The following is a 144,179-nucleotide window of genomic DNA, read 5'->3' as shown; positions in this document are numbered from 1 at the left end:
GTTATCGGGGCATGGACTCTACAAGGTGTCAAGCGTTCCACAAGGATACTGCCCAATGTTGACTTCAATGCTTCCCACAGTTGTGTCGAGTTGGCTGGATGTCCTTTGGGTGTTGGATCATTGTTGATACACACCAGAAACTGTTTAGCGGGAAAAACCGTTGCAGTTCTTGACACAAACTGGTGCGCCTGGCACCTACTAATATACCCTGTTCAAAGGCACTTAAATCTTCTGTGTTGCCCATTCACCCTCTGAATGGCACTCATGCCTAATCCGAGTCTCAATTGTCTCAAGACTTAGAAATCCTTCTTTAACCCGTCTCCTCTACTTCATCTACACTGATTGAAGTGGATTTATCAAGTGACTTCAATTAAGGGATCATAGCTTTCACCTGGATTCACCAGATTAGTCAGTCATGGAAAGAGCAAGTGTTCTTAATGTTTTGTATACTCAGTGTATATTTATACTCCGGACTCCGACATTGCTCGTCCTAATATTTCTTAATTCCATCCGTTTACTTTTTAGATTTGTGTGAATTGTTAAATATTACTGCAATGTTGGAGCTATGAACACAAGCATTTCACTACACCTGCAATAACATCTTTTTTTTTTTTTTTTTTCTCTTTACACCTGTCAGCAACGGGTGTGGTTGAAATCTACTAATTTGAAAGGGTGTCCACATACTTTTGTATATATAGTGTATTTAAAGACAAAACATAGCCTAAATACCACACCCTAATAGGTTAACTGCAATTATGTAATCCTGAGATACTATGCCTTCTGCTGACATTTGAAAAACATTCCCCCCAAAAATATTTTTTGATTTTGATCAATAAAACTTTCAGATTCTGTAACATCCATAAGTTGTTACAATCTTTTGAAAATTATAGTTTTTTGTGATCGAAATGGAAATCCATGTTTTGACCTCACTCATACTTTTGCTAATATGTTCAATTCCCTGTAACATCCAGAAGAGAGGGTGTGTAACATCCAGAAGAGAGGGTGTGTAACATCCAGAACAGAGGGTGTGTAACATCCAGAACAGAGGGTGTGTAACATCCAGAACAGAGGGTGTGTAACATCCAGAACAGAGGGTGTGTAACATCCAGAACAGAGGGTGTGTAACATCCAGAACAGAGGGTGTGTAACATCCAGAACAGAGGGTGTGTAACATCCAGAACAGAGGGTGTGTAACATCCAGAACACTTCTTATTTGCATTATTTGTCCAACATGTCAATATTTACAAGTCTGCTTTTAGGGGGTAAACACTCCCCCCAAGGGGTAATATAGACACACATCAAAAGTTTCATTTACATTTTGTTTGTCCATTCTGTGAGACATATAAATTGTGATTTTGTGTGCAAATAATGCTGGAATTGCCAAATAACTACTAGGTTCTGAAAAACGTATTACCGTATATACATTTGTGCCATGCTCAGAAGGGTTATGAAACATCAGCGTTTTACAATGGAAAGGTCCTCCTACAAGTGAGAGTACAATTTTGCCCCAAGCAGCACTGTCATGTTTATCCCTCTGGGTTCATTCTCATCCTCAGTTCTTACAAGTGAAGCATTTACCACAAAGTCAGCAACGTGGTTTCTCTCCTGTGTGATGTCTTCGCTGGTGCCATTTTAGATGACTTGCTGATCTGAAGCATTCTACACACATGGGGCACTTATATGGTCTCTCATCTGTGTGAGTCCTCATATGAACAGTCAGGTTTCTCATTCGGCTGAAGCATTTGCCACATCCTTTGCACTGATATGGTTTCTCCCCAGTGTGAGTTCTCATATGTTCAGTCAGGTGTCCCATCCGGCTGAAGCATTTGCCACATACATTGCAGCAATATGGTTTCTCCCCAGTGTGAATTCTCTGATGAGTTTTTAAAATGCTAATTTTCAGAAAGCATTTCCTGCAGACAGGACACCTGTGTGGTCTCTCCCCTGAGTGAGCCGCCCTCAATGGAACTTTCAGTTCACTGGCTTCCCTGGTCTTAATAGAGCTTTGTACTTTCTTTGTCCATGTTGTCTTTGATTTGAGTGGCTGTAACCCTGACATTAGCCCTATACTTTCACTGTTCCCAATATGAGCTGCAGAACAGTCAGAATTTACTGGAGAGAGGGGCTGTAATTCATTGTTTGCTTCAGATTCTCCATAGCCCTCTCCATCCGGTTCCGTTTTGATCTCTTCACTTGTTTTGGTAGGTAGAGCGTCCCTCTCTCTGTTCTCCACAGTTTGGGTTTGGAGATGATGTGAGGGCTGGGGAGGAGAGGGAGGAGAGAATATGACCTCTTTGATATCAGACTCCAGCCCCTGAAGCTGCTCTTCCTCCTGACTGGTCCCAAACTCTTCCTGTTCCTCTTTAATCAGAGTGGGCTCTGGGTCCTCCTGGCCCAGACTGGGGCTCCACTCCTGCTCACAGTGCTGCTGCTCAGTGGGAACCTCCTCTTCAGGGACAGGGAGAATGAGCTGCTGGGGGTCTGAGAGGATTGGATAAAAAATTAGTCAATCAGTTGATTGGCAGGCCTGGCTGGTTCAATCACATTGATTGAGCTAGCTTGCAGCGGTCTTCATTCACTACGAACTATCCATTCATAGACACTAACTGCTTCAGCGGCTATTGACGACAGTATGTTCTGATCTGACCAGGGGAGTTTTGCTAAGAGCCCCGATGTTTGCTCTAAACATTAATACGCACCGCTTTCGGTACGATTTTGGAAACACGAGAAACATCTTTCATATCAGCAAACAATAAGGTTCAATTACACACCTTTTATCGGGTTAGGTTCCCACAAGGCCATATGATATGTCCATGTTACAGCACTTGTTTACGGAAAACAGACAGAAGACAGAATAGACTACCTGTGCTATTAGCTGTCTGCGAACCCCTGTGTTAATGGAAGACGGACGCCACAAACATGTTGTCACTGAAAATATCTGCTGCAACTTAAAACCGGGTAAAACAGTGTATGTGTGTATTTTTCAGGTAAATTATTTTGTGATATTAAAATAAGGAGATTTATGTTTATAGAACCGTGCCGCAATTGAGAATCGATTCATATTTACATGGAGTATTTGGCTGTTTTGGCTTCGAGTGCCAATTTGCCTTTACACAGAACTTGTAAATTCCTTACGGAGTAAAGTTGGGTTCCTTTAGTCCATTATTGGGCTAACTACTAACCTGCTCTCTGTAGCTTTATGTCGGGTTGGAAAACCAAATCCAGCAGCCTCCGTAGACGTTCGATCTCCTCATTTGAACGGGAGATTTCTTCCTGGTACTCTCCTATGGTATTTTCCACTGCCCCAAATATCTCAACAGCCACCGCTGTTAACCGCTCGTTTAGATAAACCTGCAACAGCTGCATTTTAGACATTTTCAAGGAAACGTTTAGGCTATTTTGTTGCTAACGCGGTGCTTGTGAACGCTAGCAAGCAACAACCATTTCCCCTAGGTTCAAGATTGAAGATACTTTCCCCTTTCATCTGTAGCCTTTTATCATTTATATTTGTTCACCTCCTGCATCACTACTATTACGCTAGCGACACTAACGACGACGTCAGTTTACTATGGTAATGAGGAAACCTTCAAAATAAAACATTGCAAGGTGGATAACGTAACAAAAATCACATTTTAATCAGTCGATTCATGTTTTCTGCACTTATAAGCAAATACAAGTAGGGATTTATGAATATATATATGTTTTTAAACATATTATTTTAAGACCACCATTGACAATACAATGTTCTGGCTTGTATGTTGAAAATATTGGGCTCTATAGTGATTTTTATTTTATTTGTGCTGATCTAAAAGTGGGGTTGGGCGTACTCAGTAGAGTCTCTAGAATATACAAGGAACAATAATACAAACACAACATGCAACAATTTCTAATATTTGACAGTTCACATAAGGAATTCAGTCAATTGAAATAAATTCATTAGGCCCTGGTCTATGGATTTCACATGACTGGGAATACAGATATGCATCTGTTGGTCACAGATATCTTAAAAAAAGGTAGGGGTGTGGATCAGAATACCAGTCAGTATCTGGTGTGACCACCATTTGCCTCATGCAGTGACACATCTCCTTCAAATAGAGTTGATCAGGCAAATGATTGTGGCCTGGGGAATGTTGTTCCACTCCTCTTAAATTGTTGTGCAACGTTGCTGGATATTGGTGGGAACTGAAACACGCTGGGTGACATATCTGGTGAGAATGCAGGCCATGGAAAAACTGGGACATTTTCAGCTTCCAGGAATTATGTACAGATCCTTGCGGCATGAGGCTGTGTATTATCATGCTGAAACATGATGTGATGGTGGCGGATGACTGGCACAACAATGTCACGTGTGGCTCAGTTAGTAGAGCATGGCACTTACAACGCCAGGGTTGTGGGTTCAACTCCCACGGGGGAACAGTGTCAATCGAAGGTGAGCATTTGCCCACTGAAGTCAGTTACAGTGCCAAACTGCAGTCAGGCCAAGACCCCGGTGAGGATGACGAGCACGCAGATGAGCTACCCTGAGACAGTTTGTGCAGAAATTCTTCGGTTGTGCAAATCCAGAGTTTCATCAGCTGTCCGTGTGGCTGGTCTCAGACAATCCCGCAGATGAAGAATCCGGATGCGGAGGTCCTGGGCCCCTTGACTTTTCCCCCATTTTGTTATGTTACAGCCTTATTCTAAAATAGATTTTTTTAAATTCCCTCATCAATCTATACACAATACCCCATAATGACAAACCAAAAACAGAACGACTCTTTGCCAGTTGTGCGCCGACTCATGGGTCTCCCGGTCACAGTCGGCTGTGACACAGCCTGGGATCCAACCCAGTGCTATAGTGATGCCTCAAACACTGCGATGCAGTGCCTTAGACCGCTGTGCCACCCGGGAGGCCCTTACTCAGTACTTGGATGGGGAGTGTTGCTGCACAACTATATTCAGGTCTCTCCAGAGATGTTCGATCGGGTTCAAGTCCGGACTCTGGCTGGGCCACTCAAGGACGTTCAGGGACCTGTCCCAAAGCCATTCCTGCGTCGTCTTGGCTGTGTGCTTAGGGTCATTGTCCTGTTGGTATGTGAACCTTCACCCCAGTCTGAGGTCCTGAGGGCTCTGGAGCAGGTTTTCATCAAGGTTCTCTCTGTACTTTGCTCCATTCATCTTTCCCTCAATCCTGACTAGTCTCCCAGTCCCTGCCACTGAAAAACATTCCCACAGCATGTTGCTGCCACCACCATGCTTCTCAGTAGGGATGGTGCCAGGTTCCCTCCAGATGTTACGCTTGTTGTTCAGGTCAAAGAGTTCAATCTTGGTTTCAGCAGTTCAGATAATCTTATTTCTCATGGCCTGAGAGTCCTTTAGGTGCCTTTTGGCAAACTCCAAGCGGGCTGTTATGTGCCTTTTACTGAGGAGTGGCTTCTGTCTGGCCACTCTACCATAAAGGCCTGATTGGTGGAGTGCTGCAGAGATGGTTGTCCTTCTGGAAGGTTCTCCCATCTTCTCAGACGAACTCTGGAGCTCTGTCAGAGTGACCATTGAATTCTTGGTCATCTCCCTGACCAAGGCCATTCTCCCCCGATTGCTTAGTTTGGCGCGGTGGCCAGCTCTAGGAAGAGTCTTGGTTGTTCCAAACTTCTTCCCTTTAAGAATGATGGAGGCCACTGTGTTCTTGGGGATCTAATAGACAGGTGTGTTTCTTTCTAAATCATGTCCAATCAAGTGAATTTACCACAGGAGGACTCCAGACGAGTTGTAGAAACATCAAGGATGATCAATGGAAACAGGATGCAGCTGAGCTCAATTTTGAGTCTCATAGCAAAGGGTCTGAATACTTATGTAAATAAGGCATTTCTGTTTTTTTAAATTATACATTTGCAAATATGTCTAAAAACCTGGTTTCACTTTGTCTTTATGGGGTATTGTATGCAGATCTATGAGGAAAACAATTTCCGAACTTTCCGAATGCACTGCATGGTGTCATTTCATCAGGCGCTGCGTAATACAGAGTGTTTCTGGCCTTTTACTGCACCCAGTCCATAGGCCACAACGCAAATCCCTGTATATGAAATACATATCTGCTTTATAGTGAAAAAACTATTATTTTTGCTGACGTAAAATTAGGGTTTAGAGTACTCCATTTAGAAAGTGCCTACAGAAATTCATAGCATACCCCTGACCTATTCCACATTTGTTACAGATTCAATTTATTTAATTGATTTGTTTTTTCACCTATCTACACACAATACCCAATAATGACAAAGTGAAAACATATTTGTAGAAAATTGAGCACATTTATTGGAAATGAAATACAGAATTATTTAATTTACTGTACATAAGTATTAACACCTTTTTGCTATGACACTCCAACTTGAGCTCAGGTGCGTCTAATTTCCTTTGATAATCCTTGAGATGTCACTACAATTTGATTGGAGTCCACCTGTGGCCAATTCAATTGTTTGGACATAATTTAGAATGAAGCACATCTGTCTATATAAGGTCCCACAGTTGACAGTGCATGTCAGAAGGCAGTTAAAAGACTATGAGATTATAAGGGAAAATATGTTGTGGTCTGAGGAGACAAAAATGTTACTCTTTGACCTGAATGCAAAGTGCTATGTCTGGAGAAAACCAGGCACAGCTCATTACTCGTCTAACACCATCCCTACCGTGACACATTGGTGGTGGCAGCCTCATGCTATGGCGATGCTTTTCAGTGGCAGGTGCTGGGAGACTGGTAAGGATAGAGGGAACAATGAATGGAGCCAAATACAGGCAAATCCTTGATGAGAACCTGCTTCAGAGTGCAAACAACCTTAGACTGGGGCGAAGATTTACATTCCAACAGGACAATGACCCCAAGCATACAGCCAAAGCAACAATAGAATGGCTTCAGAACAAGGATGTGAAGGAACTTGAGTGGCCCAGCCAAAGCCAAGACTTGAATCCAATTGAAAATCTGTGGAAAGACTTGAAGATTGCTTTTCACTGCCACTCCCCATCTAACTTAACAGAGCTTGAGAAAATCTGCAAGGAAGAATGGGAGAAAATCCCCAAATCCAAAATGTGCAAAACTGATACAGGCATACCCAAGATGACTCAACGTTGTAATCTCCACCAAAGCAGCTTCTACAAAGTATTGACTCAGGGGTTTAAATATGTATGCAAAAATGTATATTTCTGTATTTCATTTTCAAGGAATTAGCAAAAGTTTCCTAAAACGTTTTCACTTTGTCATTATGAGGTATTGTATGTATATTTTGAATTCAGACTGTAACACAACAAAATGTGGAGTAAGTCAAGGGGTATGAATACTTTCTGAAGGCACTGTATATATGGTGGCGCTGAATAATGCCAAGTGTTGCTGGCCTTTTACTATACCCATTCCATAGGCCATATGGCAAGTATTGTCTTATAGTGAAAGCGTTTTTGTGCCGATGTAAAAGTGAGGTTGGGAGCACTCAGTAGGGTATTTATCGTACACCTCTTTGAATTATCTAGTATCATAGTGTTTTCTGATAATTACACATTTGTGAAATCTATCTGGTATCATACGAAAATAATACATTTTCTTCACAAAGACAAGTCATCTGTGCTCTAACAAATACACATAGAATGACTATCTGGGTCTAAACATCAAATTGCAAAGACAACCAAAACTCTTCCCACTGGGCACAGGCGTCAGTTCAATGTCTAGTTTTTATTTACATTTGTTTGAGTTGTGAACTATCGTGAATTCAACATGAAATCAACAAAACCATTCACCATGTCATTGGATGTAGGTGAAAAAATGGGTGAAAAAAGATTAAATGCTCTTAGGTGATGATTTTCTGCAAATCAAATTTGTTTTCCACGTTGATTTAATGTCATTGCATTGATTTTGGGGGTTGAAATGATGTGGAAACAACGTTAATTCAAATAGTTTTTTCCCAGTGGGGTCCATCTCCACTAACTAAAGAGGATTATAACATATTAAGCAATGACAGAATAATGAATGGGTACAATGATCTGTTAAAGTTACATCTGAAGGAACAAATTAGGTTAATGTGCACTGTATTTTTTGCGAGTCAGAAATTACAGTCTGTTTTATGACAGCGAAGACGTTATGCCAAATTTCCCTAGAATGGCCATCAACTGCTGTGGTTTTAAGCATGTGATAGTGCCAGTGAACTTAAGGTCACATTGGACAGTAATTGAGAGATATGCAACATAAAGTTAGTAGTAGTAATTGCGTTACTTTACTTTTTAAGATGATGGATTCCTTAAACCAGCATGAAAGAGAATTCGAGGATACATTACTTCAGATTTAGAAATACCTGTGTCAGGGTTTACCAAAATTGGACCCAGAAGCAGACCAGGACAAGGTGAGTATGAAGATGGTGAGTATTTATTAATAAATGAGAACGTGGAGGTAGATAGTTCCAGGTGGCGGAGCGGGCAGCGGAGGTGTGTTGATGGGAGTGGATAGGCAGATCCAAGGGATAAACAAAAACTGGCGACGAGCAGACAGGGATGGGATATGGGTTCCGGGTGAATGGTGTTCATGGCTAACGATCCGGCAGGGAATGGATGTCAGGTCCGGGCTTAAGAAGAGGAGAGATGATGATCAGGACCAGGTGTGCAGATAGCTAAAGGGATACAGGTGCGGTTAATCAGAACTCTCCCAACTGGCTACATTGCCCGGCAACCAGACAGGGTGTGTTCCAGGACGCCGGAAAAAACACTCCAGGACAGAACACAGGCAAAAAACAGACTCAGGAAACGGGATTCGTGACAGTACCCCCCCCTCCGACGAACGCCACCGGGCGGACTACCCGGAGCGCCAGGGTGGAGGCGGTAAAAGTCACGAAGCAGGTCATCGTCAAGGATCTGACGCCGAGGAATCCAACTCCTCTCCTCTAGACCATATCCTTCCCAATCCACTAAATACTAGAACCCTCGACCCCGCCGTCTGGAGTCCATGATGCGGCGCACCGTGTAGGCAGGACCACCTCCGATCATCCGAGGAGGAGGAGGACGAGGAGGAGGGGGCAACAGAGGACTGAGGAGAACCGGCTTGAGGCAGGAGACATGAAAGATGGGGTGTACTCTAAGCGTTGCCGGCAATTTGAGTCGGACAACAACAGGGTTAATGATTCTCTCCACCACAAACGGACCAATGAACTTTGGTGACAGTTTCCTCGATTCAGTCCGTAGAGGAAGATCCCGTGTAGCCAACCAAACCTTATCTCCGATGGTATAAGCGGGAGCCGGAATACGGCGACGATTCGCCTGGATCTGATACCGGTCAGAAACTCTAAGGAGGACCTTCCTGGCCCGATGCCAGGTCCGGTGGCAACAACGAATGTGGGCCTGGACAGAAGGAACCGAGAGATCCCTCTCCTGAGAAGGAAACAAGGGAGGTTGGTATCCGTACAGGCATTGGAAGGGGGACATCCCAGTAGCAGATGAAGGAAGGGTATTATGGGCATACTCGACCCAGGGTAATTGAGATGACCAAGAGGTGGGATCAGAGGAGACAAGACAACGCAGCGTGGACTCCATCTTCTGGTTGGCTCTCTCCGCCTGACCATTAGATTGTGGGTGAAATCCAGAAGTGAGACTGACTGTAGCTCCAATGGTCAAACAGAAGGATCTCCAGACAGCAGGTGTAAACTGAGGACCACGGTCAGAAACAATGTCACTGGGCAATCCGTGGACCCTGAAAACCTCCCTAACAAGGATCTCGGACGTCTCCGTGGCAGATGGAAGCTTGGAGAGAGGGACAAAATGAGCAAACTTGCTGAATCTGTCCACAATGGTCAGAATGACCGTGTTCCCACCAGAAGAGGGCAATCCAGTGACAAAATCCAGGGCCAGATGCGACCAAGGTCGCCGATGAATAGGTAGGGGGTGAAGAAGCCCAGAGCTGGGCCGATTGGTACTCTTGTTCTGCGCACAAACAGGACATGCGGCAACAAACCTCCGGGTATCTTCTCCCATGGCAGGCCACCAAAATCGTCTGCGCAGTAGCGCCATAGTCCGAGCAACGCCAGGGTGACAAGCTTTCTTGCTGGCGTGGGACCACTGAAGGACAGCAGAACGGACCGACTCAGGCACGAACAACCGACCGGGTGGACCGTTACCGGGGCCGGGCTGCGTCCGAAGGGCCGTCATCACATCCTCCTCAATCCTCCATGTAACGGCTCCCACGACAAGGTTCTGGGGAAGAATCGTCTCAGTCTTGGCCCCACTCTCATCCGTCTTGGAGAACATTCGGGACAAGGCGTCCGCTTTGCCGTTCTTCGACCCAGGTCGGAACGTCAGGGAAAAATTGAAACGTCCAAAAAACAACGCCCACCTGGCCTGACTGGAGTTGAGACGTTTAGCCGATTGCACGTAAGCCAGATTCTTGTGGTCCGTCCAAACCACAAACGGTTGCTCCGCTCCCTCCAACCAGTGACGCCACTCCTCCAAGGCAAGCTTCACAGCGAGAAGCTCCCGGTTACCCACACCGTAGTTTCTCTCAGCTGGTGAAAGACGACAAGAGTAGAAGGCGCAGGGATGGAGTTTACCGTCAGTGGAGCTACGCTGGGACAGGATGGCGCCCACCCCCACATCAGACGCGTCCACCTCAACAACAAACTGACGGGAAGTGTCAGGTTTTTTTTTTATTTTTTTTATTTAACCTTTCTTTAACCAGGTAGGCAAATTGAGAACACGTTCTCATTTACAATTGCGACCTGGCCAAGATAAAGCAAAGCAGTTCGACACATACAACAACACATAGTTACACATGGAGTAAAAACAAACATATAGTCAATAATACAGTGAAAAAAATAAATAATAAGTCTATATACAATGTGAGCAAGTGAGGTGAGATAAGGGAGGTGAAGGCAAACAGATATATGTATAAATAAATAAAAATATAAAAAGGCCATGGAGGCGAAGTGAGTACAACACAGCAAGTAAAATAAAAACTAAAAAAAACACTGGAATGGTTGGTTTGCATTGGAAGAAAGTGCAAAGTAGAGACAGAAATAATGGGGTGCAAAGGAGCAAAATAAATTAATAAATAAATACAGTAGGTAAAGAGGTAGTTGTTTGGGCTAAAAGGTTGAGAGAGAATCGGGGCATTGGTGAATCGGCTCTTCAAGTCCAGAAATGCTCGGTCTGCCTCAGGAGTCCAACAGAAATTCCTGGTACAAGACGTCAAGGCAGTAAGAGGAGCGGCCACCCGGCTGTAATCCCGGATAAACATCCGATTGAAGTTCGCAAATCCCAGGAATCTCTGGAGTTGCAATCTCGTACCGGGCAGGCCCCAATCCCGAACCGCCCGAACCTTCTCTTGGTCCATCTTGATCTCTCCCCTGGAGATGATGTACCCGAGGAAGGACGTAGTGTGGGCGTGAAAATCACACTTCTCAGCCTTCACGAACAGACGGTTCTCCAATAACCGCTGCAGGACCTGCTTGACATGCTGGACGTGGTTAGAAAGCTCCCTCGAGAAGATGAGGATATCATCCAGGTAAACGAACACAAAAATACCAATCATATCTCTCAGCACGTCATTCACCATACTTTGGAACACAGCAGGAGCGTTGGTCAGTCCAAACGGCATCACCTGGTACTCGAAATGTCCCGTAGGTGTATTGAACCCAGTCAACCACTCGTCCCCCTCTTTGATCCGAACCAAATGATAAGCATTGCGTAGGTCAAGCTTCGTAAACACCGTAGCACCCTGTAATGAGTCGAACGCAGAGCTCATCAAGGGCAGGGGATACTTGTTTTTGACCGTAATATCATTCAAACCCCGATAATCAATACACGGTCGAAGTGAGCCATCCTTCTTGCTCACAAAAAAGAATCCTGCTCCCAGGGGTGATGACGAGGGGCGAATGAGACCTGCAGCTAGAGACTCCTTGATGTAGGTCTCCAAGGCCTCACGCTCAGGTCGAGAGATACTGTATAATCGTCCCTTGGGAAAGGCAGCTCCAGGGAACAGCTTAATCGCACAGTCATAAGGTCGGTGGGGAGGAAGTGACAGAGCCTTCTGCTTACTGAATACTTCACCCAAATCGTGATATATTTCTGGAACCAGGGACAAATCAGGGGGAGCAGACTCACTGCCCTGACTGGGGATAGCATGAGAACAGGCAGTCCTAAGGCAATTAGCATGACACTCAATGCTCCAACTAGTTACCCTACCCGTCACCCAATCAACCGAGGGATTGTGTTCTCTCAGCCAGGGGTAACCAAGAACCAGGGGAACATGGGGCGAGGACAAAATGAAGAAGGAGATAACCTCTGAATGATTCCCCGACAACAACATCTTAACCGGTTCAGTCCTCATAGTGATCCGTGCCAGACTACTGCCGTTCAGAGTGGTAGCTTCAATGGCTTTCGGCAATTGCTCCTTGGAAAGCCCCAGCTGTTCCACCAAATCAGCATCAATAAAGCTGCCATCAGCACCTGAATCGATAAAAGCGTTCATCGCTAAACTCTGATTCTTATTCATGAGGGTCGCAGGAAAACAGGGTCTGACAGGGTTCTTGAGAGGTTGAAACTTGCTCGCTAAAAGACCTCCCAAAACTAGCGAGCCGGGCAGCTTAACGGGCGCTGAGGACAAGCGGAGATGTAATGTCCCGAGCTACCACAGTAGAGGCAGCTGTTGGTCTCACGTCTACGTTGGCGCTCCACCTTAGTTAACCCGTGTCGCCCTATAAGCATGGGTTCAGGATCTGACGGCAAGACCCCTCCACTAATCCTGTGTGGGGAATAATGATCAACACGTTCTGGTTCACTTCCTGAACTGAATGGTAACCGAGTCTCAGATTGATTAGACGGACCCCACTGCTTCTCCCTCCTTCTCTCGGACTCTATTATCTACCCGAATAGCTAAGGTGACCAAACTGTCTAGGTCACTAAGCTCTGGATAGGAGATCAGCTCGTTCTTGAGTTGCTCCTACAACCCCTGGTAAAAAGCCGCTTGTAGTGATTCCTCATTCCAACCACTCTCCACAGCCAATGTCCTGAATTCAATCACAAAGTCTGCCACACTGCGAGCTCCTTGGCGAAGAGAGAACAAACGTTTAGCTGCGTCCTTACCTCGGACTGGATGGTCAAAAAGCTTTCTCATCTCTGCCGTGAAACCCTGGTATGACGTCATGCAGGTGTCCCGTCGTTCCCAAACGGCTGAAGCCCATTCCAGAGCTCTACCACGCAGCAGCTCAATAACAAAAGCTATCCTAGCCTTATCTGTGGCGTAAGAGTAGGGCTGCAGATCAAAAACTAACCCACACTGCAAAAGAAATGAACGGCATCCTCCCAAATCTCCCTCGTACTTATCCGGTGTCGGAACCTTGGGCTCACGGAAGGAACCCGCTCCCGAATCGGAAGGTGATATGGGTGAAACAGGTGGTGGATGATCCGCCGGCAAACTGAGCTGATCCTGGATACTCGTTAAGCTAGCCGATAAGTTCCGGATTGAACCCGCTATCTCATGTAGCGCCGTGTTGTGTTGTCCCACCATCTTCTCCTGCTGGGTAATTGCATGGCAAACGGAGTCCAGGTCCGCTGGGTTCATCGCTGGCCGGATCGTTCTGTCAGGGTTTACCAAAATTGGACCCAGAAGCAGACCAGGACAAGGTGAGTATGAAGATGGTGAGTATTTATTAATAAATGAGAACGTGGAGGTAGATAGTTCCAGGTGGCGGAGCGGGCAGCGGAGGTGTGTTGATGGGAGTGGATAGGCAGATCCAAGGGATAAACAAAAACTGGCGACGAGCAGACAGGGATGGGATATGGGTTCCGGGTGAATGGTGTTCATGGCTAACGATCCGGCAGGGAATGGATGTCAGGTCCGGGCTTAAGAAGAGGAGAGATGATGATCAGGACCAGGTGTGCAGATAGCTGATGGGATACAGGTGCGGTTAATCAGAACTCTCCCAACTGGCTACATTGCCCGGCAGCCAGACAGGGTGCGTTCCAGGACGCCGGAAAAAACACTCCAGGACAGAACACAGGCAAAAAACAGACTCAGGAAACGGGATTCGTGACAACCTGACATTACAGTATCTGTAACGAGCATTACCGAAGGTGGCTCCCCTTCCTGTTCGAGTGGCGCTCGGCGGTCGTTGTCGCCGGTCTACTAGCTGCCACCGATCCCTTTTTCCTTTTCGTTTGGTTTTGTCTAATTGTTTTCACCTGTTCATTGTTTGGTTGTTAGGGTGGTGCTATTTAAGTTTGTTTAGCCCGCTTCTGTTTGTGCGGGCTTGTCTTTCTGTTTTTGTATGAGGTGTTCGTTTTATTGGGGTTTTCCACTGTCTGGATTTATTTTTCCAGTGTGTACTGTATTCGAGTTGGATTTTACTCCAATGTTTTGACGTTACCAGTTGTTCTTATGGTTGGACATTAAAGAGTGGTTTTTCCCCATATCTTTGCTCTCTGCACCTGACTCCTCACGTTTTTCCTCATCGATCGTAACAGAAGCCCGCACCCTCCAAATGGAGTCAGCAGGAGCAGCGACCACACCTCTCCCCACGATGGAGGAGAGAGTCCTTCATCACACGTCCATCCTCCATCGCATCGGATCAGCTATGGATCAAATGATGGAGAGGATGGATCGTTGGGAGAGGAGTGGTCTCCCTACTACCCCAGCTACCCTCCCTCCAGCAACTATACCATCTCCTCCAGCGGGATCCGGTGCCAGCGCTTTGCGTATTACGCCTCAGAGTCAGTACGATGGAGCGGCGGCGGGGTGCCAGGGATTCCTGCTACAACTAGATCTGTACCTGGCCACCGTTCGACCAGCTCCCTCGGACGAAGAGAGCGTGAGTGTCCTTGTCTCCTGCCTGACGGGTAGAGCCCTAGAGTGGGCCAATGCGGTCTGGAACGGGCCCGACTCAGCGAGGGGCCACTACCCGGAGTTCACCCGCCGTTTTCGGGCCGTGTTCGATCACCCTCCAGATGGCCGAGCGGCGGGTGAGAGATTGTTCTATCTCCGGCAGGGGACGAGGAGCGCGCAGGACTTCGCGCTGGATTTCCGGACCTTGGCCGCTGGAGCAGGGTGGAATGACAGGGCCCTGATAGACCATTACAGGTGTAGCCTGAGAGAGGACGTCCGCAGGGAGCTGGCTTGTCGGGACACTACGCTCAGCTTGGATGAACTAATAGACATGTCTATCCGGTTAGACCATCTGCTAGCTGCTCGCGGACGTTCTGAAAGGGTCCTGTCAGTTCCACCTCCTGACCCTCCTGCTCCCATCCCGATGGAGCTAGGAGGGGCAGCATCTAGGGAGATCGGAGGAGGAGGCTCCTCCTGTACCAGTTGTGGCCGAAGAGGGCACACTTCCGGTCGGTGCTGGAGGAGTCCATCTGGGAATCGAGAGGGTAGGCAGAACACTCCTCGGTCACTTCAGGTGAGTCAGCACCACACTCTCCCAGAGCTTCCTGTTGGTCACATGTTTTTGTTAATATGTTTCCTTAAATTTTTTCCCTCTCTCCAGCATAAGGCGCTAGTCGATTCAGGCGCAGCTGGGAACTTTATAGATCGCGGACTCGTTCAGAAGTTGAGGATTCCGTTAGTTAAGGTAGAACCCCCCTTCCCTGTGCACTCCTTAGATAGTCGACCATTAGGGTCAGGGCTGGTCAGGGAGGCCACAATTCCTTTGGAGATGATTACGCAGGGGAATCATAAGGAGCGGATTAGTCTGTTCCTTATCGATTCACCTGCTTTTCCGGTGGTGGTGGGGATTCCCTGGCTGGCTATTCACAATCCGAAGATTTCGTGGAAACAGGGAGCTCTACAGGGGTGGTCTGATGAGTGTTCAGGCAGGTGTGTAGGAGTTTCCATCGGTGCGACAAAGGTGGAGAGTCCAGACCAGGTTTCCACCGTGCGCATTCCCGCTGAGTATGCCGATTTGGCTATAGATTTCAGTAAAAAGAAGGCGACCCAATTACCACCCCATCGACAGGGGGATTGCGTGATAAACCTCCAGGTAAACGCTGCACTACCCAGGAGTCATGTGTATCCTTTGTCCCAGGAGGAGACGTTGGCTATGGAGACATATGTCACGGAAGCTCTTGGACAGGGATTCATTCGGCCTTCCATGTCACCCGTCTCCTCGAGTTTCTTTTTTGTGAAGAAAAAGGATGGTGGGTTGCGTCCGTGTATTGATTATCGAGGTCTCAATTCCATCACGGTGGGTTTTAGTTACCCACTACCTCTCATCGCTACGGCGATGGAATCATTCCACGGAGCACGGTTCTTCACGAAACTGGACCTCAGGAGCGCGTATAATCTGGTGCGTATTCGGGGAGGAGATGAGTGGATAACCGCGTTTAGTACCACATCGGGCCATTATGAGTACCTCGTCATGCCGTACGGGTTAAAGAATGCTCCAGCTGTCTTTCAATCCTTTGTTGACGAGATTCTCAGAGACCTGCACGGACAGGGTGTGGTGGTGTATATTGATGATATTTTGATCTACTCCGCTACACGAGCCGCGCATGTGTCTCTGGTGCTTAAGGTTCTTGGGCGACTGCTGGAGAATGACCTGTACGTGAAGGCGGAGAAATGTGAGTTTTCCAAACAAGCCGTTTCCTTCCTGGGTTATCGCATTTCCAGCTCGGGGGTGGTAATGGAGGGTGACCGCGTAAAAGCCGTTCGTAATTGGCCGACTCCGACCACGGTAAAGGAGGTGCAGCGGTTCTTAGGGTTTGCCAATTACTACCGGAGGTTTATCCAGGGTTTTGATCAGGTAGCAGCTCCTATTACCTCACTGCTGAAGGGGGGGCCGGTGCGTTTGCAGTGGTCAGCAGAGGCAGACGGAGCCTTCCGTAGGTTGAAGGTGCTGTTTACCGAGGCGCCAGTGTTGGCGCATCCGGACCCTTCTTTGGCGTTCATAGTAGAGGTGGATGCATCCGAGGCTGGGGTTGGAGCTGTGCTCTCACAGCGCTCGGGTACGCCACCAAAGCTCCGCCCCTGTGCCTTTTTTTCGAAGAAGCTCGGGCCAGCGGAGCGGAATTATGATGTGGGGGATAGGGAGTTGTTGGCTATGGTTAAGGCCCTGAAGGTGTGGAGACACTGGCTTGAGGGGGCTAAGCACCCTTTCCTCATCTGGACTGACCACCGTAACCTGGAGTATATCCGATCAGCTAAGAGACTGAATCCGCGTCAGGCAAGGTGGGCCATGTTTTTCACCAGATTTCGTTTTACGATCTCTTATAGACCAGGTTCCCTAAACACTAAGGCCGACGCGCTGTCTCGCCTCTATGACTCGGAGGACCGGTCCATCGATCCTACTCCCATCATTCCGGCGGCCAAGCGGGTGGCACCAATAGTATGGGAGGTGGACGCGGACATCGAGCGGGCGTTAAGGGAGGAACCTGCGCCTCCACAGTGCCCGGAGGGTCGTAGGTACGTACCGCTCGCTGTTCGTGATCAATTGATTCGATGGGCTCATAGTTTACTCCCGTCAGGTCACCCGGGTATTTCGAGGACAGTGCGAGGTCTTAGGGGGAAGTACTGGTGGCCCACCTTGGAGAGGGATGTGCGATTCTATGTCTCTTCCTGTTCGGTATGCGCTCAGAGTAAGGCTCCTAGGCACCTGCCTCGAGGGAAGTTACAACCCCTCCCCGTTCCACAACGGCCGTGGTCCCATCTTTCAGTGGATTTTCTGACTGACCTTCCCCCATCTCAGGGAAACACTACGATCCTGGTCGTTGTGGATCGGTTCTCTAAGTCCTGCCGTCTTATCCCGTTGCCCGGTCTCCCTACGGCCCTGCAGACTGCGGAGGCACTATTTACCCATGTCTTCCGGCACTACGGGGTGCCCGAGGATATCGTTTCTGATCGGGGTCCCCAGTTCACTTCCAGAGTATGGAAGGCGTTTATGGAGCATCTGGGGGTCTCGGTCAGCCTGACCTCGGGGTATCACCCGGAGAGTAATGGGCAGGTGGAGAGAGTGAACCAGGAGGTGGGTAGGTTTCTACGGTCGTATTGCCAGGACCGGCCAGGGGAGTGGTCAAGATACATCCCCTGGGCAGAGATTGCCCAGAACTCATTAAGTCACTCCTCTACCAACATGTCACCATTTGAGTGTGTGTTGGGGTACCAGCCGGTTCTGGCACCATGGCATCAGAGTCAGACCGAGGCTCCTGCGGTGGAGGAGTGGGTGCAGCGCTCTAAGGAGACCTGGAGAGTCGTCCAGGAGTCTCTGCGTCAGGCGAGTGGACGGCAGAAGAAGAGCGCTGACCGTCACCGCAGTGAGGCCCCCGTGTTTGCACCGGGGGATAGGGTCTGGCTCTCGACCCGAAACCTTCCCCTCCGCCTGCCCTGCCGGAAGCTGGGTCCGCAGTGTGTAGGGCCATTTAAAGTCCTGAGGAGAATAAACGAGGTGTGTTATCGATTGTTACTTCCTTCGTATTATCGTATTAACCCCTCGTTTCATGTGTCTCTCCTCAGGCCGGTGGTAGCTGGTCCTATGCAGGAAGGTGAGGTTCCGGAGGTCCCTCCGCCCCCTCTCGACATAGAGGGGTCCCCGGCGTACACGATACGGTCCATTCTGGACTCCAGACGCCGGGTGAGGGGCCTGCAGTACCTCATGGACTGGGAGGGGTACGGTCCGGAGGAGAGGTGCTGGGTCCCGGTGGGGGATATATTGGATCCATCTATGCTGAGAGAGTTCCATCGCCTCCATCCGGATCGCCCTGCGCCTCGGCCCCCGGGTCGTCCTCGAGGCCGGTGTCGGCGCGCTGCGGGGGCTGCGCGTCAGGAGGGGGGTACTGTAACGAGCATTACCGAAGGTGGCTCCCCTTCCTGTTCGAGTGGCGCTCGGCGGTCGTCGTCTCCGGTCTACTAGCTGCCACCGATCCCTTTTTCGTTTGGTTTTGTTTAATTGTTTTCACCTGTTCATTGTTTGGTTGTTAGGGTGTTGCTATTTAAGTTCGTTTAGCCCGCTTCTGTTTGTGCGGGCTTGTCTTTCTGTTTTTGTATGAGGTGTTCGTTTTATTGGGGTTTTCCACTGTCTGGATTTATTTTTCCAGTGTGTACTGTATTCGAGTTGGATTTTACGCCAATGTTTTGACGTTACCAGTTGTTCTTCTGGTTGGACATTAAAGAGTGTTTTTTCCCCATATCTTTGCTCTCTGCACCTGACTCCTCACATTTTTCCTCATCGATCGTAACAGTATCTTGGGGTTGTGGTGTATGTTGCAAATCAATATTAGGAAGGTGTTCCTAATGTTTGGTATTCTCAGTGGCGATTCTACAGACCCTACTGAGTAATCCCAACTGAGTAAATTATTTCTACTTTTACTTTTGATACTTGAATATATTTAAAACCAAATACTTTTAGACTTTTACTCAAGTAGAATTTTACTGGGTGACTTTTACTTTTACTTGAGTCATTTTCTATGAAGGTATCTTTACTTTTACTCAAGTATGACAATTGGGTACTTTTTCCACCACTGCCAAAATGTAGCATGTTTTTTAAAGGGAACTCTTATTTTGATAAACAAAACTGCGATCGTGTTGACAGCATAATATCCTGCTGCCAGGAGAACGATAATTACTAGCAAACAACGCAAACGCTTCCTCTATTTGCGTGCCTGTAAGGGAGGGAGCTGTCGCTGTCTGCTGTACTGGAGGTCCAGAACTCCAGGATTCTATAAAATGGTTATGTGTTGAGACTCGATTGTAAATATACCATACAACATCTTACAGACCCAAAATAATATCTACGCAACGGTCACAGATTGAGGAAGCATTTTGTAGACAATGAGGTTGTGGCTAGATGGATTACAGCATTTTAACTAAGCTTAACTATTTTTCTAACCTTAACCTAATTCTCCTAACCTGCTACTCTAATTCTCCTAACCTGCAACGTTAATTCTCCTAACCTGCAACATTAATCCTCCTACCCTGCTACTCTAATTTTCCTAACCTACTACTCTAATTCTCCTAACCTGCTACGTTAATAATTCTCCATCTAGCCACAGCCGTAGAAGTCACCAGTTCCGTGAAACTATCAGTGTCACCATACCAGGACAGTGACACCAGTTTTGTTTAGGTAGGGCTACTTATGTTTTTGTACACAGTTTGTCTCAATGGACTAAACAATGTAAGTACAAAATACGTCCATTGTAGCATGAATTAATACAATTCCCCTTACAAAAAAAGGCAGTTTTGAACCTGCAGTAAAAGTGCAGTAACTGCAGTCGACTGTGGTATCTTGGCTGCAGTAATTGCAGAATATCTGCAGTGTGCTGCAGTTGAATTGTAGTTATACTGCACTCTAAATGCAGTTACACTGCAATCTGACTGCAATCTTTTTCATAAGGGTCTGTATAATTTGTTATGTTAGGCTTACCCTTATGAAAAAAGATTGCTTCCAGAGTGCAGTATAACTGCAGTATGCTGCAAATACTGTGTCCAAAATAACATTTTTTTTTACGGCAGTAATTTTGCATTGTAACTGCAGTTCAATTACTGCATCCAAAATACCCCAGTCGACTGCAGTTACTGCACTTTTACAGCAATTTCAAAACTGCAATCTCTTTTTGTAAAGGCAGATTGTCGAGTGAAGGGGCCAAGTGATAGTCGGTGTCAGCAAGAGTCTGTTGCTTTAGCCAGGCAAGCCAAGTGAAAGGGGCATTTAGAAGTAGGCTAAATCTTTTTTAACATCAACTCAAGAATATGGTACCACCTCATTTGACTGTGGTATAACAGCAATCTTACTTGAAAGTATAACAAGTCCTCCAACTTGACGTGAATTCCTGAATGGATGGTAATGTGATTGATGTCTGTTTGTTTGTCCAGTTTCTCTCCACTCTACTAGGTAGCCTGGTATGGCAGCATGGTGCAACCCACAGATTTCAATGGGAGCTCATTATGGCAGTGGCTTTATTGTTGGGCAATTCCACAGTTACTGAATAACGCTGAGACTCAGATTTTTCACTTTAAAATGTACGCCAAACAAAAAACATTGATTTCACAAACCAACTCTACAACTCTATGCTCTACTTTTAACAATGCACACTTACAAAAACACATTTACTGGAAGAACTGTGCAGATGAAAAGTTTGGTAACAGGATTTCGGTACAATCTACCTCCATTTTTTATGTGACCAAATTTTCCAAAAACGGTTACATTTTTGATCTGAATTAAGATTCAATTATGTCTGCAGAAAGAATGGGGTGTCAGCTATGACATGACACCTTGAATTGGAAAATATCTATTTTGGTTAATGAACTACCGTTAGTGTCACGGCCGTTGTAAGAAGTGGACCAAAGCGCAGCGTGGTGAACGTACATATTCCTTTTTATTAGAAATGACGCCGACAAAAACAATAAACAATACAAAACAACCGTGAAGCTTAAGGGCTATGTGCCACAAACAAAGTTAACTTCCCACACTGAAAGGAGGGAAAAGGGCTACCTAAGTATGGTTCCCAATCAGAGACAATGATAAACAGCTGTCCCTGATTGAGAACCATACCCGGCCAAAACATAGAAATACAAAATCATAGAAAATAAAAACATAGAATGCCCACCCAAAATCACACCCTGACCAAACCAAATAGAGACATAAAAAGGCTCTCAGAGGTCAGGGCGTGACAGTCCCCCCCCCCCCAAAGGTGCGGACTCCGGGCCGCAAAACCTGAACCTATAGGGGAGGGTCTGGGTGGGCATCTATCTGCGGTGGAGCAGACCCCACTCCACCACTGGCTCACCCCACTTTGGTGGCACCTCTGGTGAGGGGACCCTCGTTGCGGTCCCCGGACTGGGCACCCTCGCTGCGGGCCCCGGACTGGGCACCCTCGTTGCGGGCCCCGGACTGGGCACTCTCGTTGCGGGCCCCGGACTGGACACCCTCGTAGCGGGCCCCGGACTGGGGACCGTTGCTGGAGGCTCCGGACTGGAGACCGTCGCTGGAGGCTCCGGACTGGAGACCGTCGCTGGAGGCTCCGGATTGGAGACCTTCGCTGGAGGCTTCGTGCCATGACTCCTCACTGGTGGCTTCGTGCCATAGATCATCACTGGAGGCTTTGTGCCATAGATCATCACTGGAGGCTTCTTGCCATGGATCATCACTGGAGGCTTCGTGCCATGGATCATCACTGGAGGCTTCGTGCCATGGGTCATCACTGGAGTGAGGAGACGTATGGGCAGTCTGGTACGTGGAGCTGCCACAGGGCTCACCAGGCTGGGGAGACATACGGAAGGCCTGGTTCTGGCAGCAGGCACAGGACTCACCAGGCTGGAGAGACATACAGGAGGCTTTGTCCTTGGCAGAGGCACCGGATACACTGGGCCGTGGAGGCGCACTGGAGGTCTCGAGCTTAGAGCTGGCACAACCCGTTCTGGCTGGATGCTCACCCGAGCCCGGCAGATGTGGGGAGCTGGGATGTAGCTCACCGGAATGTGAACGCGCACTGGAGACACCATGCGCTCCACCTGACCAGTACGACGCTCACCACGGTAAGCACGAGGAGTTGGCTCAGGTCTCCAACCTGACTCAGCTAATCTCCTCGTGTCCCTCCTCCCAGATACAAAATCATAGAAAACAAAAACATAGAATGCCTACCCCAAATCACAACCTGACCAAACCAAATAGAGACATAAAAAGGCTCTCTAAGGTCAGGGCGTGACAGTAAGTGAAGTGGATTTACACCCAGTAAAAGAATTACAGTAATGGAATTTCATCATGGGTCCCTGATCGGTACTGCACAGAAATGCATAAATTATGGCTATGAATATCCTTCTCTTCATGGTGATACAGCCTGAATACGTACACAAAGATACAAAATTGCAATATCCAATTTTGAAAATGTGGGTATTATTCTACACAATGGCTATTATTTTAATAAGATCCGCCCCCAAACAAGACCAAATTTGGTTGGTCCATAAAAAATCTGAACCAATCATAGATGTCTATGTTTCGTAAGTTTGAACATTAAAGTACAGTGCAGTAGAGCTGAGTAGAGTACAGCACATTACAGCACTGCACAGAACAGTTGAGTAGAGTACAGTAAAGTAGAATGTAGTTCAGTAGAGAACAGTACATTATACTGTACTCAAGTCTAGTGTGCTCTGCTGTACTGAACTGATCTATTTTCTACTGTACTTTACTGTACTCAACTTTTCTTTACTTTACTGTACTGTACTCTACTGTACTCTGCTGTGCGTCACTGTACTGTACTGTACTGTTCTTTCCAAACTTGTGAAACATAGACATTTATGATTGGTTCAGATTTGGTCCGGTCCGGACCAAATCTGAACCAATCATGGACGTCTATGTTGGGGCCAAATCAAGGCCGGTACCCCACGCAAAAAAATCTATGTTCAAAAATCTATGTCTGTGTACATTGAAATTAAAGCTGCTGCGGACCATAACAAAAAAAATTGTCTGTGGACTTTGAAATCAAGGCCAGGGAGGACTGACCAAATTTAAACTACACTGCTCAAAAAAATAAAGGGAACACTTAAACAACACAATGTAACTCCAAGTCAATCACACTTCTGTGAAATCAAACTATCCACTTAGGAAGCAACACTGATTGACAATAAATTTCACATGCTGTTGTGCAAATGGAATAGACAAAAGGTGGAAATTATAGGCAATTAGCAAGACACCCCCAATAAAGGAGTGGTTCTGCAGGTGGTGACCACAGACCACTTCTCAGTTCCTATGCTTCCTGGCTGATGTTTTGGTCACTTTTGAATGCTGGCGGTGCTTTCACTCTAGTGGTAGCATGAGACGGAGTCTACAACCCACACAAGTGGCTCAGGTAGTGCAGCTCATCCAGGATGGCACATCAATGCGAGCTGTGGCAAGAAGGTTTGCTGTGTCTGTCAGCGTAGTGTCCAGAGCATGGAGGCGCAACCAGGAGACAGGCCAGTACATCAGCAGACGTAGAGGAGGCTGTAGGAGGGCAACAACCCAGCAGCAGGACCGCTACCTCCGCCTTTGTGCAAGGAGGAGCAGGAGGAGCACTGCCAGAGCCCTGCAAAATGACCTCCAGCAGGCCACAAATGTCCATGTGTCTGCTCAAACGGTCAGAAACAGACTCCATGAGGGTGGTATGAGGGCCCGACGTCCACAGGTGGGGGTTGTGCTTACAGCCCAACACCGTGCATGACGTTTGGCATTTGCCAGAGAACACCAAGATTGGCAAATTCGCCACTGGCGCCCTGTGCTCTTCACAGATGAAAGCAGGTTCACACTGAGTACATGTGACAGACGTGACAGAGTCTGCAGACGCCGTGGAGAACGTTCTGCTGCCTGCAACATCCTCCAGCATGACTGGTTTGGCGGTGGGTCAGTCATGGTGTGGGGTGGCATTTCTTTGGGGGGACGCACAGCCCTCCATGTGCTCGCCAGAGGTAGCCTGACTGCCATTAGGTACCGAGATGAGATCCTCAGACCCCTTGTGAGACCATATGCTGGTGCGGTTGGCCCTGGGTTCCTCCTAAAGCAAGACAATGCTAGACCTCATGTGGCTGGAGTGTGTCAGCAGTTCCTGCAAGAGGAAGGCATTGATGCTATGGACTGGCCCGCCCGTTCCCCAGACCTGAATCCAATTGAGCACATCTGGGACATCATGTCTCGCTCCATCCACCAACGCCACGTTGCACCACAGACTGTCCAAGAGTTGGCGGATGCTTTAGTCCAGGTCTGGGAGGAGATCCCTGAGGAGACCATCCGCCACCTCATCAGGAGCATGCCCAGGCGTTGTAGGGAGGTCATACAGGCACGTGGAGGCCACACACACTACTGAGCCTAATTTTGACTTGTTTTAAGGACATTACATCAAAGTTGGATCAGCCTGTTGTAACGGCTGTCTATCTCTTCTTCCTCATCTGACGAGGAGATGCGAGAAGGATCGGAGGACCGATACGCAGAGTGGTAAGTGTCCATGTTTTAATAATATAAACTGAACACGACAACAAATACAAAATAACAAAAGTGAAACTAACCGAAACAGTCCCGTGTGGCACAAACACTGACACGGAAGACAAATACCCACAAACCAACAGTGAAAACAGGCAACCTAAATATGGCTCCCAATCAGAGACAATGCAAAACACCTGCCTCTGATTGAGAACCTGTTAAAGCTGTCGCTTTCCTCATCCTCGGATGAGGTGAGGAGAGAAGGATCTTCAGACCAAAATGCGGAGTCAGGGAAATATGCCATCTTTATTTTTATAACGAAAACCGATGACACGAAAACAAACACTTTCAAAACTTACAAAATAACTAAACGACGTAGAACGAAACCTGAACCTAAACTCACATCACTAAACGTAAACTCACGGACAGGAACGTTACATCAAAACACACGAACAGCCAAACAGCTCCGAAAGTGAATAACATCGACAACGACGAAAGACATCACAGGAGACAATCACCCACAAACAAACAGTGAGAATGCCCTACCTAAATATGACTCTTGATTAGAGGAAAACGCAAACCACCTGCCTCTAATCAAGAGCCATACCAGGCAAACCAAAACCAACATAGAAACAAATAACATAGACTGCCCACCCAAAACTAACGCCCTGACCATAAACACATAAAAAACAACATAAAACAGGTCAGGACTGTTACAGTACCCCCCCCTCAAGGTGCGAACGCCGGGCGCACCAGCACAAAGTCCAGGGGAGGGTCCGGGTGGGCAGTTGACCACGGTGGTGGTTCCGGCTCAGGACGCTGTCCCCACACCACCATAGTCACTCCCCTCTTCTGTCTACCCCTTCCACTGACCACCCTAAAACTACTTTCCCCAAAATAAACAGCCAGCACCGGGACAAGGGGCAGCACCGGGACAAGGGGTAGCACCGGGACAAGGGGCAGCACCGGAACAAGGGGCAGCACCAGGATAAGGACCAGCACCGGAATAAGGGGCAGCACCGGGACAAGGGGCAGCACCGGGACAAGGGGCAGCACCGGGACAAGGGGCAGCACCGGGACAAGGGGCAGCACCGGGACAAGGGGCAGCACCGGGACAAGGGGCAGCACCGGGACAAGGGGCAGCACCGGGACAAGGGGCAGATCCCGGCTGAAGGACTCTGGCAGGTCCTGTTTGGACGGCTCTGGCAGGTCCTGGCTGGACGGCTCTGGCAGGTCCATGCAGGCTGACGGCTCTCGACACTCATGGCAGACTGACGGCTCTCTACGCTCATAGCAGGCTGACGGCTCTCGACGCTCATGGCAGGCTGACGGCTCTCGACGCTCATGGCAGGCTGACGGCTCTCGACGCTCATGGCAGGCTGACGGCTCTCGACGCTCATGGCAGGCTGACGGCTCTGGCTGCTCATGGCTCTCTGACGGCTCTGGCTGCTCATGGCTCTCTGACGGCTCTGGCTGCTCATGGCTCTCTGACGGCTCTGGCTGCTCATGGCTCTCTGACGGCTCTGGCTGCTCATGGCTCTCTGACGGCTCTGGCTGCTCATGGCTCGCTGGCGGCTCTAGCAGATCCTGTCTGGTTGGCGGCTCTGGCAGATCCTGTCTGGTTGGCGGCTCTGGCAGATCCTGTCTGGTTGGCGGCTCTGGCAGATCCTGTCTGGTTGGCGGCTCTGGCAGATCCTGTCTGGTTGACGGCTCTGGCAGATCCTGTCTGGCTGACGGCTCTAGCGGCTCCTGTCTGGCTGACGGCTCTAGCGGCTCCTGTCTGGCGGATGGCTCTGTAGGCTCATGGCAGACGGGCGGCTTTGCAGGCTCATGGCAGACGGGCGGCTTTGCAGGCTCATGGCAGACGGATGGCTCAGACGGCGCTGGGGAGACGGATGGCTCAGATGGCGCTGGAGAGACGGATGGCTCAGATGGCGCTGGGGAGACGGATGGCTCAGATGGCGCTGGGGAGACGGATGGCTCAGATGGCGCTGGGGAGACGGATGGCTCAGATGGCGCTGGGGAGACAGATAGCTCTGTAGGGAGGAGAAGGAGAGACAGCCTGGTGCGTGGTCTAGGCACCGGCTGCGCTGGAGAGGAGGAAACAGCAGGAGAGAGAACCCGGAGAGACAGCTTGGTACGGGGGGCTGCCACCGGAGGACTGGTACATGGAGGTGGCACCGGGTCTACCGGACCGTGAAGGAGGACACGTGCTCTTGAGCACCGAGCCTCCCCAACCCTACCAGGTTGAATGGACCCCGTAGCCCTGCCAGTGCGGCGAGGTGGAGTAGCCCGCACTGAGCTATGCAGGCGAACCGGGGACACCACCTGTAAGGCTGGTGCCATGTACACCGGCCCGAGGAGACGTACTGGAGACCAGATACGTTGGGCCGGCTTCATGGCACTCGGCTCGATGCCCAACCTAGCCCTCCCAGTGCGGCAAGGTGGAATAGCCCGCACTGGGCTAAGCACGCGTACTGGGGACACCGTGCGCTCTACCGCATAACACGGTCTCTTACCAGTACGACGCCTTCTACCTCCACGGTAAGCACGGGGAGTTTGCTCGGGTATCTTACCCGGCTTTGCCACACTCCTCGTGTGCCCCCCCCCAAGAAATTTTTTGGTCTTACTCACGGGCTCCCAACCGCGTCGTCGCGCTGCCTCCTCATACCAGCGCCGCTCAGCCTTCGCTGCTTCCAATTCCTCCTTTGGACGGCGATATTCCCCTGGTTGAGCCCAAGGTCCTCTACCGTCCAAGATCTCCTCCCAAGTCCAGAAGTTCTTGTTGCTCCGTCGAGCATTCCCATACCGCTTGGTCTCTGTTAGTTGGCTACTGTAACAGTCCTGACCTGTTTTATGTTGTTTTTTATGTGTTTATGGTCAGGGCGTTAGTTTTGGGTGGGCAGTCTATGTTATTTGTTTCTATGTTGGTTTTGGTTTGCCTGGTATGGCTCTTGATTAGAGGCAGGTGGTTTGCGTTTTCCTCTAATCAAGAGTCATATTTAGGTAGGGCATTCTCACTGTTTGTTTGTGGGTGATTGTCTCCTGTGATGTCTTTCGTCGTTGTCGATGTTATTCACTTTCGGAGCTGTTTGGCTGTTCGTGTGTTTTGATGTAACGTTCCTGTCCGTGAGTTTACGTTTAGTGATGTGAGTTTATGTTCAGGTTTCGTTCTACGTCGTTTTGTTATTTTGTAAGTTTTGAAAGTGTTTGTTTTCGTGTCATCGGTTTTCGTTATAAAAATAAAGATGGCATATTTCCCTGACTCCGCATTTTGGTCTGAAGATCCTTCTCTCCTCACCTCATCCGAGGATGAGGAAAGCGACAGCTTTAACAGAATCACCCACCAACAAACAGTGAGAATGCCCTACCTAAATATGACTCTTGATTATAGGAAAACGCAAACCACCTGCCTCTAATCAAGAGCCATACCAGGCAAACCAAAACCAACATAGAAACAAATAACATAGACTGCCCACCCAAAACTAACGCCCTGACCATAAACACATAAAAAACAACATAAAACAGGTCAGGACTGTTACAGAACCATATCAGGCTAAATGAACAAACCTAAACATAGAAACAAATAACATAGACTGCCCACCCCAACTCACACCCTGACCATACTAAATAAAGACAAAACAAAGGAAAATAACAGTCAGAACGTGACACCTGTAGTGTGGTTTTCCACTTTAATTTTGAGTGTGACTCCAAATCCAGACCTCCATGGGTTGATAAATTTGATTTCCATTGATAATTTTTGTGTGATTTTGTTGTCAGCACATTCAACTATGTAAAGAAAAAAATATTTAATAAGAATATTTCATTCATTCAGATCTAGGATGTGTTATTTTAGTGTTCCCTTAATTTTTTTGAGCAGTGTACTTTTCAACGTCAATTGACATCTGATGTCGGTCGGTGCTCAGTCGGTAAGGATGTTGGGGGGGTCCTATCTCTAAGGATTGGAGACTGCACCCCTCGGTGGTGGCCCACATATGGGACTGGTTCGGCAGGGCCGATGTAGCTCTTACATATCGCCAAAAAATGCGTATTGCCATCTTTTCTTCTCAATAAAGAATCTGGGTGATCTGTTGGGAAAGGATGCTTTGTGGCCTCGGACCCTGCACTATACGTTCCTCCAGGGGACCTAATTCAGGCCACTGGAGAGGGTTCCGTCAGGATGGTCTGTTGTTGATTTTGGTGGCTACCCGTCGGCCTAGACAACCGTGGTTCCCGGAGTTTTTCCGAATATTGGCTGGGGACCCATGTCGTCGGGATTTATTGTCGCAGGCGTTATGGGAGAATTTGTCACCCACAACCTCAGATATGGGATGTGTGGGTTTGGCCCCTGAAAGGTTGAATTTGACGGCTAGGGGTTTACCCTCGAATGTGCGCCCTTTATAAAATGGCGCCAGAGAAGAAAGCATACGTTTTACTTGTCCCCAACTGATTGTGTTTTTTTGTTTGTTTCTTTGCGGTTTTTGAAACTTATTTTTTTACTTGTTTTGTACATAATGTTGCTGCTACCATCTCGTATGACCGAAAATAACAGGAAAATAACAGGACTGTGGCAGAATCCTTTTTTCCCTTTAATTGGTCAGACAGGCCGACGTGAACGATATACTGCTTCCTTGGGAACAGGCCCAGATCCCCAGGATTTGCATGAAGAGGAGGCGGAGTAAAATGGGCCAAAGGGCAGGCTGCGTTCTGAGAATTCATAGGCGATCTAATAAATCCCCACTTCCTTCCATTCTGCTAGCAAACATGCAATCTTTGGATAATAAAATCGATGACCTAAGCGCAAGATTAAACTACCTACAGGATATTCCAAACTGTATTATCTTTTCCTTCACGGAGTCGTGGATGAACGACGACACCACTATCAACATACAGCTGGCTGGTTATATGCTGTCCCGGCAGGATAAAACAGCGGTGTCTTGTAAGACAAGGGGCGCGGACTATGTATTTTTGTAAATAACAGCTCTTACACGATATCTAAGGAAGTCTTGAGCTATTGCTCGTCTGAGGTAGAGTATCTCATGATAAGCTGTAGACCACACTATTTACCTAGAGAGTTTTACCTGTATTTTTCTTAGCTGTTTACATACCACCACAGTCAGAGGCTGGCACTAAGACAGCATTGAATGAGCTGTATTCCGCCATAAGCAAACAAGGAAACGCTCACCCAGAGGTGGCACTCCAAGAAGCCGGGGACTTTAATGCAGGGAAACTTAAATCCATTTTACCAAATTTCTATTAGCATGTTAAATGTGCAACCAGAGGAAATAAAACACTGGACCACCTTTACTCCACACACAGAGACTTATACACAACTCTCGCTCGCCCTCCATTTGGCAAATCTGACCATAATTCTATCCCCTGATTCCTGCGTACAAGCAAAAATTAAAGCAGGAAGCACCAGTGACTAGATCAACAAAAAGTGGTCAGATGAAGCAGATGCTAAGCTACAGGACTGTTTTGCTAGCACAGACTGGAATATATTCCGGGTCTCCTCCAATGGCATTGAGGAGTACACCACATCAGTCACTGGCTTTATCAATAAGTGCATCGATGACGTCCCCACAGTGACCGTACGTACATACCTCAACCAGAAGCCATGGATTACAGGCAACATCCGCACTGAGCTAAAGGCTAGAGCTGCCGCTTTCAAGGAGTGGGACTCTAACTTGGAAGCTTATAAGAAATCCCGCTATGCCCTCCGACGAACCATCAAAAAGGCAAAGCGTCAATACAGGACTAAGATCGAATCGTACTACACTGGCTCTGATGCTCGTCGGATGTGGCAGGGCTTGCAAACCATTACAGGCTACAAAGGGAAGCGCAGCCGAGAGCTTCCCAGTGACACGAGCCTACCAGACGAGCTAAACTACTTCTATGCTCGCTTCGAGGAAAATAACACTGAAACATGCATGAGAGCACCAGCTGTTCCAGAAGACTGTGTGATCATGCTCTCTGCAGCCGATGTAAGTAAGACCTTTAAACAGGTCAACATTCACAAGGCCAGACGGACAGCCTATAGGGAGACCTGGCCGTGTGATGGTAGGCCAACAACCTCTCTCTCAAAATGATCAAGAGAAAGGAGATGATTGTGGACTACAGGAATTTACGCACATATTTGGATAGGACCAAGGATATCCGTGTTAGTCACCAAATTTTTTTGTCTGTTTTGCTAATCTAGCTGGGGGTAGTGTGCTTTCTAAGCAGGGTCTTTCTCGTTGGATTGTGGAGGCATATGTCAGTATCTGACAGCAAAGGACAAGAGTTGCCTAGCGCTGTGTGTACTCAGTCCACTAGGGGTGTGGCAGCTTCTTGGGCATTGTTCAAGGGCATAACAATTGGTGATATCTGTGCTGCAGCGAGTTGGGGTTCTCCACATACCTTTGTGGGGTTTTATCGCTTGGATGTAACTGCTCCCAGTGTGGCTCATATTGTTCTTAATGCTGGGTCTGAAAGTGGGTGTTAGGCATCGCGTACAGGTTGCACATTTATCTGGGTTAACACAGTTCCCCTGTGGGTTCCTTGTGTGAGTTCTGTCATTCCAAACTCCTCAGGTCTTAGTGTGAGCCTTTTTGGATCCAATAGAGTTCTATGGACTTGGGTCGATGTTAGGTAGCATTTTTGTCCTGGTTAACAGTTTCCTGTGGGCTTGAGGTGAGCGTTGGGCTGCCGTGGCAGCCCGCAAGTACACAGTTTCCAGGTTACTGCAGATTTCCTGTGGGTTTGAGCCTCGGGTTGTGTTCTGTTGTTTTGGACTTTAGGTTCCTTGTACTAGTTCTGACATTTCAGTCTCTCAAGGTAAGTGTTGTTCTTGGAACCGTGGGGTCTAGAGACTTGGGTTACAGTGGTATCGTGTAAGTGGGGTCAGGTTAAAGGAGCAAGATGAAATTAGCCAAGTTGCAGCAGGTTCTGGTTCCCTATATGGGCTCAGGCCTTATGAGGCTCTGACAGTTGGCTTCTGTAACCCCTCTTTTATTGCCGGTGGAACCTATGTGTGCATGGGCTGCCGTGGGTCTCCTAGTTTGGTACCCTCTGAGCTGGCTTGGGGCATGATTGTATGTCACCATAGTATGTTATACCGAGTGACCGAATGAAAGGGAATGTACAGTTATGAATATGACTGCTGTTCCCTGAAGGAGGGAACGGGGTATAACATATTTTTGCCTCACATAGACAGGGGGTTTGGGCTTGCTGAAGAGTGGTACTGATTTGAGGAATGGATGCTAGCCCTGGTATTATAGCCAGGAAGGCGGGGCTTCCGAAGGCGGGCTCTGCATCCATTGGGATGATGGGCATCGTTTCAGTTTGCTTCAGGTGAAAATGATTGGTTATTGACTCCCCATAGTATGTTATACCTTGTTTCCTCCTTCAGGGAACAGTAGTTATATTCATAACTGTACGTTCCAGAGTAACCTCTTCAGGCAGCCTTCAAAAGGAGAGCCCATGGTCTATGTCCGTCTACATGGAACTCCTGAGGGGACACACCCTAGCGCTGGTATGTTTCATTGGCCCTGTCTGTCTAGTGCCATTCTACAGTCACCTGAACTCCCGTTACTGACCACAGACAGAACTCTACCATTCTTTTGAACACCACCACATACTGAACCCCTGTAACCGACCACAACAACAAACTCAATCATTATTTTTAATTAGTATATAAATCATCTCAAAATCATAATCTTGCCCTATGTTCTGATTTCAAATGAGTATAGTCATGTGGGAAATGACTCATGCTTACTTTTTTTGCACTGAGCTCTTTAATGCTATGATGTTCTGATGATGATATAACAATACAGAGAAGTAATTCTCTAGTAAGTACTGTAGCAGCAGAATAATTTAGTGTGAGTCGTCAGGCAAGCACAGATGGGCCATCACACAGATTAACCACATTGCACTTGTAATAACTCGATCATAACTGTACTGCAGTATCGTTTTAAATCCCTAGATGGCAGTCTTGTTAAAGAATCCGTGTTTCCAGGGGCCTGTAGGGGTTACCATTGACAGTAGGGTTTAACCATATGTTTCTTCCATAGACCGCGTTTAAGCGCTACGGCTCGTCAACTCCCGAAGGACCATGGTAGTTGAAGTCCATATGCTAAACAGTGGGCGTAGTCTTTCATCAAATCGTAATAGAAAAAAACTACATCTCCCATGGCGCACAATTGTAGACCTGAAACGCACCGTATTCCAAATCGACGATCTCCGTTTATTTAATTTCCTCTAGTGGCATGACGTAGGTGGGGGAGGAAGATAGAGATCGACTATGGAACGAGCTGAAGATGCAATCTTATAACGGTACCGGCTGATAGATAGCTGAACTTTTTGTTCACATCAAAAAAAGTGGAGGTCCCGACGAGACAGACAAAAACACAGCCATGCAGTTCAAATACAGAAGGCACTGATTTATTTGTATAGGATATTTTTCTGTGCTCCTTCAAGGGCTGGGTCCGTTATCGCTGTTGTTGGCGGAACCGGCTGGCCAAGATGTCTGTGGAGGAACAGGAATATCCCGAGGCGACTCTGGTGGCAGAGGCCGGGCCGCAGTGGTTTCGGGCCGAATTAGAGCGCCTATCCCGGGAGCTGAGCGAGACGACTCATGAGAAGATCCAGGCGGCGGAATACGGGCTGGCGGTGCTCGAAGAGAAGCAACAACTCAAACAGCGTTATGACGAGTTGGAGACCGAGTTCGAGACTGTTCGGCAGGAACTCGACCAACTGAAGGAGGTAGAGTGAGGTCACAACGTTCCATTGCTACAAATGTGTTCAATTTACTGTCAAAGCGCGGGTGTATTGTAACCGTTAACGGATACATTGTTTCTAACAAAGAGCAAATTAGGCACGTAGCCTACGTTTCTCATTCGATTCAGGCAGTGCTATGCTGCTTTGTTTCGAAAGTTTTTAATTAAATTCAGCTGTGATGTTGTTATAACCTAATCCTCAACACTTTATAGCCCACCCAGAATGCTCTCTGAACGATTGAATACGTTTGCTTGTTGACTCAAGTGGTAAACAAACACCACAAAGTTGTATTAGAAGTTACTTAGCCTACTTTGATAACAACATTAAAGTTGGCCTAGTGTGATAAAAGATAATGTTCAAAAAGACAGAACACTAACTTTAGGCAAGAGGGCAGATGTTTTCGGATGTATACAAACACATACATGTGAAATATGTGTCAAAATGTTATGTGTGAAAATATGGGTGCTATTTGAATATCTTTGTTAAAGTTATCATCTCTGCTTGACATTTATCAGCAGCAGCCTTCACAAGTCCCAACATGCTGTTGGTGTGACAGTGGAAATTGTTCTGGTGAAAGCAGTAAGTACTATATTTAAGCTAGTCAGGCTCATGCTGGCTCTGTCTCTGCTAGATAAGGGTTTCCCTCCCTCTGGCTTCTCAAATGGGAGAGAACAGCAACCAGGTTGTTTGGCAGTTTTTGATCAGCTCTGCCCTTATGCTTTAGCCTTTTTTTCAGAGAGACAATGGCCTCTATCTTGTGGACATACTCCTATATGTTACAGAAGAATCCTGTTGCAGTTGCTCCCTGCTTCATAGGAGCTAATACACATTGTTAAACAGGGCTGTACTCAATTGCCTCAATAACTAAATTGAGTCATTCTGTCTCTTGTGAGTCCAGAGGCCTTTCTAGGTCCAGCCCATATCCTTACAACGTTTAAGGGGATTTTAGTTACCCTGAAGCATGTGAATCCCTCTCAATCGCTTGCAGTATACTGAAGTAAACAGTTAGACTATGTCTTATATCTAAGAAAGAACATTCTCACAGAATTCTGACTATGGTGCTCTAGCAGAATGACAGCAAGCTCAGCCACACAACACAACTGGCTATCATGCTAACTTCACTAGCATTGTTTATGTTTACCTGATTATTTCTGTCTCTATCAAGAATAGCTAGTTTCTGTTGTCATTCATTTCAAGCATATTGATGGTAAATCCACTCCACTGAGCTCAGCCTCACTTTTGAACTTCATTGTGTGAGAGACAAAGAAGGGGAATGAAAGGACATGAGTTCCCAGGCCAAGCATCAAGCTTATGTGTCCCTTGTACGGTGCCTTCAGAAAGTATTCATACCACTTGAATTCAAAATTATTTTCACACCCATCTACACACAATACCCCATAATGACAAAGTGAAAATATGTTGTTGGAATGTATCTCATTCACATACTATCTCATTCACATACTGTGAATAATCACACCCCTGAGTATTGTAGAAGCACCTTTGGCAGTGATTACAGATTACAACTGATTACAGCAGTGATTACAGATTACAACTGATTACAGCAGTGATTACAGCGGTGAGTCTTCAAACTCAGTAACATGTTCAGGTCTGGCCATGGATTTTCAAGTAGATTTAAGTAAAAACTGTAACTCAGCAAATCAGGAACATTCACTGTCTTCTTGGTAAGCACCTCCAGTTTAGGTTTGGCCTTGTGTTTAGGTTATTGTCTTGTTGAAAGATTAATTAACCTCCCAATGTCTGGTGGAAAGCAGACTGAACCAGATTTTCCTTCTAGGATTTTGCCTGTGTTTAGCTCCGTTCCGGTAATTTTTTTCATAAACAAACTCCCCAGTTCTTAAAGATTACAAGCATACCCATAACATGCCATCAAGGACAACAACCACCCGATCCACTGCCCATAACATGCCTAGTGGTTAGAGCGTTGGGCCAGTAACCGAAAGGTTGCTAGATCGTTCTGCCCCTGAACAAGGCAGTTAACACACTGTTCCTATGCCATCATTGTAAATAAGAATTGTTTTTTTACTTACTTGCCTAGTTAAATAAAGGTTAAATAAAAATACAAAAATAAAACATGATTCAGCCACCACTATGCTTGAAAATATGGAGAGTTGTACTCAGTAATGTGTTGTATTGGATTTGCCCCAAACATAACACTTTTGTATTCAGGAAAAAAAGTTGCTTTGCCACTGTAAGGGGTGCGTAACCGGTGGCAGGGAAGTCAGACGCAGGAGAGCAGAACTTGGTAATAGCCCGAGCAGTTTAAAGGCAAAACCCACGGCTTAAAAATAACAAGACATTTGGGTACAAAACCCGTCGTGCACCAATCAACACGTGCATAAGCACTTACAATAAACAATCCCACACAAAGACATGTGGGGGAACAGAGGGTTAAATACACAACAAATGATTGAGGGAATTAAAACCAGATGTGAGGAAAAACAAGACAAAACACATGGAAAATGAAAAGTGGATCGATGATGGCTAGAAGAGCGGCGACGCCGAGCGCCGCCCGAACAAGGAGAGGACCCGACTTCGGCGGAAGTCGTGACAGCCACATTTTTTTGCAGTATTACTTTAGGGCATTGTTGAAAACAGGGTGCATCTTTTGTAAAAAAATAAATAAATCTGTACAGGCTTCCTTCTTTTCACTCTGTCAATTAGGTTAATATTGTGGAGTGACTACAATGTTGTTCATCCATCCTCAGTTTTCTCCTATCACAACCATTAAACTCTGTATCGGTTTTAAAGTCACCATTGGCCTCATGGTGAAATCCCTGAGTGCTTTCCTTAATCTCCAGCAACGGAGTTAGGAAGGATGCCTGTGTCTTTGTAGGTATTGATATACCATCCAAAGTGTAATTAATAACTTCACCATGCTCAAAGTAATATTCACTGTCTAATTTTTTTTTTACCCATCTACCAATCGGTGCCCTTCTTTGCGAGGCATTTGAAAACATCCCTGGTCTTTTTGGTTGAATCTGTTTTTGAAATTCACTGCTCGAAATGACTTTACAGATAATTGTATGTGTGAGGTACAGAGATAAGGTAGTCATTCACAAATCATGTTAAACACAATTATTGCACACAGAGTGAGTCTGTGGGGGTGAATACTTAGGAGTTGAATACTTAATTATTGACTCAAGACATTTCAGCTTTTCATTTTGTATTAACTTATAAACATTTCTAAAAACATAATACCACTTTGAAATTATGGGGTATTGTGTGTAGGTCAATGTTAAAAAAAATCTACGGCTGTAACACAATAAAATGTGGAAAAAGTAAATGGGTGTGAATACTTACTCTGAAGGCACTGTATTTTATTGTATTGTATTGTACATGTGTACACACACACACACACACACACACACACACACACACACACACACACACACACACACACACACACACACACACACACACACACACACACACACAACCTCTATCACTCCAGTATCCCTGCTCGTTGTAAATGTGGTGTTGGAACTGACCCTGTATATAGCTTCCTTCTTCTCGTGTTCTTATTTTTATTTGTTGTTTGTTTTTGTTCTAGCTTATGTTATTTTTAGTACTATATTGATTACTGTATTGTTGGGTTTAGAGCTGGCAAGAAAGGCATTTCACTGTACATGTGCATGTGATATTAAAACTTGAAACACAGAGCCACACACAGCCACACACAGCCATACACAGCCACACACAGCCACAGGACAACTATGTTATTTCTTATAGAGACACTTAATTGATTGGGTCAGTCATTGTTTGATTCAGTCATTGTTTGGATCCGTCATTGTTTGGTTCAGTTATTGTTTGGGTAATCCATTCAACTGTATGGCGCCGGCGGATAGGGCTGCCGTGCTTCTAGCTCTTAGGAAACTTTGCGGTATTTCGTTTTTTATGTGTTATTTTTTACATTATTAGCCCAGAAAAGTTTTGGTGTTATTACATACAGCCCGAGATAACTTTTGGATATCAGAGCGGCGGAAACTCACCAGCATTACCAGCATTACAATCAGGAAAACAACTTTCCCGAATTGGATCCTTTGTTTGTACCCCCCAGGGCAATTGAACTGATTCCAGAGGCTGAGCCAAAACACCACCGGTGGAAAAGAGGCACTCGGAGTGGTCTTCTAGTCCGACTCAGGAGGCGCGCACACCACCCACCACTTCCGAATATATTACTTGCTAAAGTTCAGTCTCTGGATAATAAAGTTGACAAGTTCAGGGCGAGGATTTCCTTCCAGAGAGACATCAGGGATTGCAACATACTCTGTTTCACGGAAACGTGGCTCTCTCGGGATATACTGTCTGAGTCCGTACAGCCAGTTGGGTTCTCAATTCATTGCGCAGATGGGAATAAATACCTCTCTGAGAAGAAGAAGGGCTGGGGTGTATGTTTCATGATTAACTACTCATGGTGGGATGGTGATAACATACAGGAACACTCAAAACTGAAAGCGCGAACCATCACATTTAACCATGGCAATTTGACTGGGAATATTGCCGAATATAAACAGTGTAGTTATTCCCTCCGCAAGGCAATCGAACAGGGAAAACGTCAGTATAGAGACAAAGTGGAGTCGCAATTCAACATCTCAGACACGAGACGTATGTGGCAGGGTTAACAGACAATCACGGACTACAAAGGGAAAACCAGACATGTCGCAGACACCAGCGTCTTGTTTCCGGACAAGCTAAACACCTTCTTCGACCGCTTTGAGGATAACACAGTGCCACCGACGCGGCCGCTACCAAGGCCTGTGGGCTCTCCTTCTCCGTGGCCAATGTGAATAAGACATTTAAGCATGTTAACCCTCACAAGGCTGCTGGCCCAGATGGCATCCCTTGCTGCGTCCTCAGAGCATGTGCAGACTAGCTGGCCAGAGTGTTTACAGATATATTCAATCTCTACCTATCACAGGCTACTGTCCCAACATGCTTCAAGATGTCCACCATTGTTCCCGTACCCAAGAAAGAAAAGGTAACTGAATGAAATGACTATCGCCCCTTAGCACTCACTTCTGTCATCATGAAGTGCTTTGAGAGACTATTCAAGGATCACCTCTACCTTACCTGCCACCCTAGACCCACTTCAATTAGCTTACCGCCCCAATAGATCCACAGACGATGCAATCGCACTGCACACTGCCCTATCCCATCTGGACAAGAAGAATACCTATGTAAGAATGCTGTTCATTGACTATAGCTCAAGAACATAGTACCCTCCAAGCTTATCATTAAGTTTGAGGCCATGGGACTGATCCCTGCCCTGTCCATCTGGGTCCTGAACTTCCTGACGGGCCGACCCCAGGTGGTGAAGGTAGGAAACAAAACCTCCACTTTGCTGATCTCCAAAACACTGGGGCCCCACGAGGATGCGTGCTCAGCCCCCTCCTGTACTCCATGTTCACCCATGACTGCGTGGCCATGCACGCTTCCAACTCAATCATCAAGTTTGCAGACAACACAACAGTAGTAGGCCTGATTACCAACAATGACGAGACAGCCTACAGGGAGGAGGTGAGGGGCCTGGGAGTGTGGTGGCAGGAAAATAACCTCTCACCCATTGTCAAAAAATTAAGGTGCTGATCGTGGACTACATGTAACAGCAGAGGGAGCATTCTTCTATCTAAAATCGACGGGACCACAGTGGACTAGGTGAAAAGCATCAAGTTCCTCGGCGTACTCATCACTGACGATCTGAAATTGTCCACTCACACAGACAGTGTGGTGAAGAAGGTGCAACAACGCCTCTTCAACCTCAGGAGGCTGAAGAAATTTGGCACCTAAAAGCCTCACAAACTTTTACAGATGCACAACTGAGAGCATCCTGTCAGGCTGACTGTCGATGCAATTGCCTGGTACGGCAAATGCACCGCCTGCAACCGCAAGGCTCTCCAGAGGGTGGTGCGGTCTGCCCAACGCATCACTGGGGGCAAGCTAACTGGCCTCCAGGACACAAAAAGATCATCAAGGACAACAACCACCGATCTACTGGCTGTTCACCCCGCTATCATCCAGAAGGCGAGGTCAGTACATGTGCATCAAAGCTGGGACCGAGAGACTGAAAGACAGCTTCTATCTCAAGGCCATCAGACTGTTAAATATCCACCACTAGCACATTAGAGGTTGCCTCCCTATATCCATAGACTTGAAATCACTGGCCACTTTAATAATGTTTACATATTTTGCATTACTCATCTCATATGTTGAACTGCATTCTAACCTATTCTACTGTATCGCTCTGACATTGCTTGTCCAAATATTTATATGTTCTTAATTCCATTCCTTTACTTTAGATTTGTGTGTATTGTTGTCAAATTTTTGGATATTACTTGTAAGATATTATTGCACCGTTGCAGCTAGAAACACAAGCATTTTGCTACACCCGCAATAACATCTGCTGAGCACGGGTATGTGACAAATAAAATGTGATTTAATTGAAAATATTTTGTAAACAGTCCTAAAAAAGGTCTAAATCTCCCACTGGGTTCTAAGATGGTTCATCCCTATCTCTCTCTGAGGAAGGTTTGTGGACTGGACCTAGGAGTATTGCGTGTTCCGAAACTCGGAAGTTTAGTTATTTGTGTAGAGCTCCCTATTGGTTGATTCTAGTAATTCAAGTGAAAAACTCAGAGCTCAACTAGTTTCCAAGTCGGACATTTCAGAGTTTCCTAGTTCCCACTAGCACGTGAACGCTGCATATGCTCGGAGCAGGGGGGGACTAAGACTTGGGGGATTAGTAGTAGAGGTCGACCGACCATATTCCTCCAAGATGGCGTAGCAGTCGGACGTGTGTTTGTCTTGTCTTGTCCCGCGTAAATAGTCCTCGTATTTTTTGTATACATTTCGTATATATTTTAATTTCACTTTCCATCTTGGAACTGAATATACATTCCCGCAACCCGCCTCACCCAATGTGGTACGGATCTGCTATTTTTTATACTTTAGAACCGTAACCCCAATCAGAAGCTAGCCAGATAACTAGCTACTAGCTAGTAGTCAGTTAGCCACTGCTGCGGTCTTCACCCTTAACTCGGACACCAGCCAGCTTCAGCTCGGGCCAATACCTGCCAGTCTGCAGGCGCGATATCAACCCAGAGAATATAGGACTGCTTTTTCTCTACCACATCACCGGATTCCTGACGCAAGCTCTGGACAATTACACCGGATAATCGTCGCTAGCTAGCTGCAACCAAGTGGCTACTACTGGCTAATACCTCTGTCCCGAAACAAGCACCAGTTAGCCTTGAGCTAGCCTCGAGCTAGGCCCATCTGCCGGCTTGCCGAAGAGGCCTACCAGCGAATTCTTGGGCTACAATACCTCTTTTGCCAATTGGACTGGACCCTTTATTGCCGACACGGAGCCCCGCCGATCCATCACGACTGGTCTGCCGACGTAATTGTCCGAGGTGGGTTCAACAGGCTTTTCCATTGCGACGTTTCTGAATACCCATCTGCTAATTATTAGCTGTCTTATCGGCTGCTATCTAAATAAATATACCGGACAATTTTTTTTTTTTTTTTTTTCCTGGGTCACTATATCTATTTTGCCAATTGGATCGATCCCCTCTACCACACGGAACCCCACTAATCTACCGACGGAAACGAACGAGGTGACAAAAAAAAAAAAAGACCTCCATCCTATGTTATCTTGCTACGGATAGCCAGCTACCCGGCCAGCTGTCTGGATCGCCGTGACCCCAACCAACCTCTACTCACTGGACCCTTATGATCACTCGATTTAAGCATGCCTCTCCTTAATGTAAATATGCCTTGTCCATTGCTGTTCTGGTTAGTGTTTATTGGCTTATTTCACTGTAGAGCCTCTAGCCCTGCTCACTATATATCCAACCTCTCAGTTCCACCACCCACATATGCGATGACATCACCTGGTTTCAATGATGTTTCTAGAGACTATATCTCTCTCATCATCACCCATTACCTAGGTTTACCTCCACTGTATTCACATCCTACCATACCTTTGTCTGTACATTATTCCTTGAAGCTATTTTATCGCCCCCAGAAACTTCCTTTTACTCTCTGTTCTAGACGTTCTAAACGACCAATTCTCATAGCTTTTAGCCGTACCCTTATCCTACTCCTCCTCTGTTCCTCTGGTGATGTAGAGGTGAATCCAGGCCCTGCAGTACCGAGCTCCACTCCTATTCCCCAGGCGCTCTCTTTTGATGACTTCTGTAACCGTAATAGCCTTGGTTTCATGCATGTTAACATTAGAAGCCTCCTCCCTAAGTTTGTTTTGTTCACTGCTTTAGCACACTCTGCCAACCCAGATGTTTTAGCCGTGTCTGAATCCTGGCTTAGGAAGACCACCAAAAATTCTGACATTTTCATCCCTAACTACAAGATTTTCAGACAAGATAGAACGGCCAAAGGGGGCGGTGTTGCAATCTACTGCAAGGATTGCCTGCAGAGTTCTGTTTTACCATCCAGGTCTGTTCCGAAACAATTTGAACTCCTACTTTTAAAAATCCACCTCTCTAAAAACAAGTCTCTCACTGTTGCCGCCTGCTATAGACCACCCTCTGCCCCCAGCTGTGCTCTGGACACCATATGTGAACTGATTGCCCCCCATCTATCTTCAGAGCTTGTGCTGCTAGGCGAACTAAATTGGAACATGCTTAACACCCCAGCCATCCTACAATCTAAGCTTGATGCCCTCAATCTCACACAAATTATCAATGAACCTACCAGGTATCACCGCAATTCCGTAAACACGGGTACCCTCATAGACATCATCCTAACCAACTTGCCCTCCAAATACACCTCTGCTGTTTTCAACCAAGATCTCAGCGATCACTGCCTCATTGCCTGTATCCGTAATGGGTCAGCGATCAAACGACCTCCACTCATCACTGTCAAACGCTCCCTGAAACACTTCAGCGAGCAGGCCTTTCTAATCGACCTGGCCGAGGTATCCTGGAAGGATATTGATCTCATCCCGTCAGTAGAGGATGCCTGGATATTTTTTTAAAATGCCTTCCTCACCATCTTGAATAAGCATGCCCCATTCAAGAAATTTAGAACCAGGAACAGATATAGCCCTTGGTTCTCTCCTGACCTGACTGCCCTTAACCAACAGAAAAACATCCTATGGCGTTCTGCATTAGCATCGAACAGCCCCCGTGATATGCAACTTTTCAGGGAAGCTAGAAACCAGTATACACAGGCAGTTAGAAAAGCCAAGGCTAGTTTTTTCAAGCAGAAATTTGCTTCCTGCAACACAAACTCAAAAAAGTTCTGGGACACTGTAAAGTCCATGGAGAATAAGAACACCTCCTCCCAGCTTCCAACTGCACTGAAGATAGGAAATACTGTCATCACCGACAAATCCATTATAATTGAGAATTTCAATAAGCATTTTTCTACGGCTGGCCATGCTTTCCACCTGGCTACCCCTACCCCGGTCAACAGCACTGCCCTCCCCTCTGCTACTCGCCCAAGCCTTCCCCATTTCTCTTTCTCCCAAATACAGTCAGCTGATGTTCTGAAAGAGCTGCAAAATCTGGACCCTTACAAATCAGCCGGGCTAGATAATCTGGACCCTTTCTTTCTAAAACTATCTGCTGAAATTGTTGCCACCCCTATTACCAGCCTTTTCAACCTCTCTTTCGTGTCGTCTGAGATTCCCAAAGATTGGAAAGTAGCTGCGGTTATCCCCCTGTTCAAAGGGGGAGACACTCTAGACCCAAACTGCTACAGACCTATATCTATCCTACCCTGCCTTTCTAAGGTCTTCGAAAGCCAAGTCAACAAACAGATTACCGACCATCTCGAATCCCACCATACCTTCTCCGCTATGCAATCTGGTTTCAGAGCTGGTCATGGGTGCACCTCAGCCACGCTCAAGGTCATAAACGATATCTTAACCGCTATCGATAGGAAACAGTACTGTGCAGCCATATTCATTGACCTGGCCAAGGCTTTTGACTCTGTCAATCACCACATCCTCATCGGCAGACTCGACAGCCTTGGTTTCTCTAATGATTGCCTCGCCTGGTTCACCAACTACTTCTCTGATCGAGTTCAGTGTGTCAAATCGGAGGGTCTGTTGTCCGGACCTCTGGCAGTCTCTATGGGGGTGCCACAGGGTTCAATTCTTGGACCGACTCTCTTCTCTGTATACATCAATGATGTCGCTCTTGCTGCTGGTGAGTCTCTGATCCACCTCTACGCAGACGACACTATTCTGTATACTTCTGGCCCTTCTCTTGACACTGTGTTAACAACCCTCCAGGCGAGCTTCAATGCCATACAACTCTCCTTCCGTGGCCTCCAATTGCTCTTAAATACAAGTAAAACTAAATGCATGCTCTTCAACCGATCGCTGCCTGCACCTGCCCGCCTGTCCAGCATCACTACTCTGGACGGCTCTGACTTAGAATATGTGGACAACTACAAATACCTAGGTGTCTGGTTAGACAGTAAACTCTCCTTCCAGACTCACATCAAGCATCTCCAATCCAAAGTTAAATCTAGAATCGGCTTCCTATTCCGCAACAAAGCATCCTTCACTCATGCTGCCAAACATACCCTTGTAAAACTGACCATCCTACCAATCCTCGACTTCGGTGATGTCATTTACAAAATAGCCTCCAAAACCCTACTCAATAAATTGGATGCAGTCTATCACAGTGCCATCCGTTTTGTCACCAAAGCCCCATATACTACCCACCACTGCGACCTGTACGCTCTCGTTGGCTGGCCCTCGCTTCACACTCGTCGCCAAACCCACTGGCTCCAGGTCATCTACAAGACCCTGCTAGGTAAAGTCCCCCCTTATCTCAGCTCGCTGGTCACCATAGCAACGCCCACCCGTAGCACGCGCTCCAGCAGGTATATCTCTCTGGTCACCCCCAAAACCAATTCTTCCTTTGGCCGCCTCTCCTTCCAGTTCTCTGCTGCCAATGACTGGAACGAACTACAAAAATCTCTGAAACTGGAAACACTTATCTCCCTCACTAGCTTTAAGCACCAGCTGTCAGAGCAGCTCATAGATTACTGCACCTGTACATAGCCCATCTATAATTTAGCCCAAACAACTACCTCTTTACCTACTGTATTTATTTATTTTGCTCCTTTGCACCCCATTATTTCTATCTCTACTTTGCACCTTCTTCCACTGCAAACCAACCATTCCAGTGTTATTTTTTACTTGCTATATTGTATTTACTTCGCCACCATGGCCTTTTTATATTTTTATTTATTTATATATATATTTTGTTTGCCTTCACCTCCCTTATCTCACCTCACTTGCTCATATTGTATATAGACTTATTTTTCACTGTATTATTGACTGTATGTTTGTTTTACTCCATGTGTAACTATGTGTTGTTGTATGTGTCGAACTGCTTTGCTTTATCTTGGCCAGGTCGCAATTGTAAATGAGAACGTGTTCTCAATTTGCCTACCTGGTTAAATAAAGGTGAAATAAATAAAACAATTAATCGGAATGGCAGATTAATTAGGGCCGATTTCAAGTTTTCATAACAATCGGAAATCGGTATTTTTGGACACCGATTTGGCCGATTTTTATTATTTTTAGACTTTTTTTTTACACCTTTATTTAATTACGCAAGCAGTTAAGAACACATTCTTATTTTCAATGACGGCCTAGGAATGGTGGGTTAACTGCCTTGTTCAGGGGCAGAACAACAGATTTTTACCTTGTCAGCTCGGGGATTCAATCTTGCAACCTTACAGTTTACTAGTCCAACGCTCTAACCACCTGCTTTACTACATTGCACTCCACGAGGAGCCTGCCTGTTATGCGAATGCAGTAAGAAGCCAAGGTAAGTTGCTAGCTAGCATTAAACTTATCTTATAAAAAACAATCAATCAATCATAATCACTAGTTAACTACACATGGTTGATGATATTACTAGTTTATCTATTGTGTCCTGCGTTGCAAATAATAGATGCAGTGCGCATTCGCGAAAAAGGACTGTCGTTGCTCCAACGTGTACCTAACCATAAACATCAATGCCTTTCTTAAAATCAATACACAAGTATATATTTTTAAACCTGCATATTTAGTTAATATTGCCTGCTAACATTAATTTATTTTAACTAGGGAAATTGTGTCACTTCTCTTGCAACAGAGTCAGGGTGTATGCAGCAGTTTGCGCCGCCTGGCTCATTGCGAACTGTGTGAAGACTATTTCTTCCTAACAAAGACAGCCAACTTTGCCAAACGGGGGATGATTTAACAAAAGCGCATTTGCGAAAAAAGCACAATCGTTGCACGACTGTACCTAACCATAAACATCAATGCCTTTCTTAAAATCAATACACAGAAGTATATATTTTTAAACCTGCATATTTAGCTAAAAGAAATCCAGGTTAGCAGGCAATATTAACCAGGTGAAATTGTGTCACTTCTCTTGCGTTCATTGCACGCAGAGTCAGGGTATATGCAACAGTTTGGGCCGCCTGGCTCGTTGCGAACTAATTTGCCCGAATTTTACGTAATTATGACATAACATTGAAGGTTGTGCAATGTAACAGGAATATTTAGACATGGATGCCACCCGTTAGATAAAATACGGAACGGTTCCGTATTTCACTGAAAGAATAAACGTTTTGTTTTCAAGATGATAGTTTACGGATTTGACCATATTAATGACCTACGGCTCATATTTCTGTGTATTATTATGTTATAATTAAGTCTATGATTTGATAGAGCAGTCTGACTGAGCGGTGGTAGGCAGCAGCAGGCTCGTAAGCATTCATTCAAACAGCACTTTCGTGCGTTTTGCCAGCAGCTCTTCACAATACTTCAAGCATTGCGCTGTTTATGACTTCAAGCCTATCAACTCCCGAGATTAGGCTGGTGTAACTGATGTGAAATGGCTAGCTAGTTAGCGGGGTGCGCACTAATATCTTTTCAAATGTCACTCGCTCTGAGACTTGGAGTAGTTGTTCCCCTTGCTCTGCATGGGTAACGCTGCTTCGAGGGTGGCTGTTGTCGATGTGTTCCTGGTTCGAGCCCAGGTAGGAGCGAGGAGAGGGACGTAAGCTTTACTATTACACTGGCAATACTAAAGTGCCTATAAGAACATCCAAAGGTCAAAGGTATATGAAATACAAATCGTATATGTAACAATTGTTCTCCTCCTCGTCTGAGGAGGAGCATGGATCGGACCAATATGCAGCGTGTTGTGAAGACATAACGAATTTATTTAATAAGGACGAAAAAACACTTAATAAACTACAAAACAATAAACGACGTTACAAGACCTGAACATGTGAACTTACATATAACGAAGAACGCACAAACAGGATCAGACTAAACAAACGAAAAAGTCCCGTGTGGTACAAACACTGACACGGAAAACAATCACCCACAAATAAACAGTGTGAACAGCCTACCTTAATATGGTTTTCAATCAGAGGAAACGTCAAACACCTGCCCCTGATTGAGAACCATATAAGGCTAAATAACAATGAACCTAAACATAGAAACAAATAACATAGACTGCCCACCCAGCTCACGTCCTGACCAACTAAACAAAGCTAAACAAAGGAAAATAAGGTCAGGAACGTGACAGTATAGAGAGAAATAGTCCTATAATTCCTATAATAACTACAATCTAAAACCTCTTACCTGGGAATATTGAAGACTCATGTTAAAAGGAACCACCAGCTTTCATATGTTCTCATGTTCTGAGCAAGGAACTTAAACGTTAGCTTTCTTACATGGCACATATTGCACTTTTACTTTCTTCTCCAGCACTTTGTTTTTGCATTATTTCAACCAAATTGAACATCTTTCATTATTTATTTGAGGCTAAATTGATTTTATTGATGTATTATATTAAGTTAAAATAAGTGTTCATTCAGTATTTTTGTAATTGCCATTATTACAAATACATTTTAAAAAATCGGCCGATTATTCGGTATCGGCTTTTTTGGTCCTCCAATAATCGGTAGTGGTATCAGCTTGAAAAATCATAATCGGTCGACCTCTAATTAGTAGTATCATTGAGAAAGGATATATTTTTGTTCTCAGTAGCTAGGACTAGCATCAGAGAGAATTGGGCCACCATTAAACTCATATCTCTACTGATTGAACAACATCAGAATGAAAATATATGTATTTATTCAGATAGCCCTACGTTCGCTACATACTCCGAGTTGTTGTTTGTAAAAACAGACATAGGAGTTTGACAGAGAGAGAGATGCATCAGATGGGATAGGTATAACCAAGGCAAGCTAGTAGGCTCACCACATTCCTGTTACACACATTCTCACACTAACACCCTCTTATTCATGGAATTCCCAGGTCAGCAAAACCTTAGCTTAGTTAACACAGTAATTACATGTTTATTTGCTGACCTTTACGTGAACCGCTTACAGTACATCTGTGTGGGATTGTCTGTTCCTGTGAAGCCGACGTCACGCACACACATGCACACACACACACTGAGCGCTTGTTACGTACGTGGACATGGGGTCAGACAGAGGCTTAGACACAGGTGGAGGTAGTTAACACTAAGCTCCTCATGTCTCCGACGGGCCTCCCGCCTCGCTTCAACTCTACTGCGCCAAACACACTTCAGGAACTATTAGACAGTGCAAAACAGGCCTAGCGGTGGTCCAACCAGGATTTCTGGAAAACCTGGGAGTTTTGGGAAAGTTACTTTTGCAACCCTACCAGAAACTATGGGACAGTGCAACAACAGTCCTCTAATCAATGACAATCCTTTTATGTTTATATGTATTTCCTTTTGGCCTTATTCTTTAATCAATTATCACATATCTGATCTGGAGTCCATCACATGACATGTCAGAGAGTGTCCAAAAAAGCAACACAGGAGTGACATACTGTAGATCTGATCTCAAGAACAGGTGATTGTATGACTGTCTGTATTTTGTCCACTGAAGGCATGTGGCCTATAATTATGTGAAAGTCTGTATTGTAATTATGACTTATAGTTCACTACAGTTAAACAACAGTGTTGTCACAGTTCCTCAGGGAGAGGGGGCTGTATACAGTAACACTGTTTGTTCAGTAAGGCCTCTTCTGTTCATCAGTAAATTATGTTATGTTTAATGCACAAATGGAATAATTTCATTCATAATTTGAACTTGTATGTCATTATTTGAAACGGAAATGAATGCAAATGGCATTTTTCTGTTGTTGTGACACTCCCTTCTAATGCAGCCTGTGATCATCATAGAGGGGATCAGAAGGCACGTCCATGCTCCAGAGAGTAGCTCATTGCCAAAACGGTTCAAATGCTAGAGCCAAATTCATAGGAAGAAAATGAATTCAACATGCCACATTGGCTTCAGAAACCTTCTGCTGGCTTCAGAAGTTTCTGTTTACCACAGTGAGTGTTTGATTCTATCTGTTCTCCTATACGTTTCCTGTCAGGATAAGGACCAGGTTTTGAATCTAAATTGAAAGAACTCAATTTGAAAACTGAATCTGTATGTATTTTAGAAGTTGAATATAGGAAACTTTGGTAACACTTTACTTGACTGTCATAATATGTCATAACGGCTGACATAACTTGTCAAAACCTGTAATAATATGGTCAAAACCCTGTCATGACACATATATTTAGACCTGTTGTGACATGTAATGCATTATTTCATGGCTGGTTATGACACCAACATAAGAGTGTCAAAACCCACAAAACCTACCACACAAGACAGAACATTCCATTACACCATAGCCTACTTGTCAACAGTAAGTTTGTTATATTTTCTGAAATTGACCATATTAAATTATCATTGTAATTGCACACACAGTTATATCAGACATGCAGCTACCCCAATGCACTTTTGCTGTTGTCTAGGATGAATGCAGGAGCAGATTTTAGGAGCAGGACAAGACACCCTATTTTTGACTGATGATTGACATAAGGGCATGTACAGTACTTGATAGGCCTATCTGGCTTATATGTTTATGATGATCATAATACTTCTTGACAGTGTCATAAAGTGTATTTTCTTAGTCCAAGTAAAGTGACACAGGATGGTCATAATGCTTCATGACAGTGTCATAAAGTGTATTTTCCTTTATTTAAAATAAGATGGGGAAAAACATGACTGTGAAGAATGAATTACAACAACAATAAAGGACTTAAGAAACCAATTTTCAAACAAAAGGAAACTTATGTTCAGTTGAAGTCGGAAGTTTACATACATTTAGGTTGGAGTCATTAAAACTATTTTTTCAACCACTCCACAAATTTCTTGTTAAAAAACTATAGTTTTGGCAAGTCGGTTAGTACATCTACTTTGTGCATGACACAAGTCATTTTTCCAACAATTGTTTACGGACAGATTATTTCACTTATAATTCACTATATCATAATTCCAGTGGGTCAGAAGTTTACATACACTAAGTTGACTGTGCCTTTAAACAGCTTGGAAAATTCCAGAAAATGGTGTCATGGCTTCAGAAGCTTCTGATAGGCTAATTGACATAATTTGAGTCAATTGGAGGTGTACCTGTGGATGTATTTCAAGGCCTACCTTCAAACTCAGTGCCTCTTTGCTTGAGGCACTGAGTTTGAAGGTATCTTTTGGCAAACTTCAAGCAGGCTGTTATGTGCCTTTTACTGACAAGTGGCTTCTGTCTTGCCACTCTACCATAAAGGCCTGATTGGTGGAGTGCTACAGAGATGGTTGTCCTTCTGTAAGTTTCTTCCATCTCTACAGAGGAACTCTATAGTGCTGTTAGTGGCCATCAGGTTCTTGATCACCTCCCTGACCAAGGCCCCTCTCCCACTGATTGCTCTGGTTGACCGGGCGGCCAGCTCTAGAAAGAGTCTTGGTGGTTCCAAACTTCTTCCATTTAAGAATGATCAATGCCACTGTGCCGATGAAAAACATCCCCACAGCCTGATGCCATGGGGATGATGTTCTCGGGTGATGAGAGGTGTTGGGTTTGCGCCAGACATAGCGTTTTCCATGATGGCCAAAAAGCTCAATTTTAGTCTCATCTGACTAGAGTACCTTCTTCCATATGTTTGGGGAGTCTCCCACATGCCTTTTGGCGAACACCAAACATGTTTGCTTATTTTCTTCTGGCCACTATTCCGTAAAGCCCAGCTCCGTGGAGTGTACGGCTTAAAGTGGTCCTGTGGACAGATACTCCAATCTCCACTGTGGAGCTTTGCAGCTCCTTCAGGGCTATGTCTCTTTGTTGCCTCTCTGATTAATGCCCTCCTTGCCTGGTCTGTGAGTTTTGGTGGGCGGTCCTCTCTTGGCAGGTTTGTTGTGGTGCCATATTCTTTCCATTTTTTAATAATGGATTTAATGGTGCTCCGTGGGATGTTCAAAGTTTCGTATATTTTTTTATAACCCAACCCTGATCGGTACTTCTCCAACAACTTTGTCCCTGACCTGTTTGGAGAGCTCCCTGGTCTTCATAGTGCCACCTGCTTGGTGGTGCCCCTTGCTTAGTGGTGTTGCAGACTCTGGGGCCTTTCAGAACAGATGTATATATACTAAGATCATGTGACAGATCATGTGACACTTAGATTGCATACAGGTGGACTTTATTTAACTAATTATGTGACTTCTGGAGGTAATTGGTTGCACCAGATCTTACCACCCTGCATACCACTGCTGGCTTGCTTCTGAAGCTAAGCAGGGTTGGTCCTGGTCAGTCCCTGGATGGGAGACCAGATGCTGCTGGAAGTGGTATTGGAGGGCCAGTAGGAGGCACTCTTTCCTCTGGTCTAATAAAATATCCCAATGCCCCAGGGCAGTGATTGGGGACACTGCCCTGTGTGTAGGGTGCCGTCTTTCGGATGGGATGTTAAACGGGTGTCCTGACTCTGAGGTCATTAAAGATCCCATGGCACTTATCGTAAGAGTAGGGGTGTTAACCCCGGTGTCCTGGCTAAATTCCCAATCTGGCCCTCAAACCATCATGGTCACCTAATAATCCCCAGTTTACAATTGGCTCATTCATCCCCCTCCTCTCCCCTGTAACTATTCCCCAGGTCGTTGCTGCAAATGAGAACGTGTTCTCAGTCAACTTACCTGGTAAAATAAAATAAATAAAAAATTTAGGGGCTTCGTAGCAAAGGGGGTGAATACATATGCACGCACCACTTTTCTTTTTTTCTTATCTTTAAAAAAAAAAAAAAAAAACTTATTTTTTTCATTTCACTTCACCAATTTGGACTGTTTTGTGTTTGTCCATTACATGAAATCCAAATAAAAATCAATTTAAATTACAGGTTGTAATGCAACAAAATAGGAAAAATGCCAAGGGGGTGAATACTTTTGCAAGGCACTGTAGACAGGTCTGTGCCTTTCCAAATCATATCCAATCAATTGAATTTACCACAGGTGGACTTAATCAAGTTGTAGAAACATCTCAAGGATGATTAACGGAAACAGGATGCACCTCAGCTCAATTTCAAGTCTTGTATCAAAGGGTCTGAATACTTATGTAAATAAGGTATTTACGTTGGGTTTTTTTGCAAAGAAAATCTAAAAACCTGTTTTCACTTTATGTGAACATTATGGGGTATTGTGTAGATTGATGAGATGTATTTATTTTTTTATCTATTTTAGAATAAGGCTGTAACAACAAAATGTGGAAAAAGTCAAGGGTTCTGAATACTTTCCGAAGGCACTGTAAGCAGCACGTGAGTTTCAAGTTTGAGGAAGATAATTTTCACCATAAAATTACATGCATAATCACATTTGTGGTCACTTTTCCCGCTAATGAAACATTCGTGCTTATAGCCTACTGCCATGTGAGCATTGCTGGCTTATAATGTGAAGAAAATGCCTAATTGTTTATCAACATTTTAAGCTACGTTCTGATCTGTTGCGTCAGCCATATTGTGTAAAAAAATATATTTTATTTATTTCTTGCACAGAATAGAACAGGTAACCTTTTGTACTATGGGGGATAGTAAATTGACATAGGCAAGTGCTTTTGCTTCGTTAGGCCTACACACCTTGTTGGCTGACGAAAAGTAATTATGGACAGCTCTTCCAATATTTTCATAATGCATCTTGCAATTCGCTGAGGCCACGCGCAGTTGCGTCCTCTGTGACTGTCTTCACTTGTAGCCTGTGAGAAAGACCCGATCACGTGATGAAGAGCCATGTGAGTGAGAGGCATATCGGATTGCGCAGCACTCAGGGAGAAGGGCACAACGCAGCACTCTGGGCCACAGAAGGCATGGATTTTTTTAGGGTGCATTACGGCCACAAAGGGGATGCCGCTGTGAAGTTCGAGGCATTATCAAGTGATTGTCAAATTGGGAAGGAGAGACGATTGAAGTGTGTACAGCCTGCGCAAAAAAAAACAAATCAGAGATCATGCCTTTCAAGCAACTTTTTTGAAATCATCATTATGGTCTCATCATGCTGCCTTAGAGTGTATTAAAAATCAAAACATATAGCCGAATGTTTGTAAAACAACTAAAGTTACATTAATAACTCTAAATTAAGCATATAGGAATACCTATTTCTTTGTTAACTGCTCAACACAGAATAGCCGCATGTGCGCACTCCCTCAAATCGTTTGTATTCTTTATACTTTATACTATTAAATAATGCCACAGAATTCTTAGCAAATCTTGTCTGCTAAATGAACTAGTGTAGCCATTTTGCGTAGCCATATCAGGACCTAACATAAGGAGAAATCAGAGTATTGTCGTGTCTTTGGCTATGCCGGATTAAGTGATATGACATGCTATTCTATAAAATCCTCTGTAAAACTCTTAAAGACCTAGTAATATTTTACATCAATAGCAGTCAATATTAATCGTCACCTTATTTCAGTCTCATCTGAAAGTAAATTCTTTCATCTGAAAGTAAATTCTTGGTTATCTTCACAAACCCTGGCTAACAAGTTGAATCAGCAATACACAATTGTGTTTAATTATTTATTTACTAAATACCTAACTAATCACACAGAATTACATATACACAGAATTAATCATACCTTGATTACAAATTATGTCATAAAGGAAAACGTCCCTAGTGGACGGAACAGATATGACCGCTGGTTACCCAAAGAAAAGGGGGTTGGGTTTGAGTGAAAGAGCGGGAAGACTGAAGAACAAAGGGAGAAGCGATGTCTCTATCGGGCCGTAGGCAGCTACTCTATCGTAAATACAGAATCTTATGCATTCTAAATTACCACCCATTTGGAAAAGGAAAATGCAATAAATATTTACTCTGAGCTGCGCTTCAATAGGTTGGTGGTAGATGGAAGGCCGTGTTGCCCAACAGAGTCCTTTGTCCTTAAAAGAGTGTCTCTGGTGGTGAACGGGAAACGTTGTAGTGTCGTCGTTGTGTGGTAGACGGGATACTCTGTCCGTCCTTTCCTAGCCCACGTTTACAGCGGCCGCTGCTAACTCAACGGCTAGGAGGTATCACTTCTGTGGGGAATAAGAATTCAAAGTTCATACCATTCGCAACCAAAGCTCACGCTGAGGTTGGCTTCGTTCTGTAGTTATTATCTGACTTCTTCTGACATCGGACCGTCATCCTAATGTACCCGGAACAGGAGGTTACATTTTCGTCAAGGGCTTATATAGTGGAAGGAGAAGGGTGTGTTTCATAGTTTATAACCCATGTCTCTTCACAGGGGCGGGCCACTGATTGAGCAGAGCCCTAACCTTATGAAAACCCAACTATCTCATTTGGAAGCTAAAATTACATTTAATCTTTTCACAAATAATTTTATATTTAAACATTTGAATTGGACAACAATTCCATGTGAATCTGATAACTATAATGTGTAGACTTTCCCAGATACAGTTTAGGTCGTCCTGTCATCAGTCATAATGTCTCAGATGACAACCGAACTGACATCATACTCATTAAGTACCAACGCATATTTTCAACTGGTTTTATTACCGAAATATGGTTCCTTTCCCTCCACTTGTTTGATGTTCCCAGACTCTCTATGTTTAACAAAGGCTATTCAAGAGTCCCTCTGTAGAGTCAAGAGAGGAAAGGGAGAAAGGTATTTATGGTGGAGGGGGGGGTCATAAACCTTACCCACAGTCCAACGTCATGACAGTTTGCTATTATTTTCTTCTGAAATAGACTATATTTTCTTCATATCATGCTTCTTTAGACCTGTTTAAAATAAATAATGGATTTATTGTGAAGGTGTAGGCTATATTACATGGATTTATTAGACTTTTTAAAATGTAGATGTTCCAACGGTCTGCACCAGTGGCTTGTAGGAAGCCAGGAGATGCAAAATGTGTTATGTTAATTAATGGTCAATTACCGTGAGACTGACAGTTATTTGCTTGACAATCATCATCTGACTAAATTTTGTGACCGCCACAGCTCTAGTCATGACAGTGTTATGGCCATGTTATGGCAAGTTATCTCAGCTGTTATGACATATTATGACATGGTTATGACCGTGTCATAACATATTAAAACAGTCAAAAACAGGAAGCAAATTTGAATCTCTAAATAGATTAATTGTAATGCATCTAGCTATACGTTCAAGGATGAAAAATAAGACGTACAACTAGCTTAGGAGTTCACCTTTCAACCTATCATTTGCTAACAGAATTAGTTTCAAATTTGAAGATATTTTCTGAAATAATTGTGCTAGAACTACTATTTCAGCTAACTAGCATTGTCCCCTCCAGATTGTGATGGCAGAGCTTTTGGTGTTAATGACATGCTATCTATCAAGAAGTTTGAAGATAGCTGTTGTTGATTGCAAGCACTGCATCCACATTATGGTACGATCAGTGGTGGAAAAAGGACCCAATTGTCATACCTGAGTAAAAGTAAAGATAACTTAATAGAGCTTTTCCCAAGTAAAAGTGAAAGTACCCCAGTAAAATAAAATGTGAGTAAAAGTCTAAAAGTATTTGGTTTTAAATATACTTAACTATCAAAAGTAAATGTAATTACTAAGCTATACGTATGTATCAAAAGTAAAAGTATAAATAATGTAATATTCCTTATATTAACCAAACCTGACAGCACAATTATTATTATTTTTTTTTTTTACAGATAGCCAGGGGCACAACCCAACACAGACATAATTTACAAACAAGGCATATGTATTTAGTAAGTCTGCCAGACCAAGGCATTAGGGATGACCAGGTATGTTCTCTTGATAAGTGTGTGAATTGGACCATTGTCCTTTCCTGCTAAGCATTGAAAATGTAACGAGTACTTTTGGGTGTCAGGGAAAATGTATGGAGTTAAAAGTATATTAAAAGTTGTCAAAAATATAAATAGTAAAGTACAGATACCCCCAAAAATAGTTTTAATAAAGTACTTTACACCACTGGGTACAATTGATGAATAAGGAGGGATTGCTTTGGTAATGTTCTCCAGTCCAACCCCCTAGACTCTCCTAGCTGCCTCCTTCAGCCCTGTGAACATTATCGTCAGCTGGCCAGACAGAGAGGGAAGGTAGTGCTGTGCTGTACTGTACTGTGTGGCTGCTGGCTAGAGAGCCACTGATATGTGCTATATCAGACCCAGGGTCACTATGGGTGCAGTGGCTAATAAGATGACCCAGATGGGCAGCTGCTAGAAAAGCAAAGCAGCAACTGGACTCTAGTCTCTTGAATCACCACCCAGTCATTCAGCCCTGCTGCTGCTGCGTACTGTACTGTAGGTTAGACAAGTTGGCCACTACAGATTCTGCTCAGCTTATGAAGCAGCTGTCAGTTAGCAGTCTTTTGAACAGCCCTGCACTAAGTGAATCATTCTGTAATTATGACTCCGTACAGATCTCTCAGGTTCTGAGTGGGCTCCTCCTTGTTGGGAATTGAATATGCACACAGAACAGTGATGTAGCAGTGATGTATACAAAATGTAATAATACATGTCACCGTGTCAGAGAGAGAGAGATCTGGCTGAGCCAGTCGAAACAGAGCACCCACCAAAATATTTCCCTGCAAGGGGGGAGAGAGAGAAATATTTTGGTGGGTGCTCTCTTGTGACTGACAGCCATATCCAGCACTGTGTCACATTCCTGACCTGTTTTCTGTTGTTTTGTATGTGTTTAGTTGGTCAGGACGTGAGCTGGGTGGGAATTCTATGTTGTGTGTCTAGTTTGTCTGTTTCTATGTCAGCCTAGTGTGGGTTCTCAATCAGAGACAGATGGTAATCGTTGTCTCTGATTGAGACTCATATATAGGAGGCTTGTTTTGTGTTGGGATTTTGTGGGTGTTTGTTTCCTGTCTCTGTGTTTGTTCTGCACCAGATAGGACTGTCTCGGTTTTCACGGTTTGTTATTTTGTTTGTTGTTTGTAGTGTTCACTTGTTATTATATTAAACATGATGAGCACTGGCTACGCTGCATTTTGGTCCTCTCTTTCACCCCAGGAAGAAAGCCGTTACACACTGCCTATCTGCCCCCCCAGGCCTCTATTAGTAATTGAACATTTGCCTTGTCAGAATGTAGCAATGCCTCAGTGCTCCAACTAGCAAACTTTTGTCATTGCGTCAGCCACACTGACTGACATGCCGGTTTATTACAGGGTGCAGAGAATTAAAGGTTAGGTAGGCAAAAGCGAGGCAGGAGAAGAACCCTGGGCTTTTGGACTGTTCTGCTCCAGAATCCTCTTACATCATCAGTTGGCACAGAGTGTCCCTGGCTATGTCCCAAATGGCACCCATTTCCCTATATAGAGCCCTATGGGCTCTGATCAAAAGTAGTGCGTTTTATAGGGAATAGGGTGCCATTTGGGACAAAGACCCAGTGATGTGGACTGAATGTTTTATAAGCCCGGGGGTCAACTGTCTGTGGGAATCTCACATTGATCTGTTCAAGCCATTTAAACTGTTGTTTTGTTTACCCTTACTGGTTAATGACATCTGGTTTATCATGCTAAATGTCTGTCTTAATCCTACATGTATCATATGTATTATTTATTATCATGACTTATATGACTATACTGTCTATTATGGTATTATGACTCTCAACCTGTCATGATGCTCACAACTGGTCATGCTCACAAGTCCTTCTCCCCCAATGTTGTACTCATATCACTGTTCAGTCCTGGTACTAATCCATGTCTGGGTATGCTTCTCCTCTCTTCTACCCAGGCGTCCAGCCAGGCCTACTCCCCACATGGGAAGGTGTTCAGTCCTGGTACTAATGTATGTGTCTCCCTTCCTCTCCCCAGGCATTCGGCCAGGCCTACTCCACCCATAGGAAGGTGGCTGCAGATGGGGAGAGCAGGGAGGAGTCACTAATGCTGGAGTCAGCCAGTAAGGAGGCCCACTACCAGCAGATGGTCCTGGAGCTGCAGAACGAGCTGCGGTTGGCCAGGACTGCCCTCACCAGCAACCAATCAGAGAATGAGCGCCTGGCCTCCGTTGCCCTGGAGATGAGAGAGGTGGGCTGGAGGGTGGAGGACCTGCCCAAAACACAAACATGGTCAATGTGGAGAGGTCAAATCTCAATGTGCAAAGACTTGCGTATATCACCAATCTGACGAAGAGGACCTAAACTGCTCAGTCAGTAATGATGAAGTAAAACAGGGACAATGGGGTAGTGGGACAGAGAGAGAGCGAGTCAGATCTAATGGGATAGTGGGACAGAGAGAGAGCGAGTCAGAGCTAATGGGATAGTGGGACAGAGAGAGAGCGAGTCAGAGCTAATGGGATAGTGGGACAGAGAGAGAGTGAGTCAGAGCTAATGGGATAGTGGGACAGAGAGAGAGCGAGTCAGAGCTAATGGGATAGTGGGACAGAGCGAGTCAGAGCTAATGGGATAGTGGGACAGAGCGAGTCAGAGCTAATGGGATAGTGGGACAGAGCGAGTCAGAGCTAATGGGATAGTGGGACAGAGAGAGAGCGAGTCAGGGCTAATGGGATAGTGGGACAGAGCGAGTCAGAGCTAATGGGATAGTGGGACAGAGAGAGAGCGAGTCAGAGCTAATGGGATAGTGGGACAGAGCGAGTCAGAGCTAATAGGATAGTGGGACAGAGAGAGAGCGAGTCAGGGCTAATGGGATAGTGGGACAGAGCGAGTCAGAGCTAATGGGATAGTGGGACAGAGCGAGAGCGAGTCAGAGCTAATGGGATAGTGGGACAGAGAGAGAGCGAGTCAGGGCTAATGGGATAGTGGGACAGAGCGAGTCAGAGCTAATAGGATAGTGGGACAGAGCGAGTCATAGCTAATGGGATAGTGGGACAGAGCGAGAGCGAGTCAGAGCTAATGGGATAGTGGGACAGAGCGAGTCAGAGCTAATGGGATAGTGGGACAGAGCGAGTCAGAGCTAATGGGATAGTGGGACAGAGCGAGAGCGAGTCAGAGCTAATGGGATAGTGGGACAGAGCGAGTCAGAGCTAATGGGATAGTGGGACAGAGAGAGAGCGAGTCAGAGCTAATGGGATAGTGGGACAGAGCGAGAGCGAGTCAGAGCTAACAGAGCTAAGTGGGACTGGGAGAGGTTTAAACTGGTATAGAGTCTGTAAGGGTGGTTGATTGGTCAGCTGGCACCAGTCACACTGATGATGTAATAGTCGTCAGTGAGAGACACACTATTAGGCTCTCTCACTCTATGGACTGGTTTGGTAACTGGATTTTGTTCCCCCCTGGTTAAAGTTGCCAAGCTGCCAAGATCTCATCCCAACACAGTTCCACTGACATACAGCCACATAAGATGCTGCTTTGACATTACAGTACAACCATTGGGTGCATTCTGGATCAAATCCACACGTCCTTGTATTGCACTCTCTGACATGACGTTTTCCTCTTTCACTTCTTCTCTCGCCCTTTTCTTCCCCTCGTCTGTTGAAAGTGCCATATCCATTCAAGACAAACTTGCTTATGAACAAACTTTCTTGATGATATGCACACTTCCTTAAAGTAGAAGCCTACTTTCAGATTTTTTTCCCTCTGGTTTGCTGTGTAGAGTTCTGAGCTGGTGGAGCTGCAGCGCAGCCAACTGCGTGATGACATCAGAGAGTATAAGGTGCGAGAGGCACGCCTGCTGCAGGACTATAGTGAGCTGGAGGACGAGAACATCTCCCTGCAGAAACAGGTGTCCCTGCTCCGACAGAGCCAGGTGAGAGGAATTGCAAGGGACCAGGACTGGGGCAGGACAGGGGGAGGGAGGAGGGTCCACTGAGGCAGGAGAAAAAATGGGCACTGTTGGGTATGGAGATGAGGGCAGGATGAGGGCTATTATGGATAATGGGTAGAGGTAAAGGTTGTAGAGTGGCCAATACACTTTGGGTGGTAAAGTGACAGGACCAACGAATTAGGCCGTTGATACAAGAACCAACTTGAGGGGATGAGACAAAACAATGCTTTTGTAATGAGGAGTGGAAGGGATTCTCCGTATTTACTTAGTGATTCCTCTGATGTGCTGTGGACTCTCTTAGGTGGAGTTTGAGGGTCTGAAGCATGAGATCTGTCGTCTGGAGGAGGACTCCCAGTGCCTCCACAGCCAGTTGGAGGAGGCCATGCGCCTGCGGGAGATCGCCGAGCGCCAGCTGACCGAGGCTCTGGAGACCATTAAGACTGAGCGCGAGCAGAAGGCCGCCCTGCGTAAAGAACTGTCCCACTACATGACCATTGGGGACAACCTGTTACCGTACCACCACAGCCCACTGAACATCTCCCTGGACGGCCTCAAGTTCAGCGAGGATCCCACTGCTGCCACCAACGAAACCAACAATGATGACTCGTTCCATGGCCATGAGAACGGCCTGGCTAAGATGGCTGCCGACTGCAACGAGGATAACAGAGCCAAGCTCCGGCCCGCCCCCAGCCTAGTGGATGACCTGCTGAGTGAACTCAACATCTCAGAGATCCAGAAACTCAAGCAGCAGCTCATGCAGGTATGGAGAACTCTGTTAACAGATGACACAATTCAGATGACCACATAGTAGCAGCAGGCAAGGACTTTAAAAATGGTTAGCCTGTTTGCTTTATTCACAGTCAACTGTCAAGGTGTCAACTTCCCTGGTAAAGAAATAAAGTAATTCTTAGCGTTATCAAGCTTATCAAGCTTTGTGTGTGTTGCCTGGAAAATAGATAGGCTTACATCCCTCCAGCTGTAAACAGTCCTTTGCCTTATGGTTGGAAAGTCCATTAAGCTTTGTGGAACACAGTGGTCATCCATTTAGGGACATTGATTACTTATACTGACCTGAGCGGCAGAGTCAAAAACACATCAATGGAACCCTATGTGGGACTTGATGGGCTACATGGACTGATTAGGATACTTCTCTTATCCTGGTGAATAAATACTGTGTGAAATTCTTGAGTGACAGTGTCTCACACTACAGTGTGAAAAACTAAATTCGTATGGCGTTTTGGGTTACACTTCATTCTAGAGCCAGCTATATACCTGGTATTTACATAGAAATTGTATAGTAAAATGATAAATACACAGTAATTGCCTAATCATTTATCAATCAATACTAATACACTCCAAGCTGAAATAGGACTGTGTTGCAGACATTTCTCAGTGCTGTTGTGTGACTGTGTCCAATGTCTGTGTTGTCCAGGTTGAGCGGGAGAAGGTAGCGCTACTTTCCTCTCTGCAGGAGGCCCAGAAGCAGCTAGAGGTGGCCCACAGGACTCTGTCTGAGCAGCAGGAGATTGTAGGACGTCTCACCGAGAACCTCAGTGCCATGAGGAAACTCCAGGCCAGCAAGGAGCGCCATTCGGCCCTGGACAGCGAGAAGGAGCGTGACAGCCGTGACGATGGTGACGGGGACTACTACGAGCTGGACATCAACGGGCCTGAGATCCTGCAGTGTAAGTACACTGTGGCTGTGTCCGAGGCCGGGGAGCTCAGACAGGAGCTTAAGACTCTTAAAGCAGAGTACCAGTCATGCCGGAGCCAGTACGAGGAGGAGCGAGCCCGCCTGGAGAGCGACGTGGCAGGGCTGAGCGAGAAGCTAGCTTCCCTGGAGAAGAGCAGCCGGGTGGAGCATGAGGAGATGGAGCGCCTGGAGAAGGACCTGCGGCGGGTGAGCGAGGCGGCGGGCGAGTCGCAGGGCAGTCTGAACGTGGCGCAGGACGAACTGGTGGTGTTCAGTGAGGAGCTGGCCAACCTCTACAACCACGTGTGCATGTGCAACAACGAGACGCCCAACCGGGTCATGCTCGACTACTACAAGGAGGGCAAGGCCAGCGTAGGTGGCGGGGGCGGCCGGGAGGGGAAAGGACGACGTCTGTCCCACGTTCTGCTCTCCAACGGGCTGGTCCCTGAAACTGACCCCAGTAAACCTGAAGCCAGTGACCCAGCCGTCTCAGCCCCAGTCTCAGCCCCAGTCTCAGCCCCAGAATCACGCCCAGAGCCTATGAACATCTATAACCTGGTGGCCATCATCAGGGACCAGATCCGTCACCTGCAGCAGGCGGTGGACCGCACCACAGAACTGTCCCGCCAGAGGATGGCCACCATGGAGCTGAGCACCGTGGCTGATAAGGACAGCGAGGCCTGCATGGGGGAGATCCTCAAACTCAAGTCCCTCCTCAGCACCAAGAGGGAGCAGATCGCCACCCTGAGGACCGTGCTCAAAGCCAACAAACATGTGAGCAGGAGTTTGTGAGTGTGTGCATGCTTGAGTGTGTGTTGGTGTGTGCATGAGCAGTTGATACTGTTTAAAAGTGAAAGTGATACTGTATGAAATTCACAGTAGTTGAGAGTATTTACTTTTTGTGTAGGAGTTCAGACAGAGTTAAAATTAGCAAAAGGTCAAGATAACCTAGTGACCTGTGACCCCAGCCCTCCATTATAGTAAACTTGACAATAATGTATTTATTCTATTCTACTCTGTTCTATTCTACTCTGTAGACGGCTGAGGTGGCGCTGGCCAACTTGAAGAGTAAATACGACAACGAGAAGACCATGGTGAGGGATACCATGTTGAAGCTCCGCAACGAGCTGAAGGCTCTGAAAGAAGACGCTGCCACCTTCTCCTCACTACGGGCCATGTTCGCAACAAGGCAAGGCTTAGTCGATACACGCTAAGAGCAGTTATCAGTAGGCCTACTCAGTCTACTCTTAATACACCAAGAAATAAGGTACCTTTGGCACCTTAATCTATACACTCTTAGAAAAAAAGGTGCCATCTAGAACCTAAAAGGGTTATTCGGCTGTCCCCATAAAATAATCCTTTAAATAACCCTTTTTGGTTCTAGGTAGAACTTTTTTGAGTTCTGTGTAGAACCCTTTACACAGAGGGTTCTACATGGAACCCAAAAGAGTTCTCCTATGGGGACAGCCGAATAACCCTTTTTGAACCCATTTTTCGAAGAGAATCCATTTTTCGAATTGTTCATGTTGTCCACACCCATCATATCCAAACAAGGGGTAGGTCTACAAAGGTTTATTGGAATTCAGTACAAATAAATAGTTGAAATATGAATTGTTCATGTTATACTAAGGATAAAATCATTAAAACACTAATTAAACCCTATATTACATTTTTATTCATCTATTATAGTGGGCTTTTCCCCCCATATTATCCATCCCTACCTCTTGAACTATTTAGAAAATCTAAGGGAATAAGAACAAAACAGATTGGTCCCTTTAAGCTAGAAGTGAGAGACCAGTGAGCTTTGAGGTTGTTGAGGAGCTGTTTTTCTGCCAGAGTCTGCATATGTGTGTAGGAGAAACAGGGCATTGTGGGAGCTGTCTGATGTAATACTGAAGTGACTCAGAGTCCGCTGGCAGGATCCTCCTGACAGCATCTGGAAAATGCGGCTCTGTGAGTCTAGTGAGTCTAAATAGAGAAAACATGCACCGACTGGCAGCAGCAGTAAAAGAAGATTTGTGCCACCTGGTGGAGAAAGTTATACATTGATCTTTTGTGTTATTGAGTACATTTACATGCACACTAATAATTCGATATTTAACTGATTATGGCAGTAGGCAGATTATGCAATAGTCATGTAAACACCTTACTCTGCTTATCTTAATCGTCGTAAGGTCAAAATAAAAGTAAGCATACGCCGATTAAAATACCTGGTTTTCTGATCTTTTGAATTATTAGGGCATGTGAAGATGCGCATGTGCTAGCACCAGCCAAGCAAGCCTCCCTCTTTAGCGCGAGTAAAGTGTGTTTGAAACAACTGAATGTATGCATCTTAGAAGTAGTTTCCAAACTCAGAATCAAATATGCTTCCCGAAAATAGTGTTCGCTGTGGTAGAATGTTTATTTTTATTGCCGATTTTCTGCGTTTATCAGAGTGCCATCAGCTAGCCTGATTTCAGATGTGTCCATGTAAACAGAATTATTAGGAAAATCGTTTTTTCTTGCAAAGCATGTAAACGGTTTACTCTAACTATTATATTAATCTGACTATCCAAAATAATCACATTATTGTGTGCATGTAACCGCACTCAATGTTGGACTCATGCTACTCTCTCTATTATCTCTTGCTTTCTCTCTCTCTCCCCCCTCTCTCCATCTGCTCCTTCTTTCTCTCTTTCCCCCTTCTTTCTCTCTCACTCCCTCTGTCCACCCTCCCTCTCTCTCCATCTCTCAGGTGTGATGAGTACGTAACTCAGCTGGATGAGATGCAGAGACAGCTGGTTGCAGCGGAGGATGAGAAGAAGACCCTGAACTCCCTGCTCCGCATGGCCATCCAGCAGAAGCTGGCCCTGACCCAGCGTCTGGAGGACCTGGAGTTTGATCATGAACAGGCGCGCCGTGGCGGGGTTACAGGAGCAGCGACGAGCAGTCGGGGCAAGACCTCCTCGTTGGCGCGGGGCAAAAGGGCCTCGGCCAATCATCATGTGAGTCAGAGATGCTACCGCAGAGGCCCTGTGGTCCTCTGCAGAGAGGAGTACAATATCTACTGTGACCTTTGAACTCTATAACCTCCATCATAACCTCTACCCTCTCATCACGCTTTGCACTGCTGAGCTTCACCGGCATGGTTCTGTCAAGGCTGTTGCTGTAACCATGACAATGGTGGCTAACGGTGTAGCATGTATGCGCTATTACATGAATTTAGAGCAGGAGTGTACATGACATAATCTTTATGACTATGTTATGTCATGATTATGACAGTGTTATGTAGCTCTTATGACGAGAGGGCTTGAGTAAAGTGTAAGAGAGTATAACCATCAGTCAGACAGGCGGCAGTGTCGGCTGCAGACAGGCAGACAGACTTAAGGCCCTTTCACTGCCAGAGGCTTCTACCCTGCTGCTTCTGTCTGGTCCAAAACCACTCAGGGATAACTAAAGAAGTGCAATTACATGTACTGTAGCTACTAAATAAAAATGGACTGTGAGTTTAGGCACTTTAGTGTTTTGCTTTGATATCATAAAGTGATAATGTGTGATGTGGTTTGTTTTCGTGGCACTTTATGTAATGGAGATTGTCAAACAAGGTTTTTTCTGAAGAGAAATACCAGAGCATTGATACATTAGGCTTAGTTAAAGTTAGGAATAAGCATTTAAACATGGGTCCGGTTTTGTATAAATTAAACCAAGAAATGGTTATCAGCGTAGGTTGGTTGTGAAATGTTTATTGAGGGTTTTCAGGACGACATTACTGAGGACTAGAAACTCTATATTCTCTACTGAGGACTATATACTCTACTCTACTGAGGACTATATACTCTAATGAGGACTATATACTCTACTGAGGACTATATACTCTACTCTAATGGGGACTATATACTCTACTGAGGACTATATACTCTACTGAGGACTATATACTCTACTCTAATGGGGACTATACTCTACTGAGGACTATATACTCTACTCTAATGAGGACTATATACTCTAATGAGGACTATACTCTACTGAGGACTATATACTCTACTCTAATGAGAAATATGCTCTACTCTACTGAGGACTATATACTCTAATGAGGACTATATACTATAATCTAATGAGGACTATACTCTACTAAGGACTATATACTCTACTCTACTGAGGACTATATACTATAATCTAATGAGGACTATACTCTACTAAGGACTATATACTCTACTGGGGACTGTATACTCTACTGAGAACTATATACTCTAATCTAATGAGGACTATACTCTACTAAGGACTATATACTCTACTCTACTGAGGACTATATACTCTACTGAGGACTATATAGTATACCGAGGACTGTATAATATACCTCCTGCTGTTCTCTTATAACCCTATCACCCTATTGTCAACCCACCCTCCTCATCATCTTCTCTAACCTGTCATCAGAAAACTCATTTCCTAAATCATTATCAACCCTCTAACCTGCATGTGAATACCATACCTGTGAGTCCTCTACTTCCTGCAGCCAGCAGGCCTGCACTGTACATGACTAACCATCCTCTTGACCCCATTGACTCCCCACTGCCACTAACAATGGTAACGGTTTAATCAAACAAGATTTATCAAATGAACACTGGCCAGATTATTATCTAACCCTCAGATTTTAATGTAATTTTCTTATCTCTCTATTTTACAGTAATTTAATCAAGCCGTGTCCTTCAAAGGTTGACAGTCACCTTGCCGATGATTACTTCAGTGTCCCCTCCTGGCCTGAGACAAATGTCAGAGACACGTACTGCTGTAGTGTGAGGACTTTGTTTCTGTGCGCACGCACACACACACACACACACACACACACACACACACACACACACACACACACACACACACACACACACACACACACACACACACACACACACACACACACACACACACACACACACACACACACACTCTCTTGACCTTTACAGACGCGTGAAAACCCCAGGGGTTTGGTATCTTGGTGTGGCTGCAGGAAACAACAAAGACTCATGGGAATGATGACCATAGAGATATCTAGGTCTATTTCAATGGGTATGACCATAGAGATATCTAGGTCTAGTTCTGTGGGTATGACCATAGAGCTATCTAGGTCTATTTCTGTGGGTATGACCATAGAGATATCTAGGTCTATTTCTGTGGGCATGACCATAGAGATATCTAGGTCTATTTCTGTGGGTATGACCATAGAGCTATCTAGGTCTATTTCTGTGGGTATGACCATAGAGATGTCTAGGTCTATTTCTGTGGGTATGACCATAGAGATGTCTAGGTCTATTTCTGTGGGTATGACCATAGAGCTATCTAGGTCTTTTTCAATGGGTATGACCATAGAGATATCTAGGTCTATTTCTGTGGGTATGACCATAGAGATATCTAGGTCTATTTCTGTGGGTATGACCATAGCGATATCTAGGTCTATTTCTATGGGTATGACCATAGAGATATCTAGGTCTATTTCTGTGGGTATGACCAATAGTATGACCCCGATTGTGATTCAGTCACTCATCCCACATTGTCCACCACTATACTGGTATTACTCTGTCTATGTTTCCCCTGATTACTGCACACTTTTCATGTCTTTTTATTTCTCCTTTTTTGCTTGTAATTCACACCTCAGTGAATGTGTGAGGTGTTCATAAGCTTTTAAGAATTGTTACATGTTTGGTCATTGGAGCATTAATTAGTCATTTAAATATTTTAGCCTTTGTCATTATATAACTGGCAGATTGATAACAACATTTCCATGGAGAGCAAACCAGCAAAGTCTTCGGAACTAACTTGCTCCAGTTTTCTGGGGTCAATATTCAATGGGACTCACAAGCTAACAGACATTCTCTGCAAGCACATAGATGAACATCTTAAATTGGAAATAGTATTTTCTCTCTTTTTTTTCAAATCTTGTCACATATTGATAATGTACTTTAAAAAAAGTTACCCAGGGAGAGCAGGATGTTCCAGCAGGACATTCAACCAGTGTGTGCCCAGTGGGTACTTTCTGGCCTTAGTTTAGACCAGTAGTTTGTTCTGTCCACAAAAGAGAAGCTGGTTTTAATTTTGACTAGTAGTTTGTTCTGTCCACAAAAGAGAAGCTACATTTAGATTTGAATGTTTTCTATGTCTTTGAGAATTGTGGCGAGAGGTTATGATCCCAGTCAATAACAGATTGAGGAAAATAATAGGAATTGTGTGAAGTGATTCTGCGATCCTGCAAGCATGCAGAGTTGCAAATTTAGGGGCTATTATTATGATTATTAGGTAAACCTTATTTTAAAAGTAATGATACCACAGCTGTTAACTTTGGCTGCCTAGTTAATAGTGGTTCAGAGCGTTTTCGATGATGACTGAGGGAGAGATTACTAATGCAAATACTTATTTATACTCTACCTTTGTATGGCAAAGTTCAGGCGACTATGGTGGAGACTTTTTGTATTGTCTGTTTTAATGCAATTTTATGAACCCTTTTTACATCCTCTAAAAGCGTTGTTGTGATTTCAACAAACAGACTAAGTTAAGTCATGAACACATCTGCAGTGCCATTTAATTTATTGTTGACGCAATAAAAGTTACATTTGGGATTCTCTTTTTTTACAAGTGCAATTTGAACGCAATATCGAAATAGAAACATAGTATAAACATTCTCTGTCTGTTTGTCTGCTGATTCTATTGTTACATTTTACTACTACTTCTTACTCACAATCTTGATCCTAATTGAGTTGTATATCTTTATACTAAATAACTTCACTTGTTTGTATTTATTTTAAACAATGTCATGTATGTTGGCATTGTCGATAATGTGGATTATGATTATTGCCATGTTGATACCATACCGATGCCTTTTTTCATGTCATCTTCAAGAGACTTTGGGTGAAGATGGTAGGTGAGATGTGTGCTCAATAGAAGTCAATAGCCTACTTGTATGATGATGATGTTGCACTGGAAAGGTGCATGCTTCATAGTTACCTTTATTCTGCCTAAAGGTATGCCAAATAAACTTAACTTTAGTCTTAATGTGGTGTTGGGATTATATTTTATATAGTGTGAGCTCCAAAAGTATTAGGACAGTGACAAATGTTTAGTTGTTTTGGCTCTGTACTCCAGCACTTTGGATGTTAAAGGATACAATGAGGTTATCCTATGAGGTTAACGTGCAGACTGTCATCTTTAATGTGAGGGTATTTTCAACCATATCGAGTGAACCGTTTAGAAATTAGAGCACTTTTTGTACATAGTCCCTTCATTTTAGGGTATCAATTCACTTATGTATGTGTATAATAGTAAAAAGTGAAGTATTTGGTCCCATATTCATAGCACAGATAATCCTGAATGAATTGTGAATAATGATGAGTGAGAAAGTTACAGACACATAAATATCAAACCCCCAAGACATGCTAACCTCTCACCATTACAATAGTGTGAGGTTAGAATTTTGAGGGGGTATGATATTTATGCCTTTGTAACTTTCTCATTCATCATTATTCACTATTTATTCAGGATTATCTGTAATTATGGAATCATCCATATTCATGTAGAAGTGTTTAGAAACATATTATATTCTTATTTACAATAAAAGTGACTCCAAAATGACACAATACATTATTTACCATTCATTTCTGCACAAAATTATCTGAAACACAACCAAAACAAACAGCAAATGCATCCAACAAAATCACAAGCTTTGTATAATCATTGTGTGTTATGAATTTGGGACCAAATACTTAACTTTTTACTAATTTTATACACACAAATGTGAATTTGTCCTAATACTTTTGGTCCCTTAAAAGTATGGGTGAAAATGACCTAAAATTAAAGCACTTTAACCTCATAGTCATTGTATATTTTCAATCCAAAGTGTTGGGAGTACAGAGCCAAAACAACAACAACAAATGTGTGTGTATTTATTGATCTATTCTACAGTATCTTCACTGTCTAATCATATTTATGCTTCAGTCATTCAATGTGTCCCTCTAAAATGACCTGTGTATTAATTTAGGATGTTTTCCAACATGCATTAGTCAATACAAATATAGCCATAATAGCTTAATCCTAAAATGCGTGTGAAATTGGGCCTTACTGTAAATCAAACGAGATCAAATCATAACACTTTTTCACAGCATTTACAACTTTTTTACATATCCCGCATTATGGATGTTAAATCTCACAGAAATAACCGAAAGTTAGGCTACTTTATATTCAATGTATACCTGTGATACATTTAGTCATGGCTACGTGGTATTGGGCATTTCCGGGGAAAGTTATAGCCACTCCCTACAGTTGTGTTGGGTTGATGGGTTGTCACTAGTTACCCCAGCCACAAAGTTGGCTATGAAGGTCATCGTAAAATGTATGGGGGAAACATTCGCCCTAATTTAAGGTTCGGGTTGGATATAATGTTAGCAGTGTGGTTAAGGTTAGGTTTAAAATCAGATTTTAGAAGGTAATTTGTAGAAATACGCGGGTTTAGCCATAATTATGACTTTAGGGTTGTGGTAACTAGTGAACACCGGGTTGATGATCTCGAGGGAGGGTCCTATCAAAGAACAGAAGGGACTCCACAATGGGAGGTTTGGCGGAGACTTCTTATAATATAGTACTAGTGTATTTTCTGTTTTTATGCCATGGATATGTTTTATTTTTTATAATTTACCCTTACCCACATGATATTGTGCTTGAACGTAACGTAGCCAGTCTGGGCGGGAGAGCATGGTTGTCAACAAGTGGACAGCTTCTTCCTTGTCTTTTCGAGAGTTTTTAATGGCAATGACATGGCACTTCCAACTTCTAATGTAATGTTTGCTATCGTGCTAACACTTGGTAGCCTAACCCTTTGCAAAGTGTAGTGTTCCCGGCAGATACGTCTATTTCTAGCAACATTGTTTCTGGTGTAGGCTACACCTCGCGCCTGCCTTTGACATAATGTAACATGATATCTATCACAAGTTGCTGTACCCTACCCGTTTACACATTGTAACACATATAAGCAAATGACACTGACAGCTAGAGACGTTTTGGCGAGATACTGTACATTACTAGCATTAGACACACACAGACAGAGCTGAATTCAACACATTTTCTTAAGAGGCAAGTATAGGCTACCGAAGAAAATCATGTGCCAGAGAGCAGCCAGCGAGGCATAAGGCATTTAACTTACATTTCACCCTCGAGTCACTACGTGTACTTGGCTATTTTAGAACAAGCCATGTCCAGACAAGCAATGTCGACCTGGCATAGCCTACCTGTTCTGTCAAAACGTTCCAATTCTTAAAAATGGAACTAGATTTAGTTCTGCTGTAAATGCCTTTTTAAATTTTGACTCTAGTAGCATATTTTGAGATTTCACTGTCCTAGTTTGTTTATACTGTATATCCCATATCCTCATTATTAGGGAGTCAATCATTCCATATCCTGGCCCAAATATGAACTGTGTGATCCTCATGTTTTCCCATTTTATTATTATAATTTTCATGTTGTGATTCATTCCAATGTGACTGTCAGACAGCTTCCATGACCAGCTGCTGGAGGACAGTCGGTTCCTTAGGGCAGACTGTCGCCTGGACACAGAACTAGTGGATAAACTCATCCTGCAGCTCAACAGGATCTACCCACAGATCCTCACAGACAAGGAGGCCACCAAAGTGAGTCTTGCTACCCAGTAAAATAATTTTGACCCAGGGTAGTGGTAACTTCCACTGGTAGTAAGAGTCCGAGAATGACTACTTGTTTCATTGTCAGACCAGCGCCAGACAGACTGTAACACAATGTTAAAATTGAGTAATAGGCTAGCGTTCACAGGAAATGTGTTTCTGAATTCCTGGAATGCTGAATATGATGATCCAGTTTAGGGACCTTGATGTGCCCACCTGCATCCGACTGGCCGAGCTCCTGGCTCACCTGCAGGGGAAAGGTGAAGAGGCCTGCCGGGAGTTCTACCGGGCGCTTCACCTGCATGTGGAAGAGGTGTACTTCAGCCTACCCACGCGTCTCCGCCTCAGAGGTTAGTCTCTCCGACTGTCAGTCAGTCACTGGAGATCTGACATTTGCTCTCATTATTATTCACACCAAAATACCTTTTTTTACTCCAGTTTATTTTAGTAAATACTTCCTTAACACTTATTTTTCTTAACTGTGCATTGTTGGTTAAGGGCTTGTAAGTAAGCATTTCACTGTAAGGTCTACACGTGTTGTACGTGTTGTATTCGGCACATGTGACAAATAAAATGTGATTTGTTTGAGTGAGGATGACATTTTGCAATCTCTTTCCCAGATTCTATAGACCCGTTCACGACTGCAGCCTCACCCACTCAGCAGAGATATGTGCTAAACGACAGAGGTAAGCTATACACACAGAAAGTGCACACTCTGTCACTCACCAACACATGTACTGTAAACACACATGCCCTTTACGGTACATACCTCTCTTTCTCACATACTGTCTTCTGCTCTCTCTTCCCTCTCCAGGTCATATGTTCTTCCTGAGTTGTTTCAGTGTTGCAGTTGGGGTGGCTCTACTACATTACTATGGCGGTGAGTAAAATTAGTTTGTTTTCTTTCCCAAAGAAAACAGACCAGTAGGAACACCAGAAATCATACATTTTTACAGCTCGTCTGTACTCCTGTAGACTTTTTTTTTTAAATCACGCATAACATTACATCTTCATGTTATGACACATCAAATCAAACTTTATTTAAAGTGCAATCGGATGACACTTTACAGTTAAACAAACAAGGAAGAAGCAGTGAAAGGAATGAGAAAAATAACATAACGCAAAGGATGTCTAAAACAATAACATCACTGATTTAATGTAATTTAAAAAGCTCTAGTGTCTGCATCTCATACCTGACAGGGCAAGCTTTTTCATTGGTTTTGGGCTTTTACATCAATTCAGTTTTCATTAGGTTGAAGTTGTCAATGCTATCATGATTATTTGTTGAGGAATAAAACAAAGTTCAACCGTCCATGTGTTGTCCTGCAGAGGCCAAAGTAACAAGGGGCAGCAGGGCTCTTGGCATGGCTGCTCTTGGATTGGGTCGACGAGCCCGAGAGGTTCTCATATGGTACACTGAAGAACCCATCAGGAAGTAGTGGGTGTGTCTCCAACACCACCAGCACATCAGAACACACACTCCAAAGGTGCTTCCGGACATCCACACTACACCCTTTTCACACTACACCCTTTTCACACTATCGTGCCAGCCTGAACCAAACTGTGCTAGTTACAGCAACTACGGTTAGTACAGCTTGGTTGGGCTCTATTCGATTTGTCTCAGTAGTATGAAAAGCCCTTAAGTCATTGTTTTTTTACAACTCTGTAAATACTATATATATATCTATCATTTGGGTTCAGGGATCTTACTTTCTCGGACAATTTTTCATACAGCTGTTTTTTATGGACTTTCATTGTCCTAATAATGGTTAGTTATAGACATGCTTCTTATCTGGTGAAAACGACAATTATTACACTAAACTTAAGCCTCTGTTACTGAATAGCATCAGAGATCCTGTCTGCATTCAGCTTCATTTGTGTGGCGTGGACACAGTAGACATGTAGGGGTTTGTACAGAATACCCAGAGACCAGGCTCACTTTAAATACGGAACCTTTTCCAGGGTATGTGTTGTACTGCTCAGTATACTCAGGGGATTGACATTAGAAAACATCAATTTTATTTGCCGTATTTATAAGATGAGATGTTTAATTTGCTTGTTCAAGAAAAAAACAACCAAGCACTACATTTATTGCAATTTGTTTTGTGATAATGTCTCTGTCAGGTAGATTATGATAAACATGAATGTAATAACAATGTTATAACATGTTTTGCCCAGTGTTTGGCTTGGGTTAAATGTCTACCACATAATGTCTTTACATTAGATGAATCCAGGTCCACTATGTTTGTATATCTAGGCACGGTTTAATGAATGTGTGACCTAGCTATATCAGAGAGATTGGAATATGTTCATCACGTTATAGTGATTGACTTATCTCCTGATGTTTAAAGCTGGAATCCTGGTGAAACTGCTATGTCCGTTTGCAATATAACAACAACAACAAAGGTTACTGTAAACAACGAACACAGTTTTTCCTCTCTGACATCATTGGATGCGTGATAGAACAGCAGAATATGTTCTGCATTTTTATTTTGGTGTGAGGCTCCTTTACCCCCGGTTTGTCAACAAAACAATGGCGGTGTGGCACTGTTTTCCCTACTGCGGATTCCATCTTTAAATATTTTTTGAGTGAAAATAGTACTTAGTCACTGTTTTTGAAAGTGTTCTTTATTTATTATTATGCCCACTAAAAAGCCAATACAAATGAACACATTTCAGGTCTCAACCGTGTTGTTTCACCTCTATTTCTCTCTCACTTTTCTCAAATGTTAAGCATTTCCAAAGCCTTCTCTAACCAACACGTGTCTTATGTTTCCTCTTACACATGCATGAAGCCTTTGTTCACTAACTTGCTGTAATTTATGTTTAGTTTTGTTAAGGTCTATATTGTTAATGGGGGAAGTAGATTATAACGGTTATACTGTTTTATAGTAGGGAACATCATGTTAAATACACATGTAACCTACCAGATATAATCAATGTGTAGACATATTACTGGTGTATCACAGCTCTATCTACTATGTTTATGTCTAAAAGTGGAAGTTAGGATTCTCCCCACAGACTAACTGTCTTAGTCTCTCAAGTGCCATCATTAGCCTTTCCATGCATGGACAATAAAAAAAACAATATCTGAACAAACTGTTGTATTTTATTCACAAACTTCATTTCAGAATAGTAAAGTGTTCTACTGCATATAGTGCATAAAAAAACAACGTATATTAAGTGGGGTTAAATTATTTGGTCCTTAATTTACAAAAATAGAAAAGGCCTAAGAGAATGTAAAAAAAACTATTATACTGTCAAGGCTAAACGAGGCATGGCATACACACTTCCAACACAAATATATACACTGAGTGTACAAAAGATTATGAACATCTGCTCTTTCCATGACATAGACTGACCAGGTGAAAGCTATGATCCCCTATTGATGTCACTTCAATTCACTTCAATCAGTGTAGATGAAGGGAGGAGACAGGTTAAAGAATCATTTTAAAGTTTTGAGACAATTGAGACATGTATGTGTACCATTCAAAGAGTGGGGAGTAGGCAACTCCATACATATTAGGAAGGTGTCCTTTAATATTTTGTACCATATATAACAGGAGGTTGGTGGCACCTTAATTGTGGAGGAAGGGCTCGTGCTAATGGCTGGAGCAGAATGAGTGTGATGGTGTCAAATATGTTTGATTTCATTCACTCAATTCCGGCCATTATTATGAGCCGTCCTCCCCTCAGCAGCATCCTGTGGTGTATATACATGTACATTTAAAATCTAACTATACATACTGTATCTGACAGATCTGAGATTACATATATAAGGCAGCATGCACAGTCCCCTCTGATACCAAGTTGAGGTTTGTTGACTGTTAGGTTGCAAAAGTCTGGTAACTTACCTGGTTATTTTGGGATAGTTACTTGAATTGTTTAACCCTTATCGACTGTAAACTGTACTGTACAGTACTGCCTGAATATATAAATATATATATATATATATATATATATATATATATACACACACGATATGTAGGCCCAGGCTCATACAGGACTCTGATTATATCCGCTCCTCTCTGCTGTACAATGATGTACACATGTTTAGCATGGGGCTGTGGGCAAAGCATTTACACAGTGGTGGAAAAAGTACCCAATTGTCATACTTGAGTAAAAGTAAAGATACCTTAATAGAAAATGACTAAAGTAAAAGTGAAAGTCACCCAGCAAAATACTACTTGAGTAAAAGTATTTGGTTTTAAATATACTTAAGTATCAACAGTAAATGTAATTGCTAAAATATATTAAAAGTCCAATTTAAAATTCCTTATATTAAGAAAACCAGACAGCACAATTTTCTGTTTGTAATTTACGGATAGCCAGGAGCACACCAACACTCGGACATCATTTACAAATGAAGTATTTGTGTTTAGTGAGTCCACCAGATCAGAGGCAGTAGGGATGATTAGGGTTGTTCTTTTGTGTGTGAATTGGATCATTTTCTGTCCTACTAAGCATTCAAAATATAAGTACTTTTGGATGTCAGGGAAAATGTATGGAGTAAAAAGTACATTATTTTCTTTAGGATTGTAGTGAAGTAAAAGTTGTCAAATATAAATAGTAATGTACAGATACCCCAAAAAACTACTTAGGTATTACTTTAAAGTATTTTTAATTAAGTACTTTTCACCACTGCGTTTACAACACACCCAGATAAGCTGAAGTCCAAAAACATCTGTAAACCTCTACTGCATTAACGATAGCAGTTAAGACAGCTGTGCTTTGGGTTTTAGCTAGGGTGGTAAAAATATAAAAATATTGGTTTTGTACAGTGCTGAAAGCAGACCGACTCTTGCGCGTGTGCACAAACACACGCGTGCGCAGCAGCTGGGTGTGTACATCAAGTATTTCTAGAACAAAGTCACCACGAGCGGCTCTGGGATATGTATAAAATAACCCTGTAGATCATATTTGAAAAGGCAATAAATGAACGGCATTGGTCATTTGAACAATGTAATGTTCTCACAGCATGTAAATAGCAACTGATGAAGTGTGTGACGTGACATCATGAAGTAGGGTAAATGACCAGGGGAAGACAAAGTTGACCAATTCTGAGCTTGATAATGCAACTGAGAATCTGATTGAGATCCTGAGAAATTAATATAGAAAGACAAAGACAAAGATGGTGAACTCTGAGTTTGTAATTGCCTCTGAAATGTTGACTGGCTGTGGATATAAAAGGCCAGTGTGAGTCCTGTAGAGTTGATCTATCCATTGTCTTTGACGTAACAGAGAACCTGATAGCTTGAGGCCTATGGAAGACTGGATCCCTGAAATTCTCTGGCCTGTAAAGTAGCAGTAACTGGGTTAGTACAGCTTTGCAGCTATGGTAGGTAATTCCAATATCAAACATTTCATATAAGATTCACCTATGTGTGACAGTACTGTAACTGTAACAGTAGGCCTACCTACATATACACTATATATACAAAAGTATGTGGACACCGCTTCAAATTAGTGGATTCGGCTATTTCAGCCACACTCATTGCTGACAGGTGTATAATGTCGAGCACACAGTCATGCAATCTCCATAGACAAACACGGGCAGTATAATGGCCTTACTGAAGAGCCCAGTGATTTTCAATGTAGCACCTTCATAAGATGCCACCTTTCCAACAAGTCAGTTTGTAAAATTTCTACCCTGCTATAGCTGCCCTGGTCAACTGTAAGTGCTGTTATTGTGAAGTGGAAACGTTTAGGAGCAAGAAAGGCTCAGTCGCGAAGTGGTAGGCCACTTACGCGTTGAGTGTAAAAATCATGCAACACTCACTACTGAGTTTCAAACTGCCTCTGGTAGCAACGTCAGCACAATAACTGTTTGTTGGGAGCTTCATGAAATGGCTATCTATGGCCGAGCAGCCGCACCACACAAGCCTAAGATCACCATGCGTAATGCCAAGCGTCGGCTGGAGTGGTGTTAAGCTCGTCGCCATTAGATTCTGGAGCAGTGGAAATGCGTTCTCTGGAGTGATGAATCATGCTTCACCATCTGGCAGTCCGACAGACAAATCTGGGTTTGGCGGATGCCAGGAGAATGCTACCTGCCCCAATGCATAGTGCCAACTGTAAAGTTAGGTGGAGTAATAATAATGGTCTGTGGCTGTTTTTCGTGGTTTGGGCCCCTTCCAGTGAAGGGAAATCTTAATGCTACAGCATAAAATGTCATTCTAGACGATTCTGTGCTTCCAACTTTGTGGCAACAGTTTGATGAAGCCTCTTTCCTGTTTCAGCATGACAATGCCCCATGGCACAAAGTGACGTCCATACAGAAATGGTTTGTTGAGATCTGTGGAGATCTGTGTGGAAGAAAATAACTGGCCTGCACAGAGCCCTGACCTCAACTCCATCGAACACATTTGGGATGAATTGGAATGGCAACTGCATGCCAGGCCTAACTGCCCAACTTCACTAATGCTCTTGTGGCTAAATGGAAGCAAGTCCCACTGCAAAGTTCCCTCATCTAGTGGAAAGCCTTCCCAGAAGAGTGGAGGCTGTTATAGCAGTAAAGGGGGACCAACTCCATATTAATGCCCATGATTTTGGAATGAGATGTTCGACGAGCAGGTGTCCACATACTTTTGGCAATGTAGTGTATTTATAAAGCGCATGTAACCTGAATTTGACATACAACTCTCATACATGTATGATTACCAAACACTACCAAAGTATTTCCGTATTGTACATATACCACTAGTATAATGCCTTTACCTGTGTACTAGCTGATGACCATGGGTAAGGAGTGAGGGCAGTTAGGAGTTGGTGTTGGGCTTCTGGACGCCAAATGCTGTGATGAAGACATTGACTACAACAATGATGAAGACGAGTGCTGTGGTGACATTCTCCATAATGTTTAGCTTGAAGTGCATGCTCTCATCGTTCACGTTCCACTTTACTACAGAACAAGAGAGAGACACCAAAATATGTTGAGGATTAATTTACTGTCTCCAAGCATGTCCTCAATCCAACCAACAGAGGGAGCTATGCCAGTGTTTTCAAGTGTTGCTTCTAAAACTGGGGCCCTGTTTGAATTCCTTAAAAGTACATCTTTCCCCTCTCCCTTCTTTGAAGTAATCACTGAGTGAGTAGACAAAATTGGACAATAAGACAAGATTGGACAAGTGAACTCAAGGGCTCTACCACATGGTCTACCACATGGTGGCCCGCCTGGCTTTTGAACCATCATTTATTCAGCGTTGTCTTACTAATCATTATTGAACCATCTGATATGAAGATACAGCCTTTGACATTTCCTACCCTCAGGTGAATTATTATCTAGGACATTCATTATATTCCTCACTGGAGATGAAGGCTAATATGTTGTGGAGGTTGAGGTGAGAGTTAGTTAGGGCCCAGTTTAGTTTAGCATTTTTCAAATTGCTCTCAGTGCAGACACACAACTTCTGTAACGTTAGCAATTCCCCCTCAGGACATTAAGCTGAGTATTCCTAATTTGAACCAGCTCAGAGGAGAAATACAACATCCAATGGTCTCATTCCTGAACTCTCCCACCCACACAATGGGTGCCCCTGGCAGGGGAACATAAGAATTTTATGGCCAGGGGTGTGATGGACCAGGCTTCACTCAGTACACAGATAATATTGTGTTTGCTGAGAGAGCCATTCTCAGGCCTACAGACACACATATGGCTCTATTTTTGTCTGGCGTTGAGGCACAAGTGTCAAAAAGCATGTTTGTTTGCAATTTCGTCATGCAAAAACTGGCACACTGGCATTTTCTAGCCCTAACGGCAGGTTCGGCAACTGTCTAACATCAGCCCGTTTGCGCTGAAGTGCGAGGGGTGGCAATATTTGAGTAGTGTCTTTAAAAACAAGTGCAAAAGTGACAATTTCATGCAGCGCTAGCGGGAAGTTAAAGACCCACAAAACGCAGGTCTTAATGGTAACACAGTTGATGATAGCATGGATTTTGGGAGCAGAAGCACAATGCCCATAGAAGAGAGAGTGCCTTTTGTGCCGGTGAATCTTATATTTAGAAACATTTAAAAAATGATTGGTTTCCCCTATTTCATTTCATTTGATTAAAAACCAAGCATAGCCTACCCTCCCCTTACTCAAGGCTCGTTTAGCAGCATCGCATAGATGCGTCTTTTTATCCTGGTCATTAGCCAAGTAGCCTATGAATAACAGGGTTTTAAATGGTCTACCGAGAGTGCTTTGAAATATTTTTTTTCCCCTCATGATTTTTCATTATTCACAATTCATATACCTGCATACTTAATTTTGCTTGTTCAAGTAGGCTGTCCATCCCTATTTCCAAAGTCCGCCTCTCGTCCAATTAACATAGGCAACGATACAATTGACAGGAGCCTAGTTTCTCGCATAGATGTGCAAATCTTATAACTAAAGACATTTAGGCCTACATGTGGACACAGTGCCATGGAACTAGAGAAGCGATTCATGATGTCATGCTTCTGACCCCATCCTATTTAGAAATATATATATATATTTTTTTTTAAAGAGACTGTTTTTTGTTTGTTTTCTGTTTCATACCGAGCCCTCCATAGGCTACCCTTACCCTAGGCCTAAGCTACTAAGACTGGTTCAACAGCAAAGTGTTGTGCCTTTTTTATCCTGGCCTGTCACAGTAGCCTATCCATAAAAGGTGTTTAAATTATTTGTTAGACAGAGAGCCTTGAATTTAAAATGTACTGCACATCCTAAAACATTGCACATATGCCTGCTTGCATACTTAATTTTGCTTGTTCAAGTCTCCAGGCATGTAGCCTAGCGGTTAAGAGCGTTGGACCAGTAACCGAAAGGTTGCTGGTTTGAATCTCTGAGCTGGCAAGGTGGAAAAATCTGCTGTTCGCTCCTTGAGCAAGGCAGTTAGCCCCCAGCAACAACTCCTACCCTGGCGCAGATGACGCCGATTAAGGTAGCCCCCCGCACCTCTCTTAACACGAGGTGTTTTTTAGCTTTTTTTACTGTTGTATTACTCGTTATTGTAGCCTATGCTATTAATAAACTGTTGTATCGATCAACATTGGACCAGGAAGTGAATATTCCGTGCCCACAGCCGAACTGGAGTTGATGACAACACAAAGACCGCCAATAACCTACAAAACTTGGGACAAACGCATGCTGTATTAAGCCATGGAACACGTTGATTGGCCAGTGAGTGGCCAAGCCCTCGTCACACCTATAACTTCTTTATTCATCAAAGCTCAGCCCTCTCGCGCCACCACCAGCTATTGCGCTCATAATTCCGGCTGTAATAATAGCTAAAGTATTTCTGACACACCCCTGGACATACAGCGCTACAGCCAGCGTATAGATCTACCATTGCGTTAGATTTGTTAAAATAGAGCCCAAAATATTTGTTGGGATTCAATCATAAAGTAGGGTCAGGGAGTTGATCTGTTTCTGGAGGAGGAGGAACAATAGTACCATAAACCAAGTGTTCATGTCTCATCAATAATGTCAGGAGTTTTCCCTGACCATGTCATATGGGGGTCAGGTCACATGGTCAGGATAAACTCTTGGCCACAGAAATAAAATGAATAGAATGGGCGTCCCCATTGAAGTCAATGATGGCATAATGGGTGGACCTGCAGCCATTTTGAGTGTACCAATAAGAGCAAAGCAGGAAGTGTACCCATCAATCAGTGCTGTGATTTGTTGAATCAACTCAACTGACATTACAAAAATACATTGCATCGCATGAGCCACATCATAATTTGAATTAACATGCTATATTACCATGGAAATTATTGCATCACAATACCAGGCAACCAGTGTACCCAGGAGTTTACCAGTAAAATTGTCAGGATAAGAGGTTCCAAGCCCGTTCTATTCATTATATTTCTACGCTCCTGGCCCCACGCCTCATCAATCTGTGGCTATGTCCCAATTATCTCTCCTTCCTCCCAAAGTGTGCACTTCCCTTCACTGATTTGAAAGATAAAATGGAATGACTGGGATAAGAAATATGGTGGAAACTCTTAGCCCATGCCACCACCAATCCAATGCTTTTAGATTTGTGGGAAGTATTGAATTACTTCCCTCTTCGGGAGAAAGGCGATATTATTGGGAAGCAAACAGTTGCTGGTTAGCGCCAGAGCCAGACAAGAGTGTCGATTACTTTCTTCATTTACCCCTGGGGGGATTAATAAAGTTGAATAGAATAGAATTGAGACCCACCGATGAAGATTAGCAGGATGCCCACAGTGACCTGCAGGATGAGGGAGATGGAGATGAGGGTGATGAGAGGGTTGTAGAAGGTGAAACCTGGGCCCTGCTCCAGGACAGCCTTCAGCTGGGAGGCGTTGGCCATGAGTAATGCCACGTCCAGCATGCTCTCTGCTGCACTCTTCTTATTGGCGTAGTGGTTCATGTTCAGAGCACCCCCCGTCGCCCTGTGATTCCTGCCCCTAAGGTGTGGAACCTAACATGAATACAGAGAGACTAACATTAGTACAACATAGACTAGACAAAGACATCAATTATGTTCAATATAAACATAACGTATATCTATCCATATGTCTATGGACTTAACTCGGGTACATCACTGTCTGTTACAGTTGTAAGTGAACCTGTAGGAGAGCACACTGTTAGTTATATTATTATTATTATATAAGAGGCTGGTCCTATGCTACATTATATGAACACTATGATGAGTTAATGTCCTCACTGAACTTTTTACTATGTCATACTGACCTTCAGCTTATTTAGGATAAAAAAGTTTTAATGGAAGTATGTTGACATTTTGGGGATTCCTACAGTGACTCTGCTGTGGATTTGTGGGAAATGAAAGTGTTGTATGACTATTTTAACAGGAAGTGTGACCATGCCCTCGGTCCATGGTGACTGCGCACCGTGCACAGAGAACTGATAGAAAGGAAGAGAGGTCAAGAGATCATGTGCTATGTCTTCTCTTCAGTTTCTTGCCAACCAGGGTGTAGATACTGAAACTGAAAACCAAGAGAAAGCAGTTCACCCTGTGGAGGAAGGCCTCTTCTCTACTTTACCACCCTGCAGTAGAGCGGGTTGGAAAATATGAAGTTAAATTGTTACATCATTGAAAAAGTGGGATTCCTAAACCAAACATTACCCAGATGTCTTTGTGGGTTGAGGACAGAGTGTTTATTTTGGGTGGAAGCGTCCAGTCTGACCATCCAAAAAATAACAAGGAGAACCTTGTGCCCAGGTTGGCAGTGTAAAACAGAGAAACCCACATGCCTCTCACCACCTCTAAAAACACTCACAGCCCACAGAGGAAGAAGTTGTCCCTGTGACCGAGGCTAGCAATGGTTGGACAGTTACTTATCTCTGAGAAGCAGCTTGCTTTCCTTCACTGACTTATAACCCTCAAATTCCTGCACTGATCTTTCTTTGTCTTTCATTCATTCCATTCTCTGACTTTCACTCCCTTTCTCTGGCCCAGTTTTTTTGTGTGCCATTTTTCTCAATCAATCTTGTTGCCCATCTCTCTGTCCTTCAAATGGGCTAGATTCCTATACTGCTTTATTCAAAACTTAACAATGTTCTAGAAATACTTAATGAGGGAACTTGGCCTTGTTTTCAGTGTCTGGTTATCTGTCCCTCTCCCTCTCTTGGGCCAACAAGGAACTTACCTCTGCTACTTATGTCCAGAGTGTTATAACAGGCTGAGATACAGTATGTGTACTGTATTACGTATTCTGGTGATGCCAAACACTTTTCTTAAGCATGATTATTGAGTAACAGACAGATCATTGTGGGTCTGAACAGACACTGCTGACCAGTCAATGTTGTTGCTCATGTAAGAGATGGGAGCCCTTCTCAGCTCTCCTTTTTCCTTCCCATCCTCTGCCTTCCTTATTCATACACTGGTAGTAAATCAACTGAACAACTGTTGTTGTTTTACTGTGAGATTCATATGTGGCCTCTTCATGTTGCTTCTATCTGAACAACTAGACTCAACAATTAGTATAAGCCGCAGGTTTAAGATCAACACTGATGGGTAAAAACAACAAACTCTAACAGAGCTCGATGATTGCACAGTTGTTTTCCATCGAGTTTGATCAGGGCTTTTCTGAGTAACATAGTCATCATTTAAAAAAATATATATATTTCACCTTTATTTAGCCAGGTGGGCTAGTTCAGAACAAGTTCTCATTTGCAACTGCGACCTGGCCAAGATTAAGCATAGCAATTCGACACATACAACAACACAGAGTTACACATGGAATAAACAAACATACAGTCAAAAATACAGTAGAAAAAAAGTCAATATAAAGTGAGTACAAATGAGGTAAGATAAGGGAGTTAAGGCAATAAATAGGCCATGGTGGCGAAGTAATTACAATATTGCAATTAAACACTGGAATGGTAGATGTGCAGAAGATGAATGTGCAAGTAGAGATACTGGGGTGCAAAGGAGCAAGATAAATAAATAAATACAGTATGGGGATGAGGTAGATAGATGGGCTGTTTACAGATGGGCTATGTACAGGTGCAGTGATCTGTGAGCTGCTCTGACAGCTGGTGCTTAAAGCCAGTGAGGGAGATATGAGTCTCCAGCTTCAGTGATTTTTGTAGTTCGTTCCAGTCATTGGCAGCAGAGAACTGGAAGGAGAGGCGGCCAAAGGAGGAATTGGCTTTGGGGGTGACCAGTGAGATATACCTGCTGGAGCGTGTGCTACGAGTGGGTGCTGCTATGGTGACCAGTGAGCTGAGATAAGGCGGGGCTTTACCTAACAGAGACTTGTAGATAACCTGTAGCCAGTGGGTTTGGCGACGAGTCTGAAGCGAGGGCCAACCAATGAGAGCGTACAGCTCGCAGTGGTGGGTAGTTTATGGGGCTTTGGTGACAAAACGGATGGCACTGTGATAGACTGCATCCAATTTGTTCAGTAGAGTGTTGGAGGCTATTTTATAGATGACATCGCCGAAGTCGAGGATCGGTAGGATGGTCAGTTTTACAAGGGTATGTTTGGCAGCATGAGTGAAGGATGCTTTGTTGCGGAATAGGAAGCCGATTCTAGATTTAACTTTGGATTGGAGATGCTTGATGTGAGTCTGGAAGGAGAGTTTACAGTCTAACCAGACACCTAGGTATTTGTAATTGTCCACGTATTCTAAGTTAGAGCCGTCCAGAGTAGTGATGCTGGATAGGCGGGCAGGTGCGGGCAGTGATTGATTGAATAGCATGCATTTAGTTTTACTTGCATTTAAGAGCAGTTGGAAACCACGAAAGGAGAGTTGTATGGCATTGATGCTCGTCTGGAGGTTAGTTAACACAGTGTCCAAAGAGGGGCCAGAAGTATGCATAATGGTGTCGTCTGCATAGAGGTGGATCAGAGAATCACCAGCAGCAAGAGCAACATCATTGATGTATACAGAGAAGAGAGTCTGCCCGAGAATTGAACCTTGTGGCACCCCCATAGAGACTGCCAGAGGTCCGGACAACAGGCCCTCCGATTTGACACACTGAACTCTATCAGAGAAGTAGTTGGTAAACCAGGCGAAGCAATCATTTGAGAAACCAAGGCTGTCAAGTCTGCCAATAAGAATGTGGTGATTGACAGAGTCGAAAGCCTTGGCCAGGTCGATGAATTTGGCTGCACAGTAATGTCTCTTATCGATGGCGGTTATGATGTCGTTTAGGACCTTGAGCGTGGCTGAGGTGCACCCATGACCAGCTCTGAAACCAGATTGCATAGCTGAGAAGGTACGGTGGGATTCAAAATGGTCGGTAATCTGTTTGATAACTTGGCTTTCGAAGACCTTAGAAAGACAGGGTAGGATAGATATAGGTCTGTAGCAGTTTGGGTCTAGAGTGTCACCCCCTTTGAAGAGGGGGATGACCGCGGCGGCTTTCCAATCTTTGGGAATCTCAGACGATACGAAAGAGAGGTTGAACGGGCTAGTAATAGGGGTTGCAACAACTTCGGCAGATAATTTTAGAAAGAGAGGGTCCAGATTGTCTAGCCCAGCTGATTTGTAGGGGTCCAGAATTTGCAGCTCTTTCAGAACATCAGCTATCTGCATTTGGGGGTGAAGGAGAAATGGTGGGGGCTTTGGCGGGTTGCTGTGGAGGGTGCCGGGCAGTTGACCGGGGTAGGGGTAGCCAGGTGGAAAGCATGGCCAGTCGTAGAGAAATGCTTATTGAAATTCTCAATTATAGTGGATTTATCGGTGGTAACAGTGTTTCCTAGCCCATTACCTTCAGTACTGGTCAAAAGTTTGGACACACCTACTCATTCCAGGGTTTTTCTTTATTTTTACTATTTTCTACATTGTAGAATAATAGCAAAGACATCAAAACTATGAAATAACACATATGGAATCATGTAGTACCCAAAAAAGTGTTAATCAAAATATATTTGCACACTCTTGGCATTCTCAAACCTGTTAATTAAATGGGCCTGCAGATGTGTTGATTTAACACTTTTTTGGTTACTACATGATTCCATATGTGTTATTTCATAGTTTTGATATCTTCACTATTATTCTACAATGTAGAAAATAGTAAAAAATAAAGAAAAAGTCTTAAATGAGTAGGTGTGTTCAAACTTTTGACTGGTACTGTAAATGTCAATCATTTCCAGAATCCCAGGTCATTATGCCACTTTGCTCACAGAGCAGAGCAGGTGAAGACTGGACACCTCCTTTATGTTGCTCAATGCTATTGTGATTCACTTGGGATGTTGGACTTTCAAAATATGTTCTTCAAAGAGGGTATTATTTTTTTAAAGAACTGCAGTATTTTCTACAACACGCACAACAGACAACCTTGAATAAACCACTGAGGAGAATGACAGAGTTGCAGACATTCTATTTTTTATTATTTTTTATTATAGCACCTGATAGTTGGATATGCTTTTCTCCCTTCATTAGATCCCAGGCTTAAGCCCAACTCTCATCTATCTAATATCTCTGCCAACCAAACAGATAATTGGACCACTAAGCATGGTGTGACTTTGTGAGACAGGGATACATGGTCTCTGAGGCTAAGTAAACTATTTTGTTTTCGGCAGACCCCTAACAAGACAAAGTGATTTGAAGCGTCCTGCATAATTATGTAAACACTAAATGGGTCTGAAATGGCACCCTATTTCCTATATAGTGCACTACTTTTGACCAGGTCCCTGGTAGCTAGTGCAGTACAGTATATAGAGAATAGGCCAGGGTGCCATTTCAGACGCAGACATTGAGTAGACCTAAACTTTGCTTGGTAGGGAAGGACGTTTACCTTTGCCCAAAGGAATGTTTGTTTTCTTTGCCATATTACACCAAATACTAACAACCACATAGCACTGAACACTCAGAGCTGTCGCCTCAACATACATCAATGGGGACTTGTGGGGAATTCTACTTGCTTTCCTTTGGCCTTTGACATGGTTATTACCTATTGTTGTTGTGTAACAGGTGTTTACTCTAGGTTAGTAACAAAATGATGTGGTTTACTCCTTATTATATGTCACCTATTCACAAACATGGCCCCTGGATAACCTGCTATGAATGTGGGAAATCACCACTTCCCCCTACTTTCTCATTGTGTAATGTATTTTTAATGCAACACAGTTTGGTTGATTATAAACAATTGACAACAACATTCTTGCCATCTTCTAGCTACCCAACATTGTTGGATCGATCGTTTGGTAGATCAAGTTCTCTGATACTTTTCATGATTTGGGTTTTCAAACACGTCAACATAATATTTGAAGGATAGTCGATAAAGGGATTCCCCTCGTGTAGGTAGTCTAAATCAGGAACATGGCTATGATCTCACACTTAATCTTCAACAGGTGGGTTTTGGACTAGAATTAATTACTTAATTAGCTGTAATAGAAAACCTGAACTAGTTCAAAGGTTAATGACAATGGTCTTTGAAATAGACCTAAAACGTGATCACGGGTTGTGTATGCTATGTTGTCAAAAGGGTTAAAGCACCCTCCAATAAAATACACACAATTCTAAATGATATGGTTCTGTCTGTATTTAACATTTAATGTGTGGCATTTAATTATCCGTATAGACCTTTTGTTTACGTTCCAAAATACGTCTATATGCCTTTGGTCGATGCTGATGGCCACCAACAGGCCCATTGGCTACGCTGCCAATCTCATTAAATATCCATTGTTCGGAGCGAAATCCCCATGACAACAGGCACGTGTCAGTCATTGTATTTCTGCGGATTTTAATTTTCACGAGCATTCTGCGTAATCATTACGCGCAAACTATACTCAAAAACTATTCTAATATGCACATTATAGACTACGAGTACGTCTATTGTATTGGGTTTGCAATCATTCAGACGAGACTGGTGCTTAATTTAGTATAGTCCTGTTGAAGCCCCACAAAGAAAAGTTTCAGCACAGAACGTGAGATGTTAATAAACGAACTACCGATAAACATCCGCGTAGCGAGAAATAGTTACATTTACATTTAAGTCATTTAGCAGACGCTCTTATCCAGAGCGACTTACAAATGTTGTTACTCCAGTTACATTGTAGCCTATATGGTAGGCTATAACGGTTAGGTTACAATGTAACCAAGATGCAGTAGGCTGCGGCATAGGTTATGGACGTTTTTCTATGAAAAAAACCAACAACACTTTACGTAGATTGGGGCTGGCCTCTGTTGCAGACTGTGGACTCACAGCTTCTTGCATCGTAGCCTATCTTACCTCTCCGTCGGCATCTCCGTTCATTTCCATGTTTTCAGTTGCCATATTTGCCTCTTAAATATTTAATTTAAACTAAAGCGGGTTAAAATCCTAAATGTGTTGTGGGAGTCCGTTTCGTTGTGTCTCTGCCAGTGGCCGCCGGTCCGTCGCTGTGTGAAAAACGCCTAAACGGGAAGAAGTGGAGGACTGACTACCGGGCTTCACTAGGGGGCGTTTCTACACTGTGGTCTAGAGAAGCTGAAAGTAGCCCCTGGATTGTCATGTTTTGATAATTAAGGAATGCCCCTTTCATTTGGGCGAAAAACAAGGGATTCCACAGAGTTTCACAAAATCTAAAATACTATATAGGGTTTTCATGAAATTATGTAAATACCGTTGATCTGATCATTTAAAGGGTCTCTGATTCTAACTTTGGGCTAAGCCTGATATGTATAGCCTTTGGTGAAAAATCTTCCCAAACACCATTTCAACATAATTTGAATAACCTAACTGTTGCAGAATGCGTCAGAATAATATTCCACTTTCCAATGCTGAAGGTGCCATCTTGCGTACATCTTTAGTATATATTTTCAGAGGCACACTACTAGTGGCAATATACAGTGCATTTGGAAAGTATTCAGACCGCTTCACTTTTTACATATTTTGTTATGTTACAGCCTTATTCTAAAAAGTGTTAAATAATTTTTTATCTCATCAATCTACACACAATACCCCATAATGACAAAGCAAGACATTTTAGCAAATGTATTAAAAATAAAAAACGTTAATATTAAATTTCCATAACTTTTCAGACCCTTTACTCAGTACTTTGTTGAAGCACCTTTGGCTACAAGCTTGGCACACCTCAATTTGGGGAGTTTCTCCAATTCTTCTCTGCAGATCCTCTCAAGCTTCCTCAGGTTGGAAGGAGAGCATTGCTGCACAGTATTTTCAGGTCTCTCCAGAGATGTTCGATCGGGTTCAAGTCCGGGCTCTGGCTGGGTCACTCAAGGAAAATCAGAGACTTGTCCTGAAGTCACTCCTGCGTTGTCTTTGCTCTTTGCTTAGGGTCGTTGTCCTGTTGGAAGGTGAACCTTTGTCCCAGTCTGAGGTCCTGATCACGCTGGAGCAGGTTTTCATCAAGGATCTCTCTATACTTTGCTCCGTTCATCTTTCCCTTGATCCTGACTAGTCTCCCAGTCCCTGCCGCTGAAAAACATCCCAACAGCATGATGCTGCAACCACCATGCTTCACCGTAGCGATGGTGCCAGGTTTCCGACAGACGTGATGCTGGCATTCAGGTTTCATCAGACCAGAGAATATTGTTTCTCATGTTCTGAGAGTCATTTAGGTGCCTTTTGGCAAACTCCAAATGGGCTGTCATGCGGCTTCTGTCTGGCCACTCTACCATAAAGGCCTTATTGGTGGAGTGCTACAGAGATGGTTGTCCTTCTGGAAAGTTCTCCCATATCCACAGAGGAACTCTGGAGCTCTGTCAGAGTGACCATCAGGTTCTTGGTCGCCTCCCTGACCAAGGCCCTTCTCCACGATTGTTCAGTTTGGCTGGGCGGCCAGCTCTAGTAACAAAATGTGGAAAATTTGAAGGGGTCTGAAAACTTTCCGAATGCACTGTAACTCTCCATACATGTGGAACACTCTGCACGGGCAAAAATAGCACTCGTCATGTTTAAATCCCACAGATTGGCGCCAATAAGAAATAATAACGGAATAACTATACTGAACTGAATAAAATATATATTATAGCCTATCAAGAACAAACATCCCACTGGGCACCGACGTCATTTCAACGTCTATTCCACGTTGGTTCAATGTAATTTCATTGAAATGACCGGTGTGTGCCCAGTGGGAATTACTCATCGCTAAACACTTTATTAAGGCTATAATTTGCAGACTATTCTATTTCATTCCAATCTATTCTATTCTATATTGTTATATTCTATTGTATTCTGTTGAATTTATCTGAAATGAATACAATATATATGTTCGCCCATCTAGAACAAGCAATTTCTAATCAGTGATCATTTGCATGATGTTCAATATATTATATTCGATTATATTCTATTTGAGTTAAATTCAGTAGAATATAAAATAATAGGCAATTATTCTATAATGATTACATATTGGCTATAATTTGCAGGTTTCTGCCGAGAACAGGGGAACGTCAACCCCCTCTATACGCTGCCGAAGCGTCATGCAGAGGATGGGAGGATACAGAGAGTGGTGGTCGGTCCATAACAACCCCTGTAACGGAGGCTGAAAGGTACCGCCTAAAAACATGTGCATTTATTGGATATGTGTTGTTGCTAGGGGCGTGGATGTGTGTCTTTAAAATTGAATTGTCTCCTTGCAATGGAAAGTGTAATTTGAGAGAGACACCGCACAAATACAGCCCGAACGAACGGTGAGGTGCTCTGAGCACGTCATCCACACTGGGAGAATACCGTGCCGCAGTGAGCAAACAATCTGATCGCTTCTATTCCGCTCCCGGACACCGCTGAACAGAACTTCTCCCCAGCGGAGGCGAATAGTTAACGGAGTGATGCGATGGGGACGAGGCTTGATGTGGAGGTCACACGTCCCTGATTTCATTCTGCTTTTAAACCAAGAAAAAACTGTAATGAATACTCAATAGCCAGCTACGGGATCGACTAGCATCCGATTATAGCGGTCACAGCTGCGCACCTGACATTTACATGTGATGGTTCTTTTGAGGGATTAGAGAGAGACAGGGAACTATCCTGGCACTACAACTGTCCGTGAGTGTTTATTGTAATTGTAGCAGTTCTACCTACCACGAGTTCTGCTTCTACACTGTAACCAATTCGATCCGTTGAGAAAGCAATGTTGCAATAAACTGCATAAAATAGGAATGAATTACATTGTAATTTATTGACGCAACATTTCAATTGGCTGGCTGGATGGATTTGTGATAAGCTGAGCCGCATTAAATCAAGCAGTGGCACCATTGCACCTGTTATAAGAGTTTGTCATCAATTGGTATTTGGTAAATATGCCAGATATCTCAAGTGAGATTATTATTTTAAGGATAGTATAAAGTTTCCTAACTGCGTCAGTGCAGGCGAACGTTGAAGGTATGCACTCCCTCACCGCTGGGGAAGGACCATAATAGTAGTCGCCTCTGAATGTCACCGGTAAGTGTCTAAACATTTCCCGGGGATGGATTCCGGGGACGACCCGGGCTCGGACTCGCCACTTGGATCCACATTCTCCTCGGTACCCAATTTAGACTCTGACATCAATGACAAGAGGCCTATCTATGAGAACGGTGGACAGCGGAATGTCAACATAGAAACGGCAGTGCTGCGTGGAGCAAGCGACCCGAGCGCGTCTCCCTTATCGGACTACCGGGGACTCGTCCGCCAGAGGTTCATTCGCAGAAGTTTGTGGTTTTTGGACACGGACGACCAAGCGTTGGACGCGCCAGAATGCGGTAACAGCACTCCAGTGCTCAGCGTCCACCTGCGCACCATCGTGGACCGAACCCGAACCCTCGCGATCGAACCACGCGTGGCTTTCCAGGTCCAGGAGAGCTCGAGCACCGAGAGCCAAGTGGGGCAGAAGGACAGCGCAACTGAAAGTGTAAGCGCTGATGAGGAGAAGGAGAGGAGCGCGGCTGAGCCAAAACCAGATGATGCAGCTGAACCATTGACTGATACCACTGGGAAAGCTGGGAGTGATGAAAACGAGGATGAGAAGGAGATGAAAGCCGTGTCCACCTCACCCGGGGGCAGGTTTCTCAAATTCGATACTGAGCTCGGGAGAGGGTCTTTCAAGACTGTCTACAAAGGTCTGGACACAGACACATGGGTAGAAGTCGCTTGGTGTGAACTTCAGGTAATATAACCTTGTTTTACAGTTTGAATAAAATGTGTTCAGCCTATCATTGTTATGTGTTTGGCATAAAACAAAATCCACAAAGAAATTGTTAATTGACCACAAAATCAATATTTCGCAATGGCCATCTCAGTCTCCGGACTTGAACCCAATTGAAAACCTATGGTTTGTATCGATGAGGGCAGTACATAAGCGCAGACAAAGATATCAAGAATCTGGAAATATTCTGTATGGAGGAATGGTTTAAGATCCCTCCCAGTGTGTTCTCCAATCTCATAAAACATTTTAGAAAAAGGCTGTCTGTCGTTATCCTCGCAAGTGTGGGTGCTGGCCTCAAGTACTGAAAACGGGTGGCAATCATTTTGACCCATATCTTTTTTAGATTTTGTTTTATTACTTGTTAAACTGAATACCTTTCTCTGAGCAATTGTATTAGTATAAAATCCATTTTTTTAACATACAATGTAGCTCAGTATTTGTGTTATTTATTTTTGCTCATCATTATCAAAGGTGCCAATAATTATTGGACCCCACTGTATATCCAGAGGATAGCCTCACTGCAACATGTATAACACTATAGCTATTTTATAAAGAGGTAATAACACCTTATTTTATGTCTGACATACATTTTTGCACTGTATTTGGCCTTTATTAATACTTGTCAGCGCACAAGGATGAGTTGAGTTCCTGCCACACTTTGGTTATTGGTCATATCACATTTAAATGAAGTCTCAGACTTACTTCTATGATAGGCCTACCACTGCACAGACACACTGACATTATTGTCGGTGCCACCACTTGAACCAGTGCTATTCCAGTTGCATGCATTTTTAATCTGCATGTCAGGGATTACAATTTCCCCTATTCCTATATGGGGATTTTAGTCAGAGTACAGACTGTCACTGAGAGAGTGGCTGGTGGTAATATGAGGGTATATGCAAGTATACACCGTATACCCACTTATTTTATAGTGTACATTGCATATACTCACTTCTTAATCCCCACAATGCATATACAAGTAGTGTAATGGAGGTATATGATGATACCAATTAATAAAGCTGATGGAACAGATAAGAATGTTTTGCTTAAAATGTTGATAAACTATTATTTCTTCACAATTTGGCGCAGCAATATGAACAAGGCGCTAGGTCTACGCGTGAATGTTCCATAATGCAATTTGCGGTAAAACACTGTTCTAAAATGCCGCTGCATTAGTTTCTTGGACAGAAGATGGAAATAATTAGAAAAAGAGGAGATCTAAAGATGCAACAACTATCATGGGTTGCTAATGTGACTATGATAATGCCTTTGGCTGCAAGACAATGGAAAAAAGTTGAAAGAAAACCAATAGAACAGGAACCAACTGGACACACACTGGTTGAATCAACGTTGTTTCTACGTCATTTTTATGAAATCAACTTGAACCAACGTAGAATAGTCTTTACAAGACAATTGCCTCCACATTTCTATGGTGGGATTTTGGCTATAGACTACTTTGAAGCAAGGTAAGACATGCCTCATAATATGAAGTAAAACATCCAAGTTTCAAACAATTGAGGAACAGGAAAAATATAGCGATGCTATTAATAGACATAACCCATTTGTGAAATGCTTGATAGTGTATGTGATGTAAACAGAGAGGTGTACTTTCTTGGGTACCTGAATATTGACTGGTTTTCATCAAGCTGTCTAATAATTTTTACTAATAAAGCTATATCCGTACCCATTGGATGCAGTGATCACAATATAGTGGATATATCCATGAAAGCCAAACTTTTAAAAGATGGGCTTAAAATAGTGTATAAAGCTCATACAAAATATTTTGCTATGTCTCTTATGTGGATGATGTTAAAAATATTTGTTGGTCTTGTTGGTCTGAAGCCATTCACAATCAACACCGACCAACTTGCTGACCAGTGATTGGGCCAAGCTAGAGCAGCTTGTGAAGTTGCTGGAGCTGTTTGCTATCCACACCGACAAACTTCAACCTGACAGCCAGTCGCTGTCTGATGTGGTGCTGTGCCTTTTCAACCTTGAAGCACACTTGCAGTCAACTACTACTGCAAAACAGTTGGCACAGGTCCTCCTGAAGTCACTGCGTGAGCGCTTCGCATGCATACTGAATACTTTGGCATCCAACTTCCATATAACCTTTGCAGCAGATTGCCTGATGGATCCAAGTGCGTCTCTGGAACTTCGATTAACAGACATGGAGCCACTGATGAGGGCAGTAAGTCTGTGACAATACCAGTATCGCAATATTTTTTCCATGGCAAAAATGAAAACAGGAAGCAGACCAAACTGTTTGGTCATTCAAAAACCTGCTGAATGTGAAATATTGTGCACTATAGCTTGGAAAATAAATAAATGTGACTGGATGACAACATAATTTTGTTTGTTTCCAACATTAGGGCTTTTTTAAAATCCGGTTGCCACTGTACTAACAAGTATCGCGATGCTGGTATCGTCCCGGCCCTAGAGGGAAGCAGAGTCTTTTTTTACATCAGCAAATCAGAGAGTACAGCCATGGAGCAGCAGGACACCAGGAAGATGCCAGCCAGATGAATCCAGCAAGGGTCTTGACCACAGTACTTCAGAAATATAGCTTCTTTGCATCGAAGATTGTGTCTGGGGTCACTGTCCAGCCGAAGGGTCAACCTGGCAGAGCATTAAGTGCCCCATGTGGACTGCGGAAATACCTGGAAGAGGTAAAAGGGGGTATGTGTACACACATACTCAAATAAAATAAAATGTTATTTGTCACATACATGTGTTTAGCAGATGTTATTGCGGGTGTAGTGAAATGATTGTGCGTCTAGTTTCGACAGTGCAGCAATATCTAACAAGTAATATCTAACAATTTCCCAATAAATACCTAATATACACAAATCTAAGTAAAGGAATGAAATTAAGAATATATAAATATATGGACCGGCAATGTCAGAGCGGCATAGACTGAGTATAGTATATAATACAGTATATACATATGAGATGAGCAATGCAAGATATGTAAACATTATTAAAGTGACATTATTTAAAGTGACTAGTGTTCCATTTATTAAAGTGGCCAATGATTTCACGTCTGTGTATGTAGGCTGCAGCCTCTGTGCTAGTGTTGGCTATTTAACAGTCTGATGGCCTTGAGATAGAAGCTGTTTTTCAGTCTCTCGGTCCCAGCTTTGATACACCTTTACTGACCTCGCCATCTGTATGATAGCGGGGTGAACAGGCAGTGGCTTGGGTGGTTGTTATCCTTGATGAGCTTTTTGGCCTTCCTGTGACATTGGGTGTTGTAGTTTTTCTGGGGGGGCAGTTAGTTTGCCCCCAGTGATGCGTTGTGAAGACCGCACCACCCTCTGGAGAGCCTTGACATTGTGGGCGGTGCAGTTGCCATAACAGCCCGACAAGATGCTCTCAATTGTGCATGTATAAAAAAATTGTGAGGGTTTTAGGTGACAAGCCAAACTCTGTTGCGCCTTCTTCACCACACTGTCTGTGTGGGTGGACCATTTCAGTTTGTCGTGATGTGTACACCGAAGAACTTTCCACCTTCTCCACTGGTGTCCCGTCGATGTGGATTGGGGGATGCTCCCTCTGCTGTTTCCTGAAGTCCACGACCATCTCCTTTGTTTCGTGGTCGTTGAGGGAGAGGTTATTTTCCTGACACCACACTCCCAGAGCCCTCACTTCCTCCCTGTAGGTTGTCTCATCGTTGTTGTTAATCAAGCCTGCTACTGTTGTGTCATCTGCAAACTTGATGATTGAGTTGGAGGCGTGCATGGCCATGCAGTCATGGGCGAACAGGGAATACAGGAGGGGGCTGAGCATGCACCCTTGTGGGGCCCCAGTGTTGAGGATCAGTGAAGTGTAGGTGTTGTTTTCTACCTTCACCACCTGGGGGCGGCCCGTCAGGAAGTCCAGGACCCAATTGCACAGGACAGGGATCAGACCCATGGCCTCGAACTTAATGTTGACCTTGAAGGGTACTATGGTGTTGAATGCTGAGCTATAGTCAATGAACAGCATTCTTACATAGGTATTCCTCTTGTCCAGATGGGAAGGGCAGTGTGCAGTGTGACGGCGATTGCATCGTCTGTGGACCTATTGGGGCGGTAAGCAAATTGAAGTGGGTCTAGGGTGGCAGGTAAGGTAGAGGTGATATGATCCTTGAATAGTCTCTCAAAGCACTTCATGATGACAGAAGTGAGTGCTACGGGGCGATAGTCATTTAGTTCAGTTACCTTTGCATTCTTGGGAACAGGGAAATTGGTGGCCATCTTGAAGCATGTGGACAGCAGTCTGGGATAGGGAATGATTTAATATGTCCGTAAACACACCAGCCAGCTGGTCTCCGCATGCTCTGAGAACGTGGCTAGGTATGCCGTTTGGGCCGGCAGCCTTGCGAGGGTTAACACGTTTAAATGTCTTACTCAAGTCAATCACGGAGAAGGAGAGCCCACTGTCCTTGGTAGCTGGCCGCGTCAGTGGCACTGTGTTATCCTCAAAGCGGTCAAAGAAGTGTTTAGCTTGTTTGGGAGCAAGGCGTCGGTGTCTGCGGCATAGCTGGTTTTCCTTTTGTAGTCTGTGATTGACTGTAGACCCTGCCACATACGTCTTGTGTCTGAGCTGTTGAATTGCAACTCTGTTTGATTGCCTTACGGAGGGAATGACCACTCTGTGATTATTCTGCCATGTTCCCAGTCACCTTACCATGGTTAAATACGGTGGTTCGCGCTATCAGTTTAGTACGAATGCTGACATTTATCCACGGGTTCTGATTAGGGTAGGTTTTAATAGTCACAGTGGGTACAACATCTCCTATACACTTATTAATAAACTCAGTAACCATCTCGGTGTACACGCCAATATTATTCCCCCGAAGCTATTCGGAACATATGCCAGTCTGCATGATCAAAACAATCTTGAAGCGTGGATTCTGAATGGTCAGACCAGTGTTGAATAGTCCTTAGCATCGGTACTTCCTGTTTGAGTTTCTGCCTATTGGAAGGGAGGAGCGAAATGGAGTTGTGGTCAGATTTGCCGAAAGTAGGGCGGAGGTGGGCCTTGTATGCATCCCGGAAGTTGAGTAGCAATGGTCGAGTGTTTTCCCAGTGTGAGTGCTACAGTCGATATGCTGACAGAATTTAGGAAGCCTTTTCCTCAAATTTGCTTCGTTAAAATCCCCAGCTACAATAAATGCAGCCTCATGGTTTCCAGTTTGCATTGAAGTTCCTTGTGGGCCATTGTGGTATCGGCTTGAGGGGAGATATACACGGCTGTGACAATAACCAAAGAGAATTCTCTTAGGAGATAATACGGTTGGCATTCAATTGTGAGGTGTTCTAGTTCGGGTGAACTAAAGGACTTGAGTCCCTGTGTGTTATTACAATTACGCCATAAGTGGTTAATCATGTAACATACATCCCCGCCCTTCTTCTTCCCGGAGAGATATTTATTCCTGTCGGCACGATGGACTGAGAATCCAGATGGCTGGACCGACTCCGACAGTATATAACGGGAGAGCCATGTTTCCGTGAAACAGAGTATGTTACAATCCCTGATGTCTCTCTGGATAGTGATACATGTTTAAATTTACATAAACATAACATATTGAATGTGCCATGACTTCATTTGTCTTTTTTCCCTCTCTCTTTCTGTCAGATAAAGGTAAAGGTACATTTCCTACTGAAGTAAAATAAAGCATTGGATTGGAGTAAACATGGGAGTTTCCTTCCACTATATTTATTGCACCAGTCTAGGGATTTATCCTTTAAATCCTAGTCACATTAGGATTGATTCATAATTTAAACCTAAACAAACCTATGTCCTGGCTATGGAGTTGTATGGAGTCCTCTAGTGGCAAAAATCGTTTGTTAGCATGAGCAGGGCCATTGAGAACTTTTGCCATTTTGATTTAGTCAGCTGGGCAGGACTTAAAACTTCATTGGCTGATCCCTCCTGATGACCCGGGTTAGAGTCAGGACAGCTGGGTCATCAGGAGGGATCAGCAAATTAATTTTACTTGTGAGAAGAAAAGGTACTATTTCAAGATGGAGATGGCCTCAATGGCGCTGCCCATCCTGTCACTGATGCCATCATGACACAGATATAGAGATGTTATGCCAGGTGTTATATCCAAGTCTATGGTCCTGGCCCATCACCTTATGTATAACTGCCCCCCAGTGGCAAGAAGTGCCCCCCCCCCCAAAAAAAAATAAAATAAAATAACTATAGGCCTTCAACACATACAGTGCCTTCAGACTTATTCCACATTCTGTTGTGTTACAACCTGAATTCAAAATGGATTCAATATATTTTCTCTTTCACCCATCTACATACAATACCCCATAATGACAAAGTGAAAACTTGTTTTAAGGAATGTTTGCAACGTTATTGAAAATGATATACAGAAATATCTAATTTACATAAGTATTCACATACCTAAGTCATTACATGTTAGAATCACCTTTGACAGCGATTACAGCTGTGTACAATTTTTGCATCAAGTTGGTTGTTGATCATTGCTAGAAAGCCATGTTCAAGTCTTACCATAGATTTTCAAGCAGATTTAAGTCAGAACTGTAACTAGACCACTCAGGAAAATTCCATGTTGTCTTGGTAAACAACTGTATATTTGGCCTTGTGTTTTAGATTATTTTCCTGCTAAAAGGTGCATTTGTCTCCCAGTGTCTGTTGGAAAGCAGACTGAACAAAATATTTTTCTCTGATTTTTGCCTGTGCTTAGCTCAATTACGTTTATTTTTATCCCCCTAAAAAACTCCCTAGTCCTTGCCAATGACAAGCATACCCATAATATGATGCAGCCACCACCATGCTTGAAAATATGAAGAGTGGATTTGCCCCAAACATAACGCTCAGTATTCAGTTTTTTTTGTAATTTTACTTTAGTGCCTTCGTGCAAACAGGATGCATGTTTTGGAATATTTGTATTCTGTACAGGCTTCCTTCTTTTGTGGTTGAATCTGTGGTTTAAATTCATTGCTAGACTGAGGGATTTTACAGATAATTGTATGTGTGGGGTACAGAGATGAGGAAGTCATTCAAAAATCAAGTTAAACACTATTATTGCACAGAGAGGGAGTCCATGCAACTTATTATGTGACTTGTTAATCACATTTTTACTCCAGAACTTTTTTAGGCTTGCCATAACAAAGGGGCTGAATAATTATTGACTCAAGACATTTCAGCTTCATTTTTAATTACATTGTAAAACTTTTCTAAAAACATAATTCCACTTTGACATTATGGGGTAGGCCAGTGACACAAAATCTCAGTTTAATCAATTTTAAATTCAGGCTGTACCACAACAAAATGTGGGAAAGGGAAGGTGTGTGAATACTTTCTGAAGGCACTGTAAATGGTTCCTAGCCTCCCACGCATAGTCACTAAAACTACTATAAATAATTTTAAAATTATATATAAGTGTGTTTTTTTATCAAACTGAAACTAAATAAAAACGAGTAAATCAAGTCTGAAAACTAACTGAAACTAAACTGAATTTATAATAAAAATCTAAAAATGAATAGTTATAAAAAATAATATTAAATCACAAAACTATAATAACCTTGCTCTGGACAGTCATTATGCCAGCCTGCCAGGATTAATTGAGGTTTGTCCTAGAGTATGTGGTCACAAACCAATACGGATCCATTGTTTTGATGCAATTGCTTTAGAGTATCTTGGGTGACATGTATGTCAAATTCTTTCTCCCTCCCTACTCTCTCTCCCTCACTCCCTACTCTCCCATCTCTCCCTCTCTACTCTCTTTCCCTCCCTCCCTACTCTCTCTACCTCCCTCCCTACGATCTCTCCTTCCCTACGATCTCTCTCTCCCTCCCTACTCTCTCTCCCTCCCTACTCTGTCCCTACTATCTCTCTCTCTCTCCCTCCCCACTCTCTCTCCCTCCCTACTCTCTACTCTCTTTCCCTCTGTACTCTCTCTCTCCTTCCTTCCTCTCTCTTTCCCTGACAGCCTGTTGCCATAGAATAAACAAAATCCCCACAGCACAGAGCAAGTAGAATAATAAAATGCTTTTGTGGAGCTTCACAATACTTTATTGAATAATTCTGCTTCAGAACAGTGATATAATCCAGGCCCCTGGATGTCTTTGTTGCCTGTTGCTGCTGTGGTCTGATGCATGGTGTATATAATCACTGGCACATTGAGGGATGGCCGTACCCTTTACTGAGAGGACTGGGGAGACAGATGAGGGAATGGATGGAGAGTTACAGTTCACTGTGCTCTGGTCTGGTGCTGCTGATTGGCCAGGGGCCAGGGCGTGTCTTGGGCCACCACTGTTTGGCTTGTCTTCAGTTGGAGAGTGGGTGGGGGATAGGGACTGCATAATAGAGAGGAGGAAGGGACTGCTTATCCAGGGCTATCTGTGTGTGTGTGTCCTATATTACCAAACAAGGTAGAGTCATAATCACTACCATCATGGGTTTCATTTGGACAGGCCAAGCAAAGTCTTCATGAAGACTCCATGACTCTGTGTATAGTTGGGTATAGCTACAGTTACTTTCACAGTTGCTTTGACAAGTTCGGCTGTGATTTAACAAAAACTCAGCTCTCAGCTATTCAGCCCCCTTAACGCAAATTACTCTAAAATCAAAGCCGTGCATTAATGATAGTGACATTGTGCCTATTGATGTGTCTTTGGCACCATTGTGTTTAATACAACTCTATTCTCTACGTTTTCAGCGGATTGAAAAATGACCCCCCACGTAGGTCACATCTGGGTTTGGTCCATTTGCGGTCAATTTTCTGTACTGCTGAATAGAATGTTTTAGGGTGTCACAAGAAGAGTTGAGAGAGAAGTTTAGTGTCAGAGCAGAGACAGGTGAGAGAGGGGTTTAGTGTCAGAGCAGAGACAGGTGAGAGAGGGGTTTAGTGTCAGAGCAGAGACAGGTAAGAGAGGAGTTTAGTGTCAGAGCAGAGACAGCTGAGAGAGGAGTTTAGTGTCAGAGCAGAGACAGGTGAGAGAGGAGTTTAGTGTCAGAGCAGAGACAGCTGAGAGATGAGTTTAGTGTCAGAGCAGAGACAGCTGAGAGAGGAGTTTAGTGTCAGAGCAGAGACAGGTGAGAGATGAGTTTAGTGACAGAGCAGAGACAGCTGAGAGAGGAGCTTAGTGTCAGAGCAGAGACAGCTGAGAGAGGAGCTTAGTGTCAGAGCAGAGACAGGTGAGAGAGGAGTTTAGTGTCAGAGCAGAGACAGCTGAGAGAGGAGCTTAGTGTCAGAGCAGAGACAGCTGAGAGAGGAGCTTAGTGTCAGAGCAGAGACAGGTGAGAGAGAAGTTTAGTGTCAGAGCAGAGACAGCTGAGAGATGAGTTTAGTGTCAGAGCAGAGACAGGTGAGAGAGGAGTTTAGTGTCAGAGCAGAGACAGCTGAGAGAGGAGTTTAGTGTCAGAGCAGAGACAGGTGAGAGAGGAGTTTAGTGTCAGAGCAGAGACAGCTGAGAGATGAGTTTAGTGTCAGAGCAGAGACAGGTGAGAGAGGAGTTTAGTGTCAGAGCAGAGACAGCTGAGAGAGGAAGAGACTAGTTCACTGGCATTGGTTTAGAACAGCATCTGATACATTTCACAAATCTGTGTATTGATGTGACGTCATAATTTAACAATTCATGCATTATACACAGCCTACCATATGCACCCTTCGGCTATGCCTGTAAATACACTGTTTCAGTACACAGGCAGGTGAGTCAGAATATGTGTTGTGGTTCCAGAACTAAGCCAAGGGAGAGGGAGATATTCAGTGGTTTCAGACACAGAGGGGTGAGAGATTTTTTGCTATGGAGCTGATGCGGCATTTTCAGTGTTAGACCCAGGATTGGAGAGGGTGCGCGCGTGTGTGCGTGCGTGCTTGCGTGCGTGCGTGCGTGCGTGCGTGTGTGTGTGTGCGTGTGAGAGAGTGAGACAGTGATGAATGGAGAAGAAATCTCCAGTAGGAATCCTTTTCATTCTTGTGTTTTTTTGCTTAATCTTGAATGAAGTGGACATTTTTTGAATGGTTTCAAAAGTGTAAGTGACACTTCACTCTGTAGTAACTGAAAGAGTGTGTGTGTGGGGGGGGGGGGGGGTGCAGAGTGATAATTCAGCAATTATACTCTCCATGGAGATAATACCTCGCCATTCAGTGCTCCTGTGCCACAGTGATACAGGGCCTCAAAACATCAAAAGTGTGTGTGCGAGAGAGAGAGAGAGAGAGAAGGAGAGAGAGAGAAGGAGAGAGAGAGAGAGAGAGAGAGAGAGAGAGAGAGAGAGAGAGAGAGAGAGAGAGAGAGAGAGAGAGAGAGAGAGAGAGAGAGAGAGAGAGAGAGAGAGAGAGAGAGAGACAGAGAGACAGAGAGACAGACAGAGAGAGAGAAATATTAGGGAAATGAAAGAGATAGCAAAAGAGAGAGATAATTGAGTGAAAAGAGACAAAGGGATACAGCCGAAATTGTCTTAGACATCTTCTGCAGAAATACTTTATAAATGTACTAATACTTATTTAGTAAATCAACTGATCATCATATGGATGTGTTTCCCTCTCACGGTCCCTATCTCTGGTTCCTATCTCTGGTCCAGACTGATTTACCACACACGCACGCACGCACGCACGCACGCACACACACACACACACACACACACACACACTCCCTGCAGAGAGAGAAGAGGGAAAAAGGGGGAGTGTGCGCCTGTGCAAGTCATTTGAAGATAAACAGCGATCGGCTCCGGCTGCTGTGTATCGGAGACAATTTTATCGTAGCTAATTGCATTCATTCTGGGTCTCACCCATTCTGTTAGAGCAGGGCTCTAATGCTGCTAGCTTCTCTGTTTTCTATCACAATGACAAAGCTCAGTAAGGCAAGCAGATGCTGTTAGTGGCACACCCTGCCTGGGAGAAAATCCATAGACAGTCACATGATCCTTATATAGCCCTGAGCAACTCCCTTACCATCAGTTCACCTCCTTCCAGAATAGGATCCTGAATAATTAGCTGTATAGGAAATACAGTATTGGCAATTAAGGATATGTTTACAGATGTACGATCTTAATTTGACCAGTATTGTTGCAGCAAAATAATCCTGCAGAAACAGGATTTGAACGTTTACTCCATAATTATGCTTGATCGGTGGTTAGACTATTAAATGGCCAAAATTAAGCTACATGAAAAGTGCAATTCTGTTAATATAACCGTGTGTTATTGCGTGTTTTCTGTGAATTTATGTAAATCATGAAGCTCATCTGCATTTCCTGTGGTGCTGGAAAGTTCTCAGCAACAAAGGAGTGATCAAATGAAGATCCTACATCTGTAATAGGCTAGCATCTGCTTACTAATATGTTAGTTGTTTAGATATACGACAGCTTAGATCGTTACTTAGATCGTGAACTCTGTAACACTCTATGCACACGGTTCCCTGAAAAAAACTGTGTGTTTGTTTGTTTGTATGTGTCTGTGTGTTTATAGTGCCTTTAGAAAGTATTCATACCCCTTGACTTATTCCACATTTTGTTGTGTTACACCCTGGATTCAATATTTTTTTTCTCACCCATCTACACACAATGCCTCATAATGACTAAGTAAAAATATGTTCTGAGAAATTCTGTCACATTTAATGAAAATGAATTACAGAAATATCTTATTTACATCAGTATTCACACCCCTGGGTCAATACTTTGTAGAAGCACCTTTGGCAGTAATTACAGCTGTGAGTCTTTCTGGGTAAGTTTCTAAGAGCTTTCCACACCTGGATTGTGCAACATTTGCACATTATTCTTTTCGAAATTCATTAAGCTCTGTCACATTAGTTGTTGATCATTGCTTGACAACCATTTCAGGTAACGCCATAGATTTTAAAGTAGATTTAAGTCAACACTGTAACTCAGCCACTCAGGAACATTCGCTGTCTTCTTGGCAAGAAACTCCAATTGTAGATTTGGCCCTGTGTTTTAGGTTATTGTCCTGCTTAAAGGTGTATTAACCTCCCAGTGTCTGGTGGAAAGCAGACTGAACCAGGTTTTCCTCTAGGATTTTGCCTGTGCTTGGCTCTATACCGTGAATTTTTTTATCCTGAAAAACTCCCCAGTCCTTAAAGATTACAAGCTTACCCATAACAAGATGCAGCCACCACTATGCTTGAAAATATGGAGAGTGGAACTCAGTAATGTGTTGTATTGGATTTGCCCCAAACTTAACACTTTGTAGTCAGGATAAAGAGTGAATTGCTTTGTCACATTTTTTGCAGTATTACTTTAGAACCTTTTCCAAACAGGATTTATGTTTCGGAATATTTATATTCTGTACAGGCTTCCTTCTTTTCACTTTGTCATTTAGGTTAGTATTGTGGAGTAACTACAATGTTGTTGATCCATCCTCCGTTTTCTCCTATCACAGACATTACACTCTGTAACTGTTTTAAAGTCACCATTTGTCAACGTCGTGTGTATAGGTGGCAGGGAAGTCAGACGCAGGAGAGTAAACGAAGTGTATATGGAGACTTTTAATAAACGTCCATGAAATGCTCCAAACACGAGTAATATACATATATCAAAATAAAATGGGTACAAGGACCCGTCGCACACCTATACACTAATAAAACAACACTTGACATACAACAATCTCTGACAAACACATGAAAAGAAACAGAGGGTTAAATACACAACAGGTAATGAACGGGATTGACAACAGGTGTGTGGAAAGACAAGACAAAACCAATGGAAAATGAAAAATGGATCGATGATGGCTAGAAGACCGGTGAAGTCGACCGCCGAACACCGCCCGGACAAGGAGAGGCAACGACTTCGGCAGAAGTCGTGACACCATTGGCCTCATTGTGAAATCCCTGAGTGGTTTTCTTCGTCTCCGGGCAACTGAGTTAGGGACGATGCCTGTATTTTTGTAGTGTGTGCGTGTATTGATACACCATCCATAGGGTAATTAATAACTTCACCATGCTCAAAGGTAAATTCAATATCTGCTTTTTTTTACCCATCTGCCAATAGGTGCCCTTCTTTGCAAGGCATTGGAAAACCTCTGTTCTTTGTGGTTGAATCTGTGTTTGAAATTCACTGCTCGACCGAGGGACCTTACAGATGATTCTACTGTATGTGTGTGGTACAGAGATGAGATAGTCATTCATAAATCATATTACTGCACACAGACTGAGTCCATGCAACGTATGTGACATTTTTGCTCCTGAACTTATTTACAGTGCCTTGCAAAAGTATTCACCCCCTTTGGCGTTTTTCCTATTTTGCTGCATTACAACCTGTAATTTAAATAGATTTTTATTTGGATTCCATGTAATGGACATCCACAAAATAGTCCAAATTGGTGAAGTGAAATGAAAAAAAAAACTTGTTTCAATTTTGTATTTATTTTTTAAACAAACTGAAAAGTGGTGCGTGCATATGTATTCACCCCCTTTGCTATGAAGCCCCTAAATTAGATTTGGTGCAACCAATTACCTTCAGAAGTGACATAATTAATTAAATAAAGTCCACCTGTGTGCAATCTAAGTGTCACATGATCTCAGTATATATACACCTGTTCTGAAAGGCCCGAGAGTCTGCAACACCCCTAAGAAAGGGGCACCACCAAGCAAGCGGCACCATGAAGCAAGGAGCTCTCCAAACAGGTCAGGGACAAAGTTGTGGAGAAGAACAGATCAGGGTTGGGATATAAAAAAAGATCAGAAACGTTGAACATCCCACAGAGCACCATTAAATCCATTATTAAAAAATGGAAAGAATATGGCACCACAACAAACCTGCCAAGAGAGAGCAGCCCACCAAAACTCACGGACCAGGCAAGGAGGGCATTAATCAGAGAGGCAACAAAGAGACCAAAGATAACCCTGAAGGAGCTGCAAAGCTCCACAGTGGAGATTGGAGTATCTGTCCGTAGGACCACTTTAAGCCGTACACTCCACAGAGCTGGGCTTTACAGAAGAGTGGCCAGAAAAAAAGCCATTGCTTTAAGAAAAAATAAGCAAACATGTTTGGTGTTCGCCAAAAGGCATGTGGGAGACTCCCCAAACATATGGAAGAAGGTACTCTGGTTAGATGAGACTAAAATTGAGCTTTCTGGCCATCAAGGAAAACGCTATGTCTTGCACAAACCCAACACCTCTCATCACCCCGAGAACACCATCCAAGTTTGGTGGTGGCAGCATCATGCTGTGGGGATGTTTTTCATCGGCAGGGACTGGGACACTCGTCAGAATTGAAGGAATGATGGATGGCGCTAAATACAGGGAAATTCTTGAGGGAAACCTGTTTCAGTCTTCCAGAGATTTGAGACTGGGACGGACGTTCACCTTCCAGCAGGACAATGACCCCAAGCAGACTGCTAAAGCAACACTCGAGTGGTTTAAAGGGAAACATTTAAATGTCTTGGAATGGCCTAGTCAAAGCCCAGACCTCAATCCAATTGAGAATTTGTGGTATGACTTAAAGATTGCTGTACACCAGCAGGAACCCATCCAACTTGAAGGAGCTGGAGCAGTTTTGCCTTGAAGAATGGACAGAAATCCCAGTGGCTAGATGTGCCAAGCTTATAGAGACATACCCCAAGAGACTTGCAGCTGTAATCGCTGCAAAAGGTGGCACTACAAAGTATTGACTTGGGGGAGTGAATAATTATGCACTCTCAAGTTTTCCGTTTTTTTGTCTTATTTCTTGTTTGTTTCACAATAAAAAATATTTAGCATCTTCAAAATTGTAGGCATGCTGTGTAAATCAAATGATACAAACCCCCCAAAAATCTATTTTAATTCCAGTTTTTAAGGCAACAAAATAGGAAAAATGCCAGGGGGGTGAATACTTTCGCAAGGCCCTGTAGGCTTGCCATAACAAAGGGGCTGAATACTTATTGACTCAAGTCATTTCAGCTTTCTTTTTTTTTTTTTTGTAAAAAACTTTGACATTATGGGGTAATGTATGTATGCCAGTGACAAAACATCTACATTTAATCAATTATACATTCAGGCTGTAACACAACAACATGTGTAAAAAGTCAAATGGTGTGAATACTTCTGAAGGCAAGCTGTGTGTGTGTGTGTGTGTGTGTGTGTGTGTGTGTGTGTGTGTGTGTGTGTGTGTGTGTGTGTGTGTGTGTGTGTGTGTGTGTGTGTGTGTGTGTGTGTGTGTGTGTGTGTGTCTTTGCCTCTCAGTATCTCAGTACTGCGGCATCCTTCTCTCTGTGGCCTTTAGCTTTCTACTCTCTGTAGCTAGCGTATCAAGCTAGCATATCACATTACTTTATGCTGCAGCCCCCTCTTCTCCATCACTGTTTAGTGTTCATTTGGGTCATGTACACAGTACACAGGTGTGTGTATACTGTACATGTGAATACTGTGTTAACACACAGTGGGAAGAGTGTATATTTGTTTATGTACTGTATGTATGTGCAAGTATGAATTTTGTTCAAGCCAAAGATTTTGGATTCATCTTTCGTTAGTCTCTAGTGGGTGTCATGATTCAAGGCTGTGTATGACGTGTGTTCCTGTGTGTGTGTGTGTGTTTTGAACTTGAATGCAGCATGGTCAAATCCCCATAAGATCATTAGTGACAATATTTGTAACTATTTCTATTGATACTTTATATTCAAAATCACAAGCATGGATATATTATAGAGATGATGTTATGCCAGAGAATTTAAGGAACTGTATCCCTTGTTATTTTCTGTCTTTACCTCCCCCTCTCTTCTTTCTTCTCTCAGGACCGTAAACTGACTAAAGCGGAGCGTCAGAGGTTTAAGGAGGAGGCAGAGATGTTGAAGGGTCTCCAGCACCCCAACATTGTGCGTTTCTATGACTTCTGGGAGTCACCGGTCAAAGGGAAGAAGTGCATTGTTCTTGTGACAGAGCTCATGACCTCAGGGACACTAAAAACGTGAGACACACACAACCAACAGCATGCCCCCCCTCCCACCTAACAGTCCTGAGCTTAAACACAAGGTCAGGTATCACCTCCTTCCTAAGCTGTTCTTATGAAATGAAGAAAGAGTAACTTTCCACAAGGGAAAATTCCACTGGTGTCAGTTTTCATGGAATGAAATAGTTCCTCCACATTTTGATTCACAGTTGAATGATAGTTGTTCATTATCAGATGGATTGTAATGGTAGTGGTCTTGATGATGAACATCATGATGATGATGGTCTGCCCTTCATCCTCCAGGTATCTGAAGCGTTTTAAGGTGATGAAGCCCAAGGTTCTGAGGAGCTGGTGTCGACAGATCCTGAAGGGCCTCCACTTCCTCCACACCAGGACCCCTCCCATCATCCACAGGGACCTGAAGTGTGACAACATCTTCATCACCGGCCCCACCGGTTCCGTCAAGATAGGAGACCTGGGATTAGCTACGCTGAAGAGGGCATCCTTCGCCAAGAGTGTCATCGGTGAGGATGAGGAATCATGCTCTTTCATGCTCTGCTTGGAATGGTAGTAAATACATCACCTGTAAAAGAGTATGGAATCTATACTGTAACTATGCATTTTATGGATTATGACAGTAATTCTGTTGAGACCTGTTCGTGAATTCAATGAGCCTCTTTTGGATGGGTATATGTGAATTAGCTTAGCATGTTTATCATCTTAGCATGAGTGTGTTCCAGTGTGTAAGGAAAAACATTCTGTTTCTTTCTGAAGGAGCCCTGTAACTCTTGTGACCTTTGAAGTTTGCCCTCTTCCCTGACCCCTGTCGTCCCAGGCACCCCAGAGTTCATGGCCCCTGAGATGTATGAGGAGCACTATGATGAGGCGGTGGACGTCTATGCCTTTGGGATGTGTATGTTGGAGATGGCCACCTCAGAATACCCCTACTCCGAGTGCCAGAACGCTGCTCAGATCTACCGCAAAGTCACCGGCGTGAGTCCAGCGAGTCCATCTTCAATCCTATCTATCACCCACCACCGTGGGTAGCACCAATGTTTTCTTACTAGCACCAACTCACCCACCCCATCACTATTGCCAATGTTTACTTACTAGCACTAACAGCAAAGCCATACAGATCTACAGTGAATAGTCCAAAAGGTTACCATGGTGATACAAGCTGTTAGTACTAACAAAACAAACCTACATAAGATCACAGATACAGGCTTCTACAGAGTCACTCAGAAATATCAAAGTAGCACTAATGTTACTATAGAGATGCCAGTATGAATGAAGTGCACAGGAGGCTGGTGAGGTAGGACGGATCATAATAATGGCTGAATTGTAGTGAATGGAATGGTATCAAACACATGGAAATGACTTAAGGAGACTTAAGGAGAGCATGTCTGTGTCTCAAATTGTATTTTATTCCTTACATAGTGCACTACTTTTGATTGACTTTTCCCTATGCAGTGAAGTACATAGGGAATAGGGTGCTATTTGGAACCCATATTTGGAACATGTGCCCATATGTTTTTCCAGAGGGAGCTTCCTGACCATGTCACTGCACCGCGGGGAATCTGTTCTTAATGGGGTTTGACATTTGTCAGCCATCTTACTCCTGTCACAAAGAATGCAGGTCGAACGCTGTGTGTGTTGTTGTTTTTGGGACTACGAGGGTGCTGTGTTTTTGGGACAGCACCCTCGTTGCTGGAGGCTCCGGACTGGAGGCCGTCGTTGCTGGAGGCTCCGGAATGGAGACCGTCGTTGCTGGAGGCTCCGGAATGGAGACCTTCGTTGCTGGAGGCTCCTGACTGGAGAACGTCGCTGGAGGCTCCGGACTGGAGGACGTCGCTGGAGGCTCCGGACTGGAGGCCTTCGTTGGAGGCTTCGTGCCATGTCCCACCACTGGAGGCTTCTTGCCATGGATCATCACTGGAGGCTTCTTGCCATGGATCATCACTGGAGGCTTCCTGCCATGGATCATCACTGGAGGCTTCGTGCCATGGATCATCACTGGAGGCTTCTTGCCATGGATCATCACTGGAGGCTTCTTGCCATGGATCATCACTGGAGGCTTCTTGCCATGGATCATCACTGGAGGCTTCTTGCCATGGATCATCACTGGAGGCTTCCTGCCATGGATCATCACTGGAGGCTTCGTGCCATGGATCATCACTGGAGGCTTCTTGCCATGGATCATCACTGGAGGCTTCTTGCCATGGATCATCACTGGAGGCTTCTTGCCATGGATCATCACTGGAGGCTTCTTGCCATGGATCATCACTGGAGGCTTCTTGCCATGGATCATCACTGGAGGCTTCTTGCCATGGATCATCACTGGAGGCTTCTTGCCATGGATCATCACTGGAGGCTTCGTGCCATGGATCATCACTAGAGGGAGGAGACGTATGGGCAGTCTGGTAAGTTGAGCTGCCACAGGGCTCACCAGGCTGGGGAGACATACGGGAGGATTAGTTCTAGGCGCATGCACAGGACTCACCAGGCTGGAGAGACATACAGGAGGCCCCGTCCTAGGCAGAGGTCTCGAGCTAGGAGCCTGCGCAACCCGTCCTGGCTGGATGGTTACTTTCGCCCTGCAGATGCGGGGCGAAGGCACAGGACGCACTGGGCTGTGCAGACGCACCGGAAACGCAGTGCGCAGAGCCGGCGCAGGATATCCTGGGCCGTAGAGACGTCCTGGAGGTCTGGAGAGCAGGGCTGGCACACTCCGTCCTGGCTGGATGCTCACCCTAGCCCGGAAGATGCGGGGAGCTGGGATGTAGCACACCGGGCTAAGAACGCGTACTGGAGACACCGTGCGCTCCACCGCATAACAAGGTGCCTGACCAGTACAACGCCCGCCACGGTAAGCACGGGGAGTTGGCTCAGGTCTCCAACCTGACTCTGCCAAACACAGGTGGAAAAAAGAGCTACCTAAGTATGGTTCCCAATCAGAGACAACGATAGACAGCTGTCCCTTATTGAGAACCATACCCGGCCAAAACATAGAAATAGAAAATCATAGAAACACAAAACATAGAATGCCCACCCCAACTCACGCCCTGACCAAACCAAAATAGAGACATAAACAGGATCTCTAAGGTCAGGGCGTGACAACCTGATATTCGTGGACTCCAGGAAAAGTAACTGTCGCAACTGGGGATCCAAAAAATAAACAAATGTTCATGAAGATTGTTCTTGTTTTTGCGTCTGAATGTGAATGTGAGTGTCAGTGTGAGAATGTTTGAGATATCATATGATATTCTTCGTACTTGTCACCCTGAAGATAGTTGTTATTTGTGTCTGGCATCTCCAGGGGGTGAAGCCTGCCAGCTATGATAAGATCAGTGACCCAGAGATTAAGGAGATCATCGGGGAGTGTATCTGCCATTGGAGGGAAGAGAGGTAAGTGGACAGAGTCAAGCCCATCTGTAAAGTAAAGAACTGAGCAGATAGAAAGCATTAAATGGTGAAAACCAACACATATGCACAACACACATACATGACACATACACATACCAAAATAACAACATACACACACAGACACGGTCGCCCTGTCGCTATCTCCTAGTCAACTTTGCATAAGCATTTCACTGCACCTTTTATACCTACTGTGTACGTGACGAATAAATACACACACACACACACACACACACACACACACACACACACACACACACACACACACACACACACACACACACACACACACACACACACACACAGACACAGACACACACACACACACACACACACACACACACACACACACACACACACACACACACACACACACACACACACACACACACACACACTGTTTCTGTCCTGAGGTATAATGTTGGTGCCAGTATTTGGGTTTGCTACTGTTCATGTTTTTATGTGTACTGACATTTCACATCAGTGGATCCGACGGATACCATAATCTTTGCACAGCAGCAGTGTTATGTGTGTGTGTGAACGTGTGTGTGTGTGTATACTGTACTGAATGTGGGTTGTCCTCAGGTACACCATAAAGGACCTCTTGAACCATGCCTTCTTTGCGGAGGACACAGGCGTAAGGGTGGAGCTGGCCGAGGAGGATGATGGGAAAAAGAGTTCCATCGCCCTCAAGGTGTGGGTGGAGGACCCTAAGAAGCTGAAGGGGAAGTACAAGGACAGCGGGGCCATCGAGTTCACCTTTGACCTGGAGAAAGAGACCCCAGAGGGTGTGGCCCAGGAGATGGTGAGTTGCCGAGCCATATGTAGAGATTGTATATGACTCTGGTAGGGCTCACGTTATCATGGCTCAGAAACGGTTGGTGTATTTGCAGTGCCAGTTGCAGAGTATGATATGGATATATGATGTAGACTGAGAAACAGAACTATAGACACACTTTATTTGACGAGTCAAAATATATATTTTTGTTCTATGATAAGGGATTTTTTTATTTTTTTTTACTTTGATCTAGCCACTTGGGGTGTCCTCTAGAGTGTAGTGTCTGTCACTCTCTGTGCTCTATGGTGACATGCCTCTGGGGGCTGGGGGCTGTTGTGCAATTGGTGATAGTCATGAAATAGTGTTTTTGAGATTCCAGCCAGACAGCACAGAATCACTGAACTACAAATCGCCTTGCTCAAACCGATCCTGGACAGTAACGGACAGTAACAGACTCATCTCCACAACACTGTCCTGATATAATGACCCATCATGTGATCAGTAAATCGTCATTGGTCTCGTGGACGGGCCGGTATGATCCAGTAAGGTATTGATTTAAATCACAACAACCAGTTATTCCGGTTGACCCCGCCTGACCCTGTGTCCCATCTGAGAGCGGTGGGGTGGGGAGGGGCAACCTTCTATCTTTGGGTGACTGTGATACAAAGATAGACCAACAACTGATGTCCCTAAAATGGTGTCGGATCAATTCTAATTCCCACAGTAGTTCATATGCGACCCTGTTTAGTGATAACCTGTCTGTTGTAGATGGAGTCAGGGTTCTTAGTAATAACATATGTCCTGTCTTGTTTTGTCCTATCCTGTTGTGCCCTTCCCTGCCCTGTCTGCATTGCCTTACCATGTCCTGTCCTGTCCTCTCTGCATTGACATGTCCTGTCCTTCTATTTCCTGTCCTGTCCTCTCTGCATTGACATGTCCTGTCCTTCTATTTCCTGTCCTGTCCTCTCTGCATTGACATGTCCTGTCCTTCTATTTCCTGTCCTGTCCTCTCTGCATTGACATGTCCTGTCCTTCTATTTCCTGTCCTGTCCTCTCTGCATTGACATGTCCTGTCCTTCTATTTCCTGTCCTGTCCTCTCTGCATTGACATGTCCTGTCCTTCTATTTCCTGTCCTGTCCTCTCTGCATTGACATGTCCTGTCCTTTTATTTCCTGTCCTGTCCTGTCTGCATTGACCTGCCAAGGCATGTCCTGTCCTATCTGCATTGCCCTGCAATATCCTGCCCTGTCCTGTCTGCATTGCCCTGCCATATCCTGCCCTGCCCTGTCTAGTCCTGTCCTATTCTGTGTACTGTCCTGTCCTGGTCTATTCTGTGTCCTGTCCTATCCTCTGTAGGTGGACTCTGGGTTCTTCCTGGTTTAGTGATAGCAAATACAATTTAGTGAAAGACCCTAAACAGTTGAGAAGATGAATGGAGAAATGTGTAACATTTGGAACATGGGGATTCTTGACCAATCACATTTATGTTGCCATGCTGCGTCACATTGCACTCCCTTTAGTGCTTAGTTTAGTAATAACCTCTCTGTTGTAGGTGGAGTCGGGCTTCTTCCTGGACAGCGATGTGAAGATAGTAGGAAAGTCCATCAAGGACCGAGTGGCTCTCATCAAATGGAGGAGGGATCGGACCGTCCCTGCAGTCGAGACCCAGACCCAGAACCTGCTACAGGTTTGTGCTTTTTATCTTTGTTGATGTTGGTTTTTAATTTGTCCTTTATATGTCTGTCTGAATCAATGTTATCATATTATTATTAACCAAATGTTTACATTAAACAACCCTGCTGCAGTTACCCAGCATGGGGTTACCACCACAGGGGGCGCCACTGGCCCCAGCAGAGTCTGAGGAGGAAGAGGGTGACCAGCCCCTTACCCTGTTCTGCAGCCCGCCGACCCCATGTAAGGACCTGCTCTGCAGCCTCTGAACTAATTGCAAAGACAGAGACACAGGAAAACAACAAACAAATAAAGAAACAAACACATAGACGAATGTGCATACAAGGAAACGGACAAACACTTAAAGTAACTGAAACACACACACACATATACATACACTGGTCACCTTCTCTTGAGGCAGGGCCGATCTGTTCAAAGTAATCCGGATGTAAGAATATCTACAGGGTTTATAGAGGATAGGTAATGACATAGAGGGACATGAAGGCAGATCAGTGTGTGTATGTGAGCGAGCGAGAGAGAGAGAGAGAGAGCGAGAGAGAGAGCGAGAGCGAGCGAGAGAGAGACAGAGACAGAGACAGAGACAGAGACAGAGCGAGAGCGAGAGCGAGAGAGAGAGAGACAGAGAGAGAGAGAGAGAGAGAGAGAGAGAGAGAGAGAGAGACTGTTGCAGGGTGTGAATAGCACCAGTGACTCAGCTCTGAGTCATCTCCCAGCTTTTGAATTATAATGACGCTTAATCTCTCTGTCCCTCTGTTTCTTTCTTACACTCTAGCTCTTTCGCTATCTCTTTCTTTTAAATTCAAATTCAAGCTACTTCATTGGCATGGAAAACATGGTGTCAATATTGCCAAAGCAACAATGCATGCAATATATATTGTAAGAAAAGTAATACAAGTAAGTAACAATAACAAATAATAATATAAAATGGTAATAAATAATAATACAAAAGTAAATACAAAAATAACAACAATAAAGTAGAAATGTAATAAATATTAAAAGCTAAACATGGAAAATGAAACTATAACTAACTTATAACTAAATAACTGTCATCTTCACCATTACTACAACTACCATCATCATTACTACTACTACTACTACTACTACCACCACCACCATCATTAAACTGCTATCATTATCATTATCATCACCCTACTACCCATACAGTACCACTACTATTTGTAATGATAAACAACATTAATAATAGAAATAACAATAATAGTAATAACAATAATACTACTAATAAGTAAGTTACTACTCACTATGCAGATGTTATTATTCAGTGTCCCTCAGGCTATGGCAGGCGAATACATATTTGGCTGCAAGAGGAGCCATTGCTACTTCGCCCATGATTACTTTTAGTTTTTCCTCTGGGTTTAATAAGTTAAAATTTGGAATAAATGTAGTCATTTCTGTGAATAATTAATCTCTTGGTGAGGAATATTTCTCACAGTAAAGGAGAAAGTGCATCTCTGTTGCTACCTCCCCCCCCTCTCTCTCTCTCTCTCTCTCTCTCTCTCTCTCACTCTCTCTCTCTCACTCTCTCTCTCTCTCTCTCTCTCTCTCTCTCTCTCTCTCTCTCTCTCTCTCTCTCTCTCTCTCTCTCTCTCTCTCTCTCTCTCTCTCTCTCTCTCTCTCTCTCTCTCTCTCTCTCTCTCTCTCTCTCTCTCTCTCTCTCTCTCTCTCTTTCTTTCTCTGCCTCTCCCTCCATTGTCGAAGGTTGGCGTAATGTTTTCTACACACACTGTTCCCTATTATTCTAGACAGTCAGCACAGTGCCCCCTACCAGTCTCTCCCAGAGCCCATATCTACACCCCAGGTCTACAGCCCACCTGTGCAGTCCCAGGCCCAGCTGCACCAGGCGGCCTACCAGCAGCCCACTGCACAGCCTCCGCAGGTGGCCTACTCCCAAGCTACTACCACACAGTTTCATCAGGGGGCCTACCAGCAACATACAGCACAGCTGCACCAGGGGGCCTACCAGTCTCCAACTGTAAGTTCTCTCACACAAAATGCCCCATTGTCTCAAACTCATATTTCAAAACGTATTCTCACTGCAAGTGTCAGACATACCCTTTGTATGTCTCTCTAGCACCTTGTTTATGTTGTGTTTTGGGTAGTTTCTGTCTTTGTAAAGACAAACTGAACTAAAATATGTTTTCTTTTGTCCGATCGACCTGAGCAGCACTACTTCAGTGAGCCCTTTGCATCTCAGAATGCTCTTCTCTCCCCTGAGAGGGCAGAAGATTGGTTTGCTGGTTGTGGGACTAATGAGAGGACAGTGAGTTGTGGTGGGACCAATCAGTGCACTAGGCGTGGAAGCACCTCCTTGATTGACATGTGCAGGGCCCACTCTCTCCCTAAGCCACTGAGTCGTTCTCACTGCCACCTCTTTCCCAAACGAGACAATACCCTACGTGGGAGCCGAGAAGGGGATAAAATCTCAGAGGAGTGCGCAGCAGCCTCCCTTCCCCCTCCCCCTCAGAATCCTGTCCTGTCCCCTCCACTGTCCCAGAATCATCAGTGTTCCTACCATGACTCAATCAGTCAATCAGTCAATCACCCCCATCCTGCCATCCTGGTTACAAAGCCCATACAATGCCCCTCTGACCTGCCCCTGCCCCACTCCCACTCCCACTCCTGCAGAGCCTGTGCGAGCTTCGACCTTCTACTGAGGACCAGGATGGAGGCCGGGGAGTCTCTAGGCCACCCCCACATGCCCCCCCTCCCTCCCTCTCCCCAGTGCTCACCATTCCACACCCCCTCACCAATCTCCCCCCACCCCCGCTCACTGCTCAATCTCCCTCCAATCACCTCCTCCCTGTCTGCTCCTCCATCTCCCTTCTGGACCACACCCTCACATCTTGCCCCACCTCCTTACCTATTGGTCCGCTCCTCTAGTGGAGGTCTGTCCCTGCTCAACCAATGTCTAAGACACATCGTCAGTCGCAGGAGCAGCTCCCCAACACCGATAGACACCCTGTACTGGCCCAGCCAAAGCTATGGAAAGGCTGGGCTTCGCAGGACCAGCTCCCCTATACCACCAGACACCGGGGCCTACTGGCCCGGCCAAAGCCAGCCCACCTCTCCTGTGCCTGAGCATTCTAATCAAGACCAGGGCTTGGGCCTGAGTTTGGAAAAGGCTCTGCTTCTATCGCCACATGACAGCGAAGGCAGACCAGGTGGTCCAGGTGGCTCAATGGTAGGTCAGGGATACGACAGGCTTGATTGAACTTTGACCATGCCCATCAGTTGCCATAGCAACACCCGGCCTAGCTGCAGCAGGGGCATGGGGCTGGTTCTTCTTCCTGCTTTGCTCAGCTTCCTCTGTCCCTCCCATGATGACCAAGTGCAACATTACTTCCCAATCCAAAATCCACCCCTAATAGGATTACAAAGTTCCGGTAACTTCCCAAATTTCCCAGGTCTTCCAGAACTCCTGATCGGAGGATTGCAGATTTCCTGCTTATTTCCTCCTGATTCTGGAAATCTTCCTCTTGCGATTTCTGAAAAACCTGGGTAATTTGGAAAAGTTACTGAAATGTTGCAACACTTCCCCCTAGCCTCAGTTCTAACTGTTTCTGTTCCCTCCTCAGCAGACAGAGAATGTCTTGGATGACTATTTATTCTATGATATGATGGATCACCTGTGTAGATCCCCTTACCACTGCAACAGCCTCTCCCCTTTACCCTGCAGTTTCTAGCAGCAATATCAACCCTGCTCACAATTATTCACTCCTGTGTTGCTCCTGCGAAGGAATATTTCTCAGTTGAAGATGCTGATGATTTTTTTGTGTTGGTCTCAATGTAAATTTTATTCTCATGATGATTGTTCTATATGATGTGTTCTAGATCATCTTAGCCATGAGCTGAAAGCCAGCCTTTCCCCTGTGTGTTCCAGCCCAGTACAGGATTGACCCAGCCCCAGGCTCAGCATATCTCTGCTCCAGCCATCCCAGGGCCTACAGTACATAAGAGCAGACCAGCTGCAATACAGAGCTTCCCAGCTGCTGCCCATATCCCCACTGGACAGGCACAGGCACATACTGCTACTGCCCAGCCCAACCAGGAGGTAAGGGTCTGTTCTGAATCCAACACTTGGGTGTGAATGTGTGTTTGTGTATGTGCATGTGTGTGTGTACCTGTGAGTGTGTAGCTATGAGAAGTGATAGTTTGTGGGACTCTCATTGACAAAATCTTGACTGTCCAGTCAGATGCTGTCTGTCCCCAGGCTTCTGTTCAATGAGCAGAGATGAAGGTGGCTGTGATGTTTGTTGTTCTCAGCTGTGAGTACAGTATATTCACTTGTCAATAAGCCCTGTGGTGTGTATGTGTGAGCCCGGAGCCTTGTGTTTCTGTGTGTGTGTGTGTGTGTGTGTGTGTGTGTGTGTGTGTGTGTGTGTGTGTGTGTGTGTGTGTGTGTGTGTGTGTGTGTGTGTGTGTGTGTGTGTGTGTGTTTCTGTGTGGGTGGGTGGGTGTGTTTGTGTGTGGGTGGGTATGTGTTTGTGTGTGGGTGGGTGGGTGGGTGGGTGGGTGTTTGTTTGTTTGTGTGTTGGTGGGTGTGTTTTTGTTTGTTTGTGTGTGGGTGTGTGGGTGGGTGGGTGTGTGTGTGTTTGTGTGTGGGTGGGTGGGTGTTTGTTTGTGTGTGGGTGGGTGTGTGTTTGTGTGTGGGTGTGTGGTTGTGTGTGGGTGGGTGTTTGTGCGTGGGTGGGTGGGTGGGTGGATGTGTGTTTGTGTGTGGGTGTGTGGGTGTGTGGTTGTGTGTGGGTGGGTGTTTGTGTGTGGGTGGGTGTGTGTATTTGTGTGTGGGGGTGTGTGTTTGTGTGTGGGTGGGTTTGTGTTTGTGTGTGGGTGGGTGGGTATGTGTTTGTGTGTGTTTGTGTGTGGGTGGGTGGGTGTGTGTTTGTGTTTGTGTGTGGGTGTGTGTTTGTATGTGTGTGGGTGGGTGGGTGTTTGTGTGTGGGTGGGTGGGTGGGTGGGTGTGTGTTTGTTTCTGGGTGTGTGTGTGTGCATATGTGTTTGTGGTCAACCAGACCCGATGACAGAGTATGTGTGGTACGTGTACCAGTCAGACAGACAAACAGACAGATACGGCTGTTTGCCAACCAGACTTGGTGACAGGACAGGCAGAGTGTTTGAGGCAATAGATTATGTTTGTGGAACAGGACAGATATAGATGTTCAATTAACTTTGTCATGACGTTTAGTCACCCTGCCTGTCTGTCTCTCTTTCCCCTCTCCTCTATCCTCTCTCTCCCCCATTTCTCCCTCTCTCTCTCTCTCTCTCTCTCTCTCGCTCTCTATCTCTCTCTCTCATACTACAGTTGTCTACCAGTCAGCCTCTACCTGAGCAGTGCTCTGACATCACCACCAGTCTTGTCCAATCAGCTGCCTCCCTGGACAGCAGTGCTCCTCCCCCTCTACAGCAGCCTGCCCAGGCCACACCCCCTCTCCAGCCACTACAGATCAAGACACAGGTGGGTAGTAGATAGTCTCGCTTGACAGACTCATGACGCTCAAGCAACACAGATACAGTTGAAATTGGAAGTTTACATACACTTAGGTTGGAGTCATTAAAACTCGTTTTCAACCACTCCACAAATTTCTTGTTAACAAACTATAGTTTTGGCAAGTCGGTTTGGACATCTACTTTGTGCATGACACAAGTCATTTTTCCAACAATTGTTTACAGACAGATTATTTCACTTATAATTCACTGTATCACAATTCCAGTGGGTCAGAAGTTAACATACACTAAGACTGTGCCTTTAAACAGCTTGGAAAATTCCAGAAAATGTCATGGCTTTAGAAGCTTCTGATGAGGCTAATTGACATAATTTGAGTCAATTGGAGGTGTACCTGTGGATGTATTTCAAGGCCTACCTTCAAACTCAGTGCCTCTTTGCTTGACATCATGGGAAAATCAAAAGATATCAGCCAAGTCCTCAGAAAAAACCTCCACAAGTCTGGTTCATCCTTGGAAGCAATTTCCAAACGCCTGAAGGTACCACGTTCATCTGAACAAACAATAGTACGCAAGTACATGGGACTACGTAGCCGTCATACCGCTCAGGAAGTAGACGCGTTCTGTCTCCTAGAGATGAACGTACTTTGGTGCGAAAAGTGCAAATCATGTTGTGGGGGTGCTTTTCTGCAGGAGGTTCTGTAATAGGTTCTGTAATACCTAAGTTATTCCTCCCTCCAGATCCAGACTGGTGCCCCTCAGGACCCCCAGGAAGAGGCTCCGGTGTCAGCACTGGCCCCGCTGCACCCCGTCCAGCCTGCCGTCCTGTCCCCTCCTTGGAAGGGGAATGTGGTTGACCCCGACCCTGCTGCTACAGCCGGGTCTGATCAGACACTCCCTGAGAGCCCAGCCCCGGCCCCACCCCTGGCTCCGGCCTCGGCTCTGGCTGTAGCCCTGCAGCAGGCTGGCACCCAGAAAGGTGCCAGCCTGCCCACGACTCAGCAGAACCTGGACACTGCGTCCATATCTACCGTTTCCCAACCTGAGGCACGTCAAGAGGTAGGTAGCTACAATACCCTACCCTACAGTTCCCTACCCTACAGTTCCCTACAGTACCCTACAGTCCTCTACAGTTCCCTACCCTACAGTTCCTTACCCTACAGTCCCCTACAGTTCCCTACCCTACAGTTCCCTACAGTTCCCTACAGTTCCCTTCAGTTCTCTACAGTTCACTACCCTACAGTTCCCTACAGTACCCTACAGGTCCCTACCCTACAGTTCCCTACAGTTCCCTACCCTACAGTACCCTACAGTTCCCTACTGTTCCCTACAGTACCCTACTGTCCCCTACCCTACAGTTATCTACAGTACCCTACCCTACAGTACCCTACAGTTCCCTACAGTACCCAACAGCTACCTACAGTACCCTACAGTCCCCTACAGTTCCCTACCCTACAGTTCCCTTCAGTTCTCTACAGTTCCCTAACCTACAGTTCCCTACAGTACCCTACAGTTCCCTACCCTACAGTCCTCTACAGTTCCCTACAGTACCCTACAGTTCCCTACAGTACCCTACAGTTCCCTAACCTACAGTTCCCTACAGTACCCTACAGTTCCCTACCCTACAGTCCTCTACAGTTCCCTACAGTACCCTACAGTTCCCTACAGTACCCTACAGTTCCCTAACCTACAGTCCTCTACAGTTCCCTACAGTACCCTACAGTTCCCTACAGTACCCTACAGTTCCTTACCCAACAGTTCCCTACAGTACCCTACAGTTCCCTACAGTACCCTACAGTTCCCTACAGTACCCTACAGTTCCCTACAGTACCCTACAGTTCCTTACCCGACAGTTCCCTACAGTACCCTACAGTTTCCTACCCTACAATCCCCTACAGTTCCCTACCCTACAGTTCCCTACCCTAAAGTACCCTACAGTTCCCTTCAGTTCTCTACAGTTCCCTACCCTACAGTACCCTACAGTCCCCTACAGTTACCTTCCCTACAGTACCCAACAGTTACCTACCCTACAGTTCCCTACCCTACAGTACCCTACAGTTCCCTAGAGTTCCCTACTGTTCCCTACAGTACCCTACTGACCCCTACCCTACAGTACCCTACAGTTCTCTACAGTTCCCTACCCTACAGTACCCTACAGTACCCTACAGGGCCCTACAGTGCCCAACAGTTCCCTTCAGTTCTCTACAGTTCCCTACCCTACAGTCCTCTACAGTTCCCTACAGTACCCTACAGTATCCTACAGTTCCCTACCCTACAGTCCCCTACAGTTCCCTTCAGTTCTCTACAGTTCCTTACCCGACAGTTCCCTACAGTACCCTACAGTTTCCTACCTTACAGTCCCCTACAGTTCCCTACCCTACAGTTCCCTACAGTACCCTACAGTTCCCTTCAGTTCTCTACAGTTCCCTACCCTACAGTTACCTACAGTACCCTACAGTCCCCTACAGTTACCTTCCCTACAGTACCCAACAGTTACCTACCCTACAGTTCCCTACCCTACAGTACCCTACAGTTCCCTACAGTTCTCTGGAGTTCCCTACCCTACAGTTCTCTACAGTACCCTACAGTTCCCTACAGTCCCCTACAGTTCCCTACCCTACAGTTCCCTACCCTACAGTACCCTACAGTTCCCTTCAGTTCTCTACAGTTCCCTACCCTACAGTTCCCTTCAGTTCTCTACAGTTCCCTACCCTACAGTACCCTAAAGTTACCTACAGTACCCTACAGTTCCGTACAGTTCCCTACCCTACAGTTCCCTACAGTACCCTAAAGTTATCTACAGTTCCCTACCCTACAGTTCCCTACAGTTCCCTACAGTACCCTAACGTTACCTACAGTACCCTACAGTTCCCTACAGTTCTCTACCCTACAGTTCCCTATAGTTCCCTACAGTACCCTACAGTTCCCTACCCCACAGTTCCCTACTGTTCCCTATCCTACAGTTCCCTACAGTTCCCTACAGTACCCTACAGTACCCTACAGTTACCTACAGTCCCATACAGTACCCTACAGTCCCCTACAGTTCCCTACCCTACAGTTCCCTATAGTTCCCTACAGTTCCCTACACTACAGTACCCTAGAGTTCTCTATAGTTCCCTACAGTACCCTACAGTTCCCTACCCTACAGTTCCCTACAGTTCTCTACCCTACAGCACCCTACAGTTACCTACAGTCCCCTACAGTTCCCTAACCTACAGTTCCCTATAGTTCCCTACAGTTCCCATACCCTACAGTTCCCTACAGTACCCTACAGTTCCCTACCCTACAGTACCCTACTGTTCCCTACAGTTCCCTACAGTACCCTACAGTTACATACAGTTCCCTACAGTACCCCACAGTTCCCTACAGTACCCTACTGTTCCCTACAGTTCCCTACAGTACCCTACAGTTACATACAGTTCCCTAAAGTACCCTACAGTACCCCACAGTTCCCTACAGTACCCTACAGTCCCCTACAGTTCCCTACCCTACAGTTCCCTACAGTTCCCTACCCTACTGTTCCCTACCGTACAGTTCCCTACAGTTCCCTACCCTACTGTTCCATACCCTACAGTTCCCTACCCTACAGTTTCCTACCCTACTGTTCCATACCCTACTGTTCCCTACCCAACAGTTCCCTATAGTTCCCTACAGTATCCTACATCACATCACAGACACAATTCTTACTCAACTCCCACACACTGCACAGCACATACTGTGAACACTAATCCTACATGTACAGTGGGGCAAAAAAGTATTTTGTCAGCCACCAATTGTGCAAGTTCTCCCACTTAAAAAGATGAGAGAGGACTGTAATTTTCATCATAGGTACACTTCAACTATGACAGACAAAATGAGAAGAAAAAAAATCCAGAAAATCCCATTGTAGGATTTTTTATGAATTTATTTGCAAATTATGGTGGAAAATAAGTATTTGGTCAACAACAAAAGTTTATCTCAATACTTTGTTATATACCCTTTGTTGGCAATGACAGAGGTCAAATGTTTTCTGTAAGTCTTCACAAGGTTTTCACACACTGTTGCTGATATTTTGGCCCATTCCTCCATGCAGATCTCCTCTAGAGCAGTGATGTTTTGGGGCTGTTGCTGGGCAACACGGACTTTCAACTCCCTCCAAAGATTTTCTATAGGGTTGAGATCTGGAGACTGGCTAGGCCACTCCAGGACCTTGAAATGCTTCTTACGAAGCCACTCCTTCGTTGCCCGGGCGGTGTGTTGGGGATCATTGTCATGCTGAAAGACCCAGCCACGTTTCATCTTCAATGCTCTTGCTGATGGAAGGAGGTTTTCACTCAAAATCTCACGATACATGGCCCCATTTATTCTTTCCTTTACACGGATCAGTCGTCCTGGTCCCTTTGCAGAAAAACAGCCCCAAAGCATGATGTTTCCACCCCCATGCTTCACAGTAGGTATGGTGTTCTTTGGATGGAACTCAGCGTTCTTTGTCCTCCAAACACGACGAGTTGAGTTTTTACCAAAAAGTTATATTTTGGTTTCATCTGACCATATGACATTCTCCCAATCTTCTTCCGGATCATCCAAATGCTCTCTAGCAAACTTCAGATGGGCCTGGACATGTACTGGCTTAAGCAGGGGGACACGTCTGGCACTGCAGGATTTGAGTCCCTGGCGGCGTAGTGTGTTACTGATGGTAGGCTTTGTTACTTTGGTCCCAGCTCTCTGCAGGTCATTCACTAGGTCCCCCCGTGTGGTTCTGGGATTTTTGCTCACCATTCTTGTGATCATTTTGACCCCACGGGGTGAGATCTTGCGTGGAGCCCCAGATCGAGGGAGAATATCAGTGGTCTTGTATGTCTTCCATTTCCTAATAATTGCTCCCACAGTTGATTTCTTCAAACCAAGCTGCTTACCTATTGCAGATTCAGTCTTCCCAGCCTGGTGCAGGTCTACAATTTTGTTTCTGGTGTCCTTTGACAGCTCTTTGGTCTTGGCCATAGTGGAGTTTGGAGTGTGACTGTTTGAGGTTGTGGACAGGTGTCTTTTATACTGATAACAAGTTCAAACAGGTGCCATTAATACAGGTAACGAGTGGAGGACAGAGGAGCCTCTTAAAGAAGAAGTTACAGGTCTGTGAGAGCCAGAAATCTTGCTTGTTTGTAGGTGACTTTCTGGATTTTTTTTTCTAATTGTGTCTGTCATAGTTGAAGTGTACCTATGATGAAAATTACAGGCCTCTCTCATCTTTTTAAGTGGAAGAACTTGCACAATTGGTGGCTGACTAAATACTTTTTTGCCCCACTGTATCCGGGAACACTTACCTTGTGTGTTGGCTATGCACTACTCATATTGTAAATGTAGGTTATGTCCCAAATGGCCCCCTATTTACTACATAGTGCCCTATGAGCGCTGGTCAAAAGTAGTGCACTATATAGGAAGGAATAGGGTGCCATTTGGGACACAGGCATACTCTACCCCATATGACATGTTTTGTGAATCCAACAACCCCATTGTCTTTCCCTCAGGAGCCAGTGCAAGAGAAACCCATGGCGTTTCACAGTTATGCAGGCTATGACAGGTGTGTGGCCATACCTTCTGACCTTGACTAGAGTGTTGTTAAGATGTTTTCCCCAAATGTACAGTACAGGGGCTGTAGTGGGTACAATGAGAGTGACCCTGACTCTCTGTGAATAATAAACCTAGAACACTACTCTGTGTGACAATGGACACCTTGCCCTGTCAAACCTGAATGTTTTATTTTGTATCAATCCTGAATGTTTTATTTTTATTATTATTATATATTTTTTAAGGGGTGGATCAGAATTAATATTGAGTATTAATGTAATTGTCTGCATCATTTCCAATCCCCCATATATTTTTGGGGTAAATATATATATCCATATACATACATACATACATATACATACCTATATATATATATATATATATATATATATATATATATATATATATATATATATATATATATATATATATATATATATATACAGTTGAAGTCGGAAGTTTACATACACCTTAGCCAAATACTCAGTTTTTCACAATTCCTGACATTTAATCCTAGTAAAATTCACTGTCTTAGGTCAGTTAGGATCACCACTTTATTTTAAGAATGTGAAATGTCAGAATAATAGTAGAGAGAATGATTTACTTCAGCTTTTATTTCATCACATTCCCAGTGGGTCAGAAGTTTACATACACTCAATTAGTATTTGGTAGCATTGCCTTTAAATTGTTTAACTTGGGTCAAACGTTTTGGGTAGTGCTTTTTCAGTTCTGCCCACAAATGTTCTATAGGATTGAGGTCAGCGCTTTGTGATGGCCACTCCAATACCTTGACTTTGTTGTCCTTACCCGTTTTGCCACACCTTTGGAAGTATGCTTGGGGTCATTGTCCATTTGGAAGACCCATTTGCGACCAAGCTTTAACTTCCTGACTGATGTCTTGAGATGTTGCTTCATTATATCCACATCATTTTCCTCCCTCATGATGCCATCTATTTTGTGAAGTGTACCAGTCCCTCCTGCAGAAAAGCACCCCCACAACATGATGCTGCCACCCCCGTGCTTCACGGTTGGGATGGTGTTCTTCGGCTTGCAAGCCTCTCTCTTTTTCCTCCAAACATAACGATGGTCATTATGGCCAAACAGTTCTATTTTTGTTTCATTAGACCAGAGGACATTTCTCCAAAAAGTACAATCTTTGTCCCCATGTGAAGTTGGAAACCATAGTCTGGCTTTTTTATGGCGGTTTTGGAGCAGTTGCTTCTTCCTTGCTGAGCGGCCTTTCAGGTTATGTCGATATAGGACTCGTTTTACTGTGGATATAGATACTTTTGTACCTGTTTCTCTAGGAAACAGAGCGCGTCTCCTTCCTGAGCAGTATGACGGCTGCGTGGTCCCATGGTGTTTATACTTGCGTACTATTGTTTGTACAGATGAACGTGGTATCTTCAGTCATTTGGAAATTGCTTCCAAGGATGAACCAGACTTGTGGAGGTCTACAATTTTTTTTCTGAGGTCTTGGCTGATATCTTTTGATTTTCCCACGATGTCAAGCAAAGAGGCACTGAGTTTGAAGGTAGGTAGAGAAATACATCCACAGGTACACCTCCAATTGACACAAATGATGTCAATTAGCCTCATCAGAAGCTTCTAAAGCCATGTCATAATTTTTCTGGAATTTTTCAAGCTGCTTAAAGGCACAGTCAACTTAGTGTATGTAAACTTCTGACCCACTGGAATTGTGATACAGTGAATTAGAAGTGAAATAATCTGTCTGTAAACAATTGTTGGAAAAATGACTTGTGTCATGCACAAAGTAGATGTCCTAACCGACTTGCCAAAACTATAGTTTGTTAACAAGAAATTTGTGGAGTGGTTGAAAAAGTAGTTTTAATGACTCCAACCTAAGTGTATTCAAACTTCCGACCTCAACTGTATTTTATATAGTCTGTTATTGAATAATATATTTGTATATATAAACATTCATACATACATACGTATATATAAACATTCATACATATACACATATTTACATACATACATATTTATTTATTTTTGAACCTTTATTATTTCCCGCAAACCCTACCACCCCTTCTCCAAATTGAGTAAACTAATAAACAATAACACTTAGGCTTCTACCTTCAGTTTATACATCTTATACACATTTTACAGACACAATCTATTTTACAATAGTTATATTTTGCTTGTTTTTAGTCCTTCCTCTATTTCTGATGTCCATCCAGTTTGATTTCTGTTTGTAACTGTGCTATTTCACAACATTTCTGAACCTATATACATTTTACAAACCCTGTATGTTTTTCAATGTTTATCTTGTTGTTATTAGTCCCACCCTTCCGCTCCATTCAACCCCTCCCATCTATCTCTTAACACCATCCATTTTGGATTTCTATTTGCCATATATTTTTCAACTGTGCTGTGATGCTTCACAAAAGTACTGAGCCTTTCTATTCTCATAGCTTCTACAGATTGTAAATTAAAGATAACATTTTTTGCTAAAATAATTATATTACTGATTGACTATGACTTTTCAAATCACCCAGTATTGCTATCTGCAGCGTTAGTAAATGTACCAATTCTTCAGCCATTCCTGGACCTGTGACCAAAAACGAGCTACATATGGAAAGTACCAAAATAAATGATCTAATGACTCTGCCTCCTCGCAGCAAAATCTGTAGAGCTGGGAAGATTGTATCCCCCATATATATAACATTCTATTGGTTGCAAGAATTTTGTATAATAATTTAAATGGAAAAATGTGAAGCTTTGAATCCGGCGTTGTTTTGCGTGTCAATTCATAAACCATGGAATCGGTACATCGAAATCTCTTCCCAACTATTTTGCAATTTATATGGCACAGCTGTCAATTTTTTGGTCCTTAAATGAAATTGCTATATGTTTTTATTTATCACAGTTTTTCTTTAACCATTTATGGTCTTTAATGCAGGGCCGACATACAAGTTCCTTACTTTTTCCCCCTTCTACTTGCCTCTTCCATTTTTTGTGGTAATGCTGCAATTAGTTGGTTGTAATTTTGGGTAGAGCAGACATTTCCATATGTCTGTGTTAGCTGCATGTGTGACATAACTCCACCAGTCCAATTTATGATATAATTTACAAAAATTTTCTTTTTTTAAAATGTCATCGAAAAATATGTTTTTTTAATCAATTAGTATAATTGAGTTTGACCACAATATCAAATCAAATCAAAGTGTATTTGTCACGTGTGCCGAATACAACATGTGTAGACTTTACAGTGTTATGCTTACTTACAGGCTCTAACCAATAGTGCAAAAAATGTGTTAGGTGAACAATAGGTAAGTAAAGAAATAAAACAACAGTGAAAAGACAGGCTATATACAGTAGCTAGGCTATACAAGTAGCGAGGCTACATACAGACACCGGTTAGTCAGGCTGATTGAGGTAGTATGTACATGTAGATATGGTTAAAGTGACTATGCATATATGATGAACAGGGAGTAGCATTAGCGTAAAAGAGGGGTTAGCGGGTGGTGGGTGGCGGGACACAATGCAGATAGCCCGGTTAGCCAATGTGCGGGAGCACTGGTTGGTCGGCCCAATTGAGGTAGTATGTACATGAATGTATAGTTAAAGTGACTATGCATTTGTTGTATTATTTGTTCTGTTTTTTCAGGTGGATTAAACTGAAATTGCAACCAACTTTCTAAGTCTTTTTTAAAAAATAATATTATTTCGGAGATTATTTCATTTTCAAATAACTGAAAGTGAGCAGTTGTAATCTGAATAAAGGGAAAAAGGCCATTCTTGAACATGGGGTGAGACATTCCTACCAATTTACTGGAGAACCATTTCGGGTTTAAGTATAATTTTGTATGACTGATGCCTTTAGTGAGAGGACTAGTGCTTTAATATTTAATAGTTTCTGCCCTCCGAATTCATATTCGTTACATAAATAGGCCTTTTAATTTTGTCTGGCTCACCATTCCAAATAAAATTGAATATTTTTGGTTCATATAATTTAAAAAGCACGTCACTAGGTGTAGGCAAAACCATAAGCAAATAGGTAAACTGTGATATGACTAAAGTTAATCAGGGTGATTTTTCAACAAATAGACAGGTATTTTCCTTTCCATGGTAGCAAGATCTTATCTATTTTTGCTAACTTTCTATACAAATTTCTTGTAGTGAGAACATTTCTTTCTTTCTGGATTTGTATACCGAGTATGTCCACATCCCTGTCAGACCATTTTATTGGTAAACTACACGGTCATGTAAATGTATAATTTTTTAGTGATCCAATTCGAAATATAGTACACTCATCATAATTTGGTTTTAATCCAGAGAAGTTAGCAAAAGTATATAGATCTTCTATGAGGCTGCAGAGGGATTCTAATTGTGGTTTTAAAAGAAAACATGAATCATCAGCATACAATGACACCTTTGTTTTTAAGCCATGGATTTCTAATCCCTTAATATTATTGTTGGGTCTAATTTTAACAGCTAACATTTCGATGGAAATAATAAATAGATATGCCGATGGTGGACAACCTTGTTTTACTCCTCTTGACAGATGTAGCCATTATTTACTATTTTACTATGAATGTTTTCTTATTGAAATGTTAACCTTCCAACCCAGTGACTACACCAGAGTGCTATCTTAGTGAGTGGCAACACATAAGATCTCTATCTCTGTGCCACAAGCAGAAAGAGAGAGAGAAATAGACAGAGGAAAGAGTGTTAAAAGTGTTCTTTGAGTGTTCTTTCTCTCTGCCAAAAGCAGAAAGAGAGTGACGGAGAGAGAGAGACAGAGAGGAGAGAGAGACAGGAGAGAGAGACAGACAGACAAAGAGGAGAGAGAGAGATGAGAGAGAGACAGGAGAGATGAATGAGAAGAAGAGAATGTGAGGATCCAAGCCTTTTTTTTAATTGTTCGCCTAAAATGACATACCCAAATGTAACTGCATGAACCTCAGGACCTGAAGCAAAGATATGCCTATTCTTGATACCATTTGAAAGGAAACACTTTGAAGTTTGTGAAAATTTGAAATTAATGTTGGAGAATATAACACACTAGATCTGATAAAAGATAATACAAATATATATTTTTTGTTTTTTTGTATTTTTTTTGTACCATCTTTGAAATGCACGAGAAAGTCCTTGATGTATTATGCCAGCCCAGGCACAATTTAGACTTTGGCCACTAGATGGCAGCAGTGTATGTGCAACGTTTTAGACTGATCCAATAAACCATTGCATATATGTTCAAAATGTTGTATCAAGACTGGCCAAATGTGCCTAATTGGTTAATTCATACATTTTCAAGTTTGTAATTGTGCACTCTCCTCAAACAATAGCATGGTACTCTTTCACTGTAATAGCTACTGTAAATTGGACAGTTCAGTTAGACTAACAAGAATGTAAGCTTTCTGCCCATATCAGATATGTCTATGTCCTGGGAATTCTTTTTGTTTCTTACAACCTCATGCTAATCACATTAGCCTACGTTAGCTCAACCATCCCACGGGGAGGAGGGGGGGACCGATCCTGTAGAGGTTAAAAGTGTTCTTTACCTCCTTCATATCCCTACCTTTAGCTTCAACTCAGATGTGGCGTCGGGTAAGGAGATGAGTGATGGCTACGATGGCTCGGCCAGCAGCGGGAAGGGGGACGGGAAGCCCCGGAAACACCACCGCAAGTCGACCCGCACGCGCTCACGCCAAGAGAAGACCAACAAGCCCAAACTGAGCATGCTCAATGTAAGTCCGTCAGTCCTGACTACCCACCTCTCCGAACTGACCAATGGTCAAGGTTTTTGCCATTCATAAACTATTCAGTAAGTCCAAAGGATAAAGTTTAAAACAGAAATGACCATTTATACTGTATATTCATATATTGCTATATTCAAAGTATATGCATATTCGTACTTGCACATTAAAAGTTATTTCTCCTTCTCCCTCAGGTGAGCAACACAGGCAATAAGATGGTGGAGTGCCAGCTGGAGACCCACAACCACAAAATGGTAACCTTCAAGTTTGACCTGGACGGAGATGCTCCAGAAGAAATTGCTATTTACATGGTGAGGTCATGACCTTGGCAGACCTGTCTGCATCCCAAATGGGTGTTGGGTTCTACTAAGCTAACATATGGAATTGTTTTAAGATGGTCATATCATGAATAATTTAGTTATTTGATTTGGACTTTAGGCCTTTAGGTATCAAAAACATATACAGTTGAAGTCAGAAGTTTACATACACCTTAGCCAAATCAACGTTTATTTGTCACGTGTGCCGAATACAACATGTGTAGACCTTACAGTGTAATGCTTACTTACAGGCTCTAACCAATAGTGCAAAAAAGGTGTTAGGTGAACAATAGGTAAGTAAATAAATTAAACAACAGTAAAAAGACAGGCTATATACAGTAGCGAGGCTATACAAGTAGCGAGGCTACATACAGACACCGGTTAGTCAGGCTGATTGAGGTAGTATGTACATGTAGATATGGTTAAAGTGACTATGCATATATGATGAACAGAGAGTAGCAGTAGCGTAAAAGAGGGGTTGGTGGGTGGCGGGCCACAATGCAGATAGCCCGGTTAGCCAATGTGCGGGAGCACTGGTTGGTCGGCCCAATTGAGGTAGTATGTACATGAATGTATATTTAAAGTGACTATGCATATATGATCAACAGAGAGTAGCAGCAGCATAAAAAGAGGGTCTGAGGGGGTTGGGGGGGGGCACACAATGCAAATAGTCCGGGTAGCCATTTGATTACCTGTTAAGGAGTCCTATGGCTTGGGTGTAAAAACTGTTGAGAAGCCTTTTTGTCCTAGACTTGGCACTCCGGTACCGCTTGCCATGCGGTAGTAGATAGAACAGTCTATGACTGGAGTTGCTGGGGTCTTTGACAATTTTTAGGGCCTTCCTCTGGCCTGGTGTAGTGGTCCTGGATGGCAGGCAGCTTAGCCCCAGTGATGTACTGGGCCGTACGCACTACCCTCTGTAGTGCCTTGCGGTCAGAGGCCGAGCAATTGCCGTACCAGGCAGTGATGCAACCAGCCAGGATGCTCTCGATGTTGCAGCTGTAGAACCTTTTGAGGATCTGAGGACCCATGCCAAATCTTTTTAGTTTCCTGAGGGGGAATAGGCTTTGTCGTGCCCTCTTCACGACTGTCTTGGTGTTTTTGGACCATTCTAGTTTGTTGTTGATGTGGACACCGAGGAACTTGAAGCTCTCAACCTGCTCCACTACAGCCCCGTCGATGAGAATGGGGTTGTGCTCGGTCCTCCTTTTCCTGTAGTCCATAATCATCTCCTTAGTCTTGGCTACGTTGAGGGATAGGTTGTTATTCTGGCACGACACAGCCAGGTCTCTGACCTCCTCCCTATAGGCTGTCTCGTCGTTGTCTGTGATCAGGCCTACCACTGTTGTGTCGTCTGCAAACTTAATGATGGTGATGGAGTCATGCCTGGCCATGTAGTCGTGGGTGAACAGGAAGTACAGGAGGGGACTGAGCACCACCCCTGTGGAGCTCCAGTGTTGAGGAGATGGCAGATGTGTTGCTACCTACCCACACCACCTGGGGGTGGCCCATCAGGAAGTCCAGCATCCAGTTGCAGAGGGAGGTGTTTAGTCCCAGGATCCTTAGCTTAGTGATGAGCTTTGAGGGTATTATGGTGTTGAACGCTGAGCTGTAGTCAATGAATAGCATTCTCACATAAGTGTTCCTTTTGTCCAGGAGGGAAAGGGCAGTGTGGAGTGCAATAGAGATTGCATCATCTGTGGATCTGTTAGGGCGGTATGCAAATTGGAGTGGGTCTAGGGTTTCTAGGGTTGATGTGAGCCATTACCAACCTTTCAAAGCACTTCATGGCTACGGATGTGAGAGCTACGGGTCTGTAGTCATTTAGGCCGGTTGCCTTTTTGGATTTTGATTGGGATTTAAAAAAAACTTTGATTCACGCACTGGTGCATTAACACACTCTTAAGGATTAATGGACCAATTAGAATAGTCCCAAAACTTCAAAGCAGATTGTCTGGCACTCCAGGCAAGCTAGAGCAAACGCTCAAAGGACTATGGACCTTCGGTTAATCCTCTATCACCAAGCTCAATGCACTACAGCAGAAGATGTGGGAAATTAACATAGCCTGTACTGTTGTTGGGTCATCCACTTCACTATCTATACTATTTATTTTTGTCATTTTACTTTTCCTGATATTGTATATTGCTAATATTTTTTGTGTGTGTTTAGGCAGAGAATTTCTTCATCCTACCCATAGAGAAGGAGATGTTCATTGACCAGTTGAAGGACATCGTAGACAAGGCTGAGGACATGCTGAGTGAGGACATGGAGGGAGAGACGGACTCCGCTTTGGGGGGCAGTCCCCAACTGGGACACACCTCTTGGGGGCCGGGGGGAGAGGTGAGGGTGACATCCCAAACACAACTCACTAACACAGAGACTAGGCTACTCACATGAACGTTCATTAAAAGAAACCACACACACACGTACGCACACACACGTACTCATATGTACACACATGTACACACACACACACACACACACACACACACACACACACACACACACACACACACACACACACACACACACACACACACACACACACACACACACACACACACACACACACACACACACACACACACACACACACACACACACACACACTCACATGTCTGTTTTCTTTCTGTCTCTCTATCTCTCTAGAGTCAGCAGCCTGGAGCACCCCAGCCTGTTTATCAGCAGAATGGTAATACTCCATTCTCTCAGTCTTTCTCTCTCTTATTTTGTCTCCCTCTCCTTTATCCTCTATCTATTCTGTTTGTGATTGGGATGTCTGTGGTTGGGATGTCTGTGGAGGAAGGTTTTGAAAGGAGCTTGTACTGAGGAGCCTTGTGATGTTTTGGCTGCCATAGCTGATGACTTTCCTCTCTCTCTCTCTCTCTCTCTCTCGCTTTCTTTCTCGCTTTCTCTCTCTCTCTCTCTCTCTCTCTCTCTCTCTCTCTCTCTCTCTCTCTCTCTCTCTCTCTCTCTCTCTCTCTCTCTCTCTCCTCTCTCAGTGCTTCACACTGGGAAGCGATGGTTCATCATCTGCCCAGTGGAGGAGACTCCCACCTCCAACCAGGATGGGACTGCAAACATGTCTGCCGATGGGACTACAACTACTCAACATGATGGGACTACAACTACTCAACATGATGGGACTACAACTACTCAACATGATGGGACTGCTCAGCCTGATGGAAGTGCGGTGCCAGGCAAGTCTGCCAATGGTGGCACTGCAGGGACTGCTTCAGGCAGAGGTGACTTTGTTTCCATGTGACCATTTCAGTACTGTCATCCTGGTGGAGTAACGGTACCATGTTGTCCTCTAGTGCTGAACGAATGAACGACATCCTCAATATATGTGCTTTAGATTAAAATATTATCTGTTTAAGGTCATTGGATGTGGGCCTGTTGTACATTTGTAGACAAACAGGATGTTACTCTTATATTGTGTCTTCTTTCGGTTCTTCCTGCAGTATCAGCGTCCTCCTCCATAGCTAACTCTGTGTCTGGGGGGAGTGGAGGCTTCAACTACGAGGGCTATGGCCTCTGTAGCCCTCCCATCCTATCCTCCACAGACCCTCTCCTCCTGGCTATGTCCCATGTCTCAGCTCCCTCTGGCCCCCCATCTGTCCACCCAGGCCATCCTCCAGAGGGCCAGGTCCACAGCTCTACCCTGCCCAGGCTGCATCACACCCAGTCAGCCTTGGCTCTGCCAGCTGCTCCCTCTGAAGGTCCCCGTAGCTCCCTGCCTGGAGAGGAGCACCAGGGGGGAGGGCGTCTTGGTGCCATCTCCCCCATCCTTGCCGTCCAGCAGATGGCGGAGATGGCATGTGCTGCCTCGATGGTGGAGGAGGTGCCCTGCTGCCCACTGGCCATGCCAATGTCCCTGGATGTGAGTGGTGGAGCCCAGGGGAACGCAGCTACTCTCACCCCTCTGCTCTCCCAGGACTCTTCTACCTCCTCGGCCAGAGAGTCCCTCCAACTCTCCTACCCCTCTGTTGCCCGCCCTGACCGCTCCCAGCCGCCTGTGGTGCTCCAGCAGCCCTTCTCCATGGGTGGAGCAAAGGCCCCCTCGCTGCCCCAGAGCCCTGCCCCCCACCAGCACACGGCAGGGGGGCCCAGTGAGTCGGATGGGGAGGGGCGAGGGGTGGGGGGCCGAGGGGGCTTTGTGGACAGCACCATCAAGACTCTGGACGAGAAGCTGAGGAACCTGCTGTACCAGGAGTACGCCCCCATGTATCCATCAGGCAGTGCTGCGGAGACGCCAGGCTCGGGGACGGAGTACGTCCAATCTCCTCCTGGGCCAGACAGCGCCACCTTGGGTTCAGGAAGCAGCACCCCCCTACCCATGGGGGAAGGGCGCTACTGGACAGGGGAACAGCTGGTAAACACAGAACCTTTATTCCGTATAAATCATAGAATGGCACCCTATTATTCTTTAAATAGTGCAATACATTTGGGATGGAACCATACTTTTTGTTCTGAGATTTGTTTAGTCCTTAAAAGTAACTTTATCCACACCCCAGACTACATGTAAAGTACATGTAATCTATGTCCACCATTTATCCTTAAATGTTGACCATTATCCCTTTAAAATGACTGCTCTTAATTCTCTCCCTGTCAACTGTCTTTCTCTGTTTCACTTCTCTCTTTTCTCATCCCTCCCTCCCCACTCTTTCTTTCAGCCTCAGATTCCAGAAAGGATGGACAGTTTGAGCACGTTGAGTGATTCTGCGGTGTGTGGTATGTACATTCTATATTGTGTATCTTCATTCTATAGTGTGGTATGTACATTCTATAGTGTGGTATGTACATTCTATAGTGTGGTATGTACATTCTATAGTGGTATGAAGGATACAACATTATAGTGATCCCTCAAACAGCTGTCTATGACATTGATCAATTTCAAGATCCACAGAGGTTTCAATTATTTTCCTTTAACCTATTGAACAGTTCTTATTGTAGTCATTTAGAGAACCTGGACATTCAGTCTCTCTCTGTCTGCAGCTCCCATGTCTAGGAGACAAAACGTACCACACTCTACCTCCTGCTCTGGCTCTGGATCCAGAGGCCAGTTTAAGGTACTTTACTGTGTTAAATTTTTGTTCCCCATGGCCACTATTTACTACTACCTCTTAGTGACTCCATCTACCTGCAATGCCTGACTAACGATATTGAGTTTGTGATATTGTGGATTGATATTATAATTCCCTGTTTGTTTCATTTCTGCAAAGTAGGTATAAACGTGTCAGAGCTCTTTAAACAATAATTTTATTATCTATAGATGATCACAGGCCTTCCTGAGGTGGTGACGCAAGAAGAGCGGAAGCAGAGGACTTGGAGCAGCGCTGCCTCCCCGGTGCACCCTGCTGGCCATCTCTCAGACCACCGCAGCGCTGCTTCCCCGGCGCACCCTGCTGGCCATCTCTCAGACCACCGCAGCGCTGCTTCCCCGGCGCACCCTGCTGGCCATCTCTCAGACCACCGCAGCGCTGCTTCCCCGGCGCACCCTGCTGGCCATCTCTCAGACCACCGCAGCACTGCTTCCCCGGTGCACCCTGCTGGCCATCTCTCAGACCACCGCAGCGCTGCTTCCCCGGCGCACCCTGCTGGCCATCTCTCAGACCACCGCAGCGCTGCTTCCCCGGCGCACCCTGCTGGCCATCTCTCAGACCACCGCAGCGCTGCTTCCCCGGCGCACCCTGCTGGCCATCTCTCAGACCACCGCAGCACTGCTTCCCCGGCGCACCCTGCTGGCCATCTCTCAGACCACCGCAGCGCTGCTTCCCCGGCGCACCCTGCTGGCCATCTCTCAGACCACCGCAGCGGTGCCCAGGCCGCCTTCACCATTATCGGACGTTTCTCAGTGGTCAGCACCGAGGACGACGTCACCCTGAGGACCTGTGGCAGCCGCTACTCCGCCCCGCCAGACTTCTACCTTGATACACCCCCCGCCATGGCCAAACGGGGGCCGTTGCCACACGCCTCCACATCCACCTCCGTGTCTGTTGATGTTACAGTCCACGCTCACGCGCGCTTCTTGTCCTCGGACTCGGGGGCGGAGAGTAGTCCGGCCAAGCTGGCCCCGGCCACGCCCTCACGCCACGGTCGCTCAGGGGAGCGTAGAGGAAGTGACCTCATGAAGAGAGCGGTGGCTTTCCTGCGCCGTTCAGGCCGTAGTAGTAGTGTGCAGAGCTCTGATTCGCTGAGCTGGCAGAGGGGCGTGCATGGCTCGGCCTATGTCAGCAGTGATAATGACTCTGAGATAGAGGACTCGGATATGAAGAGAGAGCTGACCAGACTCAGGGAGAAGTAAGTCAGCTGTGTGTTTGTGTGTGTGGGTGTGTCTGAGTCTAGAAGAGCATCATCTGAGTAAGTCAACTTACCCTTTATCTAAAACCCTTCTCTCACCTCCCTCCATCTCCTCCACCCAGACATTTAAAGGAGCTCTCGGAGCTGCAGGCGCACCACAGAGGGGAGATAGAGCTGCTGTACCGCAGGCTGGGTAAAGCCACCTCACCCTCCCTGGGTCTCTCTCACACACTTCCCCCCAAGCGGAGGAGCAAGCACAAGCACAAACTGAAGGCTGGAAAACTCCTCAGTCCTCTGGTACAACAGCTGAGGCATGTCACCACCAAAACCAGCGACTCTGGCAAAACCAGTGAGTACAAGGCACCAAAACCAGTCACTTCTGAAAGATGATTTGAAAGATTCTTCTGGAAGGGACTGAAACAGGCTTGTCTGCATGATTTAAGGCAGACAGGTCCTCTTGTGTCAGGCAAGGTAACTGTCATAATTTGAATGGAGTAGCAGGGCTAAGTTGTAATAATGTGTATGTCTATGTCCAAATGGCAACATATTCCCTATTTTGTGCATTGATCAAAAGTATTCCAGTTAATAGCAAATAGGTTGCCATTTGTGATGCACATAATGTCTCTCTGTGCAGGTTTCTGTGTGTAATATTTAAGTTGGTCTGTCTGTGCAGGTGAGCCTACAGTCAGTCTGAACGGGTCTCCAGCCAAAGCTCCAGTAGAGTCAGACAGACGAGCCCGTTCAGGTACCAGTCACTTGGATACGTTCACCTCCACCTCTGAACCCGTCCAGACCAAGCAGCCCTGCTCCCTCAAGGGTTCCCTCTCTTCAGACAACATCTACGCTGGAGCTGGACTACATGGAGAGAGGACAGGACCACAAGCTTCACCAGGCCAAGGTGACCTACAAACTACACATCCCAGTCATGCAAATAGAGAACATCATCACTTGGGTTACAAAATTCTGGTAACTTTCCCAAAATTACCAGGTTTTCCAAAACTCCTGTTCGGAGGATTCCAGATTTCCTGCTTATTCCGTCCTGAGTAAATATTCCAACCGGGATTTCGGGAAAACCTGGGATTTTTGGGGAAAAGGTGCAGAATTTTGCAACCCTAACTATCCATTTTATTACAGTAATGTCACTGAAGTGGCAAGCTACAGATACATCTTCTGGGTGATTCTCATGTTTAGAGTAACGACTGCAATGGGATGCCTTAGCAAATTATGGAACATGTAAAGTCTTATCACAGGTACAGAGGAGGATCCAAACGGAAGTAGGATGGTGCAACGTTTCGGTCACATCGACCTTAATCAGGCATCTGCAGCCTTTAACCTTTATGGTTCTGACATGGGTTGTTGTTCAAACTCATCTCTAATGTGTGTTCTGTCCAGAGCTGTGTGCTCTTCTTACCCTGGTGTCCTGTGTTTCCTCTCCTCCTCCTCTCCTCCTCTTCTCCTCCTCTCCACAGGCTGGCCGTCTTACCCTCCACCACCAGAGAGAGTGACCTATAAATCCAGTAGCAAACCACGCGCTAGATTCCTCAGTGGGCCTGTGTCTCTGTCTATCTGTTTGTATCACCTCCTCTCCTGCACTGCTCTCCTTCCTCTCCTCCTCCTCTCCTCCATCGCTCCACCACTCACTCTGCTCCTTGTCCTCCTGCACTGCTCTCCTTCCTCTCCTCCTCTTTTCTCATCTTCTCATGTCCTCTTCTTTTATCTTCCTTGGTTCTCCTCCTCTTCACTGTCTCACTCCTATCCCTCATCTCTTCATCTCCTTCTCTTTACTGTCTCACTCCTATCCCTCATCTCTTCATCTCCTTCTCTTTACTGTCTCACTCCTATCCCTCATCTCTTCATCTCCTCTAGCTTATCTCTTTTCCTCTAGCTTTTCTCTCCCCTCCTCATCCCACCTTCTCCTCTGTGTCTCTCTGAGCTAGTTAAATGTTTCTCTCTGTCTGTTGTGCTTGGCTGATGAGTAGTGCATGTACAGTATAGTGATGCACTGCAGCAGCACTGTGTGCTCAGCTCACTCTTACTCTCCTCTCCTGCCTGTCTGCTCGGCACAGATCCTCTCAATGTATCCCTGTCTCTGCCCCTGCAGTCCTACATAGTGGACCCCGTCTGCATTGCTACACACAGCCACTGTTATGTTGCGCCCTGTTGGTTAGGATCTCTCTCTCTCTCTCTCTCTCTCTCTCTCTCTCTCTCTCTCTCTCTCTCTCTCTCTCTCTCTCTCTCTCTCTCTCTCGTTTTCTCTCTCAGACCTCTTACAGTTCTGTAGCTCACTTCTGGAGTGACTGCATGATTGGCCTTGTCCATCAGTATTCAGATAGTTGACTGAACCATGCTTTCCCACAGTGTTATGTACTGTATGTGTTAATGTTGCATATGGCCATTGAGCAGCTCTGTGCAGCAGCGTGTCTGTATGTTTGTAGACATACATCTGCGTGTTTATGTCTTCATGCTGCATGGAGTCCTAACTCTGTTGTCCCCTAGGGTCAACTCTGAAACGACTCTGCCTTGGAAAAGAACGTGGAAGGGGTAAGAATAACTTGCAGCAAAGACATTAGCCATTTAGAAAACCCCAATCTATGTGTATTAAGTATTTATTGTAGCTACTCCTCTACCCTGTTTTCCATCCCCAAAGTTGTTCTCATAAGCACATTTTATTAGATAGAATGCATTTTATAAACAGGATTGGCCATCTAATGTTCATGGTAGCTACATTTAGTTAAAATTACATGCTTCAGCAACAGAGCTAGTTTGAACTTGAGGCAGGGTCTGAACAGCATGTCCATCTCCCAGGGACTGGAGCAGGCCCAGGCCCAGGTGCATCCACCCAGCCTCCCCAACAACAGACAGCCAGCGCTACCCCTCCTCCCCACCAGCCAGTAGCAGGGTTGGCCCAAGCCCAGGCCAACAACAGCAACAACAAGACAGGCACCTACACCGGCACCTATATGGGCTCCTACACAGAGTCCTTCACAGACTCCCCTCACAGGATAGTGGATGATTGGACCATGGAGGCCCTGGGTGTCGCCCGGCGCCCGCGGACCAGCTCCCTCAGCCTCAGTGGGCAACCACTTTGGAACGAGGACCCCAGGGGGCCCAGAACAAGAGACAGACTGTTCAGCGCTCCAGATGTGAGTAGTTGTTCGAAACGGTATGTATGTGAGTTTATGTATTATCCATTATTTAGTAGTGGTATAGCTAAATGTAATGTATGTTTTGTGTTTGTGGGGATAGCGTGTGTATAGTTTAGGCCTGGGTTCAAATCGTGTTTGTTTTCTATAAAATGATGAAATTATTTAACTGCACTTGATCGAGCATGTTTGGCACAATAGAACCGATGGAATAGTCCTACAAGTGCAGACGCTGCCAGCTGGCACTGCAGGCAGACTTGAAGTCAGGTCTGACCTGACCTGAAGTCAGGTCTGGTACAGTCAAGGTAAAAGTCTGTGGTGACTGAAAGCTCACCTCCATATCTTTCTCTTAAGGCACCTGCCAGGACAGCCCCTGGCTCTGAAGGCCCCCAGCTCCCCCTGTCATGGCCGATGATTGACAACCAGGCCCTGGGCTCAGTGATGAAGACCAGCTCCCCGAGACAGGCAGGGTTCCATCCTGGCTACGTGCTGGCCCATTCAGGCCCAGACCTGTTTGGGGGGCTGCTGCTCTCGCCCCTCTCGCCCCTCTGTGTAAGCCTTTGGCCTGAGCTGCTGTCCCCCTTGAGTTCAGGGGTGTTTGCTTTACCTGCCGTGCCCCCAACCTGGGGCACCACCACCCCTGGTCCACCCTACGAACCACCCGACCCCAAACCCAGGAACCTCTAACCCCTGTACCACCATGTCTTCCAACTATATTTCCAAAATGAGTTATATGTAGTTAGAACTCTAGTCTTCCCTTACCACAATGTAAACTGTTTCTATTTAACCAGCATCTATGTATATAATAAGTATTTGTATACACACTAAGTGTAAAAAACATTAAGAACACCTTCCTACTATTGAGTTGCCCCCCACCTTTTGCCCTAAGAACAGCCTAAAATCGTTGGGGCATGGACTCTACAAAGTGTCGAAAGCGTTCCACAGGGATGCTGGCCCATGTTGACACAGTTGTGTCAAGTTGGCTGGATGTCCTTTGGGTGGTGGACCATTCTTGATAAACACAGAAAACTGTTGAGCGTGAAAAACCCAGTAGCGTTGCAGTTCTTGACATAGACTGGTGCGCCTGGCACATACTACCATATCCCATTCAAAGGCACTTAAATATTTTGCCTTGCCCATTCACACTCTGAATGGCACACATACACAATCCATGTCTCAATAGTCTCAAGGCTTAACAATATTTTTTAACCTGTCTCTTCCTCTTCATCTACACTGATTGAAGTTGATTTAACACGTGACATCGATAAGGGATCTTAATAACTTTCACCTGGATTCACCTGGTCAGTCTGTCATGGAAAGAACATGGAACGTTCTTAATGTATTGTACACTCAGCGTATGCTGTTATCAATGTGTGTGACATTATCAACCTCAATTGACATACCTCATATTTATGTACATAAGGGACATATGTCTATCTTATCACCTGTGAGAATGTGCTGTAGTGTATATAAATAAGGTGTATGTGCATAATCCATTCGTTTGTTTGTGTATAAAGCTTTTGTGTATTTACATTATCTATTTGTATATTATTCATTCATACTGTATGTCTTTGTACATAAATTGTTCATGTTTGTGTGTAAATCACCCATATGTGTGTACAGTATGTGTATGTATATACAGTAACCCTGTGTGTTTTTGTGTGCGCGTGTGTACATTAGGTGCTGCAGGGCTCTGTCCTAACTCAGCAGAGAGCCATTCACCATCTTGCCATCACTGTGAAGCCTTGTCACCCTGGTTACCAGCCTGGTCACCCTGGTTACCAGCCTTGTCACCCTGTTTACCAGCTGTGTCATCCTGGTTACCAGCCTGGTCACTCTGGTTACCAGCTGTGTCGCCCTAGTTACCAGCCTGAGCCCCTAGTTAAAAGCCTGGTACCCCTGGTTACAAGCCTGGATTATCTGGTTACCATGACCCTCTGCTTTATTACTCTGCTATTTATGTTGTAATATATTTCAGCTTCCTCAAACTTCATTGAAATGCGTACAACACAAGTGCTTGAAATAGTCTGAAGAAATGTGGAAGAACTTGAACTTAAAGTGCCTTGAACAGTAGTTTCAATTAACTCTGGAGACGAGCATGAGGCCATTTGAGATAAGATAGGATAATGTGGTCATGTGTATGGTTTAGCCTTCAGAGGTACTACATACATTTGTGTGATTCACTTATGAATGTTGTATTTAGGGAAAGAAACTGGTTGGTTAGTTTTAGGTTGCCAATTTAGAATGTTGGGAGCCTGACCATGTTATTGGTTGTTTTGTGAATATTATAATAACAGATGGTAAAGTATCTCCTTTAGCACTGTAAGATTCACACAGGGCACTGAAGCTATGTTGGTCCCTTTGTCCAGAAGCTTGTACAAAGCAATAGCTACACAATTTTTCTCAACACTTACCACAACCTGCATGAACACACACTCTGAAGCTTGCACAGGATAAAAGGTGGAGAGTCAGACCTTAGCATTCTCTGGGTGATAACTAGTGTTACTTGGCTGTCATTAAGTGAGTAATAATTTCATTGTTAGTCCACACCTGTTGTTTATGAAGCATGTGACAAATACAATTTGATTTGATTTGATTAACACCATGCAATAAACAGTGGATGTTTCATACTGTACTGAAGCAGGCTATAGGTGATTTCTCCTACAGCCTCACTGTAGGTTTGAGTCATTTACCTTAAAGAGCTCCGTATGGTTTTGGTGGGTTAATGCATTAGATGTACACAGTAACGTATGACATATATGGATGTTAGAGGCAGGTATGATATGTGATTTATTGCAGGACCTAACAAGTAGACTACTATAAAGACAATGCTATACCTATTGGGATACACATGTCATACTGTATCTTTTGGGTTTATGTATGGTTATAAAAAGTAATAACGTTCAATAAGGACTTTCATCATTGTTGTAAAATCAGTGATAATCTGGATCATAAGGATCATAAGGACACAGTAACTCCTGTAGTGCTCTGGGTTGATGACAGAGAAGTCATCTTTTAAATGCACAGTTTTTCTACTGTTCTTCTGTGGTCCTGAGATTCATAACAAGACCAGCCTAGTGTGTAGAAATCAATGCTTCTTTCAGTTTGGTTTTGTGTTGTATGACACAATAATTTCAATCCAATACAACATACATCATCTTGTACAATAATACAGTCATATCTATCAAAATAGTTCAGAAATCACATTACCTAAACAATCCAAGCAAAGGCTGTCAAGCCTGTGGTTGTGTGTGAGATCAACAGTGTCTTTCAATACCACTTTCGATACCACATGCCAACCGGTTGGCAATTCTTGGATATTACTGATTAGCTTGTTATGGTTTGAAACCCTTTTATAACTGTACAGTCATTCAGTCAATTCAGTTTGAATATAACTTTTTAGTCGAATAGTGCAGAACAGATCTATATTTAGATATACACACTACATTAACAAATGTATGTGGACATCTGCTCGTCGAACATCTCATTCCAAAATCATGGGCATTAATATGGAGTTGGTTACCCCTTTGCTGCTATAACAGCCTCCACTCTTCTGGGAAGAGATGTTGGAACATGGCTGCAGGGACATACTTCCATTCAGACACAAGAGCATTAGTGAGGTCGGGCACTGATCTTGGGCGATTAGGCCTGGCTCACAGTCAGCGATCCAGTTTATCCCAAGTGTTTGATGGGGTTGAGGTCAGGGCTCTGGGCAGGACAGTGAAGTTCTTCCACACCAATCTCGACAAACCATTTCTGTATGGTCCTTGCATTGTGCATGGTGGCATTTGGGATGCTGATCAGGAAAGGGCCTTCCTCAAACTGTTACCACAAAGTTAGAAGCAAAGAATCGTCTAGAATGTCATTGTATGCTCCTAGCATTAAAATGTCCCTTCACTGGAACTAAGGGGCCTAGCCCGAACCATGAAAAACAGCCACAGACCATTATTCCTCTTCCACCTAACTTTACAGTTGGCACTATACATTGGGGCAGGTAGCATTCTCCTGGCATTCGCCAAACCCAGATTTGTCCGTCGGACTGCCAGGTGGTGAAGAGTAATTTATCACTCCAAAATCCAAAGGCGGCGAGCTTTACACATCTCCAGCCGACGCTTGGCATTGCGTATGGTGATCTTTGGCTTGTGTGCGGCTGCTCGGTCATAGAAACCCATTTCATGAAGCTCTCGATTAACAGTTATTGTGCTGACGTTGCTTCCAGGGGCAGTTTGGAACTCGGTAGTGAGTATTGCAACTGAGGACAGATGATTTTTACGTGCTACGCTTCAATTTGAAGGGTGTCCACATATGTTTGTAAATATATATATATATCTATATATACAGTGCATTCGGAAAGTATTCAGATTCCTTGACTTTTTCCACACTTTG

General features: G+C 44.5%; 5 protein-coding genes across 11 annotated transcripts in view; 3 read left to right on the top strand and 2 right to left on the bottom strand.

Annotated features, from left to right (window-relative positions):
- LOC129815243 (zinc finger and SCAN domain-containing protein 22-like) overlaps positions 1-3,546 on the bottom strand; it is a 4,617-nt gene extending 1,071 nt beyond the window's left edge. The window contains exons 1-2 of the mRNA XM_055868855.1: positions 3,183-3,546; positions 1-2,481 (exon numbers count right to left, since the gene is read on the bottom strand). The exon at positions 1-2,481 is cut by the window's left edge and continues 1,071 nt beyond it. Coding sequence (XP_055724830.1) covers positions 1,586-2,481; positions 3,183-3,375 — 1,089 coding nt within the window. The 5' untranslated portion in view covers positions 3,376-3,546 and the 3' untranslated portion in view covers positions 1-1,585. The remainder of the gene's footprint in view (positions 2,482-3,182) is intronic.
- Positions 3,547-33,060: 29,514 nt separating this feature from the next.
- LOC129815239 (protein bicaudal D homolog 2-like) lies at positions 33,061-71,316 on the top strand. Of its 2 annotated transcripts, XR_008753402.1 has the most exons (9): positions 33,061-33,611; positions 57,782-57,994; positions 59,519-59,671; positions 59,991-60,449; positions 61,122-62,156; positions 62,420-62,571; positions 64,117-64,366; positions 70,884-71,023; positions 71,226-71,316. XR_008753402.1 is itself a non-coding variant. In XM_055868849.1 (8 exons), exons 1-8 carry the CDS (start codon positions 33,372-33,374, stop codon positions 66,043-66,045), a joined length of 2,505 nt encoding a protein of 834 aa, XP_055724824.1. In that variant the 5' UTR covers positions 33,062-33,371; the 3' UTR covers positions 66,046-68,399. The 2 variants fall into 2 exon arrangements, 1 of the variants encoding a protein (XP_055724824.1); XM_055868849.1 differs by lacking the exons at positions 70,884-71,023; positions 71,226-71,316 and adding an exon at positions 66,043-68,399 and having other exon boundaries at positions 33,062-33,611.
- On the top strand, positions 71,214-72,471 carry LOC129816004 (caspase recruitment domain-containing protein 19-like). Its single transcript, XM_055870204.1, has 4 exons — positions 71,214-71,382; positions 71,653-71,718; positions 71,847-71,912; positions 72,362-72,471. The coding sequence occupies exons 1-4, from the start codon at positions 71,214-71,216 to the stop codon at positions 72,469-72,471; spliced, it is 411 nt and encodes a 136-aa protein (XP_055726179.1).
- Positions 72,472-74,121: 1,650 nt separating this feature from the next.
- Positions 74,122-87,863, bottom strand: LOC129815240 (ninjurin-1-like). The gene is made up of 4 exons (XM_055868850.1): positions 87,674-87,863; positions 81,202-81,445; positions 77,750-77,933; positions 74,122-76,326 (listed from the first exon to the last, which is right to left on the bottom strand). Exons 1-3 carry the CDS (start codon positions 87,716-87,718, stop codon positions 77,791-77,793), a joined length of 432 nt encoding a protein of 143 aa, XP_055724825.1. The 5' UTR covers positions 87,719-87,863; the 3' UTR covers positions 74,122-76,326; positions 77,750-77,790.
- A 1,923-nt stretch (positions 87,864-89,786) lies between these two features.
- LOC129815236 (serine/threonine-protein kinase WNK2-like) lies at positions 89,787-142,428 on the top strand. Of its 6 annotated transcripts, none has more exons than XM_055868845.1 (28): positions 89,787-91,529; positions 107,254-107,426; positions 107,712-107,932; positions 108,244-108,401; positions 110,725-110,813; positions 111,414-111,633; positions 113,160-113,294; positions 113,413-113,521; positions 115,060-115,289; positions 117,198-117,368; positions 118,620-118,772; positions 119,501-119,818; positions 124,267-124,319; positions 129,858-130,020; positions 130,224-130,340; positions 132,517-132,687; positions 132,997-133,039; positions 133,350-133,592; positions 133,812-134,722; positions 135,024-135,081; positions 135,346-135,419; positions 135,623-136,650; positions 136,773-136,999; positions 137,324-137,548; positions 138,120-138,218; positions 139,147-139,191; positions 139,456-139,813; positions 140,148-140,299. In XM_055868845.1, exons 1-28 carry the CDS (start codon positions 90,852-90,854, stop codon positions 140,206-140,208), a joined length of 6,531 nt encoding a protein of 2,176 aa, XP_055724820.1. In that variant the 5' UTR covers positions 89,787-90,851; the 3' UTR covers positions 140,209-140,299. The 6 variants fall into 6 exon arrangements, with proteins under 6 accessions (XP_055724820.1, XP_055724818.1, XP_055724817.1 ...); XM_055868843.1 differs by having other exon boundaries at positions 89,788-91,529; positions 133,350-133,547; positions 139,456-139,793; positions 140,148-142,428; XM_055868842.1 differs by having other exon boundaries at positions 89,788-91,529; positions 138,120-138,194; positions 139,456-139,793; positions 140,148-142,428.
- Positions 142,429-144,179: the final 1,751 nt, after the last annotated feature.

The sequence above is a fragment of the Salvelinus fontinalis genome, chromosome 18, assembly GCF_029448725.1.
Source record: "Salvelinus fontinalis isolate EN_2023a chromosome 18, ASM2944872v1, whole genome shotgun sequence".
Taxonomy (NCBI): domain Eukaryota; kingdom Metazoa; phylum Chordata; class Actinopteri; order Salmoniformes; family Salmonidae; genus Salvelinus; species Salvelinus fontinalis.
Note: the sequence above shows the minus strand (reverse complement) of the source record. Positions and strands in the feature narration are given on the sequence as shown.

Coding starts and splice junctions, on each gene's coding strand:
- LOC129815239 (XM_055868849.1), top strand. CDS start 33,372: ATGTCTGTGGAGGAACAGGAATATCCCGAGGCGACTCTGGTGGCAGAG. Junction 59,672..59,990: donor CCCTGCTCCGACAGAGCCAG/GTGAGAGGAATT, acceptor GGACTCTCTTAG/GTGGAGTTTGAGGGTCTGAA. Junction 62,572..64,116: donor CGGGCCATGTTCGCAACAAG/GCAAGGCTTAGT, acceptor TCCATCTCTCAG/GTGTGATGAGTACGTAACTC.
- LOC129815236 (XM_055868841.1), top strand. CDS start 90,852: ATGGATTCCGGGGACGACCCGGGCTCGGACTCGCCACTTGGATCCACA. Junction 111,634..113,159: donor AGGGTGTGGCCCAGGAGATG/GTGAGTTGCCGA, acceptor TCTCTGTTGTAG/GTGGAGTCGGGCTTCTTCCT. Junction 136,651..136,772: donor CTGACCAGACTCAGGGAGAA/GTAAGTCAGCTG, acceptor TCCTCCACCCAG/ACATTTAAAGGAGCTCTCGG.
- LOC129815240 (XM_055868850.1), bottom strand. CDS start 87,718: ATGGCAACTGAAAACATGGAAATGAACGGAGATGCCGACGGAGAG. Junction 81,446..87,673: donor ACGGAGATGCCGACGGAGAG/GTAAGATAGGCT, acceptor TATTCATGTTAG/GTTCCACACCTTAGGGGCAG. Junction 77,934..81,201: donor CATCCTGCTAATCTTCATCG/GTGGGTCTCAAT, acceptor CTTGTTCTGTAG/TAAAGTGGAACGTGAACGAT.
- LOC129816004 (XM_055870204.1), top strand. CDS start 71,214: ATGATGATCCAGTTTAGGGACCTTGATGTGCCCACCTGCATCCGACTG. Junction 71,383..71,652: donor CACGCGTCTCCGCCTCAGAG/GTTAGTCTCTCC, acceptor TCTCTTTCCCAG/ATTCTATAGACCCGTTCACG. Junction 71,913..72,361: donor TCTACTACATTACTATGGCG/GTGAGTAAAATT, acceptor GTTGTCCTGCAG/AGGCCAAAGTAACAAGGGGC.